Source organism: Oncorhynchus masou, chromosome 23 (genome assembly GCF_036934945.1).
Source record: "Oncorhynchus masou masou isolate Uvic2021 chromosome 23, UVic_Omas_1.1, whole genome shotgun sequence".
Taxonomy (NCBI): domain Eukaryota; kingdom Metazoa; phylum Chordata; class Actinopteri; order Salmoniformes; family Salmonidae; genus Oncorhynchus; species Oncorhynchus masou.
In genome coordinates this window covers 59822775-59966953 of record NC_088234.1, presented here as the reverse complement: position 1 = coordinate 59966953, position 144179 = coordinate 59822775, and the positions used below count along the sequence as shown (strand labels likewise).

Sequence of the window (144179 nt, the reverse complement as noted above, 5' to 3'; positions counted from 1 at the left end):
CTATTTAATCATCTCTTACCTCATGAATTGTCATGGATCTGGTTCAGTCTTATCAATCACTTAAACATATTTAATCATCTCTTACCTCATTAATTATCATGGATCGAGTTCAGTTGTCACGCCCTGGTCGAGGTATTTTGTGTTTATCTTCATTTATTTGGTCAGGCCAGGGTGTGGCATGGGGTTTTTGTATGTGGTGTGTTGGTATTGGGTTTGTAGCTTAGTGGGGTGTTCTAGTTAAGTCTATGGCTGTCTGAAGTGGTTCTCAATCAGAGGCAGGTGTTTATCGTTGTCTCTGATTGGGAACCATATTTAGGCAGCCATATTCTTTGTGTGTTTCGTGGGTGATTGTCCTTAGTGTCCTTGTTCCTTGTATCTGTGTTAGTTTACACTAGTATAGGCTGTTTCGGTTTTCGTTACGTTCTATGTTTTGTAGTGTTTGTATTTAGATTCGTGTTACGTTTTGTTCATTAAACATGGATCGCAATCTACACGCTGCATTTTGGTCCGACTCTCTTTCACCGTATGAAAACCGTTACATCAGTCTTATCAATCACTTAAACATATTTAATCATCTCTTACCTCATTAATTATCATGGATCTGGTTCAGTCTTATCAATCACTTAAACATATTTAATCATCTCTTACCGAGCTTGATGACTGTGGGCATTTTTGCCGACTTTTTGTTCTAAATTGAGACGGCTAGAAGGGCCATGGGTCGTATTCGATTGTGTCGAAATGCAGGAAAGGAGCTTTAGATGACCCCAAAAATGGGAGGACCCCTCGTCAAGTTATGTTCCCCCCCATTCTAAAACCAAAGTTGCACTCATGCTGTGGCAAGTACGATAGTCCAGTGTCACTTTGATTATGCCTGCACATCATGGTTCATGCCCCAAACATCTAAAGAATAAGCTACTTACCAGCCAAAACAAGCTTGTAACAATTCTACTTAAACTCCCCCCTCATACTCACCTGGAGGTCCAGCATTGTTTTGTCTGTTTCTCTGTAATGTGTCTGTATCTATGGAATTGTACATGTATTTATGTAAAAGAAAATAGGAAGCATAATGGAAATAAATCCCAGCTGTGAAATCCCTTTAAAAAATGGTTGTACTTTGTATATGCATTTTTTTAACTGACAAATAAAATGTATCAATCAATAAATCCATCCAAATTGTGCAGCGGCCATTTGATGAATGGAAACAACCATCTGATACAAAACACCAAAAAGCATTTGATACTGGATAGGCCTACAAGATAGGGAAGAGTGTATTTTCTGTTGACATAGTCTACAGTGCCTTCAGAAAGTTTTCACACCCCTTGACTTTTTCCACATTTTGTTGTGTTTCAGCCCAGCCTAGTCTCATAAATTAGACATAACAAAGTAAACATATATCTGGGACGCAAAATTAGTATGATATGTTATGTTTGTTACGGTTACAAAAGACAGATGGTTCCTTACGGCAAAAACCAAAGTAGTATGGTTGGTCAGGGTGGGTGGGTGTATAACGCAACCCAATGTTGCAAGTTCAAATCTCATCATGGACAACTTTAGCATTATAGATCATTAGCAACTTTTCAACTACTTTTGAGATATCTTGCAACTACTTAGCATGTTAGCTAACCCTTCCCTTAACCCTCTTAGCTAACCCTTCCCTAATCCGAACACTATAAAGTGGAGAAAAAAAACATATATATATATATATATATATATATATATACACACACTACCGTTCAAAAGTTTGGGGTCACTTAGAAATGTCCTTGTTTTTGAAAGAAAAGCTTTTTTTGTCCATTAAAATAACATCAAATTGATCCAAAACACAGAGTAGACATTGGTAATGTTGTAAATGACTATTGTTGGAAACGGCAGATTTTTTATGGAATACAGTATGTGCATAGGCGTACAGAGGCCCATTATCAGCAGCCATCACTCCTGTGTCCCAATGGCATGTTGTGTTAGCTAATCCAAGTATCATTTTAAAAGCCTAATTGCTCATTAGAAAACCCTTTTGCAATTATGTTAGCACAGCTGAAATCTGTTGTTCTGATTAAAGAAGCAATAAACTGGCCTTATTGACACAATTTGAATATCTAGAGCATCAGCATTTGTGGGTTTGATTAAAGGCTCAAAATGGCCAGAAACAAAGAACTTTCTTCTGAAACTTGTCAGTCTATTCTTGTTCTGAGAAATGAAGGCTATTCCATGTGAGAAATTGCCAAGAAACTGAAGATCTCATACAACACTGTGTACAACTCCCTTCACAGAACAGCGCAAACTGGCCCTAACCAGAATAGAAAGGGGAGTGGGAGGCCCCGGTGCACAACTGAGCAAGAGGACAAGTGCATTAGAGTGTCTAGTTTGAGAAACAGATGCCTCACAAGTCCTCATCTGGAAGATTCATTAAATAGTACATCAACAGTGAAGAGGCGACTCCGGGATGCTGGCCTTCTAGGCAGAGTTGCAAAGAAAAAGCCATATCTCAGACTGGCCAATAAAAAGAAAAGATTAAGATGGGCAAAAGAACACAGACACTGGATGGAGGACCTCTGCCTAGAAGGCCAGCATCCCAGAGTCGCCTCTTCAATGTTGACGCCTCCAACCGGCCTCACAACCGCAGACCACGTGTATGGCTTCATGTGGGCAAGCGGTTTGCTGATGTCAACGTTGTGAAGAGAGTGCCCATGGTGGTACTGGGGTTATGGTATGGGCAGGCACAGAAATATCATGACGAGATCCTGAGGCCCATTTTTTAAAAGGTATCTGTGACCAACAGATGCATATCTGAATTCCCAGTCATGTGAAATCCATAGATTAGGGCCTAATTAATTCATTTTAACTGACTGATTTCCTCATATGAACTGTAACTCAGTAAAATCTTAGAAATTGTTGCATGCTGCATTTACATTTTAGTTCAGTATAGTTAGATTCCATTAGATTGTGTATTTATTCAAATTCAGCAAAAAAAATACAAGTTTGACAAAATCTGGAAACCTTACATTGACCATCTAGAGGAGTGTGAAATTTCCTAACAGACATACAGTGTCACGCCTTGGTCTTAGTATTTTGTGTTTTAGTTTATTAGTTAGTCAGACCAGGGGGTGACATGGGTTTATTATGTATTGTAGTTTCGTATTGGGGTTTGTAGTAGTTGGGATTGTAGCTGATTAGGGGTGTGTGTGTTTAATAGGTTTGGCTGCCTGAGGCGGTTCTCAATCAGAGTCAGGTGATTCTCGTTGTCTCTGATTGGGAACCGTATTTAGGTAGCCTGGGTTTCGCTTTACATTTGGTGGGTGATTGTTCCTGTCTCTGTGTAGTGTGCACCAGTCAGGCTGTAATAGGTTTCACGTTCCGTTTGTTGTTTTTGTATTTATTAAGTTATTTCATGTATAGTTCGTTTGTTTGTTTTCACATTAAACATGAGTAACTTACACGCTGCATTTCGGTCCGACTTTCTTTCAACAAAAGAAGAACGCCGTTACATACAGTAATTGTTTGAATTTGATATGTACAGTGGGGCAAAAAAGTATTTAGTCAGCCACCAATTGTGCAAGTTCTCCCACTTAAAAAGATGTGGCCTGTAATTTTCATCATAGGTACACTTCAACTATGACAGACAAAATGAGAAAAAAAATCCAGAAAATCACATTATAGGATTTTTAATGGATTTATTTGCAAATTATGGTGGAAAATAAGTATTTGGTCAGTAACAAAAGTTTATCTCAATACTTTGTTATATACCCTTTGTTGGCAATGACAGAGGTCAAATGTTTTCTGTCAGTCTTCACAAGGTTTTCACACACTGTTGCTGGTATTTTGGCCCATTCTTCCATGCAGATCTCCTCTAGAGCAGTGATGTTTTGGGGCTGTTGCTGGGCAACACGGACTTTCAACTCCCTCCAAAGATTTTCTATGGGGTTGAGATCTGGAGACTGGCTAGGCCACTCCAGGACCTTGACATTCTTTTTACGAAGCCACTCCTTTGTTGCCCGGGCGGTGTGTTTGGGATCATTGTCATGCTGAAAGACCCAGCCACATTTCATCTTCAATGCCCTTGCTGATGGAAGGAGGTTTTCACTCAAAATCTCACGATACATGGCCCCATTCGTTCTTTCCTTTACATGGATCAGTCATCCTGGTCCCTTTGCAGAAAAACAGCCCCAAAGCATGATGTTTCCACCCCCATGCTTCACAGCAGGTATGGTGTTCTTTGGATGCAACTCAGCATTCTTTGTCCTCTAAACACGACGAGTAGAGTTTTTACCAAAAAGTTATATTTTGGTTTCATCTGACCATATGACATTCTCCCAATCTTCTCCTGGATCATCGAAATGCTCTCTAGCAAACTTCAGACGGGCCTGGACATGTACTGGCTTAAGCAGGGGGAGACGTCTGGCACTGCAGGATTTGAATCCCTGGCGGCGTAGTGTGTTACTGATGGTAGGCTTTGTTACTTTGGTCCCAGCTCTCTGCAGGTCATTCACTAGGTCCCCCCGTGTGGTTCTGGGATTTTTGCTCACCCCGTGGGATCATTTTGACCCCACGGGGTGAGATCTTGCGTGGAGCCCGAGATCGAGGGAGATTATCAGTGGTCTTGTATGTTTTCCACTTCCTAATAATTGCTCCCACAGTTCATTTCTTCAAACCAAGCTGCTTACCTATTGCAGATTCAGTCTTCCCAGCCTGGTGCAGGTCTACAATTTTGTTTCTGTTGTCCTTTGACAGCTCTTTGGTCTTGGCCATAGTGGATTTTGGAGTGTAACTGTTTGAGGTTGTGAACAGGTGTCTTTTATACTGATAACAAGTTCAAACAGGTGCCATTAATACAGGTAACGAGTTGAGGACAGAGGAGCCTCTTAAAGAAGAAGTTACAGGTCTGTGAGAGCCAGAAATCTTGCTTGTTTGTAGGTGACCAAATACTTATTTTCCACCATAATTTGCAAATAAATTCATTAAAAATCTCACAATGTGATTTTCTGGATTTCTTTTCTCATTTTGTCTGTCATAGTTGAAGTGTACCTATGATGAAAATTACAGGCCTCTCTCATCTTTTTAAGTGGGAGAACTTGCACAATTGGTGGCTGACTAAATACTTTTTTGCCCCACTGTATGTGTGTATTGAAAGGGGATGTTACTGTGTGTTTTTGTGCGTTGGTGGACAGGTTTGTGCATGTTGTAGTGTGTATCAGGTGTGGGGTTGTGTTGGTTTTGTGTTGTGTTGTTTCAGTTTGTTTGTGTTTATACATTTTGAAAAAAAGAAGTGGAATGGATATGGTACATGTATATAAAAAATAAATGTATACGTCTTAATAAAAAATAAGACTCTTAGCTTTTATTTGACACCCAATTTACATGGAAATGAATGTAGACAGAGAAAGAGAGGCAGAGAGAGAGAGAGAGAGGGGAAGAGAGAGAGAAAGAGAGGGAGAGAAATTAGAGTCATACAGTAAAATATACTACCATATGTACACCACAGTTACCCATAACCCATAGTGTCACTGGAGGGTAAATTATCTCTATGAGAGAGAGAGAGAGAGAGAGTGAGAGAGAGAGAGATTAAAGGAATGTAATGAGTGACAGTGAACACAGAGCCGGAGGGGAGACTGAGAGGAGGGGAGACAGGGAGGTACAGTAGTATGAACCTGGTGTTGTTGTAGTAGCAGGTGTCCACTGCAGAGAAAATACCCAATGCTGGTGCAGATAAAATGGCAATGCTGTAGTCGCTATTAATTATTTTCCTTAAATGTTACTCTGGGTATCAGTGGAGGCTCCCCAGGAGAGGAAGGGTGAATTTCAGAAAAATTCAAATAGCTAAACATTTAAAAAGTTATCCTTTTTAAATAAATATATTCATGTCATCAAATAATTGATTAAAACACACTATTTTGCAATAAAGTTCTACAGTAGCCTCAACAGCACTCTGTTGGGTAGCACCAAGGTGTAGACACAGGACAGCTAGTTTCTGTCCTCCTCTGGGTACATTGACTTCAATACAAAACCTAGGAGGCTCATGGTTCTCACCCCCAAAGACTTACACAGTAATTATGACAACTTCCGGAGGATGTCCTCCAACGTATCAGAGCTCTTGCAGCATGAACTGTCATGTTGTCCACCCAATCAAAGGATCAGAGAATGAATCTAGTACTGAAAGCATAAGCTACAGCTAGCTAGCACTGCAGTGCATAAAATGTGGTGAGTAATTGACTCAAAGAGAAAGACAATAGTTGAACAGTTATGAACAAATACATGTTTTAAAAATGAAGGAGAAGTGAGAGAGAGAGAGAGAGAGAGCTATATTTTGTATTTTTCCCCCACTTTTACTTAGTTAGCTATTGAATGCAGTTAACTAGTTTAGCCTACTCAAACACCAGGCTCAAACAGAGAGGGATGCAATGTTAGCTAGCTGGCTATGGCTATCCAAGACTGGAACACTTCCAAGTCAAGGTAAGCTTTTGGTTGTAATAATTTATTGCCACTGGGGACAGCCGGTGTAACTGCTAAACTAATTGCTGTCTGTACACTGTACTGCATGATTGTAGCGGGTTTCCTTACACGTCAGTTCTAGTAGCTATGTTGACTATGACGTTATAATATGGTGGCAACGTTGTAGGTTGTGTGTAGCAGTTATGATATGAAGGTTTGGCTTGGATTTTTTTTTTGCCTGGTCACAGACAACTGATGTGTTGTGCACTGAAGTACACAAACGAAGGAAAAAGGTAAAAGGAGGAGAGCATGTAGATGCGAGAAGAAATTATACAACGATCAAAGGGATCATGCTGTTTGTATGTGGATGCTATGAAAGTGTACTGTGTTTGCGTGTGATCAGGGGTGTATTAATTCTGCCAATTCTGTTGAAAAATGTTTCTTCATACAGAAACTAATGGAACAAAACGTGGATAAACATACCAACTGTTGGATTAATGATTACACACTAGATCAGCTTGATGCAGGCAAGAATGTGCAAGGTGGTATTGAATGTGTCAATGTCTGTCACCTCGATTACTCAAACTTCATCTTAAACATTCATTCATAGACTGGGATGTAGCAACCTCATGTTGGGTAATGGGGAAGTTTGAGTATCACGTAGTAGCCTAAACCTAGAAATGTTACATTGAGCTGGGTGAATAGAATATAATGAGTCATTCAATATGATGTCATAAAAATAAGGCCACGCTCCAAAATAAATAATCGTCCTCCCTCATCTTAAACGGCACCGACCGCCAATTCTGGGTATACATGATTAGAAATGCAGAGTGAAGGTTGTTCTTGTATGATAAAGGCTCTCAATGTTTGACTATATGTTTGATGAGGACTCTCAACATTCAAGTATTTGTGGTTTGCATTGTGGAAAAATAATAGCGTGCTGTCGATCTCATTAAAGACCCAGTGCAGTCAAAAATGTGATATATCTGTGTTTTACATATATATGTTTCCACACTGAGGTTGGAATAATACAGACACTTTATTACTTGATTTCCCCACCGTTGGTTACGTTTTCAATACTAAACCGTCCAATGAATTTGTTAATTTTCGAGCAGTTTCGCATGGAATTATTACGTTGTCTTAACCTTTGTTATTTTCAACCTCTCTGGATCGCAGACATGTTACAACAACAACAGAGCATCATGGCCCTCATGTTAGGGCGCTGGTAAGACTTGCAAAGCTAGTGTTACCCGCTGTGTGTGTGTGTGTGTGTGTGTGTGTGTGTGTGTGTGTGTGTGTGTGTGTGTGTGTGTGTGTGTGTGTGTGTGTGTGTGTGTGTGTGTGTGTGTGTGTGTGTGTGTGTGAGGCCTTGGTCATTAACCACAACAACACCACAGAGAAAAGAGGAAGGCATGAGGTTAATGAAGAGAAGAAGAGATGAATGGTGTTAATAAAAGAAGAGCACTGCTCTGGAGAAGCTTCAAGACCAAGGACTAACCCAGACACTGCATTAGTAAACATCACACAGTCATTACTTTAGCCTCTACAGAGCTGACTGGCCATGAGACCTTAGAGGGCGAAAGAGATAAAAAGCCTGAACATCTGTAGAACTTTTAAAAACATAAACATGTATCGTTTTGGGAGGTTATTTCTGCTTCCCTTTCCATTTATTTCTAGTCGTTATCTGTCTGACCCTCTGCTTCACTATTTTACAAAAGTATTTTAATACTTGCAAATCTCTCATCATATACCATCTTTATGGATTATATGACCTGTTAATTGATTATCCGCACTGATCTCATTAGATTTGCAGCACATGACACATCTTCACAGATTGGCAGATCTGTTAAGGGAGATTAGATATAAATTCATCCCATTTATCCTGATTAAGATAGTGTGATACATGTGGTGTGGTGCTCTGACCTGCCTGGTTTCAGGCTTAGAAGCTCCCTTCTTGATGAATAATGACCCTGTTAAAGAAAATGTATGGAATGAAGAGCACTACTGAATAACACAAACACACCTTAATACACAGGTGCGTATTCCCACACAGTCCTCTCTCTCAGCCTTATTCTAAAATGGATGAAATACATGTTTTTCCTCATCAATCTATACACAATACCCCATAATGACAGGTTTTAAGAAATGTTTGCTAATTTATAAGATATATGAAACAGCAATAACTTACATAAGTATTAGAATTCTTTGCTATGAGACTCGAGACTCAGCATCCTGTTTCCATTGGTCGCTCTTGAGATGTTTCTACAACTTGATCGGAGTCCACATGAGGTAAATTCCATTTATTGGACATGATTTGGAAAGGCACACAGCTGTCTATATAAGGTCCCACAGTTGACAGTGCATGTCAAAGCAAAAACCAAGCCATGAGGTTGAAGGAGTTGTCCGTAGAGCTCCGAGACAGAATTGTGTCGAGGCACAGATCTGGGGAAGGGTACCAAAAAATGTCTGCAGCATTGAAGGTCCCCAAAAACACAGTGGCCTCCATCATTCTTAAATGGAAGAAGTTTGGAACCACCAAGAGTCTTCCTAGAGCTGGCTGCCTGGCCAAACTGAGCAATTGGGGAAGAAGGGCCTTGTTCAGGGAGGTGACAAAGGACCCAATGGTCACTCTGACAGAGCTCCAGAGTACCTCTGTTGTGATGGGAGAACCTTCCAGAAGGACAACCATCTCTACAGCACTCCACCAATCAGGCCTTTATGGTAGACTGGCCAGACGGAAGCCACTCCTCAGTAAAATGCACATGACAGCCCGCTTGGAGATTGCCAAAAGGCACCTAAAGGACTCTCAGACCATGAGACACAAGATTCTCTGGTCTGATGAAACCAAGATTGAACTCTTTGGCCTGAATGCCAAGCATCACGTCTGGAGGAAACCAGGCACCGTTCATCACCTGGCCAATACCATCCCTACGGTGAAGCATGGTGGTGGTAGCATCATGCTGTGTGGATGTTTTTCAGCGGCAGGAACTGGGAGAGTCAAGATCGAGGGAAAGATGAATGGATCAAAGTATAGAGAGATCCTTGATGAAAACCTGCTCCAGAGCACTCAGGACCTCAGACTGGGGTGAAGGTTCCCCTTCCAACAGGACAACAACCCTAAGCACACAGCCAAGACAACGTAGGAGTGTCTTCAGGACAAGTCTCTGAATGTCCTTGAGTGGCGCAGCTAAAGCCTGGACCCAATCGAACATCTCTGGAGAGACCTGAAAATAGCTGTGCAGTGATGCTCCCCATTCAACCTGACAGAGCTTGAGAGGATCTGCAGAGAAGAATGGGAGAAACTCTCCAAATATAGGTGTGCCAAACTTGTAGCGTCAAACTCAAGACTCGAGGCTGTAATCACTTATAAAAAGCTGTTTTTGCTTTGTTATTATGGGATATTTTGTGCAGATTGATGAGTGGGAAAAAATATATATATTTTATCAATTTTAGAATAAGGCTGTAACATAATAAAATGTGGGGAAAGTCAAGGGGTCTGAATACTTTCCGAATGCACTGTACATACCTCCATTCCCATTCTAGATGAATAAATATCGTGCATCACACTGATCTCTGAAGATATCTCATCCTTTTATTGTTTAATCTGCAACATGAACTATCCCCCCAGCAGGGAAGAATAATACTTTAATATCACTTTCATTCCAGTGACAGAAGATAAAAAATCAAACAGTCCTCCGACAGGCTGCATTGTCAGCCCTGAAAATAACAGCCCTAGCCGGCACTAAAATGATTAAGACAGCACATCTAGGACAGAGATCTATGTGTCCTGTGTCATAAAGTGAAGGACCAGACCAAGTCAGGAAGGAAGGTGTACTCAACAACGCATGTTAACAAACTGTTTTTAAATGCATCTGTTTGAGAAGCTACAGTGCCTTGCGAAAGTATTCAGCCCCCTTGAACTTTGCGACCTTTTGCCACATTTCAGGCTTCAAACATAAAGATATAAAACTGTATTTTTTTGTGAAGAATCAACAACAAGTGGGACACAATCATGAAGTGGAACGACATTTATTGGATATTTCAAACTTTTTTAACAAATCAAAAACTGAAAAATTGGGCGTGCAAAATTATTCAGCCCCTTTACTTTCAGTGCAGCAAACTCTCTCCAGAAGTTCAGTGAGGATCTCTGAATGATCCAATGTTGACCTAAATGACTAATGATGATAAATACAATCCACCTGTGTGTAATCAAGTCTCCGTATAAATGCACCTGCACTGTGATAGTCTCAGAGGTCCGTTAAAAGCGCAGAGAGCATCACGAAGAACAAGGAACATGCCAGGCAGGTCCGAGATACTGTTGTGAAGAAGTTTAAAGCCGGATTTGGATACAAAAATATTTCCCAAGCTTTAAACATCCAAAGGAGCACTGTGCAAGCGATAATATTGAAATTGAAGGAGTATCAGACCACTGCAAATCTATCAAGACCTGGCCGTCCGTCTAAACTTTCCGCTCATACAAGGAGAAGACTGATCAGAGATGCAGCCAAGAGGCCCATGATCACTCTGGATGAACTACAGCTAAGGTGGGAGACTCTGTCCATAGGACAACAATCAGTCGTATATTGCACAAATCTGGCCTTTATGGAAGAGTGGCAAGAAGAAAGCCATTTCTTAAAAATATCCATAAAAAGTGTCGTTTAAAGTTTGCCACAAGCCACCTGGGAGACACACCAAACATGTGGAAGAAGGTGCTCTGGTCAGATGAAACCAAAATTGAACTTTTTGGCAACAATGCAAAACGTTATGTTTGGCGTAAAAGCAACACAGCTCATCACCCTGAACATACCATACCCACTGTCAAACATGGTGGTGGCAGCATCATGGTTTGGGCCTGCTTTTCTTCAGCAGGGACAGGGAAGATGGTTAAAATTGATGGGAAGATGGATGGAGCCAAATACAGGACCATTCTGGAAGAAAACCTGATGGAGTCTGCAAAAGACCTGAGACTGGGACGGAGATTTGTCTTCCAACAAGACAATGATCCAAAACATAAAGCAAAATCTACAATGGAATGGTTCAAAAATAAACATATCCAGGTGTTAGAATGGCCAAGTCAAAGTCCAGACCTGAATCCAATCGAGAATCTGTGGAAAGAACTGAAAACTGCTGTTCACAAATGCTCTCCATCCAACCTCACTGAGCTCGAGCTGTTTTGCACGGAGGAATGGGAAACAATTTCAGTCTCTCGATGTGCAAAACTGATAGAGACATACGCCAAGCGACTTACAGCTGTCATCGCAGCAAAAGGTGGCGCTACAAAGTATTAACTTAAGGGGGCTGAATAATTTTGCACGCCCAATTTTTCAGTTTTTGATTTGTTAAAAAAGTTTGAAATATCCAATAAATGTCGTTCCACTTCATGATTGTGTCCCACTTGTTGTTGATTCTTCACAAAAAAATACAGTTTTATATCTTTATGTTTGAAGCCTGAAATGTGGCAAAAGGTCGCAAAGTTCAAGGGGACCGAATACTTTCGCAAGGCACTGTATCTGTCTGGGGTGCTAGAGTGAGGGATGTGATCTTGTGAACCAATGGCAAAGCCACTTATAACCTTTCTAAAACATCTACAGAGCCATCAGAATGTATTCTCACCCCTTGAATTTTTCCACATTTTGTTGTGTTACAGCTGGATTTTTTTGTCTCTGGCAAACACACAATATCTCATAATGTCAAAGTGGAATTATGCTTTAGATTCTTCTTTTTTTTTACAAATTATTTAAAATAGGAAAAGCTTAAATGTCTTGAGTCAATAAGTATTCAACCCCTTTGTTATGACAAGCCTAAATAAGTTCAGGAATAAACATTTGCTTAACAAGTCACATAAGTTGCATGGACTCACTCTGTGTGGAATAATGTGTTTAACATGATTTTTGAATGAATACCTCATCTCTGTATCCCGCACATGCAATGATCTGTAAGGTCCCTCATTCAAGCAGTGAATTTCAAACATAGATTCAACCACAAGACCAGGGAGGTTTTCCAATGCCTCGCAAAGGCGGCAACTATTGGTAGATGGCTAAAAAAATATCCCTTTGAGCATGGTGGTGTTATTTATTACACTTTGGATGCTGTATCTATACAGCCAATAACTACAAAGATGCAGGTGTCCTTCCTAACTCATTTGCCAGAGGAAGAATAATGGGCAAATATTGTGCAATCCAGGTATGGTAAGCTCTTAGAGACTTACACTGAAATAGTCTCAAGTGTAATCGCTGCCAAAGGTGCTTCTACAAAGTATTAACTGAGGTGTGAATACTTATGTAAATGAGATATTTCTGTAATTCATTATCAATAGATTTGCAAAAATTTCTAAAAACATGTTTTCACTGGTGTATTATGTGTAGATGGGTGAGAATATTTAATCAATTTCGAATTCAGGCTGTAACACAACAAAATGTTGAATAAGTCATGGTTGTATGCCAAAGGTTGTGTGGCTGTGCCTGGAATGAGTCACTCTGTCCACACTGTGGTACACTGTCTGTACAACGGTGTTTATACCAGGGCACAAACGGAAACGGCTCTGGATGGTTTTCCTGCACATCAATTCCCAACTAAACCAACCGATTCTTGTATCTGTGTACGTCGGAACATTGTTAATGTAGGAGGCAACCAGTCTGCCTAGGGAGACCAGCAAGGTGTGACAGAAGGCCCAGTGCCATCTTCTAGTCCACCATCATTACCATGGGGGGGTCAGAATGCTAAGCTAAGGGATAAGCATCCAGCAGGGGTGTGTGTGAATACCCCGAGGATAGATGGATAACACTACACACACCCCACTCTGCTAACACTAAGAGAAGACATAGCTACTGCAGTGGAGCGTGACTATCTATAATGACAAAAACACACCCGTTGGCCTTTCAGAAACATTATTCATTACATGTGACACCACAGGGTATCTCTGCTGGGTGCTAAGTTTAAAAGTCCGGTAGCTTCCCTCCCCCCCTCTAAGTAACTAACTCTGAAAAGGAGGATTTGAGCTACAGTAAGAGTGGCTGAGATGTCAGAGTAGGGTGTTAAAGGTGGCAGGTCTGTGCAGAGTGACATCACAGAGCCCAACTCTGTTCCTCTGGCAGTGTTGGCTCACAGGCCCACCTCACATGGATAGCCAATGCTACGTGACAGAGAGAGGCAGGAAGGAGAGAAAAGAGAAAGAGAAAGGGATGGAGAATAAAAGAGAGAGCTTTAGAAAGTGTAGAAGTGCAGAGTACTAATCACGTAGCATTAGGAGAGCAGCTCCGTCTCTCACTTTGACTTGTAATTGTAGCAATGAAGTGTGACTCAAATGGCATTCAATTTGACAGGCCTCTATAAAGTTTGACACATTCCTACATTACATTCAGCCATGGCAGCAGCAAAACCATTAAGAGTTTATTTTCAAAGAATCAGCTGTTGCTTCCGAGCACTCTACAAAGCTGTAGAAAAGGTTATTGAACTGAATGTGAGAACAAAGTAAGAAAGAACCACTTCCACAAAGCACAAAGAAATCAATTCAAACCTGCAAACTGCACTCAAGCATCCTTTTCAATACCATAGACAATTAAGTACTGTGAACTGTGCTACTTTTGCCATTTGTGTCTGTACAATTAGTTTCTCGCATTATAACAATTGATTTGCGTGGGAAGGAATTATTCATGTGCTTTTATAATATATTTTCTCAGAAATTCATAGGAGAACATTAGCATTGAATAAACCAGATTATTATTCAACATTTGATCATACATACAATACAATAAATGCACATTTAGTCAAGAGTGTTTGTTCAGTTCTGTGGATTTTGCATCTTGCCTTTGCCTCTTGCCTTTGCCTGTATGAAAGTTAACATGAACATGTGCTATCTTCTGTCTAGGGGTTCTGTTTCCACTATGCTCAGCCTCTCATTGGGGTCCGTTGGTTCTTGTACCATCAACTTCATGTGTAGACTCTCTCTGCTGTTGAGAAAGTACCTCTCCAGCTCTGCTATGGGGCCTTGTGGAGAGAACAGTCGCTCTAAATAGGCTTGAGCACACATATCTGAAGTGATCAGGACAATGCCAGGGGGAGCGTCCTCAGGTAGGGGTACACTCACACTCTTCCCTAGCTCTTTATCCACCACAGTGAACCCAGTCACACTCCCCTCAGTCAGAGGATCCTCCCCGGTCTGCAGCCCTCCCCTACACTTTATCACAGTCACCGTACTGGCTTTGTAGCATCTGTACGCTGGGAGAATCTCTCTGAAGTCCTCTTGGTACTGCTCCATTGCAGCCTGGACGACCAGCGGGTCTCCTCTCTGCTCTAGCCTGGTCAGGTGCAGCAGCATCTGCGTGTGGAAGGCGGCACCGCTGGCCCAGTGCTTCAGGGCCTTGGAGCTGGGGCCTTCCCTGAGCATGGTGTTCTTCAGCTGGGTCAGCAAGTAGCTCAGCTGGCCCTCCAGACGCTGGGTGTCTTCTCTCAGCTTCTGCTCATCCTTCAAGTGCATCCGGCAGCGCTTGAGGTACTCCTCCATAATGTCCTGGAGCTCCGCTCGCCGTTCCTCGACTTGGCAACCCCTTGACCTCACTGACCCCCTGGACGAGGCATATGCCGTCTCCATCACCATGGAGACCACCAAGCCCACCAGGCCTGCAACCTTGGGCTCGTCAGAGAAAGCGACCAGGCGGCTGATCAGCTCCTTCAGGTAGGTGGGCGCCCGGTTACCTACGTGCCCCTGCAGCTGGCGGAGGTGGTCCTGTAGGTGGGCCCTGGAGTCCAGGCTCTCTGGATTAGCAAGCAGATAGTGGTCGACGGCAACATCAGGCAGAGCACCGGCCTCCAACATGGCGGAGTAGAGCAGAGAGCCAACAGCAACCTGAGCCTCCGACTGCTCCTGTTCTGAGGCCAACAACTGCCCCATGATGAAGGTCAGGATATCTGGGGGTTGGTGCAGGCGAGTGTGTTGTTGATGTAAATGCACGATGAGAAAAAAGCCTGTGGAAGACATAGAGAAGAAAGCTTAAACACAGTTGAGTGTTTATCATAGTGTTTATTACACAGTTCATAAAGTATACATTTGAGACACACTTTCAGTTTCAGTCTAGAATTATTCATTAACCTCAGGTTAACCTTTGGTTAGTTATGCCTCTGTACATGCCATGTAAACAACTGTCCTCCTTATAGAGTAGCCTAAATTCATTCTAATCCTTAGCCTAGTGTAAGTGGTGAGATGATTTGTATGTGTATCTTTCTAAAGCAAATGGTTACGTGCTAAAACATTGTAAAAGCTTAAAAACTTTTTTTTAAACATTCAATAAAAATAATTATGAACAGGATCACGTACAGTGCACAGAAAGGAAGTTGTTGATTTCATCATATCGCCATTATCTGTATGAATAACTATGCCATAAAAAAAACGTTACAAATAATCGAACAACACTTCACATATCAACTGCGTTCGTTTAGCTTTGGGCTCTTCCCTTACTGTAAGGCATTTACCGGGGAGTGTGTTCCTTACCGTTGCATCCAGCAGCCAGCTAATATGGCAGACAGTGGCCTGATTTTCTACACTGCAGCACTAAATCCAAGACAACAGGGAGAGAAACTAGGGCAGGGGAAAAACGAGAGCTCCCCCTACTGAATACTGCAAGGTCGAGCAACCATTGAGCCTTTTATTCTATAAAATGGGCCAAGGGCTGCCAACACATTTCCCTTCTTTAACTTTATAAAATGGTCCAAGGGCTTCCAACACATTAACCGTCTTTAACTTTATACAATGGGACAAGGACTTTGAGTCATGTACTCGTGTAATGTGTTTTATTTTACCATGACTTCAGTTTTCATAGTGAATGCAGTCAAACTATCCATTACAGTGTATGCTAAACCAATACTCAACCATTGTTCAGCAGTTTTATGTGGAGAAGACCAGGGATGTTATCTTGATAAGTGTGTGAATTGGACAATTTTCCTGTCAAAATGTAACGAGCCTTTTAAGCGTGTAAACTATTCAACTAGCCATGCGAGCAACTTTCTACCATATTACACTTGCTTAATGCAACAAAACCATATTACACTCTTGAATAATGCAACAATTCACAAGCATGTACAGACATCTAAATTGTTTATTTAAATGCCCATACACTAATTTAGTTTGAAGACAATAACACAGCCAATGTGGTACAGCAACTAGCAAGCTATAGCTAACGTTAGCTAGCTAATAACATTTGATTCCTCAAGTAACATCAGCATTGTAAAAATGTACCCCTCATACGAATGTAATAATACAGTACAGTTATCATACAGTGGCATTCATATTATACAGAGCTTGGTAAACAAAATGTCTGCATCCTCCTCACATACTAGCTAAATTAGATGGCTAGTTAGTTAGCTGAACAATTTACCTTAGAACAAACCAAGCTTAATTTCATCAATATCATGCAAATCATTACATGGGAAACAGTGTGACTTAAAAAGTTGTAAATTCACTGGCGAGCTTCGACTTGCATTCCTGCCTGTTTTCTTTTAAATAAAATGATGGTGTGTTGAGATTCCCTTAAAGCTACAGCGTCAATTTCAGAGTAACTGGCTCTTACTTTCAGGTAAAAACTCAAAACAAGTTCCTAATATTAGGAAAATGCATATATTTCAGCGGTTTCAAAAACATTGCTCTGCTATTACAGTGTATTATTGTCCCCACAATGAAATCGGAGAGGAGACAGTGAATGGTTCTCCGTTTGTCCGTCCACTGACCCGATATTGACATAATTTGAGTGAATTATGAGTCTTGCCATAGAGATCCGGTACTTACAAAATTACTCTGGTTGTCCCAAGGCGGGAGCTATAGTAATGAACGTACATTTGTGAGTCACACAAGAGAGGAAGTGGCGAAGCGAGAGGGCTAACTGGGCCAAAAATCTATCTTCTCCAGCAGGTGGCGTTTTGTTTTTGGCACATGACATGGAATACAGGGAATGGATTAGCTAGAGACTGCAGGACTCGACATTAAGGGCTGCCTGCTGGCCCTGCAACATCTGCTGAGCTCACCGGGCCTGGTGGGCCACTTAATCAAGTTTTCAGATGGCCCACCATATGCAGTGCATTTTCAAACTCCATAACAGAAGAAGAAAAAAATGTAGTCCAATATTTGTATTTAATCCTTCACAATCTTCCTGCTGTCTGACGCGTTATCAACCAGATTTGCCCTCAATCTCGAATGAGCTCCGCCTCAGTAAACTACGTCCTTGTGCTGAGGATCATTACCTACCTACCTACCTACCCCCCCCCCCCCCTTGAATTATCTTTTAGCAGATTTAATGTGTTATATTCTCCTACTACAATTTAACATTTCCACAAGAGGTAAAAAAAACAGATTAACTTCCGAAGCTGTTCATGAGCTACGTCCTTTATTTATAAACTGAATATCAACTGTTGTTGGCAAGAGAGCTGCAACTCCTCACACAGCTGATTTCTGCACAGAAATACATGTGTTCTAATCTGTCTATGGTTCTAATAAACCCAGTCACTCTGCAACATTCCTAAATATAATCTCGGGAAAATACAACAGTTTTGATTGCAATTATTGAAAAGAGTGGGATCCCAGCTTGTCAGTGATGTATAATGTATTCCTCAACTCCAATTTTTTTTGTTTACAATCTTGAGTGTCTGACATGAATATCAAATAAGTAACTGTGGGAATCTTGTCGGCCATTGGAATGCATAAACAGCAGGCCTCTATTATAAACATACACACACACAACAACAAAAAATCACATGATTTTTTTAGTGCCAGTGGGAGTTTAAGGACATTAAACAAGCAACATGATCATACTTAGAGTATGTGATCTAGCTAATGATTAGCCCATTGTGGTAAACAATGCAGAAAAGCAACCCTGTGCTTCAGCCATGTAGCCACAATTCTGCAACAGACAGGTGATCATGCTTCAGCCATGTAGCTACCATGCTGCAACAGACAGGTGATCATGCTTCAGCCATGTAGCTACCATGCTGCATCAGACAGGTGATCACGCTTCAGCCATGTAGCTACCATGCTGCAACAGACAGGTGATCATGCTTCAGCCATGTAGCTACCATGCTGCATCAGACAGGTGATCACGCTTCAGCCATGTAGCTACCATGCTGCAACAGACAGGTGATCATGCTTCAGCCATGTAGCTACCATGCTGCATCAGATAGGTGATCAGGTTTACTGCTGAAATAGCACAACTGCCTGATCATATGGACCATGTACAGGCCCTAAAGATATAGCTTTTTTTATCAATATGTTATTGGGTTCATTTCTGGAGGGAATTTTACATTGTAAACGGTTTAATATAGGCTATATGTCATCATTGGTGCACTCTGCATCATTAGTGGGGAACGACATGTTTACTGTTGCCTTTTGTTTTTATTGTGGGAGTGTTGTGCTCAATGAGACAATTCTGTTTACACTGCCCTGCTTGGAGGGGGGCAACTGTCGAGTGAGTGTCGTGCTCGACCTCCGGAGGTAGTGGTCGAGAATCAAGACGTGACAAGGTCACATTACAGTAAAAGGTCTAGCTGAGGGTATATTCTAGGAAACTATAAGCAATCTCTCATAGTGAGAAGAGCAGCAACAGTAGGAATGGCGTTTTTATCATTGCTATGACATTTCAGAAACAATGGTGGTTAAATACACACCAAACAGCTCTCTCTCTCTCTCAAATGTTATTGTCTTTTGATGGTTTGGGTCATTTTGGCTCAGTGTTTTTCTTGCTGAAGGGTAAGTACACAAAGAGACATTAGAAGGTTATTATTTTGGAGCCATCTGAAGACATTGAACATTTGTGCGAAAGGCAGAAGACTTTATGGGCTTTAAACAGTATAAAAACATGACAGTACATCTATTTTTCATACAGGCAAAAAGAGACAGAACATTCTCGTTGAAGAAAGACTATTTCGGTATTTTGTTGATTTTGCCTTGCTTTGAAGTTGGAGCACATTTTCCTTCCTTCATTACTTAAGGGAGGCCCTGGTTGTCGGGTCTAAGCCCATTACTGGAGAAGGCTGCCAAACTGTCACATAATAAGGGTTTTGTATGCGACAGAGACAGACAGAGGCTCAGATCCATCACAATCAAGAGAACAGACTTGAGCAGGGGCTAATGTTCCTCCCCCAGTGTTATTAAATCCCATTCACTAGATCTCTGATGTCTTGCCGTATCAAATTACCTTTTAATTGCATGATAATTGTGCCTTAATTACCTCCTGGATCCCTGGTGATAAGTGACTAATTGTTGTGTAAGGCTTGTTTGGAATCACACCAGGTTTGTTGGTGAGGTTCGGACCTGCTCCTCCTGGCCTCGGACCGTACCAAGGGATACATTACAACCTTTATGGAGGAGGACATGTGTTTACGTGGTGTTAACACTGCAGGAATTTAACCACTTTTCTGCTGGTACCCAGTTCAAAACTAAATATTGGGTGCTGGAAAGCTGCAGACGGCTATAATGGTCCACTGATACAATAATATTAAAGGCCCAATGCACTACTTTATGGAAAAAATATATAATAACATCAACAGTCCCTTATCTCTAGTATGTCTTGGCATGCATCATTCAAGACTAAGTTTAAATTGTGTGCAGCACAATAGACATATAATGCACAATGTCTCAGGAAAGACTGTCTGGGTTGTCAATACTCAGTATAGAAAACAGTCGGGCCCGTAACCTGGATATACAGGCCATGGTGAAAACATTTGCACACAAAAAATAAGGACTTCAGGAGACAAGGGGCGTCTCTATAGTTGGATATAATTTGATTTAATTTACCTTGAATATTGCAGCCTGTTTCTGTAGGATATTAGCCAGGCAAAACCCGTTGAGTTCAACGATAAATAGTGGCTGGATTCAGAGCCGGTCAGCGACATTCTGCCACCATGTGGTAGGCCCACCATTTGTAAAACAGGCCATTGGCTTTACTAGGCCTGATTCCTGTGACTAATCAATTTGGCTATTGAAGCTCTGAGTATCAGCTACCCGTCTTTATCAGGAGTTATCGTGAGCCTATTTGAAATATGTTTAGGCTACATGGCGGGAAATGCAGAAGAATTGTATTTTTCGCTATGATCAGCTTGTCAAAAATTGACGGATAGGCTACAAACTTGAAACCACTGATCACGACAATGGTGTGAAACTCCTGGACAACAATGGTGATTGTCCATTCCATATTGTCCATTCCATATTGTCCATTTTACTTTGAACTGTCCTGTTGTTAGAATATGTTGTTTGTTAACATGACAGCAATTTTTTTATTCGATTGGGCACCATTTAGATTAGGCTATTTGATCGGAGAAACCTGCATGATGTTAAAAGTGTCCGGCTCATTACATTGTCATACATTTTATTTCCCAGCCTGTAGGCTACAGAAAAGGCCACATACTCTTTCTACCATATCCTATATCTACTACATGATGTTAGTTTACGTTGGTGGAGCGCTGCAGAGATGAGTCTCTCCAACAGCACCCTGGAGAGGCGTGCTGGGAATGGACAAGTAAAGTATTTTGCGCCCCTGCCTTTGATAAAGTAGGCACCGCTTATCAAAGGGCGACATCAGTGCTCCCCTAAAAAGCCCATATGCCACTGGTTGAGGGAAATTGACATTGTTTTTGGGCGCTGCAGACGGCTATATCATTCCGCTAATAAAGGACTGTTAAAGGCTCAGTGCACTACTTTTGAAAAACAAAAAAGAAGTGACACATTCAATACCGCCTTGCACACTCTTGCCTGCATCTAGCTGATGACGAGTGTAATCATTACTCCAACAATTGCAAACGAGAGTTTCTATTGGACATATTCAGGAATGGTTATGCACGTTTTGTTCCGTTTGCTTACATTTAAGAAATGATTTTTCAACAGAATATGCAAAAAGAAATTCACCTGAGATCACATGTAAACACAGTTCACTTTTATAGCAGCCACATTGTATTCCTTCTCGCATCTATGCGCTCTCTTCCTCTCACCTTTTCCCTTCGCTTGTGGACTTCAATGGACAACACATCAGCTGTATGTGACCAGGTGAAAAAACCTTTCCAGGCCAAACCATATCATAACCGCTACACACAGCCTACACCATTGTCACCATATTAGCTAAAGTAACGTCATAGTCAACATACCTAATAGAACTAGTGCATTAGTAAACCCGCTACAATCATGCAATAACGTTACAGTGTACAGTCATCAAGCAGTTTAGCACTTACACAGGCGGGCTCTGTTGGCAATAAATTAGTCAAACCAAAAGCTTACCTTGACTTGAAAGAGTTCCAGTGTTGAGTTGGATTGTTATAGCCAGCTAGCTAACATAGCATTCCTTTGTTTGAGCAGGGTGTTTAAGAAGGCTAAATTAGCCAGTTGCATTTGCTAGTTAAATAAGTGTAACTGAAACTGAAAAAAGGATGAAATCTCTCTCTCTTGCTTCTCCTTCATTTTGGAATAAATGAATTTGTACAAAACTGTTCAACTATTGTCTTTCTCTCTCTTTGAGTCAACTACTCACCACACTTTGTGCACTGCAGTGCTAGCTAGCTGTAGCTTATGCTTTCAGTATGTCAGTTCAAGCTGCAAGAGCTCTGATAGGTTGGAGGACTTCTTCCGGAAGTTGTCATAATCACTCATAATCCTCCCCTTCCTTCTCTGAGGAGCCTCCACTGGAGCTAAGGTGAATTCAATTATTTAATGCTAGGACATTGATTGCAATATATTAGCGCTTTGTTCCTTAGCCTCTAATAATTGCATAAAGGTAAACCTAGACATGTGCATTTTATAGTATTACTATGAGTGGTGACGCAAGGCTCGCAACCTTGGCTATACCCACAGGACATGAGTATGGGCCTATAGCATTCACATAGTAATGGAGTCAGATCGATACATGTAGTTTATTATTCTACAATATCATTTTTACACATCTACATAATCGAGTCAGTTGGATCATTTCCATCAGAACAAACTATAAATGGTGACTCATCAAGTTTATGGGAATTGTCTATATTATACTAAGTTAGCAGTGGTGGTAATGACAGCAATCTGAATGTGCAAAGGCCAGAGCAATACTAGAGTAAGGAACTTCAAGATGGTAGACACTAGATCAGAGGGTACGATCTGAGCAGTAGCAATGATACCATCACTCTGGATGACAATAGTGACATTACAGCAAACATGAACAGCCGCACATGGTTCATTGTGTCTGGTCTCTCTGCAAACACTCCCTTCCCAAATCCTTCTGGTATTGTGCATCGCTGTCACGTCTTCGCAGTCTTCTCTCTCTCTCTCTCTCTCTCTCTCTCTCTCTCTCTCTCTCTCTCTCTCTCTCTCTCTCGGTTCCTACAGGTCTCATTTCCATGTGAACATGAAGTGGAGAGGCAGTGCAATACAAACGCTGAACAGAGCCGCTTAGCAGGAAGCCGAGCATGGAAATTGGCTCAGACCCTGTAATCAACATGAGTCACTCACCTTCACAATGAATGTGCTCAGTCATTACCCAGATTCTGGGTACACTCAAACCGAGCCATTTACTGCCATTTCAACTGATTACGCCTCTTAAGGCCCCCACTCTGAATGTAAATCACCCACTGAGTCAATATGCACGTTGTTTTGCGGATATACTGTACTGCTCGACAGTTCAAGAGATTTTTAACATTTCAGAAAATGTACCCACAAACTGAGGAATAAGGGAATTACAGCATTAATAATGCCCATACATTTCACAAATGTGTCACTTATAGTATTATTTTATTTTGTATCCCATTACTGTTCAGTGTAATGAAAGGAAGATAATTGGGTTGTGTTTTTACACTGTAGTGGATCAAAGCTGGCTGCAGACCACTCATGTAGTTAATAACTAAGGTTGAATCAGTAAGGCTGGTCTGAATGCTAGCTGACTTTTAACTTCATTCAGTAAGCACAATATAAATCACATTGTTTTCTCTTCTATGGTCATAGTTGGAAGGTACACTATTATACAAAACACTAAGAACACCTGCTCTTTCCATGACATAAACTGACCAGGTGAATCCAGGTGCAACCTATGATCCCTTAATGATGTCACCTGTTAAATCCACTTCAATCAGTGTAGATAAAGGGGGGGAGACAGGTTGAAAGAGGATTTTTATGCCTTGAGACAATTGAGACATGGATTGTGTATGTGTGCCATTCAGAGGGTGAATGGGCAAGACAACATATTTAAGTGCATTTGAGCAGGGTATGGTAGTAGGTGCCAAGCATACCAGTTTATGTCAAGAACTGCAGCACTGCTGGGTTTTTCACGCTCAACAGTTTCCCGTATTTATCAAGAATGGTCCACCACCCAAAGGACATCCGCCAACTTGCCACAACTGTGGGAAGCGTAGGAGTCAACATGGGCCAGCATTCCTATTGGGACACCTTGTATGCCCTGACAAATTGAGGCTGTTCTGAGGGCAAAGGGGATGGGGGGGAGTGCAACCCAGTATTAACACACTCAAACATGGTCAGATACAGACAGAGAGAGAGAGGGAGAGACTGAGTTGCGTGTCTTGTCTCAGCCAGTCTCTGAGGCTACATTACAGCTTGTAAAGGGCGTGTGAGGACATGATTAGTAGAGACAGGATAGACACTGAGATAGCTTGATGAAGTGTAATGTTGGAGAATGAGGCTCAGAGCGAAATAACATTTAATTGGTTTGTATGGCCCTTGGTGTCCAGTCAGACATACAATACAGGCCCCAAAGAGATTAACTCTGCTTATCAAAATGGAGGATTAATTAATCAGTGAAACAATGTCATTATAGTGAAGACACCTCGCTCAGAGTTTATTTACCCCTAACAGTGCATAAAGATTTTACAGCTAATATGCAGTAATTAGACGTGGCGATGAAGTTGTATGATTGCCCTGTTGTTTCCTTATAGCTACTCTCCCAGTTAGTCCTCTGTACTCCACGTTCCCTTCTATGTTTTATGGGGCGTAGAAAATAAAAACAAGTTAATGCAGAGCGATAGATCATGCCAGTTCTAAGGCTGGTCCACCATTTTAAACAATGTAGCATTTAACCAGAAGAGTGAAGCTAATTATTTCAAATGGCAGCTCGTGAAACAGTATTAATGTCTAGTTTCTACATGGATACATCTAATATATCGCACTGATGAAGAGTCTGAAATTAGAATTTAAAAAGAATTAACGAGCAGGAGAAACATGCAGAGATGTAGGCCTAGATGTCAAATTCAAATAGAACATGTTCAAATAGAAATTGGTGTTGTTCAAATAGAACATGACGTCATGCCACGATTATTAGAGATTTGTTATTAGAACAATCTGCTCCAGTGATTCTGAAAAAAAAAAGATTGTTTCCATTCAACGACAACAATATGATAACCCATTGTTACATGGTGGTCCTGTGTTACTCAGTAGCTAAAGCATGGCGCTTGCAACACCAAGGTTTGTTGGTTTGATTCCCGCTGGACCCACCTGTAGGTAAAATGCATGCATCACTGAAAGTTGCTTTGGATAAAAGTGTCTGCTAAATGGCGTTATTCATTTACATGGAGTGTACAAAACATTAAGAACATCTTCACCCTGTCAGAACATTCTCACGAGGTGTCGTTCCAAAGGGATGCTGGCCCATGTTGACTCCAATGCTTCCCACAGTTGTGTCAAGTTGGATGTCCAAGGCTGGTCTTTGTCAGACATTTTGAAGAAAATAATAGGTCTATTTCTGTCATTAACTTTGACCGAATTGTAACTAATTCTGTCAAATATTAATCTTACAATAATGTTATACAATGTTACGGTGTTATTAGCCCATAAATTACAGGGAAGCGCTTTCTATCAGGGTTGAGGAATTTTTTGCAACAAGGGTCATTCTATTGTAAGACACAAAATTATTATTTTTTCGTGTTCATTCAATCTAATGTTGTGTTCATTCAATCTAATGCACGTCAGAACTATGGAAGTAGGCCTAGATATTTAAACAAAACAAACACATTTCAGAGAGATGACAACACTTTAATATGCAAGTATGCATATGTCTTCTCAGCATGTCAGAACACCTGGTCTCGAATGTCAGTGGAACATTCTGTGCTGTAGTAAAGACGGTCACAGAGGGAGATTCATGGTGATTGAGAGTTGAAAAGATTAAGAGAAAGCTCCCCCAAATAATCATTGCTTTCAATGCCAGAGACATTATGGAAGCCTGTTTAGGGAAGAGTTGGGTAAGTTGAGCCAACCCTTGTTTCTCGGAAACCATACACAACATTTATAATTTGACTAAATATTTAGGAAGAGGTCGTCATTTCATGGAGTCTGTAAAGGAAGAAACCACATGGAAAAAGTGGTAACAAGTTAGGTCCAAAAAACAGATTTGCATTTATTGTGTTAGAGTTTTCATGATTCTTGTATCTAAACCAAAATAGATCATTTTAAGATTGTTCTATACATCAGTTGGGGTCTCTATTAGCTTCAACATGAAAGTGCATCCTTGTAACTGTAGGGGCTAATATAGGTCAAAAGTGTACCTTGGGGTAAGTTTAGCCAATGTAAGTGTTTTCTAAAGCAAGACATTATCGCTGGGATATAAGGTAACACCAGGCCCTGGCCTATTCGAAGTGTTTAAAACAGTACACAAATGTTTTTAGGTGTTACGCCTGTGTTAACGAATGATGATTAAGAAAATGATTAAAATACAAACAAAAATGATTGTGATGAATTGTGTTTTGGAAATAAAGATAGACATGGTTTTCAAAAGGTAATATTTAATACAGTACAGAAAAGTGTAGGGCTCTCAACTTACCCGGTCCTTATTTTCAACTGACCCCAAATACAAGGTAGGATACTTTTAAAAACATTTCTTCACAAGCTATGTTTTGTAAACTGTCATGTTTATTTCCAGGAATACAATACATCCTGAAATCTATGTAGGTATCTTTGTTAGAAATAATACTATATTTCCCTTGACGGAGTCATACTGAATGTAAAAAATGGCTCAACTTATAACACTCTCCCAAACAGATCATCCATTTAAGTATTGATGCATTTTATTTGGATGCCTTCTATGTGATCATGCACATCTACATGAAAATGTATGAGCAACTCTGGCACATTCAAAAGATGATACACAGAAACATTCGTAAAGTGCTATTTCCTTACATGGCATTATTCACTTTTATAAATAAACCAATACATCCTGAAATCTATGTAGGTATCTTTGTTAGAAATAATACTATATTTCCCTTGACGGAGTCATACTGAATGTAAAAAATGGCTCAACTTATAACACTCTCCCAAACAGATCATCCATTTAAGTATTGATGCATTTTATTTGGATGCCTTCTATGTGATCATGCACATCTACATGAAAATGTATGAGCAACTCTGGCACATTCAAAAGATGATACACAGAAACATTCGTAAAGTGCTATTTCCTTACATGGCATTATTCACTTTTATAAATAAACCAACTCTCAGGGTTATCACTAGTTACCACAGCCACAGTCAAAGTTGGCTATATCGTAAAAAAAAAATGATGAAAACACAAATTTGCTTTTTGATCTTAATCTAAGGTTAGTGTTGGGCATAAGGTTAACCGTGTGCTTAAGGTTATGTTTAAAATAACTGATACATTTTAGAAATAGGCGGGGTTTATGACTTTGTGATTGCGGTAACTAGCAATTGTCAGTTGTGTTATTGAGGCTCTTTTGTAGTGCTAAAGCAACCTCTGCTGGTCGTCGCGGAAATAACCAGTTGCCTCTTCGGTATTTCCGTTTCCGTGTAAACAAAACAACATGGCAGCCCACGTAGGTACTGGCATGGAGATTTCGAGTTTTACGTTTATAGCTTAGCATTTCTAAACTCGACAGTATGAACGACTCAAATTGTCAGTGTGCTGCTCTAAAGTTGTATTGTACCGCAGGGAACGGCATGGAGCCTTTCCTGATTCAGGAGGTGAAGACCAAACTTGCAGCCAAAGATGTGAGTAGTCAAGACATAAGTTAGTTCCAGGCTACAGTATTCGTGTAGCTAACGGTAGTAATAATGTGCAATGAATTTATATGAAACACTAGCCAATAAAGTAATACCGTTTATATAAAATGGTCTTCCTCTTAACTAGCCGGAAGCCAGGCCGCTGACTGCGCATGCATATTGCATAGGTTGACTGCTTGGAAAAAAGCCAATCATACATCCTGGCTCTCTATTAATCTTTTCTTATTAACAACTGTTAAGTTCATGTTGTTGACATGGATATATGTTAGGGAATTCTTAGTTTGCACTAAATAATGTGTATTGTTTAGGTGGATCACATCCATGGAAAAGTGTTCTTCACCACCTCTTTTGAAATAAAGCAAGTGAGGGAGCTGAAATGTGCAGAGAGGCTGTTTCTACTTCTAAAGCGACTCCCGGCCCCTACAGGTAAGCCTACCAAATATTCTCTATGAATATTTATCCTCCCTGATTTAAAAGTATGAAGCTGCAATTAAATGGTTTGCACAGGTCTTTATATTTTTACTGTGGTTATTTTTCTGTCACACTCAGCTAAAACACCATCTGGTATCCAGTCAAGGCTCATGGGTGATGGAAGTGACTGGACCAGAGCTGTGTTGTCATGGAGATGCCTGCAGAGAGACCTGATGATGAGAAGCGACTGTACCTTGAGCCTGGCCCTACCGGGGAGGAAGAGGAAGATGGAGGAAGAGAGTGGTGTTGAGGGGTCAACTTGTAACGGGCCAAATGGAACACAGAAGCTGGGACTAGGGGGGGAGAGACGAGAATTGGGACTAAGCAAGGATCACATTTCATCAACAGAAGACTCTGGAAGTGTAAACTGTATTGCAGGAGACAAAGATGAAGAGAACCGTATAGAAGGCAGCCGTGACAGAAAGACATCCACAGTGTCTTTCAGAGTGAACTGTCGGTGCAGTGGGGCCCTGTCCAGACTTTTCTCTCCCCAGGTATGCACTTTGGAGGAGAGAAGGTATTTGTCACATCTTTGCTTCTTAATGGACCTTCAACCTATGAAGCAAAATGCATATAAGAACAGGTGTTCTTTTATGAGGTGATAGAGGAGGATTTGACTTTGTCCTGTTTGTGATGGTGTCTGTCTAGGATCTGAGTAGGATCATTGGAACAGCGGCGAGCAGACAGCTAGGCTGGAGAGTGGACCTGAGGAAACCAGATCTGGAGGTAATATGAACCATACATGGTCATCACCCTAACATGGAGGTAATGTTAACCGTACATGGTCATCACCCTAACATGGAGGTAATGTTAACCGTACATGGTCATCACCCTAACGTGGAGGTAATGTTAACCGTACGGGTCATCACCCTAACATGTAGGTAATGTTAACCGTACATGGTCATCACCCTAACATGGAGGTAATGTTAACCGTACATGGTCATCACCCTAACATGGAGGTAATGTTAACCGTACATGGTCATCACCCTAACATGGAGGTAATGTTAACCGTACATGGTCATCACCCTAACATGGAGGTAATGTTAACCGTACTGGTCATCACCCTAACATGGAGGTAATGTTAACCGTACATGGTCATCACCCTAACATGGAGGTAATGTTAACCGTACGTGGTCATCGCCCTAACATGGAGGTAATGTTAACCGTACATGGTCATCGCCCTAACATGGAGGTAATCTGGAGGTTATATTAATTTTGCCATAACCATAATTGGATGATTACCACAACCTGTGAGGAGATTCTCATATTTCTTTGTCTGACCATGCCAGGTGTCAAAGTCCATTTAAATTTTCTGCAGTCAGGCATGTTGACTATACTGTTTATACACTGAACAAAAATAAATGCAAAGTTGGAATTGAATGTTCGTTTCTCTGCCATAAGCTGCCTCCAGTGTCATTTTAGAGTTTGGCAGTACTTCCAACCGGGTTTACAACCACAGACCACCTGTATGGAGCTATTTGCTGATGTCAACGGTGTGAACAGAGTGCCCAATGGTAGCCGTGGGGTTATGGTATGGACAGGCATAAGCTATGGACAATAAACAATTGTTGATGGCAATTTGAATGCACAGAGATGCCATGATGAGATCCTGAGTCTCATTGTCGTGCCATTCATCTGCCACCATCACCTCATGTGTCATCTGTACACAATTCCTGGAAGCTGAAAATATCCCAGTAAATATGTTCTTAACTCTATTTTCTTAACTGCATTGTTGGTTAATGGCTTGTAAGTAAGCATTTCACGGTAAGGTGTTGTATTTGGCGCCTGTGATAAATCAAATTCGATTTTCTTCCATGGCCTGCATACTCACCAGACATGTCACCCATTGCGCATGTTTTGGGATGCTCTGGGGGTTGCTCAACAAGTACGACAGCGTGTTCCAGTTCCCGCCAATATCCAGCAACTTTGCACAGCTATTGAAGAGGAGTGGGACAAAATTCCACAGACCACAATCAACAGCCTGATCAACTATATGCGAAGGAGATCGTGTCGTGCTGCTTGAGGTGAACATTCACTCCAGTCTAAGGTCCTGAGCGCTCTGGATCAGGTTTTCATTAAGGATCTCTCTGTAGTTTGCTCCGTTCAGCTTTCCCTCGATCCGGACTAGTCTCCCAGTCCCTGCCCCTGAAATACATCCCAACAGCATGATGCTGCCACCACCATGCTTCACCGTAGGGATGGTGCTAGGTTTCCTCCAGGTGTGACGCTTGGCATTCAGGCCAAAGAGTTCACTTCTTGATTTCATCAGACTGGACAATCTTGTTTCTCATGGTCTGAGAGTCGTTAGGTGCCTTTTGGCAAACTCCAAGCAGGCTGTCGTGTGCCTTTTACTGAGGAGCTTCCATCTGGCCACTCTGCCACAAAGGCCTGATTGGTGAACTACTGCAGAGATTGTTGTCCTTCTGTAAGTTTCTCCCGTCACCATAGAGAAACTCTGTAGCTCTTTCAAAGTGACCATCAGGGTTTTTGGTCACCTCCCTGACCAAGGACCTTCTCCCCCGATTGCTCAGTTTGGCCGGGCGGCCAGCTCTAGGAAGAGTCTTGGTGGTTCCAAACTACTTCAATTTAAGAATGATGGAGGCACTGTGTTCTTGTGGATCTTCAATACTGCAGAAATGTTTTGGCACCCTTCCCCAGATCCGTGCCTCGACAGAATCCTGTCTCAGAGCTCTATGGACAATTCCTTCGACCTCATTGCTTGGTTTTTGCTCTGACATGCACTGTCAACTGTGGGACCTTTATATAGACAGGTTTGTGCCCTTTTGAAATCGTTGTTCGATCAATTGAATTTACCACAGGTGGACTCCAATCAAGTTGTAGAAAGATCTCAAGGATGATCAATGGAAACAGGATGCACCTGAGCTCAATTTCAAGTCTCATAGCTAAAGGTCTGAATACTTATATAAATAGGTTTTGTTTTGATAAATTTGCAAAAAATGTCTAAAAACCTGTTTTCGCTTTGTCGTTGTGGGGTATTGTGTGAAGGTAATTCATTGATTCAATTTAGAACAAGGATGTAACGTAACAAAATGTGGAAAAAGTCAAGGGTTCAGAATACTTTCCGAATGCACTGTTTATCATGTGTTTCCTCTGTAGGTGAATGTGTATATGAGTGATGACCACTGTGTCCTCGGGATACCTCTCCTCAGGTTGGTGACATGATCAGAACCTGTTCTTGCCCTCTGTGTCGACAACTGTAGTCAATGTCTATTTCCTTCTGGATATCTCTTCTAGTTGACTATGTCTAATAGTGTATGCTTCCCTCTTTCTCGCCAGGCTTCCTTTAGCCAACCGGAGTTATATAAAGACTACTGGGCTGAGATCCACTATAGCCTGGGCCATGGCTTCTCTGTCAGACATCAAGGTACTGTAGCTACCTCATGGCATGGAAGGAGTTCCTCCCTCCAACTCACGTGTTTGGTCTCATCTTCCTCTCTTTGATGTTTGGTTGTGTTCTGAGGTTCTGTGCTAACATCAAAAGGGCCAACTATTTTGTTCTCTTCTCACACCGTCGCTTGGCCTAGTGTGTTCTGAATGTATTCTCTCCTCTCTCTACCAGCCTGGCTCTTGTGTGATAGACCCGATGTGTGGAGTGGGAACTATTCTACTGGAAGCTGCACATGAATATCAGGTGAGTCTTCTGAGGGAACCTTTTATATTGATCCCATTTTAATTTTATGTCATGTGGGATGCTTGTGTTAGATTTTTGATGTGGATGTAGTTAAGGGATGTAATTGACAGAAATATGTTGTAAACATGCTGATCCTTTTGTAATTCCATTACATTTGTATAATTCCACTTAAATATGTTGTTTTGTTCAGAAATTCATAGTGTTTTTTTTTCTCTCTAAACAGGATGCCTTTTTCCTGGGTCTGGACATTGATGAGTCTCAGTTAGTGAAAGCTGATCAGAATGTGGAGTTTGCAAAGTTTGGGGATAGGGTGCAGCTGCTGCAGGCATCATCCAAGGGTAGGAGTTATTGTGAAGTATGCTGTTTATGACCATTTGTCATGTATGACTTCATAAAAATGTGGTTAATTCTGACGTATGTACTGTAGATCAAATGAGGTGTTTTAATACATGTAGCAGTTGTCCCTGATATACTGTAGGTATTATGGTATTTGTTTCCCCACAATGCAGTAAATTATTCTGCATGATTTCCTGATTTAATTCATTCCTCCTCGTTTTCCTCATTTCTGTGAAGAGATTCCACTGCCTTCCTGTAGTGTGGATGTCGTTGTCTGTGACGTCCCTTTTGGGAAGAAGTTTGGCACCAAGACTGACATGGCTGCCTCACTTCCAGTGATTGTGAGAGAGATGGAAAGGTGTTGTATTTAGCTAACTGTAGTATCACGTATCCCAATTTCATAATTGCTCAAATAAACATTCAGGATACAGCAAAAGTTGAGAAAGGAATTGCTTATTGATTGATTTATATTAATCATGTTTTTTCAGAGTTCTCCGTGTGGGTGGGACCCTGGTTTTGCTGCTTAGTCCCCAGCTCTCCTGCCTGCTGAAGAAAAGCATGACCCCCAGACCAGTAACCTCACACACCCAGGGAGAGGGGACTGGGGTGGGATTAGGAGGGGATGTGGACCCCTCCCATACCCCAAGCCTTTTCCCCTCACTGCAGCCCCTAAGCTACCACAGAGTGAGCCTGGGAGCTATAGACGCTCTTATTCACAAGTATGTCAAGATACTGACTGCTACTACCACACTCAGTGGACCTCACTGTATACACACACTCAACCCCTGCATAGTGGAGCCCGAGTGAGACTTTTAGGAGATGGATACACTGGATTCAAGAGACATTCACACACACTTCAAAGACAATACCACCTGTGAAACACAGAACATCACTGTATCAATTTGGCATGGTGAGAATTTTACCGACGTGTACTGTACTACCACAAAATGAAGAGAAATGCTTAAATGTCATAGAATGTCAAACCCAAATGTGTTACTACTTTTATTCTATATTTCCAATTACTTTGTTAATGGTGGAAGGAAATAATGCATAGTTCTTGAGTTTCACTTCTCAGGAGTCTGAAATTCTGCCGCTCTATTTACCCAATCAGACAACGACTCACATCCAACAATTATACACTGTCTGCGATTAGATGACAGAATACATCCACTGAGACTAAGGTAAATACACTCCGCTCAGGTTCCACTGGGAGGATCAGGGGTTGATAACCATTGATGGGGGGGGGGGGGTTTGAGCCACATCTTGTCAGTTTGAGCCACATCTTTCTAGAAATTCAATCTTCTTTTTTATAGTTATTTTCCTTTCAAATAACTTTCTATCATTTTTAATGACACGTCAAGGCCTCTGTTTTCCCACCAGTGATTTGACAGTTATTTGCATGACACTGAATTCTGATCACACATAGGAAATATGGAAATGTAGCAGTAGGCTGAATCACAGACATAATTGCATAAAGGCCCCAGACAAAGCCTGAATGCAGGGGTGAAGCCAACATTGATGGTTCAATACTTCCACAATTCCAGGATGTTTTGCTCCATGGAGGTAACCTAGATTTAGATGCAGGGTCTAGTAGAAGCACTCAGAAGGGTTGTCACCCTGAAAACATAGGAGTCAATGTTAGTCCCAGGCGCCTGCTGCAGCAGTGTCAGACAGATGTCTGGGGATGGGCTTGGTCAGCAGGCTGTTGATGTGAAAGATGCAGTAAGAGGTGTGTCCGACACAGTAAAGGGGTGTGTCCGACACAGTAAAGGGGTGTGTCGGACACAGACATATTAGACTCTTTCTTCCTACAAGCCCTTGCTGCAGCTCAGTGTATGTGTGTAACACACAGCAAAGTGTATATCAAACGCAGCAAGGTGTGTCAGACACCGGTGTTGGGGGCACCCTTGCCCTGCTGGGCTTTGCTGCTGCTACAGCTGAGGATGGGGAAGGTGGTGCACAGGCATCCAGATGTCACCGTCAACCCCAGACTGAGCCAGGCACAGAAGCTGGACCAGCTGTAGCCATGCTCCACGTCAGCAGGCAGCCCGTAGATGAAGGGAGGGACCCTGGCCAGGTCATAGGACACATTGGCCGCGTAGGTACACAGGGAGATGGTGCTGAAGATCCCTAAGAAGGAAGAGGGACCGCAAAGAGAGGAGGAGAATGTGCAAGAAAAATCAGTTGTTTAAGAAAACGGACTATCACAATCAGGTGATTTTGGGGGGGGGTGTAACAGTACCTGCCATGAGAAAGAGCAGCCCAGAGACGTGCTGAGTGAGAGACTTCTCCCAGGCGAAGCTGACAGACGCCACGATGCAGCCACACAACAGAACGGCTGCCGCCATGCCTAGAAACCCTGCTGTGATCCGCCGCAGGTCTGACATCGGGAAGTAAATGTAAATGAATATATGCCCTCCTTTTGAATGGAAGATAGTGGGAGAGTAATAGGATGTCTGAATGAATCAGGCCCATCAGGGAACCTCTTTCATAATGAGAAAAGGATCTTACGTAAGAGGTGCCACTCGTCCTGCTGGATGGTGCGGGTCAGGTTGAGAGGGATGTTGCGGAGCCGTATGGGCTGGGAGAAATGGTACTTGATGATGGTGCATCGCTGGGCTATACCTGCACAAAGACAATAACTTGTGTGAACATAATGTGTATCAGGTTAAGGCCAAAATATAGAAAAGGGCAAGTGTTTCTCAAGGACAGTTGTCTTGAGAAAAGCTGTACTCATTTATTAAGTAGACTCCCCTGTTTCTAGAGTTTATAAAGCCCAAGGGGGTCTACTTTCACTTTAATGCCATGATTTATTCTAGCATCTTAACTCTATATAATTAGTTGCTATGGTATAGTCTCGTACACGATAAGGTTTACTTTGATATTCAGACCTACATGTCATGTGAACAGACTTCATAATAGGGTTTTAGAGGCTGTAAGTTAGAATTTTACCCACAAGATGGCAGATTTTACCTCCTCGACTAGTAAAAGCCAAACGTGGAAATGCCGCACCAACCCAAGTAGGTCTACTACATCTCTGATAACTAACATGTTTTGGAGTGATGTGTACTGAACAACAATATAAACGCAACATGTAAAGTGTTGGTCCCATTTTACATGATCTGAAATAACTGATCCCAGAAATGTTCCATACGCACAAAAAGCTTATTTCTCTCAAATTTTGTGCACAAATGTGTTTACATCCCTGTTAGTGAGCATTTCATCTTTGCCAAGATAATCCATCCACCTGACAGGTGTGGCATATCAAGAAGCCGATTAAACAGCATGATCATTACACAGGTTCACCTTGTGCTGGGGACAATAAAAGGTCACAAAAAAATGTGCAGTTTTGTAACCCAACACAATGCCGCCAATGTCTCAAGTTTTGAGAAAAAGTGCTATTAACTTGCTGACTGCAAGATAGTCCACCTGAGCTATTGCCAGAGAATTTAATGCTATTTTCTTTATCATATGCTGCCTCCAACATCATTTTAATGAATTTGGTAGTACGTCCAACCAGACTCACAACCACAGATCACGTGTAACCACACCTGCCAAAGACCTCCACATCAGGCTTCTTCACCTGTGGGATCGTCTGAGACAGCTACCCGGACTGCTGATGAATATTAGGGGTATTTCTGTCTGTAATATATCCCTTTGTGAAAAAGCTCATTCTGATTGGCTGGGCCTGGCTCCCAAGTGGTGAGGGTTTGTGTCCTCCCAGGCCCACCCCATGGCTGCACCTTGGCCCAGTCATGTGAAATCCATAGATTAGGGCCTTATTCAATTGACTGATTTCCTTATATTAACTGTAATTCAGTAGAATTGTGGCATTAAGTATGGCAGGGATCTGAACTGCTCCCCTTCTGCAAACTATATACCAATATTACAAAAAGTTGGCCTACTGACATTTACAATGTCACTATATTAATTGGTACACTCATTTTTTATTTGAGAACCCTAGCTGACCAAACTCAACTCCACGATTTCGAGCTTTTGAGCAAGTTTCCAATTGATTGAGTTCACAGCATGTTATGTACAGAAGGCGCCCATTAATCTATTCACATATATTCATATTGATATCATGTTCTATCCTCATGCAAATGATAGATATAGATCATAGATCATAGAAATATAATGTATATTGAACACATCCAAAGCTTCCTAGAATGGCTTTGGTGTCAGGTCAAATGTAATGACCTTGATTTCTGACAGATGCAGTCTGAAACTGATCAGATCAGAGAGCTTCTCTGAGGTCTGTATGGTGGACACACTCCACCACGCATGCAACCTCTCTACACACATAAGCCATAGTGGTTATCCAAATTAATAGATGTGTTATGGACACAAATATATACAACCATGGCTTACAGATGGGCTAGACCCACACATAATCTCAGAGGACAACATGATAGTTTAAAACATGTTTTGAAGCTATACATCATTTGTTTACAAACACTGAAATTACAACAAAAACAACTACATTTTGGGTTATAATGGGTTTAAGTCAGTTGTAGCCTACTAAACTCATGACTTTTTTTCAAGGATCAATGGATATATCATTAATTGAAATGACCATTGAACAGCATTGCATGCATTTACAAAAAGGCCTACTATTTCTTTCAGGAAAGTTATAGGCCTGTATATTGGGTCGGATGTTAAGTAATATCTCCAAGGGATGCGGTTTCACTGCACCGCACTGGGCCCCGGGTCAAATTCCCTACCGCATCTCTTACCCTTGGATATGAGGTTGTCGATGTCCTTGTCCTTTCCTAGATAATAACATTTCCTCCAAAGTCCAGAGTAAGTGGAGAAAATGGGGCGCCCGCATTCCGTTTCTAAAATTCCCATTCCCAAAATGGACCTCCAATTTTCCAGGAGCTCCTCTCTACTCCCGACGTGGATCGCCCGGAGCAGCGCCTGGTTCCTCCGAGGATTGCTGCTGTCCATCAGGGGCAGGTGATAGATGGGCATCAACCGGTTCTTGTGTTCGTTGGCGTCTGGACCGAACTGGTCGCAGTTCTGCCTGTGCCGTGTGGTGTCCGTCTCGTACCAGTGGTCAGTCATGATAGCGGTGATGAGAAGCACCAGTGACGCCAGGCTCATGGACAAACTGATAGCTGTCACCAAGGTCTGTTTCTCCATCTTTCGGTCATCAACATTTGAAGAGTTGGTCAAGGAAGCATCTGTCACTCCGTCCACTTCACTCCTCCGAATCAACACGGGTGTGCAGGGCTTCATCCTGTCCTACATGATGCCGAAAAGGCTGTAAAGTCCTGGCATCTCCGACTGGGTGCAGGCACAAGAATAACCTGACTCGTGTTCCTGCTCTCCCACTTCGTCGACTCCCTGACTTCAGTGTATCCTATAAATGTGGGATGAGGTGTGTTTATCTGTAACCTGTGCGCGGTCGACTCTCTGTGTGCTGTGCTTCGGATATCCAGTCTTGCGGGATTAAAACAGGTACCGCGCACAGAGCGCGCGATGAAATGTCAATCATTCTGTCAGCGCAGCAGCGCGTGGCTATTAATAAAAGTCCCTGTGGCACAAGAGTCATGATAACACCACTACTACTTATTATAATATAAATATATTATAATTATTTTTAATAGCAACAACGTTTCTTGTCATTATCATAACCTATATGTGTTTTTCATCATTTCTTTAGTGATATCATAGTTGAAACACAGAACAAACACTTCAACACAGTCCATTAAAATAGTCTATTTAGGCTAATGATTAACATGATGCTGCAACATGGTCAGAGACATTGTGCAGAGGAGGCTCCCTTCCTCTCCCAGTCTGCTTCATTAGCAGATACGGGGACATGGACATCTCAGAACATGGTGCACTTATGAAGATTCATTAACACAGGTATATTTGGCTTCTCATTCAGTGGGTGTTGTTGATTTGTTCCTATGCACTCAGCAGAGCCCGATGTATCAAAGGCCTTCTGTAAAGTAAGAGCAAGTACATCAATAGGAGTGAAGCTTCAATAAAGCGTTCTTAGCTGTCTGTCTTTAATCAATATTGACTGAGTTTGACTTTCACCTTTTTACCCCTCCAACTTTTTTTCTCACGGGTGTGTTGACATAGGTGCACGGTTAATCTCTTCCCTACTGTTGAACAACCATCCATGAAATTAAAGGCTGGATTCCTGTCCAGAGTATTCAGCGGATATTTATTCTACTGTTTGGTTCAGTGAGGCAGGCAGACGTTAACGTAAAATCAAAGCTTTCCTTGCATTTGTAGACTTGCATAAATAAATTATAATAAACTAATTAAAAAACGTAAAAGCATTTATGGGGTGTATTGGCAAGCAGCCTCAGTGACAGACAGTCCTACACAAGGCTATTCCTCTTCCCAACTCAGACTGCATAGTAGGCTACTCTGCCATGTCACCACAGGGTGGAATTGAGAACAAGGGTGCTCTTTAATTAAATGATAATGCCCGAGAAGCTGGTGTTTTGAGGATATATTGGCACGGGTGTTGTTAGGCCCGAGACCACATTGTGCCAATATATCCTCCAATCACCAGCTTCAAGGGCATTTTTGGGGGGGGCTTGCCTGTTTTGCATGTTATTTTGTCTTTAATACTTGTCACATATCAGTTTGCAAACAATGGGAAAAATATATATATCATTGAGTTAATAAAGCCGCATACAAACATGGTTTTCTTGAGTAAGGGAGCTCCAAAATGTAGGTGTTTCAGCCTAGCTCAGTGCTTTCTGTGGCAGTGTGGCAAGACAGCAGAAAATATGGAGATTTCGAAAATTCAAGCCCCTTGGGTGCTGCAACATTAGAAGTGCCCATCCAAGAAGCCTCATGTTCATTGACCACAGATAAAATTACCTCAAATCACATTATATATGCAGTAGCTTTGATTGGACTGATCATGTCAAACTTTCAAAATCTTACCTAGCAGTCATCATCATGAACCATGTCGACAATCTACTGGCAAATCCTTTTTAATCCTTGTCATATGAAGAGAAATAATGAAGAGAAATTATAGATAAAACGTATCGGTGCTCATTGGCCATTGGACATAAACATTCCACAACAAGTTGGAAATCGTAAATTCAACAATGAGTGGTTTGGAAGGAATCAGTGGCTAACTGTGAGTTCAAGACAGCTGGGAACTCTAGCTATGAGCTACGACTTTGAAAATACGTTTTGAACTCTCATCCAACTCTGAATTGTAAATCGGGAATTCGGGCCTCTTTCTAAAGCTACGACCAGAAGATCACTGACGTCATCATGATTCAACCTTGATTTTTTTTCTTCGAGTTCCCAGTTGTCTTGAAAGCACCATCAATCCAGAGAATGCCAGACTTTGACAACAAAGTTTGATAACAAAATTTGCCCACGAAGGACCGCCACGCCACCTTCCTATTCAAGTGAGCACAGCACAAGGTGAGTCCATAAATGTCTTGTATGCTGCTGCATAAATGATGTAATATGCCAGGGAGAAATGTATACTGTAGTTAAGAAAGTAATACTAAGTGTATATTGTGTAGTAAGCTGTTAGTAGCCCATGTGCCTCACCTGAATAATTTGGTCTATTTTCACCTCTTAATTTCCCCTACTGTTCTGACTTGGTGGTGCACATGTAGCCTATAACCTGTTTTAGAGAAATGTAACCAAGACTATGGAGGTGATTGTGGACTACAGGAAAAGGAGGACCGAGCACACCCCCATTCTCATCGACTGGGCTGTAGTGGAGCAGGTTGAGAGCTTCAAGTTCCTCAGTGTCCACATCAACATCAAACTAGAATGGTCCAAACCCACCAAGACAGTCGTGAAGAGGGCATGACAAAGCCTATTGCCCCTCAGAAAACTAAAAAGATTTGGCATGGGTCCTAGGATCCTCAAAAGGTTCTACAGCTGCAACATCGAGAGCATCCTGACTGGTTGCACAGAGGGTAGTGCGTGCGGCCCAGTACATCACTGGGGCTAAGATGCCTGCCATTCAGGACCTCTACACCAGGCGGTGTCAGAGGAAGCCCCTAAAAATTGTCAAAGACCCCAGCCACCCCAGTCATAGACTGTTCTCTCTACTACCGCATGGCAAGTGGTACCGGAGTGCCAAGTCTAGGTCAAAAAAGGCTTTTCAACAGTTTTTCCCTCAAGCCATAAGGCTCCTGAACAGGTAATCAAATGGCTACCCGGACTATTTGTATTGTTCCCCCCACCCCCTCTTTTTTACGCTGCTGCTACTCTCTGTTTATCATATATGCATAGTCACTTTAGCTATACATGTACATACTACCTCAATTTGGCCGACCACCAGTGCTCCCACACATTGGCTAACTGGGCTATCTGCATTGTGTCCCACCCACCACCCGCCAACCCCCTCTTTTACGCTACTGCTACTCTGTTCATCATATATGCATAGTCACTTTAACCATATCTACATGTACAGTGGGGAGAACAAGTATTTGATACACTGCCGATTTTGCAGGTTTTCCTACTTACAAAGCATGTAGAAGTCTGTAATTTTTATCATAGGTACACTTCAACTGTGAGAGACGGAATCTAAAACAAAAATCCAGAAAATCACATTGTATGATTTTTAAGTAATTAATTTGCATTTTATTGCATGACATAAGTATTTGATACATCAGAAAAGCAGAACTTAACCTTTGTTTGCAATTACAGAGATCATACGTTTCCTGTAGTTCTTGACCAGGTTTGCACACACTGCAGTGGGGATTTTGGCCCACTCCTCCATACAGACCTTCTCCAGATCCTTCAGGTTTCGGGGCTGTCGGTGGGCATTACAGACTTTCAGCTCCCTCCAAGGATTTTCTGTTGGGTTCAGGTCTGGAGACGGGCTAGGCCACTCCAGGACCTTGAGATGCTTCTTACGGAGCCACTCCTTAGTTGCCCTGGCTGTGTGTTTCGGGTCGTTGTCATGCTGGAATATCCAGCCATGACCCATCTTCAATGCTCTTACTGAGGGAAGGAGGTTGTTGGCCAAGATCTTGCGATACATGGCCCCATCCATCCTCCCCTCAATACGGTGCAGTCGTCCTGTCCCCTTTGCAGAAAAGCATCCCCAAAGAATGATGTTTGCACCTCCATGCTTCACGGTTGGGATGGTGTTCTTGGGGTTGTACTCATCCTTCTTCTTTCTCCAAACACAGCGAGTGGAGTTTAGACCAAAAAGCTCTATTTTTGTCTCATCAGACCACATTACCTCTGGATCATCCAGATGGTCATTGGCAAACTTCAGACGGGCCTGGACATGCACTGGCTTGAGCAGGGGGACCTTGCGTGTGCTGCAGGATTTTAATCGATGACGGCGTAGTGTGTTACTAAAGGTTTTCTTTGAGACTGTGGTCCCAGCTCTCTTCAGGTCATTGACCAGGTCCTGCCGTGCAGTTCTGGGTTGATCCCTCACCTTCTTCATGATCATTGATGCCCCACGAGGTGAGATCTTGCATGAAGTCCCAGACCGAGGGTGATTGACCGTCATCTTGAACTTCTTCAATTTTCTAATAATTGCGCCAACAGTTGTTGCCTTCTCACCAAGCTGCTTGCCTATTGTCCTGGACCCCATCCCAGCCTTGTGCAGGTCTACAATTTACCCCTGATGTCTTTACACATGTCACGAACCGGCTAAAAGCCCATAACAAAAGGGAGACAACTTGGAGATAAGGAGTAACAAAACATATATTTATTAAATAAGTAACTAAGTATAATATACAATGGTGTGTGTAATCAGTAATCAGTAGTGTAAGTGAGTGTTTTGCATGCATGAATGTGATAATGCAGGGTGCTGGAAGGTACCAAAGTAAACAACCAAAAGGCCACCAAGAAACACAACAAAATCAGAAAGGTGTCTGCATGGAGAGTGTCTCTTCCATGAATGTGGACGAGGTCTCTTTATCCTGGGACACACCTGGCCCAGGTGTTTCCCATGTAGCTGACGACCCTCCCAACTCCGCCCACCGGCATCCTAATAAGGAAACAAGAACAAAGAGAGAATACGGCAGACAGAGTGGGAGGGTCGTCACACACAGCTCTCTGGTCTTAGCCATTGTGGAGAGGTTGGAGTCTGTTTGATTGAGTGTGTGGACAGGTGTCTTTTATTAAGGTAACGAGTTCAAACAGGTGCAGTTAATACAGGTAATGAGTGGAGAACAGGAGGGCTTCTTAAAGAAAAAGTAACAGGTCTGTGAAAGCCGGAATTCTTACTGGTTGGTAGGTGATCAAATACTTATGTCATGCGGTAAAATGCAAATTAATTACTGAAAAAACATACAATGTGATTTTCTGGATTTTGTTTTAGATTCCGTCTCTCACAGTTGAAGTGTACCTATGATAAAAATTACAGACCTCTACATGCTTTGTAAGTAAGAAAACCTGCAAAATCGTCAGTGTATCAAATACTTGTTCTCCCCACTGTACATACTACCTCAATCAGCCTGACTAACCGGTGTCTGTATGAAGCCTCGTTACTTTTTAAGCCTCGCTACAGTATATAGCCTGTCTTTTTACTGTTGTTTTATTTCTTTACCTATCTATTGTTCACCTAATACCTTTTTTGCACTATTGGTTGGAGCCTGTAAGTAAGCATTTCACTGTTGTATTCGCCACACGTGACAAATAAACTTTGATTTGATTTAATTTGTAATCATCAAATATTTTCTGCTTATATGCCCCCTTTATTTATTCTACAGTTCTGACTTGGTGTACAGGGAGAACACTGTAAAAATGGCCCATGTTCTGAATTCTGTCGTTGTACATTTCAAAAGTGCTGAACAAATAGTTATATTGACAACATCCGTCCTATCTCGCTCATTAATGTCTTAATCGAAATTACAGATTGCCTCTTATCCCCTTGTCGTCCCCTTACGCCATAGTTTGTACATCTCAATTGTCAGTAGAAACCACATTTGTTTAAGCAAGTCAGCTATATCAGCTATGTTTTTTTAAAGCAGTAAATGAGGCTGAATGAACTGTTTCGCTGCCAGACAAGGCTCCGCTGATGCCAGGTGGAGCAGTGGTAAGGTGTTGGGACTGATGTTGGGACTCTGCTGTTGGGACAGCTTTACAGTATGTAGGCCCTAACAGTTTGTGGGCACCGTTTGTCACCGTTATAGTGCAGTTAATGTATTGTTTAATGTTGTGTTGTGTGGTGGCTTTGCTGGCATACATCCCACATAAACATTTTTTGCCCCACCATGATTGACATGTTAAAATTGCCACTGAAAGTAGCCATGATAGTGGATCCTTAGCTACCACGAGCTTCATGGCCCATTGGATGGATAGTGAAGACGATACCAGGTGCAGATGGAATGATCCGGACTGCGGAGGTCAAGGATCAAGTCTACTTGTGTCCTGTTGCCCTATTGGTGGAGCTTCCCACCGTGTTAGACGACGCAGACTTGCTTTCATTGAAGGGAAGATGGAGGCTTACTAAGTTCGAAGTAGTGACACTAATTCTGGGGCGGCATGATTTGGAAAGGCACACACCTTTCTATATACGGTCCCACAGTTGACAGTGCATGTCAGTGCAAAAGTAAAGCCATGAGGTTGAAGGAATTGTCCGTAGAGCTCCGAGACAGGATTGTGTCGAGGCACAGATCTGGGAAGGTTACCAAAACATTTCTGCAGCATTGAAGGTCCCCAAGAACACACTGGCCTCATCATTCTTAAATGGAAGATGTTTGGAACCACCAAGTCTCTTCCTAGAGATAGCCACCTGCCCAAACTGAGCAATCTGGTGAGAAGGGCCTTGGTCAGGGAGGTGACCAAGAACCTGATGGTCACTCTGACAGAGCTCTAAAGTTCCTCTGTGGAGATTGGAGAACCTTCCAGAAGTACAACAATCTCTGCAACACTCCACCAATCAGGCCTTTATGGTAAGATGAATGCCACTCCTCAGTAAAAGGCACAGAACAGCCCGCTTGGAGTTTGCCAAAAGGCACCTAAAGACTCTCAGGCCATGAGAAACAAGATTATATTGTCTGATGAAACCAAGATTTAGCTATTTTGCCTGAATACCAAGCATCACGTCTGGAGGAAACCTGGCACCATCCCTACGTTTAAGCATGGTGGTTGGAGCATCAGGCTGTTTTTCAGCGGCAGGGACTGGGAGACTAGTCAGGATCGAGGGAAAGATGAACGGAGCAAACTACAGAGAGATCCTTGATGAAAACCTTCTCCAGAGCGCTCAGGACCTCAGACTGGGGTTGAAGGTTCACCTTCCAACAAGACAACGACCCTAAGCACAAAGCCAAGACAACATAGGAGTGGCTTCGGGGCAAGTCTCTGAATGTCCTTGAGTGGCCCAGCCAGAGCTCGGACTTGAACCCGATCGAACATTTTTTATTTATTTAACTAGGCAAGTCAGTTAAGAACAAATTCTTATTTACACTGATGGCCTACCCCAGCCAAACCCTAACCCGGGGACACTGGGCCAATTGTGCTCCGCCCTATGGGACTCCCAGTCACGGCCAGTTGTGATACAGCCTGGCATTGAACCAGGGTCTGTAGTGACGCCTCTATCACTGAGATGCAGTGCCTTAGACCACTGCGCCACTTGTGAACATCTCTGGAGAGATCTGAAAATAGCTGTGCAGCAACGCTCCCCATCCAACCTGACAGAGCTTGAGAGGATCTGCAGAGAAGAATAGGAGAAACTCCCCAAGTGTGCCAAGCTTGTAGCATCATACCCAAGAAGACTCAAGGATGTAATCTCTGCCAAGGTGCTTCAACAAAGTACTGAGTAAAGGGTCAGAATACTTATGGAAATGTGATATTTCAGTTTTATATTTGTAATAAATTAGCAAACATTTCTAGAAGCCTGTTTTTGTTTTGTCATTATGGGGTATTGTGTGTAGATTGATGAGGCGAAAAAAATATAATTTAATCAATTTTAGAATAGGGCTGTAACATAACAAACTGTGGAAAAAGTCAAGGGGTCTGAATACTTTCCAAAGGCACTGTAGTTTCATTAAAAACATTATTTTGATGAATTTATTCATACTATTTCATTCTTCCTCAAGATTTAGTCCTTACAACCCAAGCCGGCTGGTCGTTCGTTTTATCGGTTCGGTTGCCAGAGACACGACCCAGTCATTTATTATCTTTGTCCTGTATCTATGGACGTTGTTCGTTCTAAACGTTCGATTGCCATACTGGCAGCCAGAATAACAGCAAAGTAGCTGCATTTGTTTAAGCTGTTTTCTAGAGACATTTATTTGGGTACATCCATAACAATGAGCTAATGAGGCTCGTTTTCGCCTGGCATAGAAAATGTGCTCACTCATCAGAACACTGTTGTTCAGAGGAACTAGCCAACAACACAGCTAACAAAATCACTTCAAACTGCAGCTGGAAAGACTGTAAACCTGCTTCATTTCCTTTCGGTTTACCTTTTTTCTATTGACATTCGTTGTATATATCCATAAAAATGATGCCAGCTGATTCATGATTTCGACTGGTTGAGAAACGTTTCCTGTCTGTGTGTCTCGTACCGACTCCCGACACGTTCATTACTATGGGACAGGTGGAGATCGAATTTGAATATTGAAACATTGTTGCTATGTCGGAGATACAGACAGCAAGGTTTATACAAATCTCAGCTGTTGAAAACTAATGTTAGTCTAAAAGAAATGTGAGATAATGTCTAGATGCTTTTTAGAGTGGAGATCAAATGTATAACTTGCTTGGTTGATGAGACAGGGGATTGTGCAGTCAGATGGAACAGAGTAAATAGGCATTTTAACGTCATAGATTTGGCCGGTGGTAACTTGAATAGATACCGGCTGGAATGCGGTTTTAACCAATCAGCATTCAGGATTAGACCCACCCATTGTATAAATACTTGTAACACAATAGCTACAGTAGCCTATGTTCCAATTGGAGCAGTTGACACCTGCGTGGTCTGTCATAATTTTTGCATAGCACTTCATGACAAGACCAAGTTGGCTAGATAGAGGATTCCGCTAGTTACCACAGCCACTAAGTCGTAATGGGCTTTTTGTTCATAATTTAAGGTTAGGCATAAGGTTAGCAGTGTTAAGGTTAGGTTTAGGTTTCAAATCAAATTTTAAGAAGATAAATTGAAGGCGGGGTTTATGACTTTATGGCTTTGATAAGTAGTGACAACCCACACAGACATTCTCTCACTCTTATTTGTATCAACATGGCTGTCTGACCTCTATATTTACAATACTTTCTAAGTATAAAAACTTATTGAGCGCCACTATAGAGGTCAGTATTGGTAATATTATGTGGTCATTATCTACAGTGTCTAGTGAAAGTCTACACAACCCTTGCACAGTCTTCACATTTTTTATACACCTTTTGAAAAGACATTCTGGTGTGTCTTTGACATGACCATTTGTGTAATTGTCCAGCTGAAAAATGTAACTATCACAGGGTAAGGTTTTCAGAAGACAGACTGGGTTTTCCTCTAATGTTTTACCTGGGCTTTGCTCCTTTCTTATTTAATTTGAACCTTAAACTCCCCAGTTCCTGCTGGTGACAAGCAAACCCATAGCATGATGCCACCACAATACTTGAAAATACAGAGGGTTGTGTTGCATTGGATTTGACTCAAACCTGTAGTTTTAAATTTAGGCCAAAAAGTTAAAAAAAAAATGATTTGCTGTGTTGTCTTGCCATATTACTTAAAGTTGTTGTCGCAAACATAATGGATGATTTGGAGTGATTTTTTTACCCAGACTTCCTTCTTTTCCTTTTGTCATGCAGGCCAGTAATGTGGAGTGAAGGCAATGTTGTTGATCCTCTGTATTTTCAAGTATTTATGGTGGCAGCATCATGCTATGAGTATGCTTGTCTACGGCAGGGACTGGCGAGTTTGTCCGGATCAAAATAATATGAAAGGAGCAAAGCCCAGATAAAAAAAGTTAGAGAACCTTGTCTTAATCTTCTGATAACCCAACCCTGGGACAGAGTTTAAAAAAAAATATTACACATATGTTAATGCAAAAGACACCAGAATGGCTTTCCAGTCCGGACTTAATTCTGCTTGAAAATCAGTGACAAGGTTTGAATTTTGCTGTCCATTAATGATTCCCAACCAAATTTACTGAACTTGAGCAATTTTGACAAAAACAGTGGATAAACATGATGTTTTCCTAAGAGTTGTGCAAAGTTGGTAGAATCTTATTAAGAATGATTCACAACTGCAATGGCTGCCAAATGTGCTTCCACCAAGTATCACCTCAGTGGGGTGGAGACTGACACAATCAAGACATTTTAGTTTTTATTTTGTAACTCATTTGGAAAATGGCCTACGATTTTCTTTCACTTTGAAAATATTTAGTAGCTTCTATAGATCAGTAGGGGAAAAATCTAATTTATTTACTTTTTATTTTAAAAAAACTGGAAGACTTTACAAGTGGCGTGCAGACACACTAGGCACTGTCTGTCTAATGACTAATTACGAACGTCAGCTACACATATTTCAGGTTGTTATGTATCCCTGGAAATAATTAGAATTCATGTAAACATTACAGTTTTGAAAACATAGCTTGTCCAAAAAAGTGGTCTCTTGGCACAACTTACCCTGGGTATGGAGTAAGTTGAGCCACGGGACAGGGTAAGTTAACCCACCTACACATTTCTGTACTGAATGAAATATTATTACTACCTTTTTAAAACCATGTATATCTTTATTTCCAAAACACAATCACTTTTCTGTCTTTTAATATTTTTACATTACATTACATTTAAGTCATTTAGCAGACGCTCTTATCCAGAGCGACTTACAAATTGGTGAATTCACCTTCTGACATCAGTGGAACAGCCACTTTTAACACATGCTTAACATCTAATAAACACTGTACCCTTTAAAACACTTTTAACTTAGGCCAGGCCCTGTTGTTACTATATACCCCAGCAATAATGCCTTTTATTACACCTGGGAAGAAAACATTTCGATTTTCTCAACTTGCAATTGGCTCAACCATTGGCTCAACTTTCCCCATGGCCATTGGCTTAATTTACACCAACGCAAACATTTTGACTATATTAGCTCACACAGCTACAAGGATGCACGGTAAGGACCTAATATTGAAGCTTATAGAGACCCCAAAGGATGTATAGAACAATCTTGAAAAATAACCTAGTTTGGTTTCGATACAAACATCATGAAACCTCCTATACACATTTGTGTGACTTGGACACTTTGTCCATGTGGTTTCTTCTTTCACAGACTCCATGAAATGATGACCTATTCCTAAATATTTGGTCAAATGATTAATTTAGTAAGTTCACCCCACCCTTCCCTAACCCAACACGTGACTGAGCACTGTCTCTGCTGCAACATGAGACCAGTATAGTGACAACACAGCCTGTACGCACACACATACACACACCACCAAGGAATGAATGGCAGTACCCTGTAGTGGACTAACGCTAATTAACATCCCTGCTCATCAACCCTTCACTCCAGGCCTCTTGTCACCAAAACCAATGTATAAACGTTGCTATTATCAATCGTCAATTGAGCATAGGAGTAGTTGGCAATGCCGTTGAACAATACCTTTATATCATGGGGGCTCAGAAAAATGCAACCGTGAATTAAAAGCCAAACAGTTTTGTGTACAGATCTTATAGATCTCCTGTCTAAATCTTTGTTAAACGTTCTGCCATAAAGGCAGTGAGAAATAACTGAGGCTAAAGGGTTAACCACATAGCCGACTCAAACGTTTTATTGTTATAGAAGCCAAGTCGTTTGTAGTTTGGGTCCCATATCCTTTTCTTGGGGCCAGAGCCTGTTTCATTCAATCTTTATCTCTCACTTGGTCGTTATTGTCAGCCAGACATCTGACACCGTTGTAAGCTGCTGCACACTTTCTCCCAGTCTGCTTTTTTATATATAGAGAATTTAAAACTACACATTGATGCGCATGCCCATTGCGCATTGGAAGCCATGTTGAAGTTTTGGTGGAGGCTTGCTGTTATTTTCTGACGCTGTATGTTTTTTTTCGATTTGTAATATTGGTCTCGTTCAACCATACCATTCGGGAACCATAAATCGGAGTTCTGAAGATGAATTCCAGCGTTGACCTATCCAGGCGCAATCCGCAGGAGGATTTCGAGCTAATTCAGCGGATAGGAAGTGGCACATACGGAGATGTCTACAAGGTAACTGCAGCAATAGTAGCATGTTGTTAATTGCTCTGCTATTTTGATACATTGTTACATTACAATAACACACGCGCATTACATTGTAACGACGCAGGGTATTCCAATTGACCCAATGATACACTAGAAAGCATACTAGTTTTTTGTTGTTGTTGTTTTTTTTTACACTGAAACCTGTCGTTCAAGTGCTGGTGAATACCTTTGCTTGGAGCCGTGGAAGGCACCTGGCCAGAATATCATATCGCGAAATACTTAACAGATAGCCTAATCCCTCTCATGTTCTGTTTTGATAAACATAATTACGCAGTCCGTCACCCTTGGTCATTGGGTGGCTTTGTTACAATGTTGCGTTCCTGTTTGTTAGTGTCCTATTTATGGTGTGGTAGAATATCTCCGAACGATTCAGTCTGGTTCCACACAACAGACAAGGCCCGGCGCAGTCGGTCAGCCAGGGCAAGGGAAAGCAATGCATATTCAAGTTTAATTAGATTTTAGCCCTAAAAACATTTACATTGGATATTATTTAAGGAACTCAATTATGCAGTTTTGCTGTTTTGGGACCCTGCAATAGAGTTAACTGTGTTAAGTTGTTATGGGCGGCAGGTAGCGTAGTTGTTTGCAGCAACCGAAGAGTTGCCAGTTCGAATCCCGGGTCCGACAGGAAAATAATCTTGCAGCAGTGAGCTGGTAACCAGAAGGTTGCTGTAATCAAGTCCTAGATTCCATTTCCTGATGTTTGACCCTTGAGCAAGGCACTTAACCACTCTAAACAATAGCTTCCACGATGCCCAGTGGCAGCTCAGCCACTCCTCCAAAACCTGTATATGTGCATGTATGTGTGTCTTTCGCAGGGGTTTGATTAAAAGCGGGAGTACAATTTCGGTTGTACCTAAAGTGATCTTAATCTTCTAGCTATTCAAAATATTACCTATTCAGACCATTACTCTGTTCCAGCTGGCAGATGGGCGTTATTAGATTCCACTGGGGTAGCACAGAGAATTTGACCAATCTTAACCTGTCAATACTTCTTCAATTACCGACTTGGAAGAAAAGCAATGTCTTCTAAGCATCCATGTCTAGTTTTAAAGTAATGTTTTGCTCCATGAAGTAATCCAACCACGTGTACGCCGCCATCTTGACTATTTCAAATCTTCTCTCATTGATTGAGACAGGTGGGTGTCCACCCCAAAGGGCCGTATGCCTTCTTCTGTGGAGTTTAACAAAACCTATATCCTAGTACTACCTAATTTCTTCCATAGCTCCCTCCCCAAGCTCTGGGGCCTTAGGGTATCACTGCTCGTGACAGTGCCTCGTATAACTCCTTCCCTGAGAACTTTTATTCCAAGGAACCACTCAGCCGCATCCACAATATTGTCCATCTTCCTGGACCTCCCCTACACTTTAGCCGTGCCATTGATCACCATTGCCATACAAATCACAAAGTCCACCTTCATTACACGTAACATCCCTGCATCCTCCTGGAGGGAAGCCAACTCTGCAGCCTGCATTTAAGGACTTGCCAACACCATGAAGTCCTCAAGAGTACCTTTTGTTCCATCCACCCTTTTGACAGCTTCTGTATATGAAATGCACTGGACGGCCCTTACTTTGGCAACCTCATTCTGTATTGTCCTTGTCGGGCACTCCAAAGATGTACCTACATGCTTTACACCACAGTTGTAACACTTAACTGCTTCTTCATAACATTCACCATCACCTTTTTTCCACAACTTCTGCATCTCGGCTTCCTCCGCCTGTAGACACTCTCTACATGTCCAAAAATGCTACACCGTTTACACTGCAACGGCCTGGAAGTAAAAGCTCTTGCAGGAAAGTACACACCCCAGCTTCACTGTGGTCGGGAGGGACTCCACATAAAAAAACACAAGAATAGACAAGCTCTTCTTTTCCTTGCCACTGACCCAACGATTCATCCTCCGTGCATCAACCACTCCAGGAATAATCTTCAGCTCCTCGATGACCACTTCTTCCGAGACTCCAGCAATGACTCCATTGACAGGTGCTCTTCTCCTTAGCTCAAAGCACAATGCAGCATGGTCATTTAATGTCTGGTCATTCGCCTGTGTTCAGCAGAAACACAAAAAGTCAAGACCAGCCCACTCCTCGTGACTCACCGACTCCACTTTACCCACACCTCTCCCCACCATCATTTTGGATACTTCCAATGGATTTCACAATTTGGGCCCCAATTGTTCCACAAACTGGACTCCCACCAGATATGAGGTATTCTTCACACTAGGCATATTTCTTCCCAACCCAACATTTGCTTCTTTAACTGTTCTTTTGAACAGAGGTCAATTGTTCCTTAATTCCACCGACATCAGATTTAATATTCCACCATCCTTCCTTCATCTGAGTCTGTGCGCTCATCTTCTCCCGATGTGCTATCAAATTCCATTGTTCCGGTGGCCTCAACAAATTTGTCCTGCCAGCTTCGTCGTAAAGTGTTCTGGCTAGACTTTCCTTTAAATCCTGTCTCTTGAAATCTGTCCATTACACTCACCTGTCTCGATCAATGAAAGAAGATTTGAAATAGACAAGATGACGGCATACACACCATTGGATTACTTCATGCAGCATAACATGATTTTAATTTTGATAATGGAGTGTTTTCTAAATTTAAACGAGCCCCTTGCAACTAGTCCTGGACATTTAAAAGACGTTGGTTGTCTTCCAAGTTGGGAATTGAGGAAGTATCGCCAAGTTAAGGTTGGTCAAATTCTCTGTGCTACGCCAAACAGTACCTAACCTTCAACGGCTAATGGAGCATCACATTAGCCTGTTTATAATCTGCTAGCTAGTCTTTCCTTTGTTGCAAGTGCACCACAAATAAACCTTTCACTCCTCCTACTTGTTGTTATATATTAACCACAATATTGTGGAATTGTATTGTGGGAGGCAGTGGCGACCATTCAAAATTCACAAACATCCAAACAACACAGATTTGATTATGCCTACTTAGTGTAACCTTGACTTCAACCAGAGTAGGTGACTTAACAATCTTTTTGCCATGCAGTTAGTTGTTTGTCAAAGTATTTAGAGTATAGGATGGCAATTCATTGGATAAAGAGGAATTTGAAGGCCTACAATATGAAGACTTCAAAGTATTTGTTTAGACAGCAACCATTAACTATACAGAATATAAGATATGTAGAAGATGACCGTATCAAATGTAGCCCACATCCTGAAATGTTTAGCTTAAGGACATTTGCCGCACTATGCTTTCAGGAATGGAATCATTTTCACCGTGGTCATTGTGAATGAATGTAAAATGTGAGTGGCACAGCTGGGCAGGCATGGTTTGGAATGCAGTGGTCCTGACTTCCTGTGTGTGTGTGTGACCCATTGTTTAAGACTGATCCTGTAAAGGAAGAGGTAGAGGAGAAAGATTGGTCAGACCCTCAGCTGGATGTGTTCACAATCGGACCGTGCAGAACCGTCTGCAGTGGCCATCCTGTTTGGGCCGGGAATGTTCTGTTTCCCTCTAATTTCCTTATTAAAACTGTTGGACACAAGCCCCAACTTTGTTTATCTTCAGGGAGGCTCCTTCTACCTATTGAACCAGTGTAATGTACTGTAACAGCCTACAACGTTTACCCGTGTTTTCTTTATACACACATCTTCTACCCTAAGGAAATGAAGTCCCTCATACAGCCTCCGTATTGTTCGCCACTATGCTTGTCATATCATCACTTGCTAACTGTGCAGATTACACCAGTACAATGGGGAGATAATCAGAAGGCGTGGCGGGGTGGTGATATCTGCCCGTCCCAATAAGAATGTGTTTGTTGTGGGCTACAGTGCGTCACTGTTGTTATGTCAGCTGTGTCTGTGAGATAGCTGTGCTTGTCTTTCTAAATGATGTCTCCTGCGTGTCACTATCAATGCCATTGGTTAAGATGTTATAAAACATGCATTAATGAGTGTTTATTCCGAGGAATAGGTTACTCCACATTACAACAGCATTCCTGTATTTGAATAATGAGGCAGTAATCACGCTTGACTGCTGTCTTTTACTGCCCTTGTCCCATGCTTTTTGTTTCGGGAGGTCAGAAGTTCAGTGAGGATATTTGTTGTTTGGATTAGAAGCGGGACTTTAAGGTCTAAATCATTTTATACTGAACAAAAATATGAACGCAACATGTAAAGTGTTGGTTTCATGAGCTGAAATAAAAAATCCCAGGAATTGTTTTTCCCAACATTTTTTTGCACAAATTTGTTTACTTCCCTGCTGGTGAGCATTTCTCCTTTTGCCAAAATAATCCATCCAGGGCCTCCCAGGTGGCGCAGTGGTTAAGTGCGCTGTAATGCAGCACCAGCTGTGCCACCAGAGACTCTGGGTTCGCGCCCAGGCTCTGTCGTAACCGGCCGCGACCGGGAGGTCCGTGGGGCGACGCACAATTGGCCTAGCGGCCTAGCTGTGTTAAGAAGCAGTGTGGCTTGGTTGGGTTGTGTATCAGAGGACGCATGACTTTACACCTTTGTCTCTCCCGAGCCCGTACGGGAGTTGTGAGACAAGATAGTAGCTACTAAAACAATTGGATACCATGAAATTACGGAGAAAACGGGGTAAAAATTTTTAAAAACAAAACAAAAAATAATATATATACTCCATCCACCTGACAGATGTGGCTTATCAAGAAGCTGATTAAACAGCATGATCACAGGTGCATCTTGTGCTGGGGACAATAAAAGATGCCTCCAGCGTTGTTTTAGAGAATATGGTAGTACGTCCAACCAGCCTTACAAACGCAGACCACGTGTAACCACGCAAGCCCAGGACCTCCACATCCGGCTTCTTCACCTGCGGGATCGATCGTCTGAGACCAGCCACCCGGACGGACAGCTGATGAAACTGAGGAGTATTTCTGTCTGTAATAAAGCCCTTTGTGGGAAAACAAATGAATTCTGATGCCCTCCCAAGCCCACCCATGGCTGCTCCCCTGACCAGTCATGTGAAATCCATAGGTTTTGGTCTAATAAATGTTTTTCAATTGACTGATTTCCTTATAAACTCAGCAAAAAGGAAACAGCCCTTTTTCAGGACCCTGTCTTTCAAAGATAATTCATAAAAATCCAAATAACTTCACAGATCTTCATTGTAAAGCGTTTAAACACTGTTTCCCCATGCTTGATCAATGAACCATAAACAATTAAGGAACATGATCCTGTGGAATGGTCGTTACGACATTAACAGCTTACAGACGGTAGGCAATTAAGGTCACAGTTATGAAAACTTAGGACACTAAAGAGGCCTTTCTCCTGACTCTGAAAAACACCAAAAGAAAGATGCCCAGGGTCCCTGATCATCTGTGTGAATGTGCCTTAGACATGCTGCAAGGAGGCATGAGGACTGCAGATGTGGCCAGGGCAATAAATAACAATGTCCGTACTGTGAGACTCTTAAGACAGCGCTACAGGGAGACAAGATGGACAGCTGATCGTCCTCGCTGTGGCAGACCACGTGTAACAACATCTGCACAGGATCAGTACATCCGAACATCACACCTGCGGGACAGGTACAGGATGGCAACAACAACTGCCAGAGTTACACCAGGTACACACAATCCCTCCATCAGTGGTCAGACCGTCCGCAATAGGCTGAGAGAGGCTGGACTGAGGGCTTATAGGCCTGTTGTAAGGCAGGTCCTCAACAGACATCACCAGCAACAACGTCGCCTATGGGCACAAACCCAGACAGGACTGGCAAAAAGTTCTCTTTACTGACGAGTCGCGGTTTTGTCTCACCAGGGCTGATGGTCGGATTCGTGTTTATCGTTGACGGAATGAGTGTTACTCCGAGGCCCATACTCTGGAGCGGGATCGATTTGGAGGTGGAGGATCCGTCATGGTCTGTGGCAGTGTGTCACAGCATCATCGGACTGAGCTTGTTGTCATTCCAGGCAATCTCAACGCTGTGCGTTACAGGGAAGACATCCTCTTCCCTCATGTGGTACCCTTCCTGCAGGCTCATCCTCACATGACCCTCCAGCATAACAATACCACCAGCCATACTGCTTGTTCTGTGCGTGATTTCCTGCAAGGCAGGAATGTCAGTGTTCTGCCATGGCCAGCGAAGAGCCCGGATCTCAATCCTATTGATCACGTCTGGGACCTGTTGGATCGGGGGGTGAGGGCCATTCCCCGCAGAAATGTTCGGGAACTTGCAGGTGCTTTGGTGCAAGAGTGGGGTGACATCTCACAGCAAGATCTGGCAAATCTGGTGCAGTCCATGAGGAGGAGGAGATGCACTGCAGTACTTAATGCAGCTGGTGGCCACACCAGATACTGACTGTTACTTTTGATTTTGACACCCCCCCTTCATTCAGGGACACATTATTCAATTTCTCTTAGTCGCATGTCTGTGGAACTTGCTCAGTTTATGACTCAGTTGTTGAATCTTCTGTTCAAACAAATACACTGCTCAAAAAATAAAGGGAACACTTAAACAACACAATGTAACTCCAAGTCAATCACATTTCTGTGAAATCAAACTGTCCACTTCGGAAGCAACACTGATTGACAATAAATTTCACACGCTGTTGTGCAAATGGAATAGACAACATGTGGAAATTATAGGCAATTTGCAAGACACCCCCAATAAATGAGTGGTTCTGCAGGTGATAACCACAGACCACTTCTCAGTTCCTATGCTTCCTGGCTGATGTTTTGGTCACTTTTGAATGCTGGCGGTGCTTTCACACTAGTGATAGCATGAGACGGAGTCGACAACCCACACAAGTGGCTCAGGTAGTGCAGCTCATCCAGGATGGTGCAGCTCATCCAGGATGGTGCAGCTCATCCAGGATGGCACATCAATGCGAGCTGTGGCAAGAAGGTTTGCTGTGTCTGTCAGTGTAGTGTCCAGAGCATGGAGGCGCTACCAGGAGACAGACCAGTACATCAGGAGATGTGGATGAGGCCCGCAGGAGGGCCACAACCCAGGAGCAGGACTGCTACCTTCGCCTTTGTGCAAGGAGGAGCAGGAGGAGCACTGCCAGAGCCCTGCAAAATGACCTCCAGCAGGCCACAAATGTGCATGTGTCTGCTCAAACGGTCAGAAACAGACTCCATGAGGGTGGTATGAGGGCCTGACGTCCCCAGGTGGGGGTTGTGCTTACAGCCCAACACCGTGCAGGACGTTTGGCATTTGCCAGAGAACACCAAGATTGGCAAATTCGCCACTGATAATTGTTGTGTGATTTTGTTGTCAGCACATTCAACTATGTAAAGAAAAAAGTAATTAATAAGAAAATTTCATTCATTCAGATCTAGGATGTGTTATTTTAGTGTTCCCTTTATTTTTTTGAGCAGTGTATTTACACTAAGTTTGCTGAAAATAAATGCAGTTGACAGTGAGAGGATGTTTTTTTGTGTGTGTTTATGAACTGTAAACACAGTAAAATTGTTGCATTTGATATTTTTTTGTTCAGTATAGTTCTGAGCAGGTTATGTAGGCCTGTTGTCTGTGAGTGGCAGGGTAAGCAGATGAGAAACTCAGCAGGTTATGTAGGCCTGTTATCTGTGAGTGGCAGGGTACGCAGATAAGAAACTCAGCAGGTTATGTAAGCCTGTTATCTGTGAGTGGCAGGGTAAGCAGATGAGAAACTCAGCAGGTTATGTAGGCCTGTTGTCTGTGAGTGGCAGGGTACGCAGATAAGAAACTCAGCAGGTTATGTAAGCCTGTTATCTGTGAGTGGCAGGGTAAGCAGATGAGAAACTCAGCAGGTTATGTAGGCCTGTTATCTGTGAGTGGCAGGGTAAGCAGATGAGAAACTCAGCAGGTTATGTAGGCCTGTTATCTGTGAGTGGCAGGGTACGCAGATGAGAAACTCAGCAGGTTATGTAGGCCTGTTGTCTGTGAGTGGCAGTGTAAGCAGATGAGAAACGCAGCAGGTTATGTAGGCCTGTTGTCTGTGAGTGGCAGTCTAAGCAGATGAGAAACTCAGCAGGTTATGTAAGCCTGTTATCTGTGAGTGGCAGTGTAAGCAGATGAGAAACACAGCAGGTTATGTAGGCCTGTTGTCTGTGAGTGGCAGTGTAAGCAGATGAGAAACTCAGCAGGTTATGTAGGCCTGTTGTCTGTGAGTGGCAGTGTAAGCAGATGAGAAACGCAGCAGGTTATGTAGGCCTGTTGTCTGTGAGTGGCAGTGTAAGCAGATGAGAAACTCAGCAGGTTATGTAGGCCTGCTATCTGTGAGTGGCAGGGTAAGCAGATGAGAAACGCAGCAGGTTATGTAGGCCTGCTATCTGTGAGTGGCAGGGTAAGCAGATGAGAAACGCAGCAGGGGATTGGTTTCTTTGGCTTCCTCAGGAGTTTAGCATTTCCTTATTTTCTGAGCGCTGTACCTCTATTCACACACTGTGTTCTAACATAGTGTCTACATGTGAAGTGTTGGTTATGAACCTTCACAGCACTGTGTTCTAACATAGTGTATACATGTGCAGTGTTGGTTATGAACCTTCACAGCACAGACTGTGAAGGGGGGGTTTTGGTAAGGCTATTTAATCATGAAGTTCGGTGTTGTCAGAAAGTCTCTGAGCTCTCTGATTGGGGGTGAGTTCGTCCTTTGTCCTATGTTGTCAGAAAGTCTCTGAGCTCTCTGATTGGGGGTGAGTTCGTCCTTTGTCCTATGCTGTCAGAAAGTCTCTGAGCTCTCTGATTGGGGGTGAGTTCGTCCTATGTTGTCAGTCTACTAGCCATACTTTAATAAAGCATGGCTAGGCTTCTTCAGGAGTATAGCATTTCCTTATTAGCCACAGAGCTTGGCTCAGTTTTATTCTTCTGGCCATCCACTAGCTTATACCACTGGTCTAGCTAGCTGTTGGTCTGGGATGCCGGTATTTGGCCTAAAGCATTAAGGAGAGAAACTGGAACCAATTCTCTCATGCTCACACACAGCTCACTCCCCACCTGCCGCATACGCCCTTGTTTTTTTCAGGGTCTAGGCCTATGTTATAATATGTCATTTAGCAGACGCTTTTATCCAAACCGACTTACAGTAATGCGTGCGTACATTTCTATGTATTCTATGTGCAATTGTGATTCACTAAGTTAAAAGTGCAATTTGTTGGGCCCTTTTTATTTATTTCCATTTGGGCTATGTTTATTATTTAGCTCATTTTAGGTTTTTAGGACAATTTTTGTTTTATCTTGATAATTGTTCAGTCGTGTGGTCGAGTGCTGCGAGGAAAGACCTAGTGAATCTGCAGCTGGCCCAGAACAGAGCGGCACGTCTTGCTCTTCATTGTAATCAGAGGGATGATATAAATACTATACATGTCAGTCTCTCTTAGCTAAGAGTTGAGGAGAGACTGACTGCGTCACTTCTTTTCATAAAAAAAAACATGTTAAATCCCAAATGGTTTGCATAGCTCTGCCCCCCTCCCCCCTCCCCCACTTATGCCACCAGGGGTCTTTTCACTGTCCCCAAATCCTGAACAAATTCAAGAAAGCGTACACTATTATATAGAGCCATTATTTCATTGAACTACATTCCATCTCATATCAATACAGATCAACACCGCATGGCACAACTCCTCGCTCCTATTTGACCTAGATAGTTTGCGTGTCTGTATTGATATCTAGGCTACATGTGCCTTTTTTTACATGTATATTTTAATTGATGTAGTTCTGTCCTTGAGCTGTTCTTGTCTATTAATGTTCTGTATTAGGTCATGTTTTGTGTGGACCCCAGGAAGAGTAGCTGCTGCTTTTGCAAAAGCAAATGGGGATCCTAATAAAATGACCAATGACTGACTGTGGGTTGTGTGGTCGGTTTATGTTTCTATGGCCTGGCTCAGAAGCAGTGAGAGAGCGAGGGATAGGGGGAAAGTTCAGTGACCCAGTTTTCCCAGGATAAGCCTGGATTTTAATGCTGGCTGCCTGGGCTGAAAGAGGGAGCCAAACCTGCTGCCCGGGTTTGAACCATATACGGAATGAGCTCAGACGCTGGGCATAATGGCTCTTAGTCCAATGGTGCTCAGAATCATAAGAGATGTAATAATTTAAGCCTTGGGAAGAGGGATGGCGAGACAAAGGAGCGAAGTGACAGGTAGCCTGGCGGTTAAGAGTGTTGGGCCAGTAACCGAAAGGTCGCTAGTTTGAAATCTACAAGCCAACTAGGTGAAAAATCTGTTACTGTGCCCTTGAGCAAGGCACTTAACCCTAATTGCTCCTGTATATTGGTCTGGATATGTTGGTCTGTGTTAGCTAAATGACTAAAATGTTAATATAAATGGATTTGAATCCAATCATTTTCCTAGGCCTACTACTACATTTCTGTCCAGCTGACCGTAGGGTGGTGTCAACCTCTCTCCAGCTGACCGTAGGGTGGTGGTGTCAACCTCTCTCCAGCTGACCGTAGGGTGGTGGTGTCAACCTCTCTCCAGCTGACCGTAGGGTGGTGGTGTCAACCTCTCTCCAGCTGACCGTAGGGTGGTGGTGTCAACCTCTCTCCAGCTGACCGTAGGGTGGTGGTGTCAACCTCTCTCCAGCTGACCGTAGGGTGGTGGTGTCAACCTCTCTCCAGCTGACCGTAGGGTGGTGGTGTCAACCTCTCTCCAGCTGACCGTAGGGTGGTGGTGTCAACCTCTCTCCAGCTGACCGTAGGGTGGTGGTGTCAACCTCTCTCCAGCTGACCGTAGGGTGGTGGTGTCAACCTCTCTCCAGCTGACCGTAGGGTGGTGGTGTCAACCTCTCTCCAGCTGACCGTAGGGTGGTGGTGTCAACCTCTCTCCAGCCGACCGTAGGGTGGTGGTGTCAACCTCTCTCCAGCCGACCGTAGGGTGGTGTCAACCTCTCTACAGCCGACCGTAGGGTGGTGTCAACCTCTCTCCAGCTGACCGTAGGGTGGTGTCAACCTCTCTCCAGCTGACCGTAGGGTGGTGTCAACCTCTCTCCAGCCGACAGTAGGGTGGTGGTGTCAACCTCTCTCCAGCTGACCGTAGGGTGGTGTCAACCTCTCTCCAGCCGACAGTAGGGTGGTGTCAACCTCTCTCCAGCTGACCGTAGGGTGGTGGTGTCAACCTCTCTCCAGCTGACCGTAGGGTGGTGTCAACCTCTCTACAGCCGACCGTAGGGTGGTGTCAACCTCTCTCCAGCTGACCGTAGGGTGGTGTCAACCTCTCTCCAGCTGACCGTAGGGTGGTGTCAACCTCTCTCCAGCCGACAGTAGGGTGGTGGTGTCAACCTCTCTCCAGCTGACAGTAGGGTGGTGTCAACCTCTCTCCAGCCGACAGTAGGGTGGTGTCAACCTCTCTCCAGCTGACCGTAGGGTGGTGTCAACCTCTCTCCAGCTGACCGTAGGGTGGTGTCAACCTCTCTCCAGCCGACAGTAGGGTGGTGTCAACCTCTCTCCAGCTGACAGTAGGGTGGTGTCAACCTCTCTCCAGCCGACAGTAGGGTGGTGTCAACCTCTCTCCAGCTGACCGTAGGGTGGTGTCAACCTCTCTCCAGCTGACCGTAGGTTGGTGTCAACCTCTCTCCAGCCGACAGTAGGGTGGTGGTGTCAACCTCTCTCCAGCCGACAGTAGGGTGGTGGTGTCAACCTCTCTCCAGCTGACCGTAGGGTGGTGTCAACCTCTCTCCAGCCGACCGTAGGGTGGTGTCAACCTCTCTCCAGCCGACCGTAGGGTGGTGTCAACCTCTCTCCAGCCGACCGTAGGGTGGTGGTGTCAACCTCTCAATGGGAATTCTGTAATGGAGAGCCACAGTCCACACAGGGCTTGTATAACCTATAGGCCTTATGTGTGTCTGTGTCCTCAAGGGACAAATTAGCCACCAGAGACAGGCCTCTGATGTGCTGGAAGATTAGGCCTATGTTTGCCACGTAGTTACATCTTTGATTAAAGATGACCCACAGACTAAAGTTAATGTCTGTGTTTTCACTCTGCCTTCACTAGAGGGGTGCTTGTCCCTCCTGGTGTAAAGCTGGGAAGTGGGAGCCAATCTATTGAGATTTCTACTGAAATGTTGTAAATATATGTTGTGAGTCACAAACAAAGGAGGTGTTGTAAAAATACAGAATACAACTTTCAAATAATCACTGTCTGTAAATATGCTCATATACTCTGAACAAAAATATAAATGAAACATATCAAGTTTTGGTCCCATATTTCATGATCTGAAATAAAGATCTCAGATATTTTCCATGCGCACCAAAAGCTTATTCCTCAGATTTTTAGAGAATGATGAAACTGTTGGTTTGCACAACTGAAGAATGTCTGCAGAAACCGTCTAAGGGAAGCTCGTCTGCATGCTCGTCGTCCTCACCAGGGTCTTGACCTGACTGCAATTCGGTGTTTTAACCGACTTCAGTGGGCAAATGCTCACCTTCAATGGCCACTGGTACGCTGTGCTCTTCACGGTTGAATCCCGGTTTCAACTGTATCGGGCAGACGGCCTGTATGGCTTTGTGTGGGCAAGCGGTTTGCTGATGTCAACGTTGTGAACAGAGTGCCCCATGCTGGTGGGGTTATGGTATGGGCAGGCGTAAGCTACGGACAACGAAGACAACTACATTTTATTGATGGCAAATTGAATGTACAGCGATACCATGACGAGGTCCTGAGGCCCATTGTCATGCCATTCATCCTCCTCCATCATTACGTTTCAGCCTGATAATGTACACCCCATGTCGCAAGGATAGTACACCATTCCTGGGAGCTGAACATGTCCCAGTTGTTCCATGGCCTGCATACTCACAGACATTTCCCAGATCTTCCATGGCCTGCATACTCACAGACATGTCCCAGTTGTTACATGGCCTGCATACACAGACATGTTCCAGATCTTCCATGGCCTGCATATTCACAGACATGTCCCAGATCTTCCATGGCCTGCATACACAGACATGTCCCAGTTGTTACATGGCCTGCATACTCACAGACATGTCACAGTTGTTACATGGCCTGCATACTCACAGACATGTCCCAGATCTTCCATGGCCTGCATACTCACAGACATGTCCCAGTTGTTCCATGGCCTGCATACTCACCGACATGTCCCAGTTGTTCCATGGCCTGCATACTCACCGACATGTCCCAGTTGTTCCATGGCCTGCATACTCACAGACATGTCCCAGATCTTCCATGACCTGCATACTCACAGACATGTCCCAGACCTTCCATGGCCTGCATACTCACCGACATGTCCCAATTGTTCCATGGCCTGCATACTCACCGACATGTCCCAGTTGTTCCATGGCCTGCATACTCACCGACATGTCCCAGTTGTTCCATGACCTGCATACTCACAGACATGTCTGAGATCTTCCATGGCCTGCATACTCACCGACATGTCCCAGTTGTTCCATGGCCTGCATACTCACCGACATGTCCCAGTTGTTCCATGGCCTGCATACTCACCGACATGTCTGAGATCTTCCATGGCCTGCATACTCACCGACATGTCTGAGATCTTCCATGGCCTGCATACTCACAGACATGTCCCAGATCTTCCATGGCCTGCATACTCACAGACATGTCCCAGATCTTCCATGGCCTGCATACTCACAGACATGTCCCAGATCTTCCATGGCCTGCATACTCACCGACATGTCACCATTGAGCATGTTTTGAATGCTCTGTATTGACGTGTACGACAGTGCGCTCCAGTTCCCGCCAATATCCAGCAACTTTGCACAGCCATTGAAGAGGAGTGGGACAGCATTCCACAGGCCACAATCAACAGCCTGATCAATTCTATGTGAAGGAGATGTGTCGTGCTGCATGAGGCAAATGGTGGTCACACCAGATAAAGACTGTTCACATTTTTATTTATTTTTATTTTTACAAAATCCATGCCCCTACTTTTTTTTAAAGGTGTCTGTGACCACCAGAGACATATCTGTTTTCCCAGTAATGTGAAATCCATTGATTATGGCCTAATGCATTTATTTAAATTGACTGATTTCCTTATGAACAGCAACTCAGTAAAATCTTTATAATTGTAGAGTTTTATAATTTTGTTCAGTGTAGTTTCACAACCATATGTCATGATCCAAAAGTGAATGAGTCATAATTTAACAAAAACAAATGATTAGCAAATAAATGCAAGACAGGTTTTTTTTCTGGATTAACACAGCATATTTTACAAACATATTTCTTACTTTGCAAACACAAGTGGTCAAATATGTTTTTGTGAGTATGACAACATTTGTGACTTCACAGATTACATTTGTGACCTGTGTCATATATATTTGTGACTTGCATTACATTTGTGAGTTGACTCCCATTTGTGTGGCCTCACATATGTTTTACTGATCAGTTTGTGACAATTTATTACACGGAATCCAGATTAGGAAATCCTCAATTCTCATAGAAATAAGATAAAAATCAATATTGCAATTTACTTTTAGAAATGCATCTGTTTGGTGTCCTAGCTTCCTTTCCTCCTTTTCTATAATAATTTCCTCCTTTCCTAGCTTGCTTTCCTTTCTCTCTTTTTACTCTCTTGCTTTCCTAGCTCTTTTCTCCTATCCTTTTCTAATTATTTCCTTTTCTTGATTAGCTTCCTTTTCTAGATCCCTTTCCTAATTTCCTAGCTTTCTTTCCTCTTTTTTCCTTTTATAATAGCCATTTCTCCCTTTCCTTGCTGTCCTCCCCTCATTTAATTTTTTAGCTCCCTTTCTGCCTATCCTTTCCTAGCTTCCTTTCTTCCTTTCCTAACTTCCTTTTCTGTCTTTCCCATCTACCATTCCTCCTTCCCTAGCTTCCTTTTCTAGATCCTTTCTTATTTTCCTAGCTTTCTTTCCACATTTCCTTGTTCCCTTTCCCTAATGTCCTGTACTCTTTTTATTTCCTCCTTTCTTGGCTTCCTTTCCCATCTTCTATTCCTTTTTTCTGTCCTTTAACAGCTCTTTGGTCTTGGCCATAGTGGAGTTTGGAGTGTGACTGTTTGAGGTTGTGGACAGGTCTTTTATAGTGATAACAAGTTCAAACAGGTGCCATTAATATAGGTAACGAGTGGAGGACAGAGGAGCCTCTTAAAGAAGAAGTTACAGGTCTGTGAGAGCCAGAAATCTTGCTTGTTTGTAGTTGACTAAATACTTATTTTCCACCATAATTTGCAAATAAATTCATAAAAATCCTACAATGTGATTTTCTGGATTTTTTTTCTTCTCATTTTGTCTGTCATAGTTGAAGTGTACCTATGATGAAAATTACAGGCCTCTCATCTTTTTAAGTGGGGGAACTTGCACAATTGGTGGCTGACTAAATACTTTTTTGCCCCACTGTACATACATACATACATACATGCATGCATGCATGCATACATACATACATACATACATACATACATACATACATACATACATACATACATACATACATACATACATACATACATACATACATACATACATACATACATACATACATGCATACATGCATGCATGCATGCATGGATATAGCATTTGTTAGAATACAAGTAAAACACATTTCACGTTTACTTTTAGGAGATACTCGAAGAGTTGATTAAGGGGATACTCAAACAGAGTGAAGTGGCAATTGTAAGGTATGGGTGACTGTATCATTCAGTCCTGGTCTGTGGAATAGAGAGCATGTGTGTACTACGGGTGACCTGCCTTACACTTGTCCTTGGCAGGCAGGTTAACAGTCTCTGAAGGGGGACTTGGGACACTGCAAAGTCCAGCCATAGGTTCTCTTTGCTCATGAAGTGAGGGCAACGATCAGTGTAGTGCACCCATTATCCTTGTATCCAGGGTATGCCGTGCCATGGAAGATTTGGCAAGCACACTTCTGGATGCTCTCAAGCTGGCCACCAATTATTGATTGCTTTATTTTGCTGTGGCCCTCCTCCAGATAACGCTAGTCTGTTGTAAGTCCTTACCCCCAATCCATCTTCTTAATGCTGAGTGCCAAGCAGAGGGGCATCAGGTCACATTTTGTAGTCAGGGATCAAACCTCCAGCCTTCCAATCTCAGGGTGTCCTTACCCCCAATCCATCTTCTTAATGCTGAGTGCCAAGCAGAGGGGCATCAGGTCACATTTTGTAGTCAGGGATCAAACCTCCAGCCTTCCAATCTCAGGGTGTCCTTACCCCCAATCCATCTTCTTATTGCTGAGTGCCAAGCAGAGGGGCATCAGGTCACATTTTGTAGTCAGGGATCAAACCTCCAGCCTTCCAATCTCAGGGTGTCCTTACACCCAATCCATCTTCTTATTGCTGAGTGCCATCTGTGGAGTCAAATGTCATATTCACAAACATATTTGACCACTTGTGTTTGCAAAGTAGGAAATATGTTTGTAAAATGTGTTGTCTTAAACAGAAAAAACCTTTCTTGCATTTATGTTTTGTTAATGAGGACTCATTTGCTTTTGGACATTGACATATGTTTATAAAACTATAATGAACAAAATATAAATGCAAAATATTTTGAGTGACAATTCATATTAAGAAATCAGTCTTTAAAGAAATTCAATAGGCCCTAATCTATGGATTTCACATGACTGGGCAGGGAGGCAGCCATGGGAGGGCAAAGGTTTACCCACTTGGCAGCCAGGCCCACCCACTGGGACCCAGCCATCCAGAATGAGTTTTTCCCCACAAAAGGGCTTTGTTACAGGCAGAAATACTTCTCAGCACCCTCATCCAGAAGCTGGTTGTGGAGGTCCTAGGCTGGCGTGTTTACATGTGGTCTGTGGTTGTGAGGCCGGTTGGGCGTACTGCCAAATTCTCTTAAATGAAGTTGTAGGCGGCTTATGGTATAGAAATTAACATTAAATTCTCTGGCAACTGCTCTGGTGGACTTTCCTGCAGTCAGCATGCTCCCTCAACTTGAGACATCTGTGGCATTGTGTTTGACAACTGTACATTTTATTAGCCTTTTATTTTCCCCAGCACAAGGTGAACCTGTGTAATGATTATGCTGTTTAATCAGCTTCTTAATATGCCACACCTGTCAGGTGGATAGATTGTCTTGGCAATGGAGAAATGCTCACTAACAGGGATGTGAACATTTGAGAGAATTAAGCTTTTTGTGCTTTTCTGGGATCTTTTATTTCAGCTCATGAAACATGGGACCAACACTTCACATGTTGTGTTTATGTTTTTGTTCAGTGTACATAACTTTGTCATAACATGTGAGCTTGCATGGATATATCAAATTTGTCATTCATGCTCATGGGATCTATAGATTTAGGTCTAGGCTGCCGGTTAGCTAGCCTGCCAACATGGGCCTCCTCTTTAGCCTCTGTCAGTTCTCTGGCTGTCCAGCTAGGACGGGACCTACGCAGTAACCCACACACAGCTCACTCTGCCTGGAGTGTGCGCCTGATGCTTTCTTTCCTTCACTCCTATTCCATATTGTAAGTAGATGGTTTTCCATGCACAAAGTTCCTAGTTTTCCATGTACCGCATCCCCGCTTTTCCACACATTGTGCTCCTTTTTTTCCATACCATAATGTCCCTGTTCTCCACAGGCCTCATGAATATTACACCTCATATATTGCAATATTGCACCTCATGAATACTGCAGTCCTGGAGCTGGTCCCCAATCGCAGCTAGTCCGTTGTAACTCTCTCCTGCCACCTCCTATATTTAGAATAGACCCCACTGCTGAGGAAGGACATATGGTCTTCTGTAGCCTACATCAGTGTTCTGTGTGTCTAGAGCCCTCCATCTCCGCATCAGTGACCATGTTTACATGCACACCAATATCCCGTTATAATTCGGGATGCTCAAGCATTCTGTTTTTGAGTTAACTCATATAAACATCATATCCCATTTTACAATAACCTGAAAAAGTAAAAAGCAACAATAAAATAACAATAAGGAGGCGATATAAAGGGGTACCGGTACCGAGTCAATGTGTGGGGTACAGGTTAGAGGTCATGTGTACATGCAGGTAGGGGTAAAGTGACTATGCATAGATATTAAACAGCGAGTAGCAGCAGTGTAAAAACAAAGAGGGGGGTGTCAATGTAATAGTACAGTGGCTCTTTGATTAATTGTTCAGCAGTCTTATGGCTTGGGGGTAGAAGAGGTTAAGGAGCCTTCTGGACCTAGACCTGGTGCTCCGGTACCACTTGCCGTGCGGTAGCAGGGAAGAGTCTGACTTGGGTGACTGGAGTCTTTGACCATTTTTTTGGGCTTTTCCTCTGACTTTCATGGGTATTTTTGCATATCACACTGCCTGCGCAGTTCAATCCACCATAATAATTCCATCATTTATTTTGCTGATACTCTATAGTTCGATACGCAGAATCTCTTCTGTCATAACTTGCTGCCGTAGAAGACTAAAGTAGTGCTCACCAGAAATTCTCACATTCTATTTCAAAGCAGTGGAAAGATTAATCCCTTCAAAATGTCATCGGTGTGACCGTTTTTAAGGAAATGAAAAGCTGAGAGAACTATGAAACACGTTTCTGATAAGACTTCAGTTTGTCTTAGGTGCATATTTTATTCCATTTAATTAGGAAAATTATATTTATTCATGGCTACATTCAAGGATACTCGTGAGTGGGATATCAAAAGTACATGTAAACAGCTTATCCCGAATAAGACCTTAAGCAGAATATGAGCTACTATCCGGAATACAGTGTGCATGTAAACCTGGTCAATGATATGTGGCCTAGAGTAGATCTAGCTTGCTGTTTGGCCACCATCTGAGTCGACTGAGGTGAGGTTCTCTCATGATAGAAGATGGCGTCTAACCATTGATTATACAGATGACGTATTATGGCCTTGGGACCATTTACACTTGTCGTGAGTCATCAGGCACTTGTCAGTCCCTTGTCTGCTGAAGTACTTCTTTCTTTCCTATTTGTCTTTGTTTTTCTCTTTCTGCCTTGTCCTCTGTCTGTTTCTATCCCTCTCTGTCTGTCTGTCTGTTTCTCTGTTTCTCTCTCTGTCTTTCTCTCACTCTGTCTGTTTCTCTGTTTCTCTGTTTCTCTCCCTGTCTGTTTCTCTCCCTCTCTGTCTGTCTGTTTCTCTCTGTCTTTCTCTCACTCTCTGTCTGTTTCTCTCCCTCTCTCTCTCTCTCTGTCTGTTTCTCTCCCTCCCGCTCTCTCTGTGTCTGTTTCTCTGTTTCTCTCTCTGTCTGTTTCTCTCTCTCTCTGTCTGTTTCTCTCTCTCCCTCTCTCTCTGTCTGTTTCTCTCTCTCTCTGTCTGTTTCTCTCTCTCCCTCTCTCTCTGTCTGTTTCTCTCTCTCTGTCTGTCTGTCTGTTTCTCTCTCTCCCTCTCTCTCTGTCTGTTTCTCTCTCTCTGTCTGTTTCTCTCTCTCCCTCTCTCTCTGTCTGTTTCTCTCTCTCTGTCTGTTTTCTCTCTCTCTCTGTCTGTTTCTCTCTCTCTCTCTGTCTGTTTCTCTCTCTCTCTCTCTGTCTGTTTCTCTCTCTCCCTCTCTGTCTGTTTCTCTCTCTCCCTCTCTGTGTCTGTTTCTCTCTCTCTCTCTGTCTGTTTCTCTCTCTCTCTGTCTGTTTCTCTCTCTCTCTCTGTCTGTTTCTCTCTCTCTCTCTCTCTCTCTCTCTCTCTCTCTCTCTCTCTCTCTCTCTCTCTCTCTCCACTCTGCTTCTCTCTCTCACTGGTGACATCGGAACTGAAGCCTTTTAAGTCAGCCTGCCAACTATTCTGGGACGGTGGAGTTGTATAGGGCAGTGTTCGTATAGAGAAAAGGGCTTTGTTCATATTGCTCAGTGAGCCCTCAGTGTCTCAGTCTGAAATTGAGGGCTGGTGAAGCTAATAAGGCAGATGCTCCATGACTGGCTGTAGCTCAAAACAAGGGCCTGTATGGGAGGGTGTATATAATGTCACATGGCGTCTGTGGATGTCAATCTTCATCCTGTCTCCCACACGGTCTTATCTGCTCCTAGTAGACTGGGAGTTCTTTTTGGCTTCAGACTGGGTATTACCCATCTGTCTGGATGTTCCAGCTATAGAAGTTCTCTCCAGTTTGACATGGGCTATTCTGTCTGGGAGGTCGATCTGTGCCCAGATGGGGTGTTCCATCCATAGAATTAGAATTGTGGGTCTGTGCCCAGACTTGTTGTTCCATCTGGCTTTAGTCTGTAGACTACTCCATCTAGCTATCATATTTCATTTAGTCTGTCTCTCAGGTTCAATCAGATCACCTCTTTTACAGACGCCATGATTGTCGTCCTTATCACTGCTGTTACTGGCTACTTCAGGGCTGTGCTTGGCTGAGTTCCTGAGCCCTGACGTACGTGTGTACAGGTGTCTTTTCCAGAAGTGTCTCTCAGCGGTAGAGGCTTTAGGGTTTCAGTCATGAATATTAAATACTGGTGAGATGTAGCTTCATACTGTAAATCATGGAGACCCAGATCATGTAATATTGAGAGGGACATCCTGTCAACAACTGTCAGACTTTCATTTCTTGTAGATATTATATGATGTAGCCTACTCTGATCTCCTTTAAATTAAATAAAAAGATTGAGTTCCTTGGCTGGACAGCAACTGTGGGTGTACCAATGGGAGGGAGGGGGAGGCATGAATCAGCAAAGTTAAAGTCAATCAGTGCTTTTTCATTTCCAAAGTAAGCGTTCTGTAAAATAATGGTTTATGTACCAGGATTTAAATTAAATGACCAGTGCTGGCGTGGGTGATGGTGACGCCTCACTCAACTAAGGAGTTGATTCTGTAGTGAAAGAAAGGATGAGCAGAGAGAACTGACTCCTGTCTGCAGTTTGTGCAGCCTCCTGTGAAAGCCAGAGCTCTGTGGAGGAGATACGTCCTTTAAAGGCAGTTTTTCGACCCAGCATTCTGAGACCACATTCATGCTTTTGATATATTATTCCACCACTATTTCTCATCACTAGCCCACTAATACTGTGCATATTTCTAGAAACAGATCTTGCACAAGTCAGTGTCTTTTCCCTTGTCTGACAATGACCATTAGGCCGAGGTTATGTTAACTTTAGTAATGGTTATAGTGGTCATTTAAGAACAGGAAGTAGTTGATCTATAATGAATAGCCTAAATATGTGTTATTTGTAAGTGAAAATAGGGGTTTCTAGGGGTCCGGTCCCCGGGGATGGTTGTTCCATTTCTAATCTCTCGTCTGGCCCAGATCTGAGCCATCGTGCTGTGAGCCCCACCTAGGGTGTGTGTGTGTGGCACAGTTTTTCACTGCATCCTTATTATGCTTATTTATAATGTTTTTGAAATCGTACTGCCATAAAATAAAAAGAAGTCTGTCACATATTATTTTCATTCATACTGGCAGTGTATCATACAATTATAATATAGCCTAGACGGTGGGTTTTGATCGTGCTGGTTCATTAAAACGGATGTCGTCGATGTATCATCATGCAGTTCAGGCTTTGGCTTTGCAACTTACTTTTCTGTAATTAGTCCACTGATCAGTATTCCTGGGTGCTCAGGCTGTTCTCTCCTATGCTGCTGGGAGATTGCCATGAATGCAGGATGCAAATTATATTTAAATGCTGCCCCCCAGTGATCGTGCTGGCTGACCTCTGACCCTGCGATTGACTTGCTCAGTGTTCTCATGCGAGGTTAGCAGAACACTGATAGGGTTTACTGCTTGCCCAATCACGCACTCGGTAATGAGTAGAGTGAAGTGAACACTGTTAAGGAGGAGTAATATGTACAGGAGTCCGCTTGCAGTGGAATCAGCTTCCAGTCCCTGTGTGAGCTCTCATAAGACTTGATCTGGATACGTGCTGGTCTTCTGGAGCTATCCTGAGAGGATATGTACAACATCAGAGGATCGAGAGGGAAGGGGAGAGTGAGGAGACTGGTAGAGAGGAGAGAGTGGTGGAGAGGAGAGAGTGGTGGAGAGGAGAGAGTGGTGGAGAGGGGAGAGTGGGGAGACTGGTGGAGAGGGGAGAGTGAGGAGACTGGTGGAGAGGGGAGAGTGAGGAGACTGGTGGAGAGGGGAGAGTGAGGAGACTGGTGGAGAGGGGAGAGTGGGGAGACTGGTGGAGAGGGGAGAGTGAGGAGACTGGTGGAGAGGGGAGAGTGAGGAGACTGGTGGAGAGGGGAGAGTGAGGAGACTGGTGGAGAGGGGAGAGTGGGGAGACTGGTGGAGAGGGGAGAGTGAGGAGACTGGTGGAGAGGGGGAGAGTGAGGAGACTGGTGGAGAGGGGAGAGTGAGGAGACTGGTGGAGAGGGGGAGAGTGAGGAGACTGGTGGAGAGGGGAGAGTGGGGAGACTGGTGGAGAGGGGAGAGTGGGGAGACTGGTGGAGAGGGGAGAGTGAGGAGACTGGTGGAGAGGGGAGACTGGTGGAGAGGGGAGAGTGAGGAGACTGGTGGAGAGGGGAGAGTGGGGAGACTGGTGGAGAGGGAGAGTGGGGAGACTGGTGGAGAGGGGAGAGTGAGGAGACTGGTGGAGAGGGGAGAGTGAGGAGACTGGTGGAGAGGGGAGTGTGAGGAGACTGGTGGAGAGGGAGAGTGGAGGAGACTGGTGGAGAGGGGAGAGTGAGGAGACTGGTGGAGAGGGAGAGTGGGGAGACTGGTGGAGAGGGGAGAGTGGGGAGACTGGTGGAGAGGGGAGTGTGAGGAGACTGGTGGAGAGGGGAGAGTGAGGAGACTGGTGGAGAGGGGAGAGTGAGGAGACTGGTGGAGAGGGGAGAGTGGGGAGACTGGTGGAGAGGGGAGAGTGGGGAGACTGGTGGAGAGGGGAGAGTGAGGAGACTGGTGGAGAGGGGAGACTGGTGGAGAGGGGAGAGTGAGGAGACTGGTGGAGAGGGAGAGTGGGGAGACTGGTGGAGAGGGAGAGTGGGGAGACTGGTGGAGAGGGGAGAGTGAGGAGACTGGTGGAGAGGGGAGAGTGGGGAGACTGGTGGAGAGGGGAGAGTGGGGAGACTGGTGGAGAGGGGAGAGTGGGGAGACTGGTGGAGAGGGGAGAGGGGAGACTGGTGGAGAGGGGAGACTGGTGGAGAGGGGAGAGTGGGGAGACTGGTGGAGAGGGGAGAGTGGGGAGACTGGTGGAGAGGGGAGACTGGTGGAGAGGGGAGAGTGGGGAGACTGGTGGAGAGGGGAGTGTGAGGAGACTGGTGGAGAGGGGAGAGTGAGGAGACTGGTGGAGAGGGGAGAGTGAGGAGACTGGTGGAGAGGGGAGAGTGAGGAGACTGGTGGAGAGGGGAGAGTGGGGAGACTGGTGGAGAGGGGAGAGTGAGGAGACTGGTGGAGAGGAGAGAGTGAGGAGACTGGTGGAGAGGGGAGAGTGAGGAGACTGGTGGAGAGGGGAGACTGGTGGAGAGGGGAGAGTGGGGAGACTGGTGGAGAGGGGAGAGTGGGGAGACTGGTGGAGAGGGGAGTGTGAGGAGACTGGTGGAGAGGGGAGAGGAGGAGACTGGTGGAGAGGGGAGAGTGAGGAGACTGGTGGGGAGACTGGTGGAGAGGGGAGAGTGAGGAGACTGGTGGAGAGGAGAGAGTGAGGAGACTGGTGGAGAGGGGAGAGTGAGGAGACTGGTGGAGAGGGGAGACTGGTGGAGAGGGGAGAGTGGGGAGACTGGTGGAGAGGGGAGAGTGGGGAGACTGGTGGAGAGGGGAGAGTGGGGAGACTGGTGGAGAGGGGAGACTGGTGGAGAGGGGAGAGTGGGGAGACTGGTGGAGAGGGGAGAGTGAGGAGACTGGTGGAGAGGGGAGAGTGGGGAGACTGGTGGAGAGGGGAGAGTGGGGAGACTGGTGGAGAGGGGGAGTGGGGGAGGGGAGAGTGGGGAGACTGGTGGAGAGGGGAGAGTGGGGAGACTGGTGGAGAGGGGAGAGTGGGGAGACTGGTGGAGAGGGAGAGTGGGGAGACTGGTGGAGAGGGGAGAGTGGGGAGACTGGTGGAGAGGGGAGAGTGGGGAGACTGGTGGAGAGGGGAGAGTGGGGAGACTGGTGGAGAGGGGAGAGTGGGGAGACTGGTGGAGAGGGGAGAGTGGGGAGACTGGTGGAGAGGGGAGACTGGTGGAGAGGGGAGAGTGGGGAGACTGGTGGAGAGGGGAGAGTGGGGAGACTGGTGGAGAGGGGAGAGTGGGGAGACTGGTGGAGAGGGGAGAGTGGGGAGACTGGTGGAGAGGGGAGAGTGGGGAGACTGGTGGAGAGGGGAGAGTGGGGAGACTGGTGGAGAGGGGAGAGTGGGGAGACTGGTGGAGAGGGAGACTGGTGGAGAGGGGAGACTGGTGGAGAGGGAGAGTGGGGAGACTGGTGGAGAGGGGAGAGTGGGGAGACTGGTGGAGAGGGGAGAGTGGGGAGACTGGTGGAGAGGGGAGAGTGAGGAGACTGGTGGAGAGGGGAGAGTGGGGAGACTGGTGGAGAGGGGAGAGTGGGGAGACTGGTGGAGAGGGGAGAGTGAGGAGACTGGTGGAGAGGGGAGAGTGAGGAGACTGGAGGAGAGTGGGGAGACTGGTGGAGAGGGGAGACTGGTGGAGAGGGGAGAGTAAGGAGACTGGTGGAGAGGGGAGAGTGGGGAGACTGGTGGAGAGGGGAGAGTGAGGAGACTGGTGGAGAGGGGAGAGTGAGGAGACTGGTGGAGAGGGGAGAGTGAGGAGACTGGTGGAGAGGGAGAGTGGGGAGACTGGTGGAGAGGGGAGAGTGGGGAGACTGGTGGAGAGGGGAGAGTGAGGAGACTGGTGGAGAGGAGAGAGTGAGGAGACTGGTGGAGAGGGGAGAGACTGGTGGAGAGGGGAGAGTGGGAGACTGGTGGAGAGGGGAGAGTGGGGAGACTGGTGGAGAGGGGAGAGTGGGGAGACTGGTGGAGAGGGGAGACTGGTGGAGAGGGGAGAGTGGGGAGACTGGTGGAGAGGGGAGAGTGGGGAGACTGGTGGAGAGGGAGAGTGGGGAGACTGGTGGAGAGGGGAGAGTGGGGAGACTGGTGGAGAGGGGAGAGTGGGGAGACTGGTGGAGAGGGGAGAGTGGGGAGACTGGTGGAGAGGGGAGATTGGGGAGACTGGTGGAGAGGGGAGAGTGGGGAGACTGGTGGAGAGGGGAGAGTGGGGAGACTGGTGGAGAGGGGAGAGTGGGGAGACTGGTGGAGAGGGGAGAGTGGGGAGACTGGTGGAGAGGGGAGAGTGGGGAGACTGGTGGAGAGGGGAGAGTGAGGAGACTGGTGGAGAGGGGAGAGTGGGGAGAGTGAGGAGAGTGAGGAGACTGGTGGAGAGGGGAGAGTGAGGAGACTGGTGGAGAGGAGAGAGTGAGGAGACTGGTGGAGAGGGGAGAGTGGGGAGACTGGTGGAGAGGGGAGAGTGGGGAGACTGGTGGAGAGGGGAGAGTGGGGAGACTGGTGGAGAGGGGAGAGTGGGGAGACTGGTGGAGAGGGGAGAGTGGGGAGACTGGTGGAGTGGGGAGAGTGGGGAGACTGGTGGAGAGGAGAGAGTGAGGAGACTGGTGGAGAGGAGAGAGTGAGGAGACTGGTGGAGAGGGGAGAGTGAGGAGACTGGTGGAGAGGGGAGAGTGGGGAGACTGGTGGAGAGGGGAGAGTCGCGAGACTGGTGGAGAGGGGAGAGTGGGGAGACTGGTGGAGAGGGGAGAGTGGGGAGACTGGTGGAGAGGGGAGAGTGGGGAGACTGGTGGAGAGGGGAGAGTGGGGAGACTGGTGGAGAGGGGAGAGTGGGGAGACTGGTGGAGAGGGGAGAGTGAGGAGACTGGTGGAGAGGAGAGAGTGAGGAGACTGGTGGAGAGGGGAGAGTGAGGAGACTGGGGGAAGGAGAGTGAGGAGACTGGTGGGGAAGGAGAGTGAGGAGACTGGTGGAGAGGGGAGAGTGGGGTGACTGGTGGAGAGGGGAGAGTGGGGAGACTGGTGGAGAGGGGAGAGTGAGGAGACTGTGGGGGAAGGAGAGTGAGGAGACTGGTGGGGGAAGGAGAGTGAGGAGACTGGTGGGGGAAGGAGAGTGAGGAGACTGGTGGGGGAAGGAGAGGGGAGAGTGAGGAGACTGGTAGGGAAGGAGAGGGGAGAGTGAGGAGACTGGTAGGGAAGGAGAGGGGAGAGTGAGGAGACTGGTGGGGGAAGGAGAGGGGAGAGTGAGGAGACTGGTGGGGGAAGTTGACTGGTGGGGGAAGTTAAAATGATTGAGTTTAGCTAGCTTGAGTGATGATGACAGAGCTTGTTCAGTATGGCACAATGATGTTTTAATGTTCAGATATATCATGTAGAATATACATGGCTCTCTGACTTGTAGCCTACATCACAGGAGTCAGCTCTATTCATGACTGTTATAGTTCAGTATGTGGTACCTTCCAGAATGTGACCTTGATGTTGGAGACTGACACAGAAATGGACAATCAGTATCAGAGAGATGGAGAGGATGGGGTTTGAAATGAAGGATTGTCAGAGCAGGAGACCGATGAAGGAGATGTTCAACGTATATTTCAGGGGTGATAAGATTGTCCTCCAATCAGTTTCTAAATTAACTTTTTTTTGCGTCCAGTCTTAAATTCATTAGGCCTAAGCCAGGATATCAATTTTGCTCATCAAACTCTCACAAGATTTCAATCAACTCACTTTTTTAGACAGATTAGACAGACTGAGTTGGGTTTGAAAAGACTTTGACACAGAAAGTGAGTAATTTAGCCTGATGTGGTGTGTTGACGAGTTAAAGGGACTGTTTTGTGAACTGGCTTAGACCTGTGACAGAAGAAGATGGATGAGTTCAAGTCAGTGTCCGTGTTAGGTTGTACTGAGTAAGAAAATGTTCCTTGAATTTCAGTCTCAAGGAATGTCAATGTTTTCAGTCCAAATCACGTTGTATTGGTCACATACATACACATGGTTAGCAGATGTTAATGCAAGTATAGCGAAATGCTTGTGCTTCTATTTCCGACAGTGCAGCAATATCTAACAAGTAATTTAACAATTCTACAACAACTACCTAATACACACATCGAAGTAAAGGGACGGAATAAGAATATATAAATATATGGATGAGCAGTCCGTTTCCATCTCCATGAGGGTTTATTTTTCATATTTTTCATTCTCACGGTCTGATGGTTGGAATGCAATAAACTACTGTTTGAATTGTTACCTGCTCACAGATTAAAGGGAACATTGTTTTCATTAGTCCACTGCTGATACAGTCGCAAAATGTGTTGCATGTCAGTAGTGAAGTTTTCCAGATATTGGACTTTCAAGATGCAAAGTGTCAATTGCCACTAGGAGCGTAACAGTATGTTTATTCTTACACAACCTTTCGGTATGGAGACCTCGGTTCGGTCCACGCTGTGAACCCTAATGAATAGATTAAAAAAATATATATAAACTCAGCAAAAAAAGGAAACATCCCTTTTTCAGGACCCTGTCTTTCAAAGATAATTTGTAAAAATCCAAATTACTTCACAGATCTTCATTGTAAAGGATTCAAACACTGTTTCCCATGCTTGTTCAATGTACCATAAACAATTAATAAACCTGCGGAACGGTCGTTAAAACCTCTTAGAGATCGGGCTACTTTTTTCAACATTCTGTTTAAAATCGCGCAACATTTCAATGTCCTGCTACTCATGCCAGGAATATAGTATATGCATATGATTAGTATGTGTGCATAGAAAACACTCTGAAGTTTCTAGAACTGGTTCAATGGTGTCGGTGACTATAACAGAACGAGTTCCGTGGTCAAAATCGCCAGAAAACCTGGTCACTAAATCGACGAAGAAAAAAATCAATCCGCCAGCCCATGTATTGTCTATTGGAAGGAAAAATAATTAAGGGTGAGATTACAGTCCCTACAGCTTCCACACGATGTCGCCAGTGTTATGATTTCGATTCAACTAAATCGTTGGTCATCTGAGTAATAGCCACATCCGGTTGTCAAGTCCACAGCTGTAAACAATGGAACCGGAAAAGTTAGTTATGTTTCCCAAACTCGTGCTTATTGAATACAGATCGCTCCATGATCAATTTTATTGTTTATTAACGTTTAGTAATACCTAAAGTTGGATTACAGAAGTAGTTTGAAGTGTTTTGTCAAAGTTTATAGGCAACTTTTTTTAATTTTAAAAAATAACGTTGCGTTTAAAAAATGTGTTTTTACTGGATCTGACGGTGTTCATAAATTGACATTTTGGGTACACAAGGACCGATTTAAAGACCCAAAAAAAAGAAAAAAAGACCCAATTGTGATGTTTATGGGACATATAGGAGTGCCAACAAAGAATCTCGTCAAAGGTAATGTTTTATATTTTATTTCTGTGTTTTGTGTAGCGCCGGCTACGCTAATTCCTTTGTTTACGTCCCTTCTGGTATTTCGGCGTGTTGCCTGCTATCAGATAATAGCTACTCATGCTTTCGCCGAAAAGCATTTTACAAATCTGACTCGTTGGCTTGATTCACAATGAGTGTAGCTTGAATTGACTACCCTGCATGTGAATTTTAATGAACGTTTGAGTTTTAACGAGTGCTATTAGCATTTGGCGTAGCACATTTGCATTTATTGTTGTCAGGGGGTGCGGTTGTGTCCCGGGTGGGCCAGACAGGTTAAGACACTAACAGATTAGCGACGGTAGGCAATTAAGGTCACAGTTCTGAAAACTTAGGACACTAAAGAGGCCTTTCTATTAACTCTGAAAAACACCAAACGAAAGATGCCCAGGGTCGTCCCTGCTCATCTGGGCGAATGTGCCTCAGGCATGCTGCAAGGAGGATTCAGGACTGATGTGGCCAGGGCAATAAATTATAATGTCCGTACTGTGAGAAGCCTAAGACAGCACTACAGGGAGACAGGACGGACAGCTGATTGTCCTCGCAGTGGCAGAACACGAGTAATAACACCTGCACAGGATGAGTACACCCGAACATCACAGGTACAGGATGGCAACAACAACTGCCCGAGTTACACCAGGAACGCACAATCCCTCCATCAGTGCTCAGACTGTCCACAATAAGCTGAGAGACTCTGGACTGAGGGCTTGTAGGCCTGTTGTAAGGCAGTTCCTCACCAGACATCACCGGCAACAACGTCGCCTATGGGCACAAACCCACCGTTGCTGGACCAGACAGGACTGGCAAAAAGTGCTCGTCACTGACGAGTCGCGGTTTTGTCTCACCAGGGGTGATGGTCGGATTTGCGTTTATCGTTGAAGGAATGCGTGTTACACCGAGGCCTGTACTCTGGAGCGGGATCGAGGTGGAGGGTCCGTCATGGTCTGGGGCAGTGTGTCACAGCATCACCGGACTGAGTTTGTTGTCATTGCAGGCAATCTCAATGCTGTGCGTTACAGGGAAGACATCCTCCCTCATGTGGTACCCTTCTTGCAGGCTCATCCTGACATGACCCTCCAGCATGACAATGCCACCAGCAATACTGCTCGTTCTGTGCGTGATTTGCTGCAAGACAGGAATGTCAGTGTTCTGCCATGGCCAGCGAAGAGCCCGGATCTCAATCCCATTGAGCACGTCTGGGACCTGTTGGATCAGAGGGTGAGGGCTAGGGCCATTCCCCCCTCAGAAACTTGCAGGTGCCTTGGTGGAAGAGTGGGGTAACATCTCACAGCAAGAACTGGCAAATCTGGTGCAGTCCATGAGGAGGAGATGCACTGCAGTACTTAATGCAGCTGGTGGCCACACCAGATACTGACTGTTACTTTTGATTTTGTTCAGGGACACATTATTCCATTTCTGTTAGTCACATGTCACAGTTGTATTTTGTTATGTTCGTACAAATATTTGCCCATGTTAAGTTTGCTGAAAATATATGCAGTTTCCAGTGAGAAGATGTTTCTTTTGCGTGTGTGTGTGTTTCACACTAGGCCTATAGGCTATGTCTACATTGCGTTGTAGGCCTGTGCCTCTTAGGTAAATCTGTGCTGGGAAAAAAAACATTTCTGACTATTCTTTTAAAACAACTAGAGCCTTTGCGCACTTTGTAATAATTGCCGCATTTCAAGCTGTCTTTTTTCAAGCTGTCACAACCAGGAACTAGTTCTATACGATTGCGAATGGCGTCGTCGATTAACCAGAATTGGAAGATCCTCAATCATAGTTTAAATCTCTAGACACAGCCTACTGGAAGGAGGTGAGGGCACTCGAAGTGTGGTGTCAGGAAAACAACCTCTCACTCAATGTCAACAAAACATAGGAGATGATCATGAACTTCAGGAAACAACAGAGGGTGCACCCCCCTATCCACATCAACGGGACAACAGTGGAGAAGGTGGAAAGTTTTAAGTTCCTCTGCGTACACGTCAAGGATAACCTGGAATGGTCCACCCACACAGTCTGTTGAGGAAGACGCAACAGCGCCTCTTCAACCTCAGGAGGCTGAATAAATTTGCCTTGTCACCTAAAACCCTCACAAACTTTTACAGATGAGAACATCCTGTCTGGCTGTATCACCGCCTGGTACGGCAACTGCTCTGCCCACAACCACAAGACTCTCCAGAGGATGGTGCAGTCTGCACAACTCATCACTGGGTGAAAACTACCTGCCCTCCAGGACACAGACAGCACCCGATATTGCAGGAAGGCCAAAAATATCATCAAGGTCAACAACCACCCGAGCCACTGCCTGTTCACCCCGCTATCATCCAGAAGGTTAGAGCGTTGGACTAGTAACCGAAAGGTTTCATGTTCAAATCCCCGAGCTGACAAGGTACAAATCTGTCGTTCTGCCCCTGAACAGGCAGTTAACCCACTGTTCCTAGGCCGTCATTGAAAATAAGAATTTGTTCTTAACTGACTTGCCTAGTTAAATAAAGGTAAAATTAAATTTAAAAAGGTGAGGTCAGTACAGGTGCATAAAAGCTGGGACCGAGAGACTGGAAAACAGCTTCTATGTCAAGGCCATCAGACTGTTAAACAGCCATCACTAACATAGAGAGGCTGCTGCCTACATACAGACTATATTTCATTGGCCACTTTAATAAATGGATCACTAGTCACTTTAATAATGCCACTTTAGCCTCCCGATTGGTACAGGGGTCTAAGGCACTGCTTCAGAGTGCTAGCTGTGCCGCTAGAGATTCTGGGTTCGAGTCCTGGCTCTGTCGAGGGCCGCCTGCGACCAGGAGAACCATGGAGCAGTGCCTTAGACCCCTGCACCAATCGGGAGGCTAAAGTGGCATTATCAAATTGACTAGTGATCCATTTATTAAAGTGGCCAATGAAATATAGTCTGTATGTAGGCAGCAGCCTCTCTATGTTAAAGTGGTGGCGCATAATTGGCCCAGTGTTGTCTGGGTTAGGGGAGGCTTCGGCCGGCAGGCATGTTGTTGTACCATCGCGCACCAGTGACTCCTGTGGCAGGCCGGGCGCAGTGCAAGCTGACACGTCGCCAGATGTACAGTGTTTCCTCCGACACATTGGTGTGGCTGGCTTCCAGGTTAAGTGGGCGTTGTGTCAAGAAGCAGTGCGGCTTGGTTGTGTTTCGGAGGACGCATGGCTCTCGACCTTCGCCTCTCCCGAGCCCGTATGGGAGTTGCAGCGATGAGACAAGACTGAAACTATCAATTGGATATCACGGAATTGGGGGAAAATTTATAATAATACCAAAAAGATTATGCTACTTGAATAATGTCTTGCATTCCTCATATGATAGATGTATTCAATACCATCTATTGCATCTTGCCTATGCCGCTCGGTTATCGCTCATCCATATATTTATATGTACATATTCTTATTCCATTCCTTTACTTAGATTTGTGTGTATTAGGTAGTTGTTGTGGAATTGTTAGATTACTTGTTAGATATTACTGCACTTTCAGAACTGGAGGCACAAGCTACACTCGTATTAACATCTGCTAACCATGTGTATGTGACCAATAACATTTAATTTGATTTAGTTTGGGAACATTCTGGCTTCCCAGTAGATTACAACGGTGATGGACAAAGTTGTGGATAAAACGTTAACAGTACGTCACCAAGCTCAAGACTATGCAGCTGCCAACGACTCCAGTATGTTGCACCATTTATGGCAGAGCAAGACTGAAACACAGAGACAAACAACACAACATTGCTTCCCTCTGTATTCAAGCAGCACTTGGCTGCTGATTTATAACCGAGCCAAAGAAATTAGAAGAGTGATGGGTAGGCTGTGTTTTATATTTTATACTTTAGTTTATAGCTGCAGACATTACGAACTTCCCTCTTGCATCCATTTCAGCAAACCGGTAGTGCCAGCTCTATATAAGCAAACCAAAGCCCAGGTTTGAAATGAATTGGTCAATGCATCCTGTTGTGTGCTTAGTGACATCCCATCACATTACCCTGGAGTGGGAGATGTACATACAGTGGTACAGGTCAATGCATCCTGTTGTGTGCTTAGTGACGTCCCATCACATTACCCTGGAGTGGGAGATGTACATACGGTGGTTCAGGTCAATGCATCCTGTTGTGTGCTTAGTGACGTCCCATCACATTACCCTGGAGTGGGAGATGTACATACGGTGGTTCAGGTCAATGCATCCTGTTGTGTGCTTAGTGACATCCCATCACATTACCCTGGAGTGGGAGATGTACATACGGTGGTTCAGGTCAATGCATCCTGTTGTGTGCTTAGTGACATCCCATCACATTACCCTGGAGTGGGAGATGTACAAACCACTGCTTTCAATCAGGGCAAGGTGTCTGGTAACATGACTGAATACAAACAATGCAGCTATTCCCTCCGTAAGGCTATCAAACAAGCTAAGCGTCAGTACAGAGACAAAGTAGAATCCCAATTCAACGGCTCAGACACAAGAGGCATGTGGCAGGGTCTACAGTCAATCACGGACTACAGGAAGAAATCCAGCCCAGTCACGGACCAGGATGTCTTGCTAATAGGGCAGACTAAATAACTTTTTTGCCCGCTTTGAGGACAATACAGTGCCACTGACACTGCCTGCAACGGAAAAATGCGGTCTCTCCTTCACTGCAGCCGAGGTGAGTAAAACATTTAAACGTGTTAACCCTCGCAAGGCTGCAGGCCCAGACGGCATCCCCAGCCGCGCCCTCAGAGCATGCGCAGACCAGCTGGCTGGTGTGTTTACGGACATATTCAATCAATCCCTATACCAGTCTGCTGTTCCCACATGCTTCAAGAGGGCCACCATCGTTCCTGTTCCCAAGAAAGCTAAGGTAACTGAGCTAAACGACTACCGCCCGTAGCACTCACTTCCGTCATCATGAAGTGCTTTGAGAGACTAGTCAAGGACCATATCACCTCCACCCTACCTGACTCCCTAGACCCACTCCAATTTGCTTACCGCTCAAATAGGTCCACAGACGATGCAATCTCAACCACACTGCACACTGCCCTAACCCATCTGGACAAGAGGAATACCTATGTGAGAATGCTGTTCATCGACTACAGCTCGGCATTCAACACCATAGTACCCTCCAAGCTCGTCATCAAGCTCGAGACCCTGGGTCTCGACCCCGCCCTGTGCAACTGGGTACTGGACTTCCTGACGGGCCGCCCCCAGGTGGTGAGGGTAGGTAACAACATCTCCTCCCCGCTGATCCTCAACACTGGGGCCCCACAAGGGTGCATTCTGAGCCCTCTCCTGTACTCCCTGTTCACCCATGACTGCGTGGCCACGCACGCCTCCAACTCAATCATCAAGTTTGCGGACGACACAACAGTGGTAGGCTTGATTACCAACAACGACGAGACGGCCTACAGGGAGGAGGTGAGGGCCCTCGGAGTGTGGTGTCAGGAAAATAACCTCACACTCAACGTCAACAAAACTAAGGAGATGATTGTGGACTTCAGGAAACAGCAGAGGGAACACCCCCCTATCCACATCGATGGAACAGTAGTGGAGAGAGTAGCAAGTTTTAAGTTTCTCGGCATACACATCACAGACAAACTGAATTGGTCCACTCACACAGACAGCATCGTGAAGAAGGCGCAGCAGCGCCTCTTCAACCTCAGGAGGCTGAAGAAATTCAGCTTGTCACCAAAAGCACTCACAAACTTCTACAGAGGCACAATCGAGAGCATCCTGGCGGGCTGTATCGCTGCCTGGTACGGCAACTGCTCCGCCCTCAACCGTAAGGCTCTCCAGAGGGTAGTGAGGTCTGCACAACGCATCATCGGGGGCAAACTACCTGCCCTCCAGGACACCTACACCACCCGATGTTACAGGAAGGCCATAAAGATCATCAAGGACATCTACCACCCGAGCCACTGCCTGTTCACCCCGCTATCATCCAGAAGGCGAGGTCAGTACAGGTGCATCAAAGCTGGGACCGAGAGACTGAAAAACAGCTTCTATCTCAAGGCCATCAGACTGTTAAACAGCCACCACTAACATTGAGTGGCTGCTGCCTACACACTGATACTGACTCAACTCCAGCCACTTTAATAATGGGAATTGATGGGAAATGTTGTAAATATATCACTAGCCACTTTAAACAATGCTACCTAATATAATGTTTACATACCCTACATTATTCATCTCATATGTATACCTATATACTGTACTCTATATCATCGACTGCATCCTTATGTAATACATGTATCACTAGCCACTTTAACTATGCCACTTTGTTTACATACTCATCTCACATGTATATACTGTACTCGATACCATCTACTGTATCTTGCCTATGCTGCTCTGTACCATCACTCACTCATATATCCTTATGTACATATTCTTTATCCCCTTACACTGTGTATAAGACAGTAGATTAGGAATTGTTAGTTAGATTACTTGTTGGTTATTACTGCATTGTCGGAACTAGAAGCACAAGCATTTCGCTACACTCGCATTAACATCTGCTAACCATGTGTATGTGACAAATAAAATTTGATTTGATTTTATTTTATTTACATACGGTGGTTCAGGTCAATGCATCCTGTTGTGTGCTTAGTGACATCCCATCACATTACCCTGGAGTGGGAGATGTACATACGGTGGTACAGGTCAATGCATCCTGTTGTGTGCTTAGTGACATCCCATCACATTACCCTGGAGTGGGAGATGTACATACGGTGGTACAGGTCAATGCATCCTGTTGTGTGCTTAGTGACATCCCATCACATTACCCTGGAGTGGGAGATGTACATACGGTGGTTCAGGTCAATGCATCCTGTTGTGTGCTTAGTGACATCCCATCACATTACCCTGGAGTGGGAGATGTACATACGGTGGTACAGGTCAATGCATCCTGTTGTGTGCTTAGTGACATCCCATCACATTACCCTGGAGTGGGAGATGTACATACGGTGGTACAGGTCAATGCATCCTGTTGTGTGCTTAGTGACATCCCATCACATTACCCTGGAGTGGGAGATGTACATACGGTGGTACAGACATGGCTCCTTTGAGAGTCACAAGTGCGCATCTGGGCTGAAGGAGGCAGTGTCATGATGTGTTAATAACCAAGTGGGAATTTACCACATATGAACAATCCTCTTGAATGGTAGTGATTACTAGTGGGAAATTCACCTATCGTCCTGAGCACCCACTTCTCCAACATGGTGACCTCTGACTTCACCGGCTAAGTAAATGGCCTCTAGAACAGCATTTACTGTAGTTAAATGCAACAACAAAACATTCTTTATAAAAAGCAATCTATTAATGTGGTTTTTGAACTCAAATTTGTTTACAAGCATGATTGCTGTACTTTTAATTTATGGTTGACACCGCTTGTTGGCCATTAGCCAATCCCCGTTTTTCAACGATTTCGGACTTTACAACTGGTAAATTCCCACCTCCCACATGGTTACAAACGCAACATCAGAGTGGAACCTTGAGGCCCAACATACCAGTCCTGTCACAACAGACAGGAACATTGTGAATGCTGAGCATTGTGACTGAAATTTAATTTCCCCGCTGTACTGAAAAGTGATCCATGACCCCAAGAATCACAGTACGTACCGAACCGTTACACACCTTCCGGCCACATCATCATAATGATGCACAATGTATTGTTTTTATGATCTTATTTGCTTTTCAAAGGTGAATCAGCCATCTTCAGTAATATCCATCAAACGTATTTGTTTATGAAGCTCTTTGCAAATATTCCATCCATAAGTTCAGTACTATTATTATCATTAGCCTGAAAGGCCAGTTAGCAAATTTGTATTTATTTTTAATTTTACCCCTTTTTCTCCCCAATTTCGTGGTATCCAATTGTTTTTAGTAGCTACTATCTTGTCTCATCGCTACAACTCCCGTATGGGCTCGGGAGAGACGAAGGTTGAAAGTCATGCATCCTCCGAAACACAACCCAACCAAGCCGCACTGCTTCTTAACACAGCGCGCATCCAACCCGGAAGCCATCCGCACCAATGTGTCAGAGGAAACATTGTGCACCTGGCAACCTTGGTTAGCATGCACTGCGCCCGGCTCGCCACAGGAGTCGCTGGTGCGTGATGAGACAAGGATATCCCTACCGGCCAAGCCCTCCCTAACCCGGACCACGCTAGGCCAAGTGCGTCGCCCCACGGACCTCCCGGTTGTGGCCGGTTGTGGCCGGTTACGACAGAGCCTGGGGGCGAACACAGGATCGCTGGTGGCACAGCTGGCGCTGCAGTACAGCGCCCTTAACCACTGCGCCACCCGTGAGGCCATGGCAGTTAGCAGTTAAGCAATGTTATCCTACAGTAGCAGCCAACTGACTGTTATAGCCTACACTCTCTCAGGCTTAAACACAGTGTTGGTCTGACAGAGGCCAGTCCTCTCTAAACTCCAGTATGTTCCCTCCTACAGACAGCTGGCTAATAAATGCTCTCTCTCTCTTTCTCTCCTCCAGGCCCGTAATGTCAACACTGGGGAACTGGCTGCCATTAAAGTTATTAAGCTGGAACCTGGTAAACTCTTTTTTTTTCTCTACCATGTGTCATCACTGTTTCCCTCTCCCTCCTCCTTTCCTCCCCTTTGTCCCTTTTTTCCTCCTCCTTTCGCTCCTCTCTTATCCCTCTCATCCACCATTTCCCAAGTTTTCTCCAGTCTTTTACAAACCCATTTTACACTAGGCAGTCTCTTGCCTTCTGTTGCAGACATAATCAAATGTTTATTTTGTTAATCGTCCTCTGTCCCCAACAGCTGAATCGAATTATCCCCTAGAAAGACAAGGCTGTGTCCGAATATCCATAATTGCATCCTAAATAGTAGGCCGACTGAGAGTGAAAAAAATTAATAGTATGTGACATTTCGAAAATCAAGTATACTTTAAATGGCCGGATGTCATACTAATTTCGGCTTTCACAACAGCAGATCAATTAGATATGGGGATGTGGTACCGAAATCAACGCAGTCACGTAAGACGCAGTATGCAAAAATAGAATGTTTAATAGTATGTGACATTTTGGAAATGGAGTGGTTTAAATGCCAGGAAGTTATACTCATCTCTTCTGTAGGCTACGCGACCTATTTAATGTATGGATCAAGCCATAGCAGTCATTCTGATCTCTTTCCCAGTGATCAGTGCTTTAGTTTATTTTGTTGCTCTCCAGCGGTTCTGAATTTTTTTCAAAATCAAATTTATTCGTCACATACACATGGTTAGCAGATGTTAATGTAGCAAAATGCTTGTGCTTCTAGCTCCGACAATGCAGTAATAACCAACGAGTAATCTAACTTAACAATTCCAAAACTACTACCTTATACACACAAGTGTAAAGGGATAAAGAATATGTACATAAAGATATATGAATGAGTGATGGTACAGAACGGCATAGGCAAGATGCAGTAGATGGTATCGAGTACAGTATATACATATGAGATGAGTAATGTAGGGTATGTAAACAAAGTGGCATAGTTTAGTGGCTAGTGATACATGTATTACATAAAGATGCAGTAGATGATAGAGTACAGTATATACATATGCGATGAATAATGTAGGGTATGTAAACATTATATTAAGTAGCATTGTTTAAAGTGGCTAGTGATAAATTTGACATCAATTTCCATCGATTCCCATTATTAAAGTAGTTGGAGTTGAGTCAGTGTGTTGGCAGCAGCCACTCAATGTTAGTGGTGGCTGTTTAACAGTCTGATGGCCTTGAGATAGAAGCTGTTTTTCAGCTGAATTTGCGACGCACCTGACTGTCCACGTCCTTTTCATTTGAACATTTTGAAAAGTTTTGGTGTGTACTGTTTTGATTTCTATATATTACAAAATTTAGGTTTTTACTGATACATTCGTTGAAATTAAACAAATGATCTGTTTCTGTCTTCAGTCCCTTTTAAATAGGATAGATGGGCTTTATGGTCTACTATAGTATAGGTAGAATGTGATAGTCTGCCTATAACCAACCTGAGCAGGCCTAGAACTCCATTAGGTTGAATGTGATAGTCTGCCTATAACCAACCTGAGCAGGCCTAGAACTCCATTAGGTAGAATGTGATAGTCTGCCTATAACCAACCTGAGCAGGCCTAGAACTCCATTAGGTTGAATGTGATAGTCTGCCTATAACCAACCTGAGTAGGCCTAGAACTCCATTAGGTAGAATGTGATAGTCTGCCTATAACCAACCTGAGCAGGCCTAGAACTCCATTAGGTAGAATGTGATAGTCTGCCTATAACCAACCTGAGCAGGCCTAGAACTCCATTAGGTTGAATGTGATAGTCTGCCTATAACCAACCTGAGTAGGCCTAGAACTCCATTCCTATTCAGAGTTTAGAGAAATTAATTACATTGGAAATGAGCTATTATCAGGCCGGTTAATGCGATGCATGTCTTTTGAATTTGGAAAAATCCACCCGCACTCGGCCCCGCCCCACCTATTCAGCCAATCAGGAGCCTCTCCAGCATTGCGGCCGTGGCATACTGCATACTTTTTCCTAAACAGTACGTGCTAAATAGAATGTGATGATGAGTACATAGCATGCAGATTAAGTATGTAGTACACTAGTATGGGTATTCGGACACGCCATCGTCTTGTCACCGTCTTCACAATTTAACAGTCCAATTAATGCCTTTTTATGGTTCTCTCTTATCAGTCATGATTTCTGCGTAGATGTTGGTTCACAGTACACTGATTTTAATGATTTAGATGGAACTATAAACAGCTAGTTTGTTTCTGCTTGTGATTTATGAGCATCATCATTCAAACCCCTTGTCTCTCCTCCTAAAGTGTTTATTTTCTGTCTAATTTGAGTTTGAGTGTACTTTTCAGAGCCCTTTAATGGACGTGAATGCGTGTTGCTAGGCTACATTCCAATCATTCCCCAAGTCTGGAGCACAGCTTGCGAGCCAAACAAAATAACATGCAGCACACGCAGTGTCCCAGTTTCCGCTTCCTCCTCCATAGAATGTTCTATCTGCAAACAACCACAGACGCTACCAAGCTGCCACCGAAATGTGTGTTTCTGTGCCCGGGTATGCAGTACACATGCATATCTTTACCACTACAGCTGGAGGTCTTTATTTTTCCTGCACACTGTGAATATCATTTTGTTGCGCACATTAACAATTTCTTGCATCACAAAGAAGATTAGGCTAAATTTACAAGGTGGCATCCTTGTCAGTTTTTCAGTTCAAGTGGAGGAAATCTTCTCGTATTTTGATAGCATCCTCTTAAGAGATGCAGCTGACGATTGTTGAGGGAGCAGCCTAGTCTGTCTACTGTACCAAGGTACTTTTAGACTAAAACTGTGCCTCTATTGTCTGTAGGCCTTGTCCCTTGATGTACATCTAACCCAGGGTTTCCCAAACAGTCCTGGAGACACCAAGGTGTGCACGTTTTGCTTTTTGCCCTGGGGAGGGGGCTGCAGGAGCGACTTTGGGAAACCCTGGTCTAACCTGACGAAAGCTGTTCACTCAGTTTTTCAATACAGTCGCTATGAATTTAATCTGAAGGATATTAATGCGTTTTTCCTCCTAATGTGTCTTTTAGGGGTGTCCTAATGTGTCTATTATTAGTGTCCTAATGTGTCTGTTAGGGGTGTCCTATTGTTTGTTAGGGGTGTCCTAGTGTGTCTGTTAGGGGTGTCCTAATGTGTCTGTTATTGGTGTCCTAATGTGTCTGTTAGTGGTGTCCTAATGTGTCTGTTAGGGGTGTCCTAATGTGTTTGTTAGGGGTGTCCTAATGTGTCTGTTAGGGGTGTCCTAATGTGTCTGTTATTGGTGTCCTAATGTGTCTGTTAGTGGTGTCCTAATGTGTCTGTTAGGGGTGTCCTAAGTAGAGGTTGACTGATTAATCGGAATGGCCGATTAATTAGGGCCGATTTCAAGTTTTCATAACAATCGGAAATCTGTATTTTTGGGCGCCGATTTCCGATTTTTGTATTATTATTTTATTTGTATACATTTATTTAGCTAGGCAAGTCAGTTAAGAACACATTCTTATTTTAAATGACGACATAGGAACGGTGGCTTAACTGCCTTGTTCAGGGGCAGAATGACAGATTTTCACCTTGTCAGCTCAAGGGATCCAATCTTGCAACCTTATAGTTACCTAGTCCAGCGCTCTAACCACATGCCTCACGAGGAGCCCGCCTGTTACCCAAATGCAGTAGAAGCCAAGGTAAGTTGCTAGCTAGCATTAAACTTATCTTATAAAAAACAATCGATCATAATCACTAGTTATAAATACTAATCCAGGTTAGCAGGCAATATTAACCAGGTGAAATTGTGTAATTTCTCTTGCGTTCATTGCACGCAGAGTCAGGGTATATGCAACAGTTTGGGCTGCCTGGCTTATTGCGAACTAATTTGCCAGAATTTTATGTAATTATGACATAACATTGAAGGTTGTGCAATGTAACAAGAATATTTAGACTTAGAGATGCCACCCATTAGATAAAATCCCGAACGGTTCCGTATTTCACTGAAATAATAAATGTTTTGTTTTCGTAATGATAGTTTCCGGATTCGACCGTATTAATGACCAAAGGCTCGTATTTCTGTGTGTTATTGTGTTATAATTAAGTCTGATTTGATAGAGCAGTCTGACTGAGCAGCAGCAGGCTCGTAATTGTTCATTTAAACAGCACTTTCGTGTGTTTTGCCAGCAGCTCTTCGCAAGCACAGCGCTGTTTATGACTTCAAGCCTATCGGCCTAATGGCTGGTGTAACCAATGTGAAATGGCTAGCTAGTTAGCTGGGTGTGCGCTAATAGCGTTTCAAACATCACTCGCTCTGACTGTTGGAGTAGTTATTCCCCTTGCGCTGCAAGGGCCACGGCTTTTGTGGAGCTATAGGTAACGCTGCTTCGAGGGTGGCTGTTGTCAATGTGTTCCAGGTAGGGGAGAGGAGAGGGACGGAACTATACTGTTACACTGGCAATACTATAGTGCCTATAAGAACATCCAATAGTCAAAGGTATATGAAATACAAATGGTATAGAGAGAAATAGTCATAAGTACTGATGTGTCTGTTAGGGGTGTCCTAATGTGTCTGTTAGGGGTGTCCTAATGTGTCTGTTAGGGTTGTCCTAATGTGTCTGTTAGGGGTGTCCTAATGTGTCTGTTAGGGTTGTTAGGGGTGTCTTAATGTGTCTGTTAGGGGTGTCCTAATGTGTCTGTAAGGGGTGTCCTAATGTGTCTGTTAGGGTTGTTAGGGGTGTCCTAATGTGTCTGTTAGGGGTGTCCTAATGTGTCTGTTGGGGTTGTTAGGGGTGTTAGGGTTGTCCTAATGTGTCTGTTGGGGTTGTTAGGGGTGTCCTAATGTGTCTGTTAGGGTTGTTAGGGGTGTCTTAATGTGTCTGTTAGGGGTGTCCTAATGTGTCTGTAAGGGGTGTCCTAATGTGTCTGTTAGGGTTGTTAGGGGTGTCCTAATGTGTCTGTTAGGGGTGTCCTAATGTGTCTGTTGGGGTTGTTAGGGGTGTTAGGGTTGTCCTAATGTGTCTGTTGGGGTTGTTAGGGGTGTTAGGGGTGTCCTAATGTGTCTGTTAGGGTTGTTAGGGGTGTTAGGGTTGTTAGGGGTGTCCTAATGTGTCTGTTAGGGGTGTTAGGGGTGTTAGGGTTGTTAGGGGTGTCCTAATGTGTCTGTTAGGGTTGTTAGGGGTGTCCTAATGTGTCTGTTAGGGTTGTTAGGGGTGTCCTAATGTGTCTGTTAGGGTTGTTAGGGGTGTCCTAATGTGTCTGTTAGGGTTGTTAGGGGTGTCCTAATGTGTCTGTTAGGGTTGTTAGGGGTGTCCTAATGTGTCTGTTAGGGTTGTTAGGGTTGTCCTAATGTGTCTGTTAGGGTTGTTAGGGGTGTCCTAATGTGTCTGTTAGGGTTGTTAGGGTTGTCCTAATGTGTCTGTTAGGGTTGTCCTAATGCGTCTGTTAGGGGTGTCCTAATGTGTCTGTTGGGGTTGTTAGGGGTGTTAGGGTTGTTAGGGGTGTCCTAATGTGTCTGTTAGGGGTGTTAGGGTTGTTAGGGGTGTCCTAATGTGTCTGTTAGGGTTGTTAGGGTTGTTAGGTGTGTCCTAATGTGTCTGTTAGGGTTGTTAGGGTTGTTCTAATGTGTCTGTTAGGGTTGTTAGGGGTGTCCTAATGTGTCTGTTAAGGTTGTTAGGGGTGTCCTAATGTGTCTGTTAGGGGTGTTAGGGGTGTTAGGGTTGTTAGGGGTGTCCTAATGTGTCTGTTAGGGTTGTTAGGGGTGTCCTAATGTGTCTGTTAGGGTTGTTAGGGGTGTACTAATGTGTCTGTTAGGGGTGTCCTAATGTGTCTGTTAGGGTTGTTAGAGTTGTCCTAATGTGTCTGTTAGGATTGTTAGGGGTGTCCTAATGTGTCTGTTCGGGTTGTTAGGGGTGTCCTAATGTGTCAGGGGTGTCCTAATGTGTCTGCATTCTGCAGGCCTGAGGCGGCGCAGTTCGTATCAAGCAGCTCCATAACTGTAATCGCTCCCAGGGTGACCATGTCACGTAAGCCAGATGCTCATAAATCAAAAGCAAAAACAAACAAAATGTTTATAGTTCCATCTATTTCATGAATTCAATGACAGACCCACTGGCTCCAGGTCATCTACAAGTCCATGCTAGGTAAAGCTCCGCCTTATCTCAGTTCACTGGTCATGATGGCAACACCTACCCGTAGCACGCGCTCCAGCAGGTGTCTCTCACTGATCATCCCTAAAGCCAACACCTCATTTGGCCGCCTTTCCTTCCAGTTCTCTGCTGCCATTGACTGGAACGAATTGCAAAAATCGCTGAAGTTGGAGACTTTTATCTCCCTCACCAACTTTAAACATCTGCTATCTGAGCAGCTAACCGATCGCTGCAGCTGTACATAGTCTATCGGTAAATAGCCCACCCAATTTACCTACCTCATCCCCATACTGTTTTTATTTATTTACTTTTCTGCTCTTTTGCACACCAGTATCTCTACCTGTACATGACCATCTGATCATTTATCACTCCAGTGTTAATCTGCTAAATTGCTAATTATTCACCTCCTCGTGTCTTTTGCACACAATGTATATAGACTCTTTTTTTTCTACTGTATTGACTTGTTTATTGTTTACTCCATGTGTAACTCTGTGTTGTCTGTTCACACTGCTATGCTTTATTTTGGCTAGGTTGAAGTTGTAAATGAGAACTTGTTCTCTACTAGCCTACCTGGTTAAATAATGGTGTTCTCAACTAGCCTACCTGGTTAAATAAAGGTGTTCTCAACTAGCCTACCTGGTTAAATAAAGGTGTTCTCAACTAGCCTACCTGGTTAAATAAAGGTGTTCTCAACTAGCCTACCTGGTTAAATAAAGGTGTTCTCAACTAGCCTACCTGGTTAAATAAAGGTGTTCTCAACTAGCCTACCTGGTTAAATAAAGGTGTTCTCAACGAGCCTACCTGGTTAAATGAAGGTGTTCTCAACGAGCCTACCTGGTTAAATAAAGGTGTTCTCAATGAGCCTACCTGGTTAAATAAAGGTGTTCTCAATGAGCCTACCTGGTTAAATAAAGGTGTTCTCAACTAGCCTACCTGGTTAAATAAAGGTGTTCTCAACTAGCCTACCTGGTAAAATAAAGGTGTTCTCAACTAGCCTACCTGCTTAAATAAAGGTGTTCTCAACTAGCCTACCTGGTTAAATAAAGGTGTTCTCAACTAGCCTACCTGGTTAAATAAAGGTGTTCTCAACGAGCCTACCTGGTTAAATAAAGGTGTTCTCAACTAGCCTACCTGGTTAAATAAAGGTGTTCTCAACTAGCCTACCTGGTTAAATAAAGGTGTTCTCAACTAGCCTACATGGTTAAATAAAGGTGTTCTCAACTAGCCTACCTGGTTAAATAAAGGTGTTCTCAACTAGCCTACATGGTTAAATAAAGGTGTTCTCAACTAGCCTACCTGGTTAAATAAAGGTGAAATAAAAAATCAAATAAAAAACGTACTGTGAACAAAGAATCCAGACTGAAATCCTGACTGATGAGAGAGAAAAGCATAAAAGTTCGTCATTAGACTGTTAAATTGTAAAGACGGAGACAAGACGATGGCCATGTCCGAAATGAACAGACCATTCCCCATGTTTCAGCATTTTACAAATTCATTTCAATGCCAATTAAGGCAATGTGGGAAGAAATGGAATGCTTCCCAATGTCTTATCTGGTACCTATCATGCATTGGTTGCGTTCCAACCCTTCATATTTCTTTATATATTTAAAGTGATGCAGCACAGTGTTTGTATAATTTGAGCCAGTAGTTTAGAAAGTAGCGAGTCTTAACGGCTCAGGCCTGCAGAATGCATTGGGGAAGTGTTGAATATGCTAAAGCCACATGCACACCAGTTTTCCCTTCCCCACACTGCATCATTGCTTCCCATCTGAGATATTTTAACTTGACATATTAATTTAGCAGACTTACAGGAGCAATTGGGGTTAAGTGCCTTGCTCAAGGGCACCTCGGCAGACTGTGACTGCTAAATGACTTGAATGTAAATGCTCACCTCTCCCTTTAAAACCTGTATGGAAACTCCTGCTCACCTGCCCTCAAACGGTTGGAGGATATCTCATTGCTGACTGTATTGTTGTTCGGCATGTGTGGTTGTCTTGCCACGTGGGAAAACCTAGAGCCATAACCTAAATGTGGGTAAAAGAGCTGACAGCCAGCAGTTTTCAATAGCGCCTATAACATAACGGGAGATGAGATGATCCCTCTTTTTTGCTTTCTTTTACACACATTCACAATGTTGTTAATGTATTAACATTAACAGAGGGGAACGATTATCTGGGGTTTGTTATTTTTCTCTCTCTCTCTGTGTGTTGTGTCGCTAGGCTAGCTGTCAGGCTGATTGTCCTATAGAAAGGCCAATGTGGACGCACGCTCCATGGAAATGCAGTGGCCACAGTCAGAGGAATGTGTTATTGTTCACTCGAACAAGCACTTTATTTTTAGATTTCTCTTAAGTGTGTTCGAAGCCCTGTACTTATCACATTCTTTCCATTGTCTCTGTTCCCTATTGCTTGTGCGTGTGTGTGTGTGTGTGTTTTCAAATGTCTGTGCTTCTAAGTAGGTGGGGTGTGGGTTTGTGTGTGTGTGTGTGTGTGTGTGTGTGTGTGTGTGTGTGTGTGTGTGTGTGTGGTGTGTGTGTTTTCAAAGGTCTGTGCTTCTAAGTAGGTGGGGTGTGTGTTTGTGTGTGTGGTGTGTGTGGTGTGTGTGCGCGCTACTCTCTTGTATGTGTTATTCCCCGGCTTTGAGATCTATACACAAAGTGATGACTACAGGACACGCTTATGGAGTCTGGCTTGAGGAGATATGGAAATGTCATGCTTCAGACTTGTGCTTTTGCTTCAAGGTTTTCCTCAAACTTTCCTTCTGTTGACAACTGAGTTGCTTGGCTTTGAGAAAAGGTATTTTAGCTTTGACTTCAGACAGTTCTCAAACAGTAAGCTGGAATAAGCAGATGAAATGGGGTGTTTTTCACATCCACCCTACAAATGCTACTCCTTACATGCTCCATGATCCAACAAATGCTGCTACCACAACTTTTTATTTAGAAGAAAGTTAGACTTTTTGTTTTGACTACTTCGTCAGGAGGCAGGACCTGTATTACCCAGGGTCTACTACCAGCAGCAGCATTCTGCAATCAAACTGCTAATAGAATCAGACTAATGAAACACAATACAGTCCCTATGCAACCATGAGGAAATTATATGTTTTGCAGTTTGGACTGGCCCACCCATCAGAACATGTCAGGATTGACTGTCTTAAAGCCTGGGTCATTGAATAACAAACACACGTGTGTGTGTGTGTGTGTGTGTGTGTGTGTGTGTGTGATAAAGGTCTATTTGAATCCTTACAGTGAATAGGCTACTATGGATTATAAGCCGGGTGGTTCAAGCCCTGAATGCTGATTGGCTGACAGCTGTGGTATATCAGACCATATACCACAAAATGTGAAAAATAGTCAAGGGGTCTGAGTACTTTCCAAAGGCACTGTAGCTTCAGGGTTTATGGGTTTACATAGTGAATTGTATGCTCTAGTAGTGAATGTATGCCAGAACAAGGTGTTTTGTACTACTAAGCACCAGTGAGGGATTTGGCTCAGTCTTCACTGATTGGTTGACTGGAATGTGATTTATGCAGTGTGAGCATCTGAACGGCTGGGTCTGGATTTCAGAGGCAAAAACCTTGAGCTTGATTTGATAAGCCATTGCACCGGTGTGCCAGTCGTTTTCAGCAGGCACTAAAGGACAACAATCAAAGCCTTAAAACACAGCACTTTGTTTATTTCATCTTCAAATTTAGCCGACGTCTCCCAGGGTTGAGTCCTAAGAGTTCTCCGTACACAACTCACAATTTTCATGTCAATACCTTATTGACACACAAATTCTGATTGAAGCAAAAGTTTGTGAACTACGCTTGGATGTCATTCAGGATTCAGCCCACAATCCTTCTTTTGCCTCTGCGCTGTAGCCTATGATTTGCCCTTATCTTCCCTTTTGTGTTGCAGTTCGTTATCCTTGAGAGGTGACGTGAGGACCGTAGCGGTGCGTGGGTAAAATCACCGGGGAAACAAAGCCCCCTCCCCCCAAAGCCAAATTACATCCCATGTGTTGTGATAATTGCTTTGTTTGCTCTATAACGTGTTAGTCCATATGCCTATATTGACATAAAGGCAGAGACAATAAGAAGACACAGTGGCAGAATAAATTCAACCACACCTTTGTTTTATCACAAAACCGGATAGCAACCTCTGTCCAGTGAAGTCCACAAAACATATTTCATGTACAGTAACAGACTGTAGTGAATGTTTCCATCACTAAACAACTATTGATTTAGAACCACAGAGACTTACCGCAAGTCACAAAGATAAGACGAGCTGCCTCCACTATTGTAGCACCATTTACACTTCAACATCATCAAATCAACTCTGCTTAGTCTAATTTAGTGACAACTATAAGATACCAAAAACAAGTTAGTCCAATCAACATAAGCTAAAGATATCTCTGTGTGTGTTAGTGCAAGTAGAAAAACATGTTAACTCACCCTACTTGTAGAGAAACGCCAATGCCATCCGCCTCTCTTTCATATTGACGAAACAGTCTATGACTCTGTCATACAGTACCCACTTTTAGTTTTTGTTATTCTAGGCTACGTGGCTAAAATTCTTGCATGCTAGCCTAACTTCCATTCATGGGCAATGTTACCTAGTTAGTATTAGCCTTCTACTTCTAGCTACATATTGAACTTCCATCCTCTCAGGCCAGGGCCACAACAACGTATGAATTAATGGTAGGAGCAGAATCTCCATTATATTCATTGGCCAGTATGGAGAATTAAGTAAAACCACAAGTCCAAATCCCTATCTCCATCCATGGCTAATTAAGAAATTGACAATTTTAGCTAGCTGACTAGGAAGACAACAACACAACAAGACGTCACAATTCCAGTTTTTCTGTCAATGACGTATGCTCACAATGGGATTTGATAGGAGAGATGCCAAATCCAAGCTGGCTTCCTTTGAAACGTATTTTTGTTGGTGCACCAAGACCATTCACAGTTGAGATCGCTCAGTTTACCTCAACACTGATTGCCATTTTTTAAAAACGTATTTGTGATAGGGGGCGGTATTTTGACATCTGGATGAAAAGCGTGCCCATAGTAAACTGCCTGCTACTCAGGCCCAGAAGCTAGGATATGCATATAACTTGTAGATTTGGATAGAAAACACTCTAAAGTTTCTACAACTGTTAAAATAATGTCTGTGAGTATAACAGAACTGAAATGGCAGGCGAAACCCCGAGAACAAACCATTCCCAAAACCAAAATCCCCAAAAACTTTCCACCTGTGGTAAATTCAAATGATTGAACATGATTTGAAGAGACACACACCTGTCTTTATAAGGTCCCACAGTTGACTGTGCATGTCAGAGCAAAAACCAATCCATGAGGTTGAAGGAATTGTCCGTAGACCTCCGAGTCAGGATTATGTTTTGGTACCCTTCTGGGGAAGGGAAGAACACAGTGGCCAGTGGGAACACAGTGGGAACACAGTGGGAACACAGGTCTGCAAGAACACAGTGGCCTCCATCATTCTTAAATTCCTAGAGCTGGCCAATCGGCCAAACTAAGCAATCGAGGGAGAAGGGCCTTGGTCAGAGTTCATCTGTGGTTATGGGAGAACCTTCCCTGCAGCACTCCACCAATCAGGACTTTATGGTAGAGTGGCCAGACAGAAGCCACTCCGTAAAAGGCACATGAGTTTGCCAAAAGGCACCTAAAGGACTCTCAGACCATGAGAAACAAGATTCTCTGGTCTCATGAAACCAAGATTGAACTCTTTGGCCTGAATGCCAAGCTCCACGTCTGGAGGAAACCTGGCACCATCCCAACGGTGAAGCGTGGTGGCAGCATGCTGGGGGGATGTTTTTCAGTGGCAGGGACTGGGACACCAGTCAGGATCGAGGGGAACCCTGACTTCCCTTGGCACCCATGAATACACGCCACTGCGTGAGGAGGACAGTCACCCATCAGGGCCTTCTTTGACACAGAATCAAGCTGTCATGCTGCAGCGTCCAGGTGTAAACACTGGTGTAGCTGGATGATATAGCCTAGCCTACCATGTCCCAGTGACAGTGATAGCACTTAGCAAGCTGTGTGGCTCTATCCCTGCTCAGGGCGCTAGCAGGATATAGGTAGTTGTGCAAGGATGAATCATTTGGCCATTGACCCACATGAATTCATAGCAGGTTTTAGTGACTGGAAAGGGATTAACCTTTATGCATAACTTGTTTTTAAGGCTTACGTGAACGATTGCAGCTGTATGCTTTTTGTCCACTGTGTTTCTACACTTCCTGTCAATATAGCTGCCGGGGCCTTGGGTCAGACTCATTACCATAGTAACAGAGATTTGCTTTCGTGGTATGGGTCAGGAAGGGCACTAATTTGCTTCGACAGTCACATATCTGATGGGCTCGACACCCAGATAAAACCTGAAAGCCACAGCCAGGGTATCCATCAGACGGTAGACCTTCACCTCGGTGTCAGAGCTCGAAGGGTGCAAAGGTCATTTTGATCCATGGACGATGTAAGCCTATGTATGCTAAGCCTATGTATGCAGAAGCCAACTCTACAATATTCACCCACAACCATTCTTAATGTTGTCAAAAGCAATCTGTCAGAGATGGTTCTGAGTGTGGATGGATGCAAGTGTCTCAACTGATGCAAGTGTCTGCAACTGAAACAGTCACTTTTACATTTGAATAAGATACATTTTTAAGCAGGCACGCCACTGAAATGATTGTCTTTTTAGCTATTTTATCCATGCTGAGGTGTGCTGTCATTTCATATAAGCCTGGGCTCTTTCAGACACGTCCCAGTGTTTGAAGGTGTTCTATAATAGCTGGATTTGATGCAGTTAGCGCTGCTTTCAATTTCTGCATCAATATATTTCCTGTACAGCATCCACTTGCGCACAGCCTAATGATGATCAAAACAAGTTCTATCATGTTTACCATCTGCTTGAATTTGAAAAGATTTCATGTCTTGGTGTCTGTATCTTGCGACAAATGTTTTGCTGTGTTGGCCTGGTAGCCATGTCTGTTTATGCTTTAAGCTAACTTCTCTATCGTTGTATGGCATGACAACAACATGTCACGTGGATGTGGCTAAAGCATTAACAGATCTAGCCACCGGGCTAATGCTTAATGGCCTAAACATGATCTAGCCACCGGGCTAATGATTTATGGCCTTAACATGATCTAGCTACCAGCCTAGTGCTTTATGGCCTGAACATGATCTAGCCACCGGGCTAATGCTTTATGGCCTAAACATGATCTAGGACACCGGGCTAGTGCTTTATGGCTTAAACATGATCTATCCACCGGGCTAGTGCTTTATGGCCTAAACTTGATCTAGGACACCGGGCTAGTACTTTATGGCCTAAACATGATCTAGGACACCGGGCTAGTGCTTTATGGCCTAACATGATCTAGCTACCAGGCTAGTGCTTTATGGCCTAAACATGATCTAGCTACCAGGCTAGTGCTTTATGGCCTAAACATGATCTAGCTACCAGGCTAGTGCTTTATGGCCTAAACATGATCTTGCCACCGGGCTAATGCTTTATGGCCTAAACATGATCTAGGACACCGGGCTAGTGCTTTATGGCCTAAACATGATCTAGCTACTAGGCTAGTGCTTTATGGCCTAAACATGATCTAGCTACCAGGCTAGTGCTTTATGGCCTAAACATGATCTAGCCACCTGGCTAGTGCTTTATGGCCTAAACATGATCTAGCCACCGGGCTAGTGCTTTATGGCCTAAACATGATCTAGGACACCGGGCTAGTGCTTTATGGCCTAAACATGATCTAGGACACCGGGCTAGTGCTTTATGTCCTGACCATGATCTAGCCACCGGGCTAGTGCTTTATGGCCTAACCATGATCTAGCTACCAGGCTAGTGCATTATGGCCTAAACATGATCTATCTTCCAGGCTAGTGCTTTATGGCCTAAACATGATCTAGCCACCAGGCTGGTGCTTTATGGCCTGAACATGATCTAGCCACCAGGCTAGTGCTTTATGGCCTGAACATGATCTAGCCACCAGGCTAATGCTTTGTGGCCTAAACATGTAACTGATCGGATGACTGACTGTTTGATTAACAGGTGAGGACTTCGAGGTGGTGCAGCAGGAGATCATTGTGATGAAGGACTGCAAACACTCCAACATCGTGGCCTACTTCGGCAGCTATCTCCGGTAAGACTGGCATACTGATAGATCCGGTATGGATAGACAGTATTACAACTCTCTGAAGTTGGGCTCAAATGATACAGCTATTTCAGGCATGAAATTGACTATGTCGTCGTTTTGGATGCAGCAAAATTTAAAGTACAGCTAAAATGTCCGTCTTTGGTCTAATCGAGACTTGTTGTCTGATTGGGACAGCACGACTCACAGCATCAGTCTTGCTATCTTGTGGTCTGTCCCTTCTCCTTCAGGAGAGATAAATTATGGATCAGCATGGAGTACTGCGGAGGAGGATCTCTGCAGGATATTTATCACGGTAGTACACACACACACACACACACACACACACACACACACACACACACACACACACACACACACACACACACACACACACACACACACACACACACACACGTGCGCACATAGTCTCTTCAAGCACACACCCGTTCCCACATTCACAAAGTTACTCACACTGTGGTGACCTATGCATTCACCCATGCTCACAGTCACCCTAAGAGAATAGCTGTGTTTTCATCTAAAAACAGGCCATAAAGCACAATAGATGAAAGCTTGTTACAATCAATATCCACACTTTCCACTCTCCCACTTAAGCTGTCATAGCCAGCCAGCCAGCCAGCACAGTAAATAGCACTCGTAAGTCAAACATCTGGTGTTGATCTCAAACGTGTGTATGAAATGCTTCAGATACTTTGCCTTGCTCTTAACCTCTGCCCTCTTCCTCCCTCCTGTCCAGTGACTGGGCCTCTGTCCGAGTCTCAGATTGCGTATATGTCACGGGAAACCCTCCAGGTACCTTTTGTTCCCCTGCTGACGTGTGAATCCACGGGTCTGATGGACTAAGAATTAGTGATATGTTGTTTTCTCCCTTCCTTACAGGGTTTGTACTATCTCCACAACAAAGGCAAAATGCACAGAGACATTAAGGTAATACCATGTCAATGATGGCAATAAGTGTGCTTTCAAGTAGAGACGATTGACTTTCAAACCTTGTTTGGTGTGGTTATTTTTTGCCTGACCCTATAACTTTTTCTCATAGGGAGCAAATATTCTATTGACAGACAACGGCTATGTAAAATTAGGTAAGGTCTTTGACAACCATTGCTTTCCCTTCAACCAGGTATCAGTTCCCAAAGCCTCACCTTGACTACTTAGGCTGCGTTCACACAATTCAGATATTTTTTTGCCACTAATTGGTCTTCTGGCCAATCACATCAGATCTTTCCAAATCAGATCTGGCTAGAGCCTGTCTAAACACAGCCTAAGTTACCTACTGTATTAGAATAAGATCTCACAATATCTCTTATATTTTGCTCATTTTCTCTCAATTTCCCCTCTTTCTCCTTAGCTGACTTTGGTGTATCAGCACAGATTACTGCCACACTGGCTAAGAGGAAGTCCTTCATTGGAACTCCATACTGGTGAGCTTCACCCCTGGTCCCTCCCCTTGGTGTAACACTGGGTGGGCTCTGACATGATGGTGTGGTTAATGGACGTATTGATCTTAGGATGTGACAGACCATTCATATTGCTCTGGACAGTGTTATGATTAGTGTTATGGCTGGAATTGATTGACTCACAATCATTTAACATGACTCTCCACTTAACATGACTGATGTTAAGTACTCTTGTATTTTTTGATCCCTATTTTCCCTCTCCCTCCTCTCAGGATGGCTCCAGAGGTGGCAGCAGTGGAGAGGAAGGGAGGCTACAACCAGCTGTGTGATATCTGGGCCGTGGGCATCACTGCCATTGAGCTGGCCGAGCTGCAGCCTCCTATGTTTGACCTGCACCCCATGAGGTATTATGTGTGCTGGGGGATGTGTGAATGAAGCCTTGACAATGTGATGTGATGCTGGATATTTCTTGCACTTTTTGTTCTACCAACCAAGTCTATTTTCTTACTTTCCAGGGCCCTTTTCTTGATGACAAAGAGTAATTTCCAGCCGCCCAAATTGAAAGACAAAGGGAAGTGGTAAGGGTTCATGTTCTCCTCTGTGAATAGCAGGGATTGGAAACTGTTCAGGGAACAGAACCGAAAACCGGAAAAGAACCAACATTTTCAAGGAACGGAACGAAAGTGATCAGTACTGGAATGGAACCATTATTTAAAATGCTGGGAACTGGTTAATTTACATTTTAGTCATTTAGCAGAAGCTCTTATCAAAAGCAACTTTTAAATTTAAAAAAAATTTTTTTACTAGGCAAGTCAGTTAAGAACAAACTCTTATTTTCAATGACGGCCTAGGAACAGTGGGTTAACTGCCTGTTCAGGGGCAGAACGCCAGATTTGTACCTTGCCAGCTCGGGGATTTGAACTTGCAACCTTTCGGTTACCAGTCCAACGCTCTAACCACTAGGCTACCCTGCCGCCCTTATTGTAGTGCATGCATACATTTTCATGCTTTTTCCCCCCGTACTAGTCCCACGTGGGAATCGAACCCACAACTCCATGCTCTACCAACTGAGACACACGGGAACGTTCTTTTACGTTCCAGGCATTTCTCTAGTCCCACAAAAAAATGCAACAAAGCGCCTATGCAAAGTCCTCACTCTGTCACTCAGAAACATATTCCAGTGTCTGCCTGCAAGCTGAAAATGTTTGTCAGTGTATGTGCATGTTTAGGCTACTGTAGCCCCTCCCCTCTCCGAAGCATAGGCTACTGTAGCCCCCCCTCTGAAGCATAGGCTACTGTAGCCCCTCCCCCCTCTGAAGCGTAGGCTACTGTAGCCCCTCCCCTCTCCGAAGCATAGGCTACTGTAGCCCCTCCCCTCTCCGAAGCATAGGCTACTGTAGCCCCCCCTCTGAAGCATAGGCTACTGTAGCCCCTCCCCACTCTGAAGCGTAGGCAACTGTAGCCCCTCCCCCCTCTGAAGTATAGGCTACTGTACTGGCATTGCAATCGTGACTCAGAAGATAGGGAGAGAGATTTTCTTTATTAACTAGAGAAGAATGAATTAACTTTTTTCATGCTAGTTAAGGATATTATAGGCCAGGGCTCTCCAACCCTGTTCCTGGAGAGCTACCCTGTAGGTTTTCAATTCAACCCCAGTTGTAACTCACCTGGTTCAGCTTATCAACCAGCTAATTATTAGAATCAGGTGTGATAGATTAGGGTTGGAGTGAAAACCTACAGGACAGGAGCTCTCCAGGAACAGGGTTGGGGAGCCCTGGCCTATAATATCCTTAACTAGCATGGAAAAAGTTCATTCATTCTTCTCTAGTTAATAACTGGGTTCTGCTATAGGAACTGGGTTATAGGAACTGGGTTCCTGCTATAGGCCTAGTTTTCACGGTTCATGTTGGATTTATAAACTTCAAGAAGGCAAGATGTTTTATTAATTCTGGTGCCACTCTGCACACACAATCTTGTTAGCTATCTAGCTCAAAGGACATTCAAAGTTCCTCCATGGAAGCCACATGTATAAATCTGTGATAATGCATTCAGATAATGCATGTCTGAAGATGTCAAGTAGAGTTCGACACAGGAACAGGACTCCGGAGGGTCTTGCGGGATTCTGTCAGGAGTGAAGTTCGGGACAGGACAGGATCAACAGTCTACAGGAACGGGCAGTACAGGAATAGTTTTTTTTGGGCATAAATATGTCATTTGTGGAGCATTTTGTAAAAACACCAACTCCGTTGGCTTGGCCTAATATAGTTAATAAAAATAAATAGAAAATAATATGTAGATTTCACCCTTCTGTCGGCTCAATCTCGCACCTTGATCCAGTAATACATGTCTTGTAAGAAATGCTGCTGTTTAAACAAATAGGCTATCAACTGGATAGTGGGACAAGCAGCCTCAAGCAGTATACCTGCTCTACTCACTTTACCGTCAAGCCCAATTCTTCGTGTATTTAACTAAACCCATGCCTTCTGCTGGGAAGAGGGAAATGATAAATCTGTTTTTGTCAGTGTATGTGCATGTTTAGGCTACTGTAGCCCCTTCCCAATTCGACTTGTGTAGTACTGCCGCTGTTCATATATGGGCAGTGCTCAGCTGGAGGCTACAGATTTATGCCGATGCTGTTATGTGCAGACCATCCTGCTGGGGTCTCTGTCCTCATCCTCCAGCCTTAATCGATATACATTTAGGTCATTTAGAATATGCTCTTATCCAGAGAGACTTAGGCCTACAGTCAGTGCATTTAACTGAAATAGGGAAGACAACCACATCTCAGTCGCATATTGCATGACTGAAATTATTTTCAATACTTCCTAATTCTGGATCCACATGAGCACGGGACGGGAGTGATTTTTATCGGGACGGGACAGGAAAGTTCTGGGGTTATAGAACTGTTGCGGGATCAGGACCGTACAGGGAAAAAAATTACGGGACAAACATTGCCCACATATTAATACATTTTCACTCCCATATCAATCTCTAATTCCCAGTGCTTCAAGCCTCCTCCTGAAACCTCTCTCACTCTCTCCCCACCTGCTAAATTTTAGCCGCTTCTTGCGCCAAAGACTACACTTGTCTATCCATTACGCATGTTAACAACCAGCTTGCCTGCTCTATGTGCGCTGATTGGTGAAGTCATTAAATGAGCTAAATGTAAACTGTTGGATTTCACAGGTTACAAAAGGAACAGAAAGGAACAATATAAACCCTAACTTTTTGGGAGTTCCAACTTTATTTTGCTGGTCGGAACAGTGGAACGGAACCCCCAAAAATGTTGATTCTGTTCAGAATGAAACAATTAGAAAATAATTTAGGTTCCAACCCCTGATTTTTCAATTCATATTACAATCATAAATGCTCTAACATGTATCTGTTTGTTTTGTCTCCTCCTATGAAAGGGGAAATAATTTCCATCATTTTGTCAAATTGTCCCTGACGAAAAATCCCAAGAAGAGGCCAACAGCAGAGAAACTATTACAGGTACCCCCAGTCTAAATGGAAGCACTAGATTTCAGTGTCTGTCAAGAAAACACGTTAACCAGCCAATCATTGATCACCAGTTTAGAGAAGTGGAAAAGCAATGGCCATCCTGTAGGCTGTGACCTCACATCCTCTTCCTGTGTCCACAGCACCCATTTGTGTCACAGCCTCTCAGTCGAACCCTGGCCATCGAGCTGCTGGACAAAGCCAACAACCCAGACCACACCACATACAATGACTTTGATGATGATGACCCTGAACCAGAGGTACAGTCACCACCCCAACCTTTACAGCTCCAGGTTTATCCAATCAAATGGCAGGATGAAGACTGACACCTCTCCTCATTGGTCTTACCATCGTCCTGATCTCTTTACTGTCCGAGTTCTACATATTTTCTCTCTCCTCCATTATCCCTCTCTCTGCTCCTTCCTCAGTTTAAGTATAGGGGCCACTTCCTTCCCATCACCCCTGGGGCTCGGCGAGCTCCTCGCTTTGCCATCCGCAAGAAGGTACCAGTGTGGCCTGCATTAGAACTGCACCAGTACCTTGGTGATCAGTACCTGTAGTAACAGAGCACTAACTAACACCAATCTGTGTGTGCTCAGGTAGAGTGGACCTTGTCAATGAACCCTGCTCATGGAGTTGGTGTTACTTACTTTGTTCAATCTATCTGCATGTGGGATTTTGAAGATTGTGTTTTAGGTGTGAATAGGCTATTTTTTATTTTACCAGGTATGTTGACTGAGAACACATTCTCATTTACAGCAACGACCTGGGGAATAGTTACAGGGGAGAGGAATGAGCCAATTGTAAACTGGTGACAGTATGAGGGCTAGATTGGGGAATTTAGCCAGGACACCAGGGTTAACACCCCTACTCTTACAATAAGTTCCATGGGATCTTTAGTGACCACAGAGAGTCAGGACACCCATTTAACATCCCATCCAAAATATGTCCCCAATCACTGCACTGGGGAAAGAGTGCCTCCTGGCCCTCCAACACCACTTCCAGCAGCGTCTGGTCTCCCATCCAGGGACTAACTCTGCTTGGCTTCAGAAGCAAGCCAGCAGTGGTATGCTGCTGGCGCAGTGTGGTATGCTGCTGCTGGTTCAGGGTGGTATGCTGCTGTGGTATGCTGCCGTGGTATGCTGCTGGCGCAGGGTGGTATGCTGCTGGCGCATGGTGGTATGCTGCTGCTGCATGGTGGTATGCTGCTGCTGGTGCAGGGTGGCATGCTGCTGGTGCAGGGTGGCATGCTGCTGGCGCAGGGTGGCATGCTGGTGCAGGGTGGTATGCTGCTGCTGGCGCAGGGTGGTATGCTGCTGCTGGCGCAGGGTGGTATTTCTACTGCTGGCGCAGGGTGGTATTTCTACTGCTGGCGCATGGTGGTATTCTGCTGGCGCAGGGTGGTATGCTGCTGCTGGCACAGGGTGGTATGCTGCTGCTGGCGCAGGGTGGTATTTCTACTGCTGGTGCAGGGTGGTATTTCTACTGCTGGCGCAGGGTGGTATGCTGCTGCTGGCACAGGGTGGTATGCTGCTGCTGGTGCAGGGTGGTATGCTCCTGCTGGCGCAGGATGGTATGCTGCTGCTGACACAGGGTGGAATGCTGCTGCTGGTGCAGGGTGGTATGCTCCTGCTGGCGCAGGATGGTATGCTGCTGCTGGTGCAGGGTGGTATGCTCCTGCTGGTGCAGGGTGGTATGCTGCTGCTGGCACAGGGTGGTATGCTGCTGCTGGTGCAGGGTGGTATGCTCCTGCTGGCGCAGGATGGTATGCTGCTGCTGACACAGGGTGGAATGCTGCTGCTGGCGCAGGGTGGTATGCTGCTGGCTACATGCAATTAAACTGAGAATAAGTTACTCCCAGCTCAAACATTCCTTCTATTGTTTTTGTACATTGGTTTGTTAAAGCTAATCTTAACAAGCTTGTGATTTGTCTGGCTATGTGCTAGGCCAAAGGTGGGTGTAGTGCATGAACATGCATATAGTAATTAGAACTTGTTAGGTATGCTGAGGTGAGGTCGAGCTGCAGGGTTCTATCTATATGTAGTGTGTATATATCAGTATGTGTTTGGTCTCACAAGAAGACTGGTAAAGGAAACTTCCACCAAAGTCAATGGATAATGTGTGAATTTGAGCTCCTTGATCTGCATCTTTTGTTTTTGTTGAGACGTCTCCTGCTGCCTTGCGTTGCCATGGTTTAATTGCCTGTTTGCAGTGTGGTCTGTCTTTGCTGTGTTCTGTTGCTGCCGTGGAGGCGGAGAGGTCGTTGTGACTGACTGGGCCATTGTTCTAATTTTCCCTGACTCATGGGTCAGAGATCAGAACAGTTTCAGTCCCTTCAAATATACACATCTTAGTGACAGTAGATTCTCTTGGATGCTCAGCACTATTCTTTTCCCTCAGAGAGGTTGAATTATGTTTTTGTTAGATGATGAATTTTGCACAGGATTTAATAGTACTACTGTACAGTTATTGGACTGAGGAATGACACTAATTTAAGCATTATTGTAATTTTAAGCATTATGAGTTGGGTTATGTGTGCGTGATGATGATGTGTGTGTATATGTACAGTTGAAGTTGGAAGTTTACATATACCGTAGCCAAATATATTCAAACTCAGTTTTTCACAATTCCTGATATTTAATCAGAGTGAAAGTTCCCTGTCTAAGGTCAGTTAGGATCACCACTTTATTTTTTAGAATGTGAATTGTCAGAATAATAGTAGAGAGAATGATTTCTTTCAGATTTGATTTCTGTCATCACATTCCCAGTGGGTCAGAAGTTTACATACACTCAATTAGTATATCGTATCATTGCCTTTAAATTGTTTAACTTGGGTCAAACGTTTCAGGTAGCCTTCCACAAGCTTCCCACTGTAAGTTGGGTGAATTTTGGCCCATTCCTCCTGACAGAGCTGGCGTAACTGAGTCAGGTTTGTAGGCCTCCTTGCTCGCACACACTTTTTCAGTTCTGCCCACACATTTTCTATTGGATTGAGGTCAGGGCGTTGTGATGGCCACTCCAGTACCTTGATTTTGTTGTCCTTAAGACATTTTGCCACAACTTTGGAAGTATGCTTGGGGTCATTGTCCATTTGGAAGACCCATTTGCGGCCAAGCTTTAACTTTCTGACTGATGTCTTGAGATGGTGCTTCAATATATCCACATAATTTTCCTCCTCATGATGCCATTTATTTTGTGAAGTGCACCAGTCCCTCCTGCAGCAAAGCACACCCGGTTGCTTCACGGTTGGGATGGTGTTCTTCGGCTTGCAAGCCTCCCCTTGTTTCCTCTAAACATAACAATGGTCATTATTGCCAAACAGTTCTATTTTTGTTTCATCAGACCAGAGGACATTTCTCCAAAATGTATGATCTTTGTCCCCATGTGCAGCTACAAACTGTAGTCTGGCTTTTTATGGCTGTTTTGGAGCCGTGGCTTCTTCCTTGCTGAGCGGCCATTCAGGTTGTCGATATAGGACTTGTTTTACTGTGGATATAGATATTTTGTACATGTTTCCTCCAGCATCTTCACAAGGTCCTTTGCTGTTGTTCTGGGATTGATTTGAACTTTTCGCACCAAAGTACGTTCATCTCTAGGAGACAGAACGCGTCTCCTTCCTGAGCGGTATGACGGCTGCGTGGTCCCATGGTGTTTATACTTGTGTACCTTTGTTTGTACAGATGAACGTGGTAACTTCAGGTGTTTGGAAATTGCTCACAGACTTGAACCAGACTTGTGGAGGTCTACAATTTTTTCCCTGAGGTCTTGGCTGATTTCTTTTAATTTTCCCATGATGTCAAGCAAAGAGGCACTGCGTTTGAAGGTAGGCCTTGAAATACATCCACAAGTACACCTCCAATTGACTCAAATGATGTCAAGCAAAGAGGCACTGCGTTTGAAGGTAGGCCTTGAAATACATCCACAAGTACACCTCTAATTGACTCAAATGATGTCAATTAGCCTATCAAAAGCTTCTAAAGCCATGACACCATTTTCTGGAATTTTCCAAGCTGTTTAAAGGCACAGTCAACTTAGTGTATGTAAACGTCTGACCTACTGGAATTGTAATACAGTGAATTATAAGTGAAATAATCTGTCTGTAAACAATTGTTGGAAAAATGACTTGTGTCATGCACAAAGTAGATGTCCTAACCAACTTGTCAAAACTACAGTTTTTGACAAGAAATTTGTGGAGTGGTTGAAGAACGCGTTTTAATGACTCCAACCTAAGTGTATGTAAACTTCCGACTTCAACTGTATGTAATGTATGTGTCTTGGATATTTAGGTCTTCTATTCTGTTTTCTTCCTGACAGTCTCCTGTGTCTGTTCCCCATCGGATTCGCTCCACCAGCAGGAGCACCAGGGAAGGGAAGACACTGTCTGAGATCACCTGTAAGTGTCTGTGCGACTGGACCGGTTTCCCGGACCCAGATTGAGCCGACTCCTGGACTACAAAGCATGCTTTGAAGAATCACCATTGAATGTGCTTTTTAGTCCAGGAGTAGGCTGACTCTGTGTGGCTGTGGTGGATTCAGTTTGATCAGTCGGTGGTTATTGGCAGTGTGCTTAATCTGTGGTGTGGAGTGACTGACACATTCATTTCTTTGTGAGTTCATGGTAATCACAGTTTAGTGAACCTCTGTCTGTCAGGATTAACATTGGCATGAGTATAATCTACTCTTTTCAGCTTCCACAGATGAACGGCTCCTCAAACCGTGCAGTGAAGGAGCACACACACACACACACACTCCTCTGTTAAAGTACCTCAACACACTCACTCATCTATCTCTACCTGCAGCTGTACAGTTAAACGTCTCTCTCTCTCTCTCTCTCTCTCTCTCTATTGCTTTTTCTCTCTCTCTCTCTCTCTCTCTCTCTCTCTCTCTCTCTCTCTCTATTGCTTTCACTCTCTCTCTCTCTCTCTCTCTCTCTCTCTCTCTCTCTCTCTCTCTCTCTCTCTCTCTCTCTCTCTCTCTCTCTCTCTCTCTCTCTATTGCTCTCTCTCTCCCTAGTTGGCCAGGTGAAGTTTGACCCCCCGTTGAGGAAGGAGACAGAGCCCCATCATGAGCTGGTGAGTAGCCTGGTCCTGCAGTGTCCCCCTGATACAACTGTGGCTGAACCCTGTGTGTCGGTGCGTAACAGGAAAAAGAAACATAGGCCCCATTAGCTGAGACTCTGCTGAAGTTTAAATCCCAAATAATGCATTTCTGATCTCAAGTATTCCATATTATAAATGTCCCAGTGTAGCATATTCTCTGTCCTTTTTTCTCCTAAATTTGTCTGAATGCGCCCCTGGCTGAGGTTTCAGTGCAGGGTTCATACGGCATGCATGGCCACCCCTCTTCTCTCCCCTCACTCATCCCTCACTCCCATCCCTCACTCCCATCCCTCACTCCCTACCTCTCTGATCCATCCTCTCCCCTGCTTTAATCCCTTTCTCTGATTGCATGGCCACCCCTCTTCTCTCCCCTCACTCATCCCTCACTCATCCCTCACTCATCCCTCACTCCCTACCTCTCTGATCCATCCTCTCCTCTGCTTTAATCCCTTTCTCTGATTGCATGGCATTAACTTTGAAATAACGGGTCTTTCTCACTCTGCCTGTTGAACAGCCCGACTCTGACCCTTTTTTGGACTGTGCAGAAGAGCTGTACCACACGGCGAGATCTAATCTGGTATTTTCACACATCTCTCCATTTCTTCTTCTGGGTCGTCTCTCTTCTTCTTAGCGCTTAAATGTCCTCTTTCAGTTTGCCTTGTCTCTTTCGTGGAGTGTCTAAGTTTGATGGATGTCAGTAACTGTTTGTTAATTTGTGTCTGTGAAGCCGCCTTCACCTCATTTGCTGTTTCTGTTGTTATTCTGGTCTTATGTAAGTTGTTATTTGAAATGGATGGTCTTCAACCACACAACGTGTTAGACCTCACCAGCATATCTAAGGCTGTTGAGAGAGAAGGATGGGGGAAAACTGTTTCGAGGGAGAGGAATGGGGGGGATGGGGGAAAACTGTTTCGAGGGAGAGGAATGGGGGGGATGGGGGAAAACTGTATAGAGGGAGAGGAATGGGGGATGGGGGAAAACTGTTAGAGGGAGGGAGAGGAATGGGGGGGGGGGAAAACTGTTTGGGGGAGAGGAATGGGGGATGGGGAAAACTGTTTCGAGGGAGAGGAATGGGGGGATGGGGGAAAACTGTATAGAGGGAGAGGAATGGGGGATGGGGAAAACTGTATAGAGGGAGAGGAATGGAGGGATGGGGAAAACTGTTTCGAGAGGGGAGGAGGAGGGATGGAGGGGGGGAAAACTGTTTCGAGGGAGAGGAATGGGGGGGATGGGGGAAAACTGTATAGAGGGAGAGGAATGGGGGGGATGGGGGAAAACTGTATAGAGGGAGAGGAATGGAGGGATGGGGAAAACTGTATAGAGAGAGAGGAATGGAGGGATGGGGAAAACTGTATAGAGAGAGAGGAATGGAGGGATGGGGGAAAACTGTATAGAGAGAGAGGAATGGAGGGATGGGGAAAACTGTATAGAGAGAGAGGAATGGAGGGATGGGGAAAACTTTATAGAGGGAGAGGAATGGAGGGATGGGGGAAAACTGTATAGAGAGAGAGGGGAATGGAGGGATGGGGAAAACTGTATGGAGGGAGAGGAATGGAGGGATGGGGGGAACTGTATAGAGAGAGAGGGGAAAACTGTATGGAGAGGAATGGAGGGAAAACTGTATAGAGAGAGGGGAATGGAGGGATGGGGAAAACTGTATAGAGAGAGAGGAATGGAGGGATGGGGAAAACTGTATAGAGAGAGAGGAATGGAGGGATGGGGAAAACTGTATAGAGAGAGAGAGGAATGGAGGGATGGGGAAAACTTTATAGAGGGAGAGGAATGGAGGGATGGGGGAAAACTGTATAGAGAGAGGGGAATGGAGGGATGGGGACAACTGTATAAAGGGAGAGGAATGGAGGGATGGGGAAAACTGTATAGAGGGAGAGGAATGGAGGGATGGGGAAAACTGTATAGAGAGAGAGGAATGGAGGGATGGGGAAAACTGTATAGATAGAGGAATGGAGGGATGGGGGAGAGGAATTAAGGGATGGGGAAAACTGTATGGAGGGAGAGGAATGGAGGGATGGGGGAAACTGTATAGAGAGAGAGGAATGGAGGGATGGGGAAAACTGTATAGAGAGAGAGGAATGGAGGGATGGGGAAAACTGTATAGAGGGAGAGGAATGGAGATGGGGATATGGAGGGATGGAGGGATGGGGAAAACTGTATGGAGGGAATGAAGGGATGGGGAAAACTATATAGAGGGAGAGGAATGGAGGGATAGGGGGAAAACTGTATAGAGAGAGAGGAATGGAGGGATGGGGGAATATAGAGGGAGAGGAATGGAGGGATGGGGAAAACTGTATAGAGATAGAGGAATGGAGGGATGGGGAAAACTGTATAGAGAGAGAGAGGAATGGAGGGATGGGGAAAACTGTATAGAGAGAGGAATGGAGGGAAACTGGAGAGGAATGGAGGGATGGGGAAAATAGAGGAAGAGGAATGGAGGGATGGGGAAAACTGTATAGAGGAGAGGAATGGAGGGATGGGGAAAACTGTATAGGAGAGGAATGGAGGGATGGGGAAAACTGTATAGAGGGAGAGGAATGGAGGGATGGGGAAAACTATATAGAGGGAGAGGAAAGAAGGGATGGGGAAAAATGTATGGAGGGAGAGGAATGGGGAGGGATGGGGATGGGGAAAACTGTATGGAGGGAGGAATGGAGGGATGGGGAAAACTATATAGAGGGAGAGGAATGGAGGGATGGGGGAAAACTGTATAGAGGGAGAGGAATGGAGGGATGGGGAAAACTGTATAGAGGGAGAGGAATGGAGGGATGGGGAAAACTATATAGAGGGAGAGGAATGGAGGGATGGGGAAAACTGTATGGAGGGAGAGGAATGGAGGGATGGGGAAAACTATATAGAGGGAGAGGAAGGGAGGAGGGATGGGGAAAAAATGAGGGGAGGAATGGAGGGATGGGGAAAACTGTATAGGGGAGAGGAATGGAGGGATGGGGAAAACTGTATGGAGGGAGAGGAATGGAGGGATGGGGAAAACTATATAGAGGGAGAGGAATGGAGGGATGGGGAAAACTATATAGAGGGAGAGGAATGGAGGGATGGGGAAAACTGTATAGAGGAGAGGAATGGAGGGATGGGGAAAACTGTATATGGAGGGAGAGGAATGGAGGGATGGGGAAAACTGTATGGAGGGAGAGGAATGGAGGGATGGGGAAAACTATATAGAGGGAGAGGAATGGAGGGATGGGGAAAACTATATAGAGGGAGAGGAATGGAGGGATGGGGGAAAACTATATAGAGGGAGAGGAATGAAGGGATGGGGAAAAAACTATATAGAGGGAGAGGAATGGAGGGATGGGGAAAACTGTATGGGGAGATAGAGAGGAATGGAGGGATGGGGAAAACTGTATAGAGGGAGAGGAATGAGGGAGGGATGGGGGAAAACTATATAGAGGGAGAGGAATGGAGGGATGGGGAAAACTATAGAGGGAGAGGAATGGAGGGATGGGGAAAAGAGGGAGAGGAATGGAGGGATGGGGAAAACTGTATAGAGGGAGAGGAATGGAGGGATGGGGGAAAACTGTATAGAGGGAGAGGAATGGAGGGATGGGGGAAACTGTATAGAGGGAGAGGAATGGAGGGATGGGGAAAACTGTATGGAGGGAGAGGAATGGAGGGATGGGGGAAAACTATATAGAGGGAGAGGAATGGAGGGATGGGGAAAACTGTATGGAGGGAGAGGAATGGAGGGATGGGGGAAAACTATATAGAGGGAGAGGAATGGAGGGATGGGGAAAACTATATAGAGGGAGAGGAATGGAGGGATGGGGGAAAACTGTATAGAGGGAGAGGAATGGAGGGATGGGGAAAACTGTATAGAGGGAGAGGAATGGAGGGATGGGGAAAACTGTATAGAGGGAGAGGAATGGAGGGATGGGGAAAACTGTATAGAGGGAGAGGAATGGAGGGATGGGGGAAACTGTATAGAGGGAGAGGAATGGAGGGATGGGGAAAACTGTATAGAGAGAGAGGAATGGAGGGATGGGGAAAACTGTATAGAGAGAGAGGAATGGAGCGATGGGGGAAACTGTATAGAGGGAGAGGAGTGGAGGGATGGGGAAAACTGTATAGAGAGAGAGGAATGGAGCGATGGGGGAAAGCTGTATAGAGGGAGAGAAATGGAGGGATGGGGAAAACTATATGGAGGGGGAGGAATGGAGGGATGGGGGAAACTGTATAGAGGGGGGGGGAACCTGTATAGATGGGGAGGGATGGGGGAAAACTATATAGAGGGAGAGGAATGGAGGGATGGGGAAAACTATATAGAGGGAGAGGAATGCAGGGATGGGGAAAACTATATAGAGGGAGAGGAAAGGAGGGATGGGTCAAACTATATAGAGGGAGAGGAATGGAGAGATAGGGGAAAAACTGTATAGATAGAGAGGAATGGAGGGATGGGGGAAAACTGTATAGAGGGAGAGGAATGGAGGGATGGGGGAAAACTATATAGATGGAGAGGAATGGGGGGATGGGGGAAAACTGTATAGATGGAGAGGAATGGAGGGATGGGGGAAAACTGTATAGAGGGAGAGGAATGGGGGATGGAGGGGGGGAAAACTGTATAGAGGGAGAGGAATGGGGGGATGGGGGAAAACTGTATAGAGGGAGAGGAATGGAGGGATGGGGAAAACTGTATAGAGGGAGAGGAATGGAGGGATGGGGAAAACTGTAGAGGGAGAGGGAGATGGGGGATGGAGGAATGGAGGGATGGGGGAAAACTATATAGAGGGAGAGGAATGGAGGGATGGGGAAAACTGTATGGAGGGAGAGGAATGGAGGGATGGGGGAAAACTGTATAGAGGGAGAGGAATGGAGGGATGGGGAAAACTGTATAGAGGGAGAGGAATGGGGGATGGGGAAAAGGAGGAATGGAGGGATGGGGAAAACTATATAGAGGGAGAGGAATGGAGGGATGGGGAAAACTGTATAGAGGGAGAGGAATGGAGGGATGGGGAAAACTGTATAGAGGAGAGGGAGAGGAATGGAGGGATGGGGAAAACTATATAGAGGGAGAGGAATGGAGGGATGGGGAAAACTATATAGAGGGAGAGGAATGGAGGGATGGGGAAAACTATATAGAGGGAGAGGAATGGAGGGATGGGGAAAACTGTATAGAGGGAGAGAGGAATGGAGGGATGGGGGAAAACTATATAGAGGGAGAGGAATGGAGGGATGGGGAAAACTATATAGAGGGAGAGGAATGGAGGGATGGGGAAAACTGTATAGAGGGGAGAGGAATGGAGGGATGGGGGAAAACTATAGGGAGAGGAATGGAGGGATGGGGAAAAATGGTATGGAGGGATGGAGGGATGGGGAAAACTGTATAGAGGGAGAGGAATGGGGGGAAACTGTATAGAGGGAGAGGAATGCAGGGATGGGGAAAACTATATAGAGGGAGAGGAATGGAGGGATGGGGAAAACTATATAGAGGGAGAGGAATGGAGGGATGGGGAAAACTGTATAGAGGGAGAGGAATGGAGGGATGGGGAAAACTATATAGAGGGAGAGGAATGGAGGGATGGGGAAAACTGTATAGAGGGAGAGGAATGGAGGGATGGGGGAAAACTATATAGAGGGAGAGGAATGGAGGGATGTATAGGGGAATGGAGGGATGGGGAAAATATAGGAGAGAATGGAGAGGAATGGAGGGATGGGGAAAACTATATAGAGGGAGAGGAATGGAGGGATGGGGAAAACTGTATAGAGGGAGAGGAATGGAGGGAGAGGGGGAAAACTATATAGAGGGAGAGGAATGGAGGGACGGGGGAAAACTGTATAGAGGGAGAGGAATGGAGGGATGGGGAAAACTGTATGGAGGGAGAGGAATGGAGGGATGGGGAAAACTGTAGAGGGAGAGGAATGGAGGGATGGGGAAAACTGTATGGAGGGAGAGGAATGGAGGGATGGGGAAAACTATATAGAGGGAGAGGAATGGAGGGATGGGGAAAACTATATAGAGGGAGAGGAATGGATGGGGATGGGGATAAGAGGGATGGGGAGGAAAACTGTAGGGAGAGGAATGGAGGGATGGGGAAAACTGTATAGATGGGGAGAGATGAATGGAGGGATGGGGAAAACTGTATAGATGGAGAGGAATGGAGGGATGGGGAAAACTGTATAGAGAGGAGAGGAATGGAGGGATGGGGGAAAACTGTATAGAGGGAGAGGAATGGAGGGATGGGGAAAACTATATAGAGGGAGAGGAATGGAGGGATGGGGAAAACTGTATAGAGGAATGGAGGAATAGAGGGAGAGGAATGGGGGAAAACTATATAGAGGGAGAGGAATGGAGGGATGGGGGAAAACTGTATAGAGGGAGAGGAATGGAGGGATGGGGAAAACTGTATAGAGGGAGAGGAATGGAGGGATGGGGGGGAAAACTGTATAGAGGGAGAGGAATGGAGGGATGGGGGAAAACTGTATAGAGGAATGGAGGGATGGGGAGACTGGAAGAGAGGAATGGAGGGATGGGGAAAACTGTATAGAGGAATGGAGGGATGGGGAAAACTGTATAGAGGGAGAGGAATGGAGGGATGGGGAAAACTATATAGAGGGAGAGGAATGGAGGGATGGGGAAAACTGTATAGAGGGAGAGGAATGGAGGGATGGGGAAAACTATATAGAGGGGAGGGAGGAATGGGGGATGGGGAAAACTGTATAGAGGGAGAGGAATGGAGGGATGGGGAAAACTATATAGAGGGAGAGGAATGGAGGGATGGGGGAAACTGTATAGAGTGAGGGGATACTGTATGGATGGGGAGGGATGGGGGGAGAGGAATGGAGGGATGGGGAAACTGTATAGAGGGAGAGGAATGGAGGGATGGGGAAAACTGTATAGAGAATGGAGAGGAATGGAGGGATGGGGAAACTGTATAGAGGGAGAGGAATGGAGGGATGGGGAAAACTATATAGAGGGAGAGGAATGGAGGGATGGGGATGGGAGGGATGGGGGAAAACTATATAGAGGGAGAGGAATGGAGGGATGGGGAAAACTATAGGGAGAGGAATGGAGGGATGGGGAAAATATGGAGGGAGAGGAATGGAGGGATGGGGAAAACTGTATAGAGGGAGAGGAATGGAGGGATGGGGGAAAACTATATAGAGGGAGAGGAATGGAGGGAGGGGGAAAACTATATAGAGGGAGAGGAATGGAGGGATGGGGAAATCTATATAGAGGGAGAGGAATGGAGGGATGGGGACAACTGTATAGAGGGAGAGGGATGGAGGGATGGGGAAATCTATATAGAGGGAGAGGAATGGAGCGATGGGGAAAACTATATAGATGGAGAGGAATGGGGGGATGGGGACAACTGTATAGAGGGAGAGGGATGGAGGGATGGGGAAAACTATATAGAGGGAGAGGAATGGAGCGATGGGGAAAACTGTATGGAGGGATGGGGGAGGGAAACTATATAGAGGGAGGGAGATGGGGAATGGAGGGATGAGGGGGGAAAACTATAGAGGGAGAGGGATGGAGGGATGGGGAAAACTATATAGAGGGAGAGGAATGGAGCGATGGGGAAAACTGTATAGAGGGAGAGGAATGGAGGGATGGGGGAAAACTATATAGAGGGAGAGGAATGGAGGGATGGGGGAAAACTATATAGAGGGAGAGGAATGGAGGGATGGGGAAAACTGTATGGAGGGAGAGGAATGGAGGGATGGGGAAAACTGTAGAGGGAGAGGAATGGAGGGACGGGGGAAAACTATATAGAGGGAGAGGAATGGAGGGATGGGGAAAACTGTATAGAGGGAGAGGAATGGAGGGATATAGAGGGGGGAATGGAGGGATGGGGAAAACTATATAGAGGGAGAGGAATGGAGGGATGGGGAAACTGTATAGAGGGAGAGGAATGGAGGGATGGGGAAAACTGTATAGAGGGAGAGGAATGGAGGGATGGGGAAAACTGTATAGAGGGAGAGGAATGGAGGGATGGGGAAAACTGTATGGAGGGAGAGGAATGGAGGGATGGGGGAAAACTATATAGAGGGAGAGGAATGGAGGGATGGGGAAAACTATATAGAGGGAGAGGAATGCAGGGATGGGGAAAACTATATAGAGGGAGAGGAAAGGAGGGATGGGTCAAACTATATAGAGGGAGAGGAATGGAGGGATGGGGAAAACTGTATAGAGGGAGAGGAATGGAGGGATGGGGAAAACTGTATAGAGGGAGAGGAATGGAGGGATGGGGGAAAACTATATAGAGGGAGAGGAATGGAGGGATGGGGAAAACTATATAGAGGGAGAGGAATGGAGGGATGGGGAAAACTATATAGAGGGAGAGGAATGGAGGGATGGGGAAAACTATAGAGGGAGAGGAATGGAGGGAGGAATGGAGGGATGGGGAAAACTATATAGAGGGAGAGGAATGGAGGGATGGGGAAAACTGTATGGAGGAGAGGAATGGAGGGATGGGGAAAACTATAGAGGGAGAGGAATGGAGGGACTGGGGAAAACTATATAGAGGGAGAGGAATGGAGGGATGGGGAAATCTATATAGAGGGAGAGGAATGGAGGGATGGGGACAACTGTATAGAGGGAGAGGGATGGAGGGATGGGGAAATCTATATAGAGGGAGAGGAATGGAGCGATGGGGAAAACTGTATGGAGGGATGGGGAAAACTGTAGAGGGAGAGGAATGGAGGGACGGGGGAAAACTATATAGAGAGAGAGGGATGGAGCGATGGGGAAAACTGTATGGAGGGATGGGGGAAAACTATATAGAGGGAGAGGGATGGGGGAAAACTGTATAGAGAGGAATGGAGGGATGGGGAAAACTGTATAGAGGGAGAGGAATGGAGGGATGGGGAAAACTATATAGAGGGAGAGGAATGGAGGGATGGGGAAAACTATATAGAGGGAGAGGAATGGAGGGATGGGGAAAACTGTATAGAGGGAGAGGAATGGAGGGATGGGGAAAACTGTAGAGAGAGGGAGGGAGAAAAGGAATGGAGGAGGGAGAATGGAGGGATGGGGAAAACTATATAGAGGGAGAGGAATGGAGGGATGGGGAAATCTATATAGAGGGAGAGGAATGGAGCGATGGGGAAAACTGTATGGAGGAATGGAGGGATGGGGAAAACTATATAGAGGGAGTGGAATGGAGGGATGGGGACAACTGTATAGAGGGAGAGGAATGGAGGGATGGGGGAAAACTGTAGAGGGAGAGGAATGGAGGGATGGGGGAAAACTATATAGAGGGAGAGGAATGGAGGGATGGGGGAAAACTATATAGAGGGAGAGGAATGGAGGGATGGGGAAAACTATATAGAGGGAGAGGAATGGAGGGATGGGGAAAACTATATAGAGGGAGAGGAATGGAGGGATGGGGAAAACTATATAGAGGGGAGAGGAATGGAGGGATGGGGAAAACTATATAGAGGGAGAGGAATGGAGGGATGGGGAAAACTGTATAGAGGGAGATGGGATGGGGAGAGGAACTGGAGAGGAATGGAGGGATGGGGAAAACTATATAGAGGGAGAGGAATGGAGGGATGGGGGAAAACTATATAGAGGGAGAGGAATGGAGGGATGGGGAAAACTATATAGAGGGAGAGGAATGGAGGGATGGGGGAAAACTATATAGAGGGAGAGGAATGGAGGGATGGGGAAAACTATATAGAGGGAGGGAATGGAGGGATGGGGGAAAACTATATAGAGGGAGAGGAATGGAGGGACTGGGGAAAACTATATAGAGGGAGAGGAATGGAGGGACGGGGAAACTATATGGAGAGGGAGAGGAATGGAGGGATGGGGGAAAACTATATAGAGGGAGAGGAATGGAGGGATGGGGACAACTGTATAGAGGGAGAGGGATGGGGAAAACTGTAGAGGGAGAGGAATGGAGGGACGGGGGAAAACTATATAGAGGGAGAGGAATGGAGGGATGGGGAAATCTATATAGAGGGAGAGGAATGGAGCGATGGGGAAAACTGTATGGAGGAATGGAGGGATGGGGGAAAACTATATAGAGGGAGTGGAATGGAGGGATGGGGACAACTGTATAGAGGGAGAGGGATGGGGGAAAACTATATAGAGGGAGAGGAATGGAGGGATGGGGAAAACTGTATGGAGGGAGAGGAATGGAGGGAGGGGGGAAAACTATATATAGGGAGAGGAATGGAGGGATGGGGAAAACTATATAGAGGGAGAGGAATGGAGGGATGGGGGAAAACTGTATAGAGGGAGAGGAATGGAGGGATGGGGAAAACTGTATACAGGGAGAGGAGTGGAGGGATGGGGAAAACTGTATAGAGAGAGAGGAATGGAGGGATGGGGGAAACTGTATAGAGGGATTTAGATGCACTATTGTAAAGTGGCTGTTCCACTGGATGTCAGAAGGTGAATTCACCAATTTGTAAGTCGCTCTGGATAAGAGCATCTGCTAAATGACTTAAATGTAAATGTAAATGAATGGAGGGATGGGGGAAACCTGTATAGATGGAGAGGAGTGGAGGGATGGGGAAAACTATAGAGAGAGAGGAATGGAGCGATGGGGGAAAGCTGTATAGAGGGAGAGAAATGGAGGGATGGGGAAAACTATATAGAGGGAGAGGAATGGAGGGATGGGGACAACTGTATGGAGGAATGGAGGGATGGGGGAAAACTATATAGAGGGAGAGGAATGGAGGGATGGGGAAAACTATATAGAGGGAGAGGAATGGAGGGATGGGGGAAAACTATATAGAGGGAGAGGAATGGGGGGGATGGGGGAAAACTGTATAGAGGGAGAGGGATGGGGGGGATGGGGGAAAACTATATAGATGGAGAGGAATGGGGGGATGGGGACAACTGTATGGAGGAATGGAGGGATGGGGGAAAACTATATAGAGGGAGAGGAATGGAGGGATGGGGAAAACTATATAGAGGGAGAGGAATGGAGGGATGGGGGAAAACTATATAGAGGGAGAGGAATGGAGGGATGGGGACAACTGTATAGAGGGAGAGGGATGGGGGAAAACTGTAGAGGGAGAGGAATGGAGGGACGGGGGAAAACTATATAGAGGGAGAGGAATGGAGCGATGGGGAAATCTATATAGAGGGAGAGGAATGGAGGGAGGGGGAAATCTATATAGAGGGAGAGGAATGGAGCGATGGGGAAAACTGTATGGAGGGATGGGGGAAAACTATATAGAGGGAGAGGGATGGGGGAAAACTGTAGAGGGAGAGGAATGGAGTGATGGGGAAAACTGTATGGAGAAATGGGGGGATGGGGGAAAACTATATAGAGGGAGAGGAATGGAGGGATGGGGGGAAACTATATAGAGGGAGAGGAATGGAGGGATGGGGAAAACTATATAGAGGGAGAGGAATGGAGGGATGGGGAAAAACTGTATGGAAAGAGAGGAATGGAGGGATGGGGACAACTATATAGAGGGAGAGGAATGGAGGGATGGGGAAAACTATATAGAGGGAGAGGAATGGAGGGATGGGGGAAAACTGTATGGAGGGAGAGGAATGGAGGGATGGGGGAGAGGACTGGAGGGATGGGGAAAACTGTATGGAGGGAGAGGAATGGAGGGATGGGGGAAAACTATATAGAGGGAGAGGAATGGAGGGATGGGGGAAAACTATATAGAGGGAGAGGAATGGAGGGATGGGGGAAAACTATATAGAGGGAGAGGAATGGAGGGATGGGGGAAAACTGCATGGAAAGAGAGGAATGGAGGGATGTGGGAAAACTGTATGGAGGGAGAGGAATGGAGGGATGGGGGAAAACTGTATGGAGGGAGAGGAATGGAGGGATGGGGAAAACTGTATAGAGGGAGAGGAATGGAGGGATGGGGGAAAACGGTGTGGAGGGAGTTGGATGGAGGAAAAACTGTATAGAGAGAGAGGCATCATTGTTCTTCCTCTTTCATCCATGGTTACCTGCAAGGAAACACGTGCCGTCATCATTGCTTTGCACAAAAAGGGCTTCACAGGCAAGGATATTGCTGCCAGATATTGCACCTAAATCAACCATTTATCGGATCATCAAGAACTTCAAGGAGAGCGGTTCAATTGTTGTGAAGAAGGCTTCAGGGCGCCCAAGAAAGTCCAGCAAGCAGCAGCACCGTTTCCTAAAGTTGATTCAGGTGCGGGATCGGGGCACCACCAGTACAGAGCTTGCTCAGGAATGGCAGCAGGCAGGTGTGAGTGCATCTGCACGCACAGTGAGGTGAAGACTTTTGGAGGATGGCCTGGTGTCAAGAAGGACAGCAAAGAAGCCAATTATCTCCACGAAAAACATCAGGGACAGACTGATATTCTGCAAAAGGTACAGAGATTGGACTGCTGAGGACTGGGGTAAAGTCATTTTCTCTGATGAATGCCCTTTCCTATTGTTTGGGGCATCTGGAAAATCGCTTGTCCAGAGAAGACAAGGTGAGCGCTACCATCAGTCCTGTGCCATGCCAACAGTAAAGCATCCTGAGACCATTCATGTGTGGGGTTGCTTCTCAGCCAAGGGAGTGGGCTCACTCACAATTTTGCCAAAGAACACAGCCATGAATAAAGAATGGTACCAACACATCCTCCGAGAGCAACTTCTCCCAACCACCCAGGAACAGTTTGGTGATGAACAATGCCTTTTCCAGCATGATGGAGCACCTTGCTATAAGGCAAAAGTGATAACTAAGTGGCTCAGGGAAGAAAACATGGATATTTTGGGTCCATGGCCAGGAAACTCCCCAGACCTTAATCCCATTGAGAACTTGTGGTCAATCCTCAAGAGGCGGGTGGACAAACAAAAACCCACAAACTCCAAGCAATAATTATGCAAGAATGGGCTGCCATCAGTCAGGATGTGGCCCAGAAGTTAATTGACAGCATGCCAGGGCAGATTGCGGAGGTCTTGAAAAACACTGCAAATATTGACTCTTTGCATCAACTTCATGTAATTGTCAATAAAAGCCTTTGACACTTATGAAATGCTTGTTATTATACTTCAGTATTCCATAGTAACATCTGACAAAATATCTCATTAACACTGAAGCAGCAAACGTTGTGGAAATTAATATTTGTGTCATTCTCAACTTTTGGCCAAGACTGTACTGTAGGGAGAGGGATGTCTCTGTACAGCAGAGAGATAGATGAACCTCCTCATAGGGAAAACCTGTGTGACTGACTTGAACCCCTGAGGCCATGGCCTATTAGAGCGGGAACAGATCAAGCCCTCCGTTGCCATTACCAGTCCCCCCTGTCTCCTTCTGCCAAATATTACTGCTTACTAGTAGCCTACAGGAAAGTGTGTTTTAAATCATTTCTAACTTATTAACAATTTCTGCTAGTTAGTTTTTGCTACCAATTGGAATTTTAGCTTGCTTGAGCCTGCTAACTGAGGAGTGTTAATTCACCTGTTTCCATATGTTTAATTACATCATTTTTTTATCTTACAAAGGAGTTGTTTAATCTAACTGCTTAACTATTTATCTGTACATGGAATTGTCTTTGATTTTTATTTACTCATTTTTTAAATAATCTTGACAGGAAAATGCCACGGGCACTATCTGATGTGTGGAGACATTCCACTGCAGCTAATGTAGAAGGAAAAGCTGTGTACGTTTGCAAATATTGTGCCAAATCATATGTGAAGAATGCAACAAAGATGCAGAATCATCTGGCCAAGTTCATAAAGTTCCCTCAGCGCTCACAACAAGCAACCTCTGACAGAAGTCACTCTACTTCTACTCGAGGTGAAAATGATGAATCCGACACCTTATCGATAGTAACAGCTCATGGTCCTCCTGGAATCAGATGTTTTTTGACTCAATGGAGGAACGTAGTCAGAGAAATGCTGATGAATGTCTTACTTGCTGTTTATGCAACTGGTTCACCTCTGATGCTCACAGGCAATGTGTATTGGAAGAGATTTCTGAAAGTTCTTTGCCCAGCATACACCCCTCCAACCAGACATGCTTTATCTACTCATTTGCTGGATGCATAGATCAACAGAGTTCATGTGAAGGTCAAGCAAATCATAAAGAAAGAAGACTGTATGCGATCATCTCTGATGGGTGATCGAATATTCGTGGGCAAGGAATAATTAACTACATCATCTCCACCTCTCAACCAGTATTCTACAAGAGCACAGACACAAGGGACAACAGACACACCGGTCTCTGCATTGCAGATGAGCTGAAGGACGTCATCAATGACCTTGGACCACAGGAGGTATTTGCACAGGTGACAGACAATGCTGCGAACATGAAGGCTGCTTGGTCTAAAGTGGAGGAGTCCTATCCTCACATCACACCCATTGGCTGTGCTGCTCATGCATTGAATCTGCAAGGACATCATGGCACTTAAAACAATGGATACTCTACAAGAGAGCCAAGGAAATGGTTAGGTATGTGAAGGGTCATGAAGTTATAGCAGCAATCTACCTCACCAAGCAAAGTGAGAAGAATAAGAGCACCACATTGAAGCTAGCCAGCAATACCCGTTGGGGTGGTGTCATCATCATTTTTGACAGTCTCCTGGAGTGGAAGGTGTCTCTCCAAGCAATGGCCATATCACAGTCCGCCGATATGGACAGGATCCTCCTGGATGATGTATTTTGGGAGAGAGTGGTAAGCCTAAAACTCCTGAAACCTATGGCAGTAGCCATTACACGGACTGAGGGAGACAATGCCATCCTGTCTGATGTTCAGACTCTGCTTGCAGATGTAAGAGAAGAAATCCGTACTGCCCTGCCCACTACACTGTTGCTCCAAGCAGAGGAAACTGCAGTTCTGAAATACATCAAAAAGCTTGAAGACTTCTGCCTGAAGCCCATACACGCCGCAGCGTTCATGTTGGACCCCAAGTATGCTGCCAAGAGCATCCTTTCTGGTGCAGAGATCAACAAGGCCTATGATGTCATCACTACCATGTCTCGCCACCTTGGCCTGGATGAGGGCAAGGTTCTTGGCAGTCTGGCGCAGTACACTTCCAAGCAAGGGCTTTGGGATGGAGATGCAATACGGCAGTCGTGCCAACATATCTCATCAGCCACCTGGAGGAAGGGACTTTGTGGATCTGAGGCTCTTTCCCCTGTTGCCTCCATCATCCTCCAAAAGAGTCTGATGTTCAAGAGGTGGACATTAAGGAGGTCCAGGGAGAAGACATGGAAGTCTGAGAGGAAGACAACCAAAGCTTTGTTTCATTTTACAGATGTATGTTGAAAACGTTTTTGGGAGATGCGATGGATCATTGGGGATCATTCAATATTCCCTTTCTTTTGTCGTTCAGTGAAATCATCCCATGTGAAGAGTCAACTCATTTAATGGTCAATTAATTTTTTTTTTTTTCTATTGGAAGGATTTAATCATTTGCAATTATGTCTACTCATGATAAGGTAAAAGGTTTATTTCTGTCTCCATATGATATGGTAAATATATCCAATGCAAAAAACATCTACATTTAAATGATATTAATATTCATTTGTGTTAATTCCCATATATTCCCATTAATTCCCACGGAAAGTTTCCACCTCTGAATATGTCCCAAAATGTGCATCCCTACCCGTAATGATACTGTTCAGTAAAGTCAATCACATTGATGCAGCACACACACACACACGTCACCCTTCGCCCATACCGTTGCAGCTAATTCTGCTGAGATACCTCTATACAGTATATTTTCCATTCATATCACTCACATAACATACTCATCTGTGTGTGTGTGTTCCATAGTGCAAAATGCTGTCATATCCCTTTACTTATATCGCACATGCCTATTAGAAACATCTTTCATAATTAGAAACTATCATATTTCAGTGTTTTTTCTCTAAGCACCACTGCAGTGGTGACCTCTGACCTATAGTGTCATCAGCCTTGCCAGCCCCTGAGGTTATTCTCACGGAGTCAAGGTCCTGTAACGTCCTGGATGGCCTGTTCAATAGTGTCACCAGTGTGACCAGGGAGTCATTGAGGTTACACCACACTCAGCCTCGTCTCTCTCCACACGATCTCTTAGTGGTTGTAGGTGTTGTGTGAATGCATGTGTCTCAGCTCTTAATATAGTTGATGCTGTAAAGTAGGTAACCTCAGCCATGGTGCCTTTCCACATTGACTGTGTGTCGTCGTGTTTCAGAAACAGTCCTGTAATTGTGATATGCCTCCTTCTAGGATCTTCAACGGGACTATGGACAGGAATCTCCAAGCCTGGTGGGAGGGAACAAGTAAGTCACTCTTTCTGGGTTTCTCCTCCTCTTCCTCCACCTTTCATCCTCTGTTCTTCCTGTCCCTTCCCTAAGCTTGATCGTCTTTCCTCTCCTTTATCTCTTCTCTATGCCTCTCCAGCTCTCCTCTCTTCTTCACCTTCTCTTGTCCTCACCTCCCCCGCTCTCCCTTCCTCCCCCGCTCCTGTCCTCCGGTTTTATCTGTGTAGAGATTAGCCCGAGCAGATGGTGGTGTGGTGCTGAGAGGTGACTTCCTGTAGAGAGGAAGGCATCTGATGCGTCTGATCATTTATTCATGACACCTTTCCTGGAACTCAGCTCAGAAGAAGTGCCCTGTAAGGGGGGGTGTAATAACATAGACAGACTCGCTGCTGCTTAAACCTAGAATGATCTGCTCCATAGCAGGATGGGATGGATTGATAGATGGTGTGTTTTCAGTGTATAGGATAAATCAGACAAGGATTATTGAAAAAGCCTGATTACTGAACAATTGATGTCCACATTCCTTCTCCCACTGGACAGCCACATAGGATTCATATTGTAATGTTCTCTCATGCACACCCACGTGCATACACAAACACACTGTTGCTTACACATAGCTGACCTGGCAGCTTCACACATCCCGGGGGAGTGTACAACTTTGAGTGGCTAAGGTAAATATTCAATGGGTTATGACGTCATCTCAGCTGGGATGAAACTCACACACTATCACACTCAAGTCCGCTGAATTAATCTTCTCTGCGGTTTCCATGGGTTTTTGCCCTGTAGCATGAAAAAATGTTGTGTTAAATTAGGTCAGAACCCCCCTCTGAGAAATAACACCTTTACTCATCATGTCATGTGCGATTCTGTCACTGAGTTGACACTTTTTGTCCTTCATTTTTAACTTCTCCTTCGTTCGTTTCACTCGTTACTTGGCAGGAGTCTTCTCAAATCAGTGGAGGAGGAGCTTAAGCAGAGGTGAGTTAGGCCACGCCCCACAGGACTCCACCTGCAACTGCTCTGGTTTTTGATTTACTGACGCGCCCTAACCATGCCCACCCCAGCAGCCAATCAGTGTTAATGCAGGAATAATCCAGCCAATCAGTGTCAAGCTAAATGTATCTGCTCTGACTGCTGCGTTATGGCTTGATTATGTTGTGTCCATTGTTGTTCAATGCTTAGTCAGTGCAGGCTGCCCTGTAAGATCACCTGACACTGTGAGCTTCAACAAAGCATGACTTATACACTGACTTAATTACTTAGTATAAGCCTTATCTAGTTACATAGTCTATATTGAAATCCCCCAGCCCTACATGTAAAATTAGCAAAATATAGTATTAAGGTTTAGTAAGACATATATTCCTATTTGGTTTAATTATATAGCAATGTAGTTCTTTAGTTATGCTGTACCTTTATGTAGTTTAAGTGTCATTATGTTACCCTAGTCGTGTAGTTGAGTTAATTTCCCCTTGTCTCAGTGTCTCCTCCCAGTGGGTGAAAGAGGAGAGCAGCTTCATTTTGCCTCTTGGCCTCTTTGCCTTGCTGAGAGTCCCCCCCCCCCCCAATCTAGCTACATCTCCTCAGGGGTCATATGGACTCTTTGCCTTGCTGTGAGTCCCCCCCAATCTAGCTACATCTCCTCAGGGGTCATATGGACTCTTTGCCTTGCTGTGAGTCCCCCCCCCCCCAATCTAGCGACATCTCCTCAGGGGTCATATGGACTCTTTGCCTTGCTGTGAGTCCCCCCCCAATCTAGCGACATCTCCTCAGGGGTCATATGGACTCTTTGCCTTGCTGTGAGTCCCCCCCCCAATCTAGCGACATCTCCTCAGGGGTCATATGGACTCTTTGCCTTGCTGAGAGTCCCCCCAATCTAGCGACATCTCCTCAGGGGTCATTTGGACTCTTTGCCTTGCTGAGTGTCCCCCCCCCAATCTCCACAGGTCACATTTGGAGACTGATTATGATGAAACTCAGCTGTAAGTCCTTCTCGTGTTTTAGTCCATTCGCCCTCTCTGAGGAGGAAGGAGGCTACCTCTTCCAGTTTCATTCACACATCTTCATGCTGCATTCCAATACACGCCCGTGCTGTGCCTTTAGTGCCCTCCTGTGCTCCCTCCCTGGCCAAAAACACCTCTCCGTCCATCTCTGCGCCTCCTCCCTGTTTCCTCCCACAGTGGAGTTTGATCTTCGGACTTAGACTTGGGTTTTGTTCATTAACGCAGTAGAGCAAAACTATCTAAAAGTTTCTGACACGTTTAATGTTGTTTCCTCTAAGCAGTCTAGCTGACTGTGCATCGTCTTCCATCTATGAGATAATGAATGTGATTGTTGTCATGTTTGGGTTCTATGGTCAGACTGTGCGTTGCCGTAACCCCTGACCCCTGCCGTTCCTTATCTGTTTCTTCGTGTGTGTTCATCATTCTGTGACACCTGCTTCCATGCTTGCTGATCTCAGTGTGTGTTCATACCGCCTGTTTGCCGTCTGTTTCCAATGTGGGTTCTCGCTGCTTGTACCCTTACTGTTGACATGGTTGTCTTGGGGTCCATCCAATCCCCAACCCTCTGGTTTAACCCAGTGCTACTTGGCTTGTGTTCTCTCATGGTGACGTTGATCTTGTGACTCATTTTGATTGGTGCCATGTCTGTGTCTGTAGTGATTGAGGGGTTGATAGTGTTCTCTGATTGATGCCATGTCTATGTCCGTCATGATTGAGTGGTATCTGATTGGATCATACTGTACATACACATTACATTGACTGGGCTTTTGGGATATCCTGTTCAAGGGAATGCTAACATCTTGTGTGTCAGTTGTCTTATGGTGTTTTCGGGGGTTGACAGACCTTTGTTGTCTTTACCCACAACTGCCCTGTTGTCTAAAACTACGTTGTGTTACTTAGTTGTCTAACACTGTGTTGTGATAGGAGACCATGTTGTTAGTGATAGTCTGTCACTGTCTGTCATTCTGTGTTAACACTTATTGTGACAACATTGTTTTATAACTGTCAATATGTGGAACCTTCTGAATCTCGTCACTGTCTTACAAAACTAACCCTACCTCAATCTCTTTCCCTCTAGCAAACACAGTACCATCATGAGGCCGAAAGTCCCACCCCCACTTCCCCCCAAGGTAGGACCACCAGCATATATCATACAGCATGCAGCATTTTGGAGCACGATCAAACAACCAAGACTACTATTTAGTGGAAAGTACCCTCGAGCAAAAATCAGTATTGCATACATCAATATTTTCTCTCAAAGCTAATTCAAACTATTGACATTACATTTGTAAGATGGGCAGCAGAGCTTGACAAATTAGGAATAAAAGGGCAAGCATTAATCAACCTCTAGAGATTGTCTACCTTTCTGCTGTCTTTGTCTCTCTTACTCTGTGTCTCCTCTCTCCATTTTGTCCCACTCTCCCTCCAGCCCAAATCTATCTGTCCGCCCCAGGAGAGCCCGTCCCAGGGAGATGATGATGTAGGCGGAGGGGACCATCAAGCGCTGCCCCGTACCCGAGAGCCCCGCCCGACCCGCCTCAAATGTACCCCCCCGCCCTCCACCCCCACGCCTGCCCCCCCACAGACGCAGTAGCCTAGGTAACGAGAGTACACAGAGCCAGGCTGGCTCAGACCCCGAGGGGAATGATGCTGGGAGCTTTAGGCATTTCTGGGAGTGGCTTCATGCCCCACACACGGAAGAGGAGTTGGAAGATGTGTTGGAGGAGGAGGAGGAGGAGGAAGAAGAGAGTAAGGCCGGCCGATTGGTAGCCCCGTAGACGTCACTCCTCCCTGATTGGTTGTTAGTCCCATCAATCAGCGTCTGTAGTGTCTCGCAACTTCTCTCTCTCCCTCCCTCCCCCTTTCCTCTGTCTGTCTGTCTCTCTGTCTATGGATGTATACAGTTCCTTCGGAAAGTATTCAGACCCCTTGTCCTTTTCCACATTTTGTTACGTTACAGACTGTATTAAATTTATTAAATAAAATAAAAATCCTCAGCAGGCTACACACAATACCCCATAATGACAAAGCGAAAACAGGTTTTTAGAAATGTTTGCAAATTTGTTAAAAAGATACCTTATTTAAGTATTCAGACCCTTTGCTATGAGACTCGAAATTTAGCTCAGCTGCATCCTGTTTACATTGATCATCCTTGATGTTTCTACAACTTGATTTGAGTCCACCTGTGGTAAATTCAATTGATTGGACATGATTTGTAAAGGCACACACCTGTCTATATAAAGGCCCCATAGTTGACAGTGCATGTCAGAGCAGAAACCAAGCCATGTCCATAGAGCTCCTAGACAGGATTGTGCCGAGGCACATATCTGGGGAAGGGTACCAAAAAATGTCTGCACCATTGAAGGACCCCAAGAACACAGTGGCCTCCATTCTTAAATGGAAGAAGTTTGGAACCACCAAGACTATTCCAAGAGCTGGCCACCGGTCAAACTGAGCAATCAAGGGAGAAGGGCCTTGGTCAGGAGGTGACCAAGAACCCGATGGACACTCTGACAGAGCTCCAGAGTTTCTCTGTAGAGATGGTTGTCCTTCTGGAAGGTTCTTCTATCTCTGCAGCAGCTCACCAATCAGGCCTTTGTGGCAGAGTGGCCAGATGGAAGCCACTCCTCAGTAAAAGGCACATGACAGCCCGCTTCGAGTTTGACTAAAAGCACCTAAAGGCAAGATTGAACTGTTTAGCCTGAATGCCAAGTGTCACGTCTGGAGTTAACCAGGCACCATCCCTACGGTGATGTATGGTGGTGGCAGCATCATGCTGTGGGGATGTTTTTCAGTGGCAGGGACTGGGAAACTAATAACGATCGAGGCAAAGATGAACGGAGCAAAGTACAGAGAAAACCTGCTGCAGAGCGCTCAGGACATCAGACTGGGGCGAAGATTCACCTTCCAACAGGACAACGACCCAAAGCACACAGCCAAGACAACGTAGGAGTGGCTTCGGGACAAGTCTTCAACCCGATCTAACATCTCTGGCGAGACCTGAAAATATCTGTGCAGCAACACTCTCCATCCAACCTGACAGACCTCCCCAAATATAGGTGTGCCAAGTTTGTAGCGACATACCCAAGAAGACTCGAGGCTGTAATCGCTGCCAAACGTGCTTCAACAAAGTACTGAGTAAGGGTCTGAATACTTATGTAAATGTGATTTTTCAGTTTATTTTTTACAAATTTGCACACAAAAAATACCAAAATAGAGTTTTTGCTTTGTCATTATAGGGTATTCAGTGTAGGTTGATGAGGGGGGGGGGGGGGGGGGGACAATTTAATACATTTTAGAATATGGCTGTAACGTAACAAAATGTGGAAAAAGTCAAGAGCTCTGAATACTTTCTGAGTGCAGTGTTGTGTTGCTGCAGTCATGTGACTTTGTCTGTAACCAATCTCCTGCCTCCTCTCTCCCATTGTTGATATCACATGTTGTCCATGATCAATCCAAATGTAATGGAACTCTCAGCTCAGTGTGTTAGCATGATCTAATCATTTAGTTTGAGAGATGTCCCACTCTTGTAATCCTAACCAAATATATTCCATTAATACTGACTAGTAGTAATTCGATTTTAGCATATGTGTGTACGTCTCAGTAGAACACTCACACCATTGAGCTACTGTCTTCAGGCAGCCCAATTCTGAGCTTTTTCCACTCATTTGTCTTTTGACCTCAGACTGCTCTTTTGCTTACAATTGGGCTAAAGATCCGAATTAGACTGCCTGTGTAAATGCCGCTTTAATCTCATACGTGTGAAATACCTACCACACACACACACACACACACACACACACACACACACACACACACACACACACACACACACACACACACACACACACACACACACACACACACACACACACACACACACAGAGGCATGCACACACTCACCGAGGTAAGTGTAATAAACATGTCTCCTGCTGCAGGTAATGGATTGAGCTCTCACCAGAATGGAGAGAAGGACAGTGCTGCAGAGAGGCAGTCCACCATGCCCCCTAGTGTCCCCATACGGAAAGACAAGAAGGACATTCCCGTAATGCCACCAGATCCCTACACTCTCCTTATTAACACTGACATTTCAATACATACTTTCACACTCGGGCATCACCATACTGATTATTATTAAAGCCAGTAAACCATTTATCTAAATCGAATGTGGACCAGTGATCATTGACCTTATCTGTGTCTCTCTGTATGCATCTCCTCCCTCTCTTTTCAGAAGCCAATCAGTAATGGTCTCCCACCCACACCCAAGGTCCATGTGAGTATGATGCCGCCTTTACAGACACGCCAACTTACTGAAACATTATGAATCCAAGTCAACTATGGTGTTGACCTCTAAAATGGAGCTTTCAAAACAAGACATTTCAAGAAAAGTTTACTATTGTGTTTGGCTTCCCTCTAACTGTCCAACCGCCATCGTTCTTGTTCCTCAGATGGGGGCCTGTTTCTCCAAGGTGTTCAACGGCTGCCCGTTGAAAATCCACTGTGCCACATCCTGGATCAACCCAGACACCAGAGGTAGGACACTGGGAAAACCACGTAGCCTATCAGTGACTTGGGTGTCACTTTTTACAGCTTTATTGTTATGACTTATTGGATGAATCATTGCCATGATGATGATTTTGATTAAAGGGGTACTTCAGGATTTTGGCAATGAAGTACTTTATCTACTTCCCCAGAGTCAGATGAGTACCAACTCATGGATACTGTTTTGATTTCTGCATCCAGTATGAAGGAAGTTAGAGGTACTTTTGCGAGTCAATGCTAAGTAACATTAGCACAATGACTGGAAGTCTCTAGTATCTACTAGCATGCTAGCAGTTACCATGGGCTTCCAGTCATTGCGCTGACGCTAGTTAGCAATTGTGCTGATGCTCGTCATAAACTTCCTTTAAGCTGCACACACGAGTTCATCTATGTCTGGGAAAGTAGATAAAGGGCTTCGTTGTCAAAATCCTGAAGTATCCCGTTAACATGACTAATTGGCTCTTTGTTTTGTCTTTGTTTCAGACCAATATTTGATATTTGGTGCTGAGGAGGGGATCTACACTTTGAACCTGAATGAACTGCACGAGACGTCAATGGAGCAGGTTTGTTCTTTTCTCTTCTGGTTGAAGAAACATCTTGCTCACAATGCTTTTTTTTTCCTCAATGGAGGATTGTGAATGTTGTTATCAAATCTTCATTGGCTCTCAATCTCCTTCTGTCCCCAGCTCTTTCCCCGGCGTTGCACTTGGCTTTATGTTATGAACAACTGCTTGCTCTCTATATCTGGTAAGACTATCTTGGACATATAGTGTCTTACTTTGATGTTTGTTCTGTATTTATGAATGGTTTTGCAGTAGTAGGGGTAATGTGCTGCTCTGACATTTTGACATTTCTCTGCCATAAAGGTACACATTTAAGAGGCACTTCAAAACTTTTACTCTGGAAAATTGAGGCAGGGATTTCTCTGGTTAAATGGTGTCTGTCCTTTCCCCAAAAATATAATCTTGCCCTGTAAGATGTGTTTTGGAAGCAGACCTTTTATTTTATTTTTGGGGTCATAAATTGCCTTTTTAAAGGTTTAGAACTCCAGCTGAAAATCATATTTTGTTATTGCTTCAGGAAAAGCCTCCCAGCTCTACTCTCATAACGTAGCTGGTCTGTTCGAGCATGCCCGGCAAATGCAGAAATTACCCATGGCCATTCCTACACACAAACTCCCGGACAAGATGATTCCACGGTAGGATATGTGAAGTATTTTCATTCATTTGGGTTTGAACTTTGGGTGTTTATCGGGATACATATAAAACTGAGTTCTGTCCCTTCTGATCCTTGTAGGAAGTTTGCCGTATCTAATAAGATTCCAGACACAAAAGGTTGCCAAAAGTGCTGTGTAGGTGAGTGCTCAGGAAGGTGGATCACCCTTACGAATCTGTGCTCACACTACCAGAAGTCGCTTTGGATAAACGCGTCTGCTAAATGGCATATATTATCAACATTCTTGACTTACAGGTACAATTAAATAAGAGAAGTTGAGGATAGTTCAGAATAATGGACAAGACATATTGATAGAGTATAGCTCAGAGTTCAAAAACCGATTGTGAGAGACCTTGAATGTGTTTGTTTGTGTGCAGTGAGGAACCCATACAGCGGTCACAAGTACCTGTGTGGAGCGTTCCAGTCCAGTGTGGTTCTGCTGGAGTGGGTGGAGCCCATGCAGAAGTTCATGCTCATCAAGGTCAGTCAGTGTTTGGGTCAGTTCAGGTCATTCTGGGGCAGATTGACTGAGGATGACTAATGGGATATAATGGACCCTATCTGGCTTGGATAACCAAATGCAGTCCTGTTCAGGCAGCTTATTAGATTGGCTAAAGTAGCGTGCGAACATTGCTTGAATTTCAGGTGTGTAACGGCATGCTAAATTTATTTCCTTTGGTCTCTCCTGTAGAACATCGACTTCCCCCTGCCCTGTCCTCTGGAGGTGTTTGAGATGCTGGTGGTACCAGAGCAGCAGTACCCTCTCATCTGTGTGGCTGTCAGCAAGGGCACCGAGCTCAGCCAAGTGGTCCGCTTCGGAACGGTCAACCCCAACTCAACATCCTCCTGGTTCACAGAGGCTGGTCAGTGGAACGTGGTTGTCGCAGCGATGATGATGGTCTTCATTAGGGCGATGATTGTTTCTAATGAGTTGTTTTTCTGTCCCCTCAGATACACCCCAGACGTGTGTCATCCACGTCACCCAGTTGGAGAGGGACACCATATTAGTTTGTCTCGACAGTAAGTTTTACCTCCCGGCAACAACTTGACTAACCCAAATAATCATTTTATTCTCAAATGAGAAATTCCAGCTTCTGCATAAGTAAATGAAACCATTAACTATTTTCTCTGCTCAGGGTGTATAAAGATCGTGAACCTACAGGGACGGTTGAAGTCAAGCAGGAAGTTATCTGCTGAGCTGACGTTTAACTTCCAGATCGAGGCGATAGGTACGTTTCCATAACCACGGCATTCACACTTCTCTAGACGCTAGAGACAGACAGACAGACACTAGAGACAGACAGACAGACAGACAGACAGACAGACACTAGAGACAGACAGACAGACACTAGAGACAGACAGACAGACAGACAGACACTAGAGACAGACACAGACACACTATACTATAGACACACACTGTACTATAGACACACACTGTACTATAGACTGCACTATACTATAGACAGACACACTATATTATAGACACACACTATACTATAGACACACACTGTACTATAGACTGCACTATACTATAGACACACCCTATACTATAGACACACCCTGTACTATAGACACACACTGTACTATAGACACACACTATACTATAGACACACCCTATACTATAGACACACACTGTACTATAGACACACACTGTACTATAGACTGCACTATACTATAGACAGACACACTATACTATAGACACACACTATACTATAGACACACCCTATACTATAGACACACACTATACTATAGACACACACTGTACTATAGACTGCACTATACTATAGACAGACACACTATACTATAGACACACACTATACTATAGACACACCCTATACTATAGACACACACTGTACTATAGACTGCACTATACTATAGACAGACACACTATACTATAGACACACACTATACTATAGACACACCCTATACTATAGACACACCCTATACTATAGACACACACTGTACTATAGACACACACTATACTATAGACACACACTGTACTATAGACACGCACTGTACTATAGACACACACTGTACTATAGACACACCCTATACTATAGACACACCCTATACTATAGACACACCCTATACTATAGACATACACTGTACTATAGACACACACTGTACTATAGACTGCACTGTACTATAGACACACCCTATACTATAGACACACACTGTACTATAGACACACACTGTACTATAGACACACACTATACTATAGACACACACTGTACTATAGACACACACTGTACTATAGACTGCACTATACTATAGACACACACTGTACTATAGACACACACTGTAATATAGACACACACTGTACTATAGACTGCACTATACTATAGACACACACTGTACTATAGACACACACTGTACTATAGACACACACTGTACTATAGACACACACTATACTATAGACACACACTATACTATAGACACACACTGTACTATAGACACACACTGTACTATAGACACACACTGTACTATAGACACACACTGTACTATAGACACACACTGTACTATAGACACACACTGTACTATAGACACACACTATACTATAGACACACACTATACTATAGACACACACTGTACTATAGACACACACTGTACTATAGACACACACTGTACTATAGACACACACTGTACTATAGACACACACTGTACTATAGACACACACTGTACTATAGACACGCACTATACTATAGACACACCCTATACTATAGACACACACTGTACTATAGACACACACTGTACTATAGACACACACTGTACTATAGACACACACTGTACTATAGACACACCCTATACTATAGACACACACTATACTATAGACACACACTGTACTATAGACACACACTGTACTATAGACACACACTGTACTATAGACACACCCTATACTATAGACACACACTGTACTATAGACACACACTGTACTATAGACACGCACTATACTATAGACACACACTGTACTATAGACACACACTGTACTATAGACACACACTGTACTATAGACACACACTGTACTATAGACACACACTGTACTATAGACACACACTGTACTATAGACTGCACTATACTATAGACACACACTGTACTATAGACACACACTATACTATAGACACACACTATACTATAGACACACACTATACTATAGACACACACTGTACTATAGACACACACTATACTATAGACACACACTGTACTATAGACACACACTGTACTATAGACTGCACTATACTATAGACACACCCTATACTATAGACACACACTGTACTATAGACACACACTGTACTATAGACACACACTGTACTATAGACACACACTGTACTATAGACACGCACTATACTATAGACACACACTGTACTATAGACACACACTGTACTATAGACACACACTGTACTATAGACACACCCTATACTATAGACACACACTATACTATAGACACACACTGTACTATAGACACACACTGTACTATAGACACACACTGTACTATAGACACACCCTATACTATAGACACACCCTGTACTATAGACACACACTATACTATAGACACACACTATACTATAGACAGACACTGTACTATAGACACACCCTATACTATAGACACACCCTATACTATAGACACACACTGTACTATAGACACACACTATACTATAGACACACACTGTACTATAGACACACACTGTACTATAGACACACACTGTACTATAGACTGCACTGTACTATAGACACACCCTATACTATAGACACACACTGTACTATAGACACACACTGTACTATAGACACACACTGTACTATAGACTGCACTATACTATAGACACACCCTATACTATAGACACACACTGTACTATAGACACACACTATACTATAGACACACACTGTACTATAGACACACACTGTACTATAGACACACACTGTACTATAGACACACACTATACTATATCCACACACTGTACTATAGACACACACTGTACTATAGACACACACTATACTATAGACACACACTATACTATAGACACACACTGTACTATAGACACACACTGTACTATAGACTGCACTATAATATAGACAGACACACTGTACTATAGACACACACTGTACTATAGACACACACAGTACTATAGACACACCCTATACTATAGACTGCACTATAATATAGACAGACACACTGTACTATAGACACACACTGTACTATAGACACACACTGTACTATAGACACACACTGTACTATAGACACACACTATACTATAGACACACACTGTACTATAGACACACACTGTACTATAGACACACACTATACTATAGACACACACTGTACTATAGACACACACTGTACTATAGACACACACTGTACTATAGACACACCCTATAATATAGACAGAAACACTGTACTATAGACACACACTGTACTATAGACACACACTGTACTATAGACACACACTGTACTATAGACACACACTATACTATAGACACACACTGTACTATAGACACACACTGTACTATAGACACACACTGTACTATAGACACACACTGTACTATAGACACACACTGTACTATAGACTGCACTATACTATAGACACACACTGTACTATAGACACACACTGTACTATAGACACACACTGTACTATAGACACACACTGTACTATAGACTGCACTATACTATAGACACACACTGTACTATAGACACACACTGTACTATAGACACACACTGTACTATAGACACACACTGTACTATAGACTGCACTATACCCAAAGACTGGGTCCTGTGGTGCTGAAGACATATTTTTCCATCTGTGTGTACGTCTACGCAGAAAGATAATTCGATGTCCTAAGAATGTTTTTCATGTGAAGCATTTCTCAGCTCGTATCTGTGCTTTTTGTGGTCAGTGTAACATCCACGCGTCTTTGCAGTGTGTCTCCAAGATAGCGTTCTGGCGTTTTGGAGGCATGGTATGCAAGGGAGGAGTTTCAAGACCAATGAGGTAAGTGGAGGACGTGTAAGTGGGTGGCTGTCTGAGAGGAGTGGTTTGTTTGTGTACACTAGAGGGTGACTTTCCTCTGTCATGTCCCGGTCCTGTTTATAACAACAATGATCCTGTTGTATGTGTTTCAATATGATCTTAAATGATACTTTGTCTGTCGGCACCCAGATCACCCAAGAGATCTCTGATAACACACGGATCTTCAGACTGCTGGGATCTGACAGGTGAGTACTGTAAGAGGGCCCAAAATGCTCAAGGTCACCTTACCTGACACACACACACACACACACACACAGACTTACATACTTTGACCCCTTTCACTTTTACACTCGCAATTATATTTTTTTGACATTTTTCTCTTTTAGATATTTCACTTTTACATTGGCGATAACATTAACATGGATGTCGTCATGATGCCCAGTTTGTTTTCAAATTACTTGCTTCAGTAGTATAGAACCCTGATCGCCTGAAGTCTTTGGTGTTGGTTGTGTTAGTTGTTGGTTGTATGCATGCTTGCTTGTCTCTTAATTGCTTGTTTGATTTTGTGAATGAAGAAACTCTCAGCACGACAGTTCAGGGCAGGAGGGAGCCGCCAGTCTGCCCAGGTATACTCACTTCTCCCTGGGTCACACCAGGTCTCGTCTAGCCTACAGACTCTCTGATCTATGGATGTCCCCTGTGGGGACCCTTGTTTTCATTCTGCCTGTATGAGTGTGTGGGTTGGTTTTCTGTTTTCTTGGGTCAGTAACTACTTTGCTACAGCACGTTGACCCTATTCACATGATGGAATTTGTCTATGGGGCTTGAGTATGCTATAAGTAGGATCTGGTGTGTGTTGGGGGGTGTGGGGTCTGTTGGTGTGAAAGAGTTTTTTCTGTGTGTGAGGCTTACATCCTTAACCCCCTGGTCCCCTCTAGGACCATATACTTTCACAGTGTGAGTCTGAGCTGAACTTGCCCCCACTGTGTTTCAGAGTGGTGGTGCTGGAAAGCAGGCCAACAGACAACCCCACAGCACCGAGCAACCTCTACATCCTGGCTGGACACGAGAACAGCTACTGATCAAACCGCACAGCACCCTGGGTTACACAAGTCACTACAGACACTACAGACACTACAGACACAGACACTACAGACACAGACACGACAGACACAGACACGACAGACACAGGCACTACAGACACTACAGACACAGACACGACAGACACTACAGACACTACAGACACAGACACTACAGACACAGACACGACAGACACAGACACGACAGACACTACATACACTAGAGACATACAGACACAGACACTACAGACACAGACACTACAGACACAGACACGACAGACACGACAGACACTACAGACACGACAGACACTACAGACAGACACGACAGACACAGACACTACAGACACAGACACGACAGACACAGACACGACAGACACGGACACGACAGACACTACAGACACTAGAGACACGACAGACACAGACACGACAGACACAGACACGACAGACACAGACACTACAGACACAGACACTACAGACACTACAGACACAGACACTACAGACACAGACACTACAGACACAGACACGACAGACACTACAGACACTACAGACACTACAGACACTACAGACACTACAGACACTACATACACTAGAGACATACAGACACTAGAGACATACAGACACTACAGACAGACAGACAGACAGACAGACAGACACTTGAGACAGACAGACAGACACTAGAGACATACAGACATACAGACACTACAGACAGACAGACAGACAGACAGACAGACACTACAGACAGACAGACAGACACTAGAGACAGACAGACACTAGAGACAGACAGACAGACAGACACTAGAGACAGACGCTAGAGACAGACAGACAGACAGACGCTAGAGACAGACAGACGCTACAGACAGACAGACACTAGAGACAGACAGACAGACACTAGAGACAGACAGACGGACACTAGAGACAGACAGACACTAGAGATAGACAGACAGACAGACACTAGAGACAGACAGACATATGCTAGAGACAGACAGACAGATGCTAGAGACAGACAGACAGACGCTAGAGACAGACAGACAGACGCTAGAGACAGACAGACGCTAGAGACAGACAGACAGACAGACGCTAGAGGCAGACGCTAGAGGCAGACACTCAGCCACTAGAGGCAGACACTCAGACACTAGAGGCAGACAGACACTAGAGGCAGACAGACACTAGAGGCAGACAGACACTCAGACAGACAGACAAACACTAGAGACAGACAGACAAACACTAGAGACAGACAGACACTAGAGACAGACATACAGACACTAGAGGCAGACAGACACTAGAGGCAGACAGACACTAGAGGCAGACAGACACTAGAGACAGACAGACACTAGAGACAGACACTCAGACAGACAGACACTAGAGACACTAGAGACAGACACTCAGACAGACAGACACTAGAGACAGACACTCAGACAGACACTAGAGACAGACACTCAGACAGACAGACACTAGAGACAGACAGCCACTAGAGACAGACACTACAGACAGACAGACAGACAGACACTCGAGACAGACACTCAGACAGACAGACACTAGAGACAGACACGCAGACAGACAGACACTAGAGGCAGACAGACAGACGCTCAGACAGACAGACACTAGAGACAGACAGACACTAGAGACAGACAGACAGACACTAGAGACAGCCACTCAGACAGACAGACACTAGAGACAGACAGACAGACACTAGAGACAGACACTCAGACAGACAGACACTCAGACAGACAGACACTAGAGACAGACACTCAGACAGACAGACACTAGAGATAGACACTCAGACAGACAGACACTAGAGACAGACACTCAGACAGACAGACGCTAGAGGCAGACAGACAGACACTAGAGGCAGACAGACAGACACTAGAGGCAGACAGACAGACACTAGAGGCAGACAGACAGACACTAGAGACAGACAGACAGACACTAGAGACAGACAGACGCTAGAGACAGACAGACAGATGCTAGAGACAGACAGAGAGACAGACAGACACTAGAGACAGACAGACACTAGAGACAGACAGACAGACGCTAGAGACAGACAGACAGACGCTAGAGACAGACAGACACGCTAGAAACAGACACAGACAGACGCTAGAGACAGACAGACAGACACTACAGACAGACAGACAGACAGACAGACGCTAGAGACAGACAGACACGCTAGAAACAGACAGACAGACACTAGAGACAGACAGACAGACGTTAGAGACAGACAGACAGACACTAGAGACAGACAGACACTAGAGACAGACAGACAGACACTAGAGACAGACAGACAGACACTAGAGACAGACAGACAGACACTCGAGACAGACAGACAGACAGACACTCGAGACAGACAGACAGACAGACACAGAAACTAGAGACAGACAGACACTAGAGACAGACAGACGCTAGAGACAGAAGCCAGAGACAGACAGACACACCCACTATAGACAGACACACCCACTACAGACAGACACACACACCCACTATCAGCAGACACACACACTACTATAGACAGACAGACACACACACACACTACTATAGACAGTCACACACACACTACTATAGACAGACAGATACACGCACACTACTATAGACAGACAGATACACACGCACTACTATAGACAGACACACACACACTACTATAGACAGATATACATATACACTATAGACAGACAGACACACACACACTACTATAGACAGACAGACTATAGACACACTGTAGACAGACTATAGACAGACAGACTATAGACACACTGTAGACAGACTATAGACAGACAGACTATAGACACACTGTAGACAGACTATAGACACACTGTAGACAGACAGACTATAGACACTACTGCTTCAGCTTCACAGAAGACAGATCCTTCAAGCATCCGCTTCCAAATGGCCTTTTACTTCCTTTAACACCTTTATTTATTGTGGCAGGTAACAAACACCTGGGTGACTTCTATATGATTTCATCCACTGCTAGCATCTCAGCTTACACCACACAAGTGCTTAATTGACCTGTATTTAATTGTTGTAAATATAAATGTAGTATTTTTTTGCAGAAAGGTACCCTGGCTACTCTGGGGTTGTACACTAAAGACTGGTCATGTAGATACGTGTGCATAGGTATTCTGTACAGTTATAAAGATTTTAAGGGGTGGTGCGGGGGGGGGACAGTTTGAGCACTAAAAAGGACTTCCTGTTTTTTGATCATGTGATCAGGGACAGGATTTGAAGCCCCCTCTCTGAGGTTTGGCTAAGTCTGAGCAACAAGGAAGTACCACTATACTGGTAATGTCATTCTGCACGCATCGTCAGCCCAGATGTGGGAACTTCCTTTCTGGTTTGCTTTGAGAAATGTCTAATGGGAGATCTACAGTTTCATTCTTAGCTTCCAGTTGTAACTCTATGAGGTGAACATTCATTTCAAGCGGTTTTAATTGCAGGCTTACTTCTAAGCTTAGTTGTATGCTTTTTTAATACTGTGGAATCACTGGTGTTAAAATCTGCACAAAAAGATATTTAAAAAAGAAATGTGACGTTGTATGTAACTGTATGTGTGTGTGTAAACTTAAACATGCATATGTTCTCACAAGCTGTGACACAGGGGTTACATTAGATAAGTCAGGTTATTCTAGAACACTCACTGAACTTGTTTTGAAATACTTTGAGATCGTGGAGGGTGTAATGTCAAAGGTGAAATACCAAAACAGGCTCCAGTGATGCTGTTGTTTTAATCACCAGGGTTTCATCATGTTGTAATTCTCAATGTCAATATCGATCATATACACTATAGTCAAATGGCCAGAACTAAACATTCCTTACTGTAGGGCTCAGTGAAGATGTTTCAAAAATATGAATGTTACATGTTTTTATGTAATGCCAAAATGTGTTCTCAATTTATGGCCAAAATTTGTTGGGTGTCTCTACCTCGTGTTAGAACAAAAGGAAACGAGTTGTGTAGAAGGAAACAAGTTAAAACACTACAAAATTCATGTTGGTTTTAATTTACACAGTAAACATGTGTAATGATTATGGACAAACTAACTTCCTTTATGCTGCATTATCATTTTCATATTGCAATGCACATTATTACATGTATATACTGTAAAATAAAATAGGTTGGTTTTACATACTGTATAATTGCCTATATTTTGTTTCAAATGTGTAACAGATTTATGAAACTGGTTAACACATTAAAAGAAGGAACTGAAGGCTGTTGTCTGTCGTACAGAAATATGATGGAAATGTTGAATCTGTTTCACATTTTATGGTTTGCAAGCATTGTAGATAAGTACCTATATTTTTCAAAGGGGAGTAATTGCTAAGCAGGCAA

General features: G+C 44.4%; 3 protein-coding genes and 1 pseudogene across 6 annotated transcripts; 2 read left to right on the top strand and 2 right to left on the bottom strand.

Annotated features, from left to right (window-relative positions):
* Positions 1-13799: 13799 nt before the first annotated feature.
* Positions 13800-21898, bottom strand: LOC135511140 (uncharacterized). 4 transcript variants are annotated; one of them, XM_064932714.1, is made up of 2 exons: positions 21671-21898; positions 13800-15387 (listed from the first exon to the last, which is right to left on the bottom strand). In XM_064932714.1, exon 2 carries the CDS (start codon positions 15311-15313, stop codon positions 14276-14278), a length of 1038 nt encoding a protein of 345 aa, XP_064788786.1. In that variant the 5' UTR covers positions 15314-15387; positions 21671-21898; the 3' UTR covers positions 13800-14275. The 4 variants fall into 4 exon arrangements, with proteins under 4 accessions (XP_064788786.1, XP_064788785.1, XP_064788783.1 ...); XM_064932713.1 differs by lacking the exon at positions 21671-21898 and adding an exon at positions 16794-16900; XM_064932711.1 differs by lacking the exon at positions 21671-21898 and adding an exon at positions 15911-15976.
* A 5265-nt stretch (positions 21899-27163) lies between these two features.
* On the top strand, positions 27164-32821 carry thumpd2 (THUMP domain containing 2). The gene is given in 11 exon segments (XM_064932708.1): positions 27164-27361; positions 27682-27799; positions 27923-28338; positions 28493-28570; positions 30962-31014; positions 31142-31229; positions 31425-31496; positions 31720-31834; positions 32070-32190; positions 32321-32592; positions 32595-32821. Coding segments are annotated over 11 exon segments (1560 nt in total). The 5' UTR covers positions 27164-27250; the 3' UTR covers positions 32711-32821.
* Positions 32822-37309, bottom strand: LOC135511139 (transmembrane protein 178A-like). Its single transcript, XM_064932709.1, has 4 exons — positions 36569-37309; positions 34344-34457; positions 34075-34212; positions 32822-33962 (listed from the first exon to the last, which is right to left on the bottom strand). The coding sequence occupies exons 1-4, from the start codon at positions 37071-37073 to the stop codon at positions 33715-33717; spliced, it is 1005 nt and encodes a 334-aa protein (XP_064788781.1). The 5' UTR covers positions 37074-37309; the 3' UTR covers positions 32822-33714.
* An 11348-nt stretch (positions 37310-48657) lies between these two features.
* LOC135511136 (mitogen-activated protein kinase kinase kinase kinase 3-like) lies at positions 48658-139972 on the top strand (annotated as a pseudogene).
* The last annotated feature ends 4207 nt before the right edge of the window (positions 139973-144179 follow it).

Coding starts and splice junctions, on each gene's coding strand:
- LOC135511140 (XM_064932714.1), bottom strand. CDS start 15,313: ATGGGGCAGTTGTTGGCCTCAGAACAGGAGCAGTCGGAGGCTCAGGTT.
- LOC135511139 (XM_064932709.1), bottom strand. CDS start 37,073: ATGAAGCCCTGCACACCCGTGTTGATTCGGAGGAGTGAAGTGGACGGA. Junction 34,213..34,343: donor GGACGAGTGGCACCTCTTAC/GTAAGATCCTTT, acceptor TCCCGATGTCAG/ACCTGCGGCGGATCACAGCA. Junction 33,963..34,074: donor GCTGCTCTTTCTCATGGCAG/GTACTGTTACAC, acceptor CTTCCTTCTTAG/GGATCTTCAGCACCATCTCC.